Source organism: Phyllostomus discolor, chromosome 4, assembly GCF_004126475.2.
Source record: "Phyllostomus discolor isolate MPI-MPIP mPhyDis1 chromosome 4, mPhyDis1.pri.v3, whole genome shotgun sequence".
Classification (NCBI taxonomy): Eukaryota; Metazoa; Chordata; class Mammalia; order Chiroptera; family Phyllostomidae; genus Phyllostomus; species Phyllostomus discolor.
In genome coordinates this window covers 149,117,013-149,242,696 of record NC_040906.2, presented here as the reverse complement: position 1 = coordinate 149,242,696, position 125,684 = coordinate 149,117,013, and the positions used below count along the sequence as shown (strand labels likewise).

Below are 125,684 nucleotides of genomic sequence, written 5' to 3'. Positions count from 1 at the left end.
CTCACAATACTGCTGCTCTGCCTCACCTACCTGAAGAAACGGGATTTCTTCAACCATGGAAATATTCTGGACTTCCCCCTTCCCCTCATTCCATAGTGACCACGTCTTGCCAAATATTCTGGTACCTCCCAAGGCTGTCCACTTTTCTCCCTCAGCCAGCACAACTCTACAGCAAGACACTGCCCATTCCTCCCTGGATGACTTGGACAGCCTTCCTGTTTTTAAACCCCCACTGGAATGCTCCCTCACCACAGCGAACTTTCAAACTGTAGTGTTAAGAATCTCATTCTTTTGATTACAACTCAAATGTGAACCATAGATCTAAAATACTGTGTGACCTGGTTCTTGCTTACCTTTCCTCATTCACTCTAAACTCTTTACCAGCTTTTGGCCATTTCCTTGAAAGCTATTCCTATCAGAACTTACCTTGGCATAGCTTCCTCTGCCTCCCCAGCCTCTCCTTAATTGCTTTCCTTCACCACAGACTGCACAGCATCATATTCTCACTCTATTATACATCCTTATAATCCCCTTATATTGACTGTGTAGACTCTGAGCTCCATGAGTCAGAACCATGTTCACTTCATTCCCCATTTAAGCATTCAATAAATTTTTAAAATACTTATATATCCAAGGTACTGGACTAGGTTCTTGGCATAGAATGGTAGATGACCTAACTAGAAAGGATTTTGCCCTTGTGCAAATTATAGTTCAATAATTGGGGGTGGGAGTAAAATCAATCAATCAATCAATCAATAAAGCAGGGAGAAAAAAGCAATTATAACTTGTGATAAATGCCATTTTTCAAAATCAATTCAGTGCTGTAATGGAGTAATCAGTCATGGAGCTAGAAGCCTAAGACCTGAAGAATAAGAAAATGACATTCCAAGCAGAACAGCTAGCACAAGGGCCTTGAGAAGAGAAAGAGCTGGGCTGGTTTGAGGAAGTCAAAAGAAACCAATGTGGCTAGAACACAATCGACAAAGGAGAGTTAACAGAATATGCTTAGGAAGGCAGAAATCACAGTAAAAAACCCAAACCATATTTTATTAAAGGGCAGTGTGAAGATGATAAATGAATTCCTGAGCCCTGAGACCTCAAATATTAAAGAAAAAAAATCAACCTAGCTGCCTGGTGGGTGATATTCTAGAATAAACTTTGTAAGGGGAATGTTATAGTGATCTTGGCAAAAAATAACAATGATTTGGATGAGACATGAAGAGAAAGGGCTCCTTTTACTTACGATGTAGAACTGTAATTGTGACCAAACATAGGGTAAGTACATGCATTAATTACTATGATAACACTAAAGAACATCAACTGAGAAACTCAGGTAGTGACTTCACTTTTCCAGATAAAGAATATTGAGAGAGGAACAGACTGAAGGCAGGGTGGGAGCAAAACAATGATTTGGATGTGATGTTTAACTATGAGAGAGAGAGTTGAGTATAAGCCTGAAAAGGCCTGAGAAGCCTATGGGAAGTCTGATCTTGAGACAATACCAAACTCAACAGAATAGACTAAACCATCCAAAGAGACATACACAATGAGCCCAAAGGTCAGGTACTGGGAGAGAACCTACAGTTGGAGTCAGTGATGGAGCAGCCAAAAAGCGTAACAGAAAAAGTCAAGAAAACCAAGAGACTATTTCATAAAGGAAGTCATTGACGCTACTGAAAGCTTCTCAGTGAGTAAAGGCAGAAAAAAGAACCAGCAGACACGGCACCATGAAGAAACTGGTGATCCAGATGAGAGCAATTTCAGGGTAGCTGATGGGGCATATAAAGTGGCAGCAAACCACAAGTGAAGAAATGGGGTGTGGTGTTTTGAGTAGGCAATTTAGATTAGCTATGATGGGGACCAAATAAAAGGCCGCCCCTTCTTCCAAGAATAGTAGCTACTATGCTGTATTTATAAGCTTTTGGAAAAGATATAGTAAAAGAAGGCTGATGAAACAAGAAGAGTTAATTAAAAGTTTTGAGGTGAGGGAGCATGGGATCCAGACCCTTTGAGGAGGAGCTGGTTTGCTGTATTTTCTCAGCAAAATGTGATTTAAAGATATTCAGATGAAGGGAGTGGGAATATTGAGTGACAGAGTATATAAATCACTTAAGTTTGTAGAAGTTAGTTACAATATAACCACAGAAAAATTGTCATGCAGTTTTTAGATAAACTTGCCTGGTGAAATAATTTTCTCCCTCTCAACTGCTCAAGAGTAGACAGGTTTTGAGTTTTTTTTTTTTCTAGATCATCAGAGAGCATCCTGCTTTTAGGATATTAGCAAAGGAGTGTGCGTTCAAGTGGGATCTAACTTCTAAGCTAAAGAAGCCAAGGACAGGAGCTGGCAAACAGTTGGCAAGTGGTAGGATTAACTGATTAGCTGTGATAAGGTGTAATTATTTTTTTAGTGGAAGTATCTCAAGATGAGCTGAAAAACATTTGATTAGAGAAAGAGGATCTTGAACCCAATAACTGGAAGCAAGAGATTTTGATTATAAGGTATAGGGCTCCTATTTATGGGAAAAAGATCCTTGCCATGAGGAAGGCCATTGGGAAATATAATTTTGTTCACTGAATGGTAGTGTTGAATGGCACAGATAATAAACAAGTAGATATAAAAGTTTAAAACATTTATAGAGAATGTGCATGTGAAACTTTATTATAGAGCCACCTGGGTATGGGTATTTCTCTGATGAGGTGACATCTAGGCTGAGAACTGATGGATAAGGAGTCAGCCATACAAATACAGGAATAAGCATTCCAAACCGAGGAGATAATATGAATCAAGGCCCCCAGATGCGGGAAGTAGCTTGGTGCGTGTTCAAAGAGATGGAAATACTGGGAAAAGGGAAGTAGGTATAAGTGGAGAAATAGGCAGGGACTTTAAGAAGATTAGAATTTAATCAAAGCGCACTTACTTGGTATTCAATATTTAAATGCAGGGTGATATTCAAAACATTAACTATCAATACAGTCAATCAACTTGAATGAATAAACTGACCAGTCAGAATCACCACTTGTAAACAGGTAACGCAGCCATATTGGTGCATACCTGCTCATTATCAATCCTGGCTAAATAAGTGACATTTTAGATAATTTCCCCAAAGTGTGTTCCTTAGAACACTAATTTAGAGGTATATACCTAAATATTTTAAAACTCTGACATAGACTTCCACCTTCCAACCTTCTGATCTCACTACAATAAACTTTCTGAAAAAGGCTGCCTTACTACTCTGCTTTTTAACACCTCTCACATCCATTACTTTCTTTCTCAAGTCCATTAACATTCTTCTGGCTCCCATGATTTTTTGAATGGACTATTTCAAGTCTCTGTGCTTTTAATCTCCAACTTACCCAATTTATTCTCTTTATACAGCTAATTAGCTTTCTAAAATTGGTACCTGATCAAACTGTTCAACTTAAATGCATTAAGTAACCATAAAAAAGAGATAAAGACTAATATGGCAAACACAAGAACCTTAATTACATTTCCACATGGACCACTTGCAATACCACAAATACACTATGTCCCTTTCATACCTCCACACCTAAAATTTCTTTTTCCCCTCCAACCTTCTGATGTTTACTCATTCATCTGTCAAGACCCATCTTATCTACAAGACTTTTGTAACTGCTAACCTTCCCCCCACCAAAAAAATAGCATTTTTCCTTTGATGTCTCTAGCTGTACTCTTCATGTACTTTTATCTCAATAGCTATAGCAATTGCATTTGCTAACCTGATAATCAAACTTGCCTTGTTAAAACTTGACCTGTGTCCAGCTCTTTAGAATAATTTAACAATGCTAAAAATTTCCCAAAGTGTTATATTTCACTGAACACAACGATTTAAAATAATTAACATGTTCTGATCTGCAGATTCAAATTTTAGGGGGTTTGGAAGAGGGAGAAAACACAAATTTTTAACGATGAAATCTCAGGCAAATTTAGGCTGGAGGAAAAAATGTATCTCAACACAAATGACTGAGAAAAAGTATACCATGAAAAATACATAATTTATGATTCTTTTTTAATACTTAGGCATTACATTCCATATCAAATTTTACCAACATGCTATTCTATAAATTCATATTTATTTTATACCATAATTTGATTTCTCTTTTCCATGCTAAAAAGCCCACTCTTCCATAATAACTTTTAGCATACAGAACCCAAATGTAAAAAATTTAACTCAATGTTGGCAAACTCTTTTCCCTAACATATAGGAGAACAGTTACAAAAATGTCTAGTGGTCAATTTTATGTTAAATGAGCAAAGGAAAAGCCCCAATACATTGGCATTTTCACTTAACAGTGGTTCATCACTAAATTCATCAGAAATAAACCTACTTGCTACTGCACTATATAGGGCAGTTCTGCCAAATGCCTACCTTTAAAAGCTAGATCAACTTTGAAGAAAACTGTACGAAAACGTAAGTTGTTAACAAAAGTTTAATATTAAAATTACTCAAAGTTAAGTTATTGTTAACTTAGGAAAAAACATGTATTTATCACCCATAAGAACTTTTATTTTAATAAATAACAATGGATTTACCAAAGGATAGGGATTTTAATGTATCAAGTTTTATGCATATTGGTAATAAACCTTAAGGAGGTAAAACCAACTATTCAATATAACCAATTAGGCCCTAAAAATAAAACTATAACACTTGCTTATTTATTCAGAGTACCAGCAATTTCAGTTAATGTTAAGTGCTTCATTTTCCCCACAAATCTGATGTTGCACAGGGAATAAACACATTTTCATACCATCACAATTTCATCAATACTCAGGCTAATAATATTGTGAATGCAACTGGTTTATAAGAAACACAAAGTCAAAAATCAATTCTACCATTTATGGCAAATAGAAACAAGTCAATTTGAAAGGATGTTGTTCTTTTGTTTCCAGTACTGATTTTAGTTGGACTTCAAATGAAGGTCATAAATGCTCCTGAAATAACTTCTATCTGTGGCTATGAATCCACAGTATAAATATGGTGAATAAAGCTAAACTATAAGAGCTAACCATATACTGAATAACCAAAATAATCAACTGTAACAACTAATACTGCTCTGGAAGACCAATCTAATGAAAAAAGCATCATTAGATATGGTGGGAAAATACAGACAAATCTGTACAATCTAACATCTATAAACAGTAAAATCAAAAAATCCAACTTCCTTATAGAAAGTGTTTCATCTATGTAATTATAAATGTTAAGGACTCTTGCATTTTATAAACACAAGATGGGCTCAATTTGATGATACCAATTTTAAGGTTTATAAAAATGTTTAAAAAAATTTTTCCACAAAAGTTTATACAGTTTAAAGCTATACACCAATCTATAAATCTCAGAATATGGAAAAACAAACCTTTGTAAGATCACATGTATAAAACAAGAAATGAAATGTGATTTTATTTAAGGCAATACTGGGCTACTTCACAAATCACCACCTCAAATATTTACACTGCTCCACACTACTAGTTTCTATCACATTCACAAAGGATTTTTTTTAATACCAAATGTTCATAATCTCTGATGTAAATTTATTCACATTTCCATTATATTTCAGGGACTCATATGTATCCAATTAGAAGCACTGGGGGGAAAAACTGTAACTATAGGAAACTGCTAAAGAATCTGCTTTAATTTCACATGAATACCACCCCAAAATCCTGGATGGCGAATTTACAAAGCAGAGCAAGGTGCTGCTATAATATGCCTACTTTGTGAAAAGTAATTTTGAGATCTTGTAAATAAATGCTTTATGTAAAAATCATTGAACTATGGGAGAATTTCTAGTTTTCGTTCAAAAATCCTTAATTTAAAACAATCAAAGTTTTAAAAACTTGATTACTTAGTTAAAAACTAAAATTCCAAATATAAACGTGTCATTTAATAGTTTAGAATTACATACTGCTGGTGGCAGCAAATGATTTACAATAATAAATATATACAAAAAGGATATCTACAAACAGAGTACTGTTATACATGAGCAGTGACCTGGTGAAACATATCAATCACAAAGATAATTCATTTTCGTTCATAAAAAGGGCAATTGGTTGATAAAAATTTGAGGTTAAGCTCAATATTTACATTAACTGAAGTTTTGATTCTGTTCTTCAAGTCCCATAGGGATAAAAAAAAAAGTTTTACACGACAAAATGCCATGTTTTTTTTTTTTTTCTTTTTTTTTGGCCAGGTTAATTCATGTCTACAAAAAATAAAAAAGTTTCACAATTCTAGCATGCTTGATGACTTTCTATTTAAAATAAAATTGTAAATGATGTGTTTATAGTACATTAGTTATCAGTACTGCCCTCTCCCTGTGGCTTTACCGATTTCTTTCATAACAGACACATCTGGATCATTTGAATGTACTTCAAGTTTTTTCAGACTGACGGTAGGTTTCATTTCCTGAAGTTGCTTTAAGACAAGCTCAGCGCAATCTTTCAGAGTCTTGTCTAAAACAATTTTTACATTGTCACTGCACTGAAGCTGTGATGGATTGGCAAACTGTACAAAGGTTTCATTTTCTTTATAAGAACATATATGATTTCCACTATTCACAGCAGTTTTGTCAATATTTTTTCTTGAATTTGAATGGGATCCTTTTTTATTTCCACTATTTGGATGGTCTTTGTCAGTATTTTTCTTCTGCTTCACTGCAGACTCCTCAAGAAACTTCAGAAATGATACTTCAAATCCCATTGGTTTAAATGAGCTCCAGTCAAAAGATGCAGGATGCTCCTCAGTGGTTTGAATTGCAACAGCAGTTTCTTCTTCTTTATGCACATTACTTAACTCAACTGCTGGTGCTGGTTCAGCTTTTTCAACTTTCCTCTTTTTATTTTGGGAGACATTTTTTTCTTTATTAACTCTTTTCAAATTACTTGCTTTTTGCTTTTCTGGCTGGCAGGGAATATCTTCCTGAATATCACTTTTTACATTTGAAGAGGTATGAGCTTGGGTCTCCACACTTGTGTTGTCTTCATTAATTAATTTTGTAATAAATAATTCTGTTAGCTCATCCATTTCATCTTTTTCATTTTTTACAACTTCCTTCAGTGGAACTGCAGTTGTTCTTGAGTTATCATTGCTCTCTGATACACCTGTGTCAGATTCTTTCACATCATTCTTATCAGTTTCTTGCTGAGAAGTTTCCTTTAATTGTGAGTTGCAACACCGTTTGAAGACAATAAGAAGATTGCGGTGTTGTGATGTAAATGCCTTAGATAACTTATGGCATTTATAATGCCTAATTATATTGCTTTCACTTGTAACAACTGATGTACACCCCTTTATCATACATGGATACTGGGTTACAAATCTGCTTGTACATTCAGATAAGGCATCGTTTCTAGCCTTTATAGAATAGACATGCTTTCCACGTTTCAGAGAATAAGGCTTATTTTCTTCAATTTGTACAATCTTTGCATTCTTGTTTTCTATATTATTTTTTTTCTTTCGTTTGGTCTTAGGTATTTTGGTTACTTCCTTTCCAGATCTGTGTTTTGTCCCCCGATGTTTGGACTTTGTCTTTTCTTGGTTTGCTTTGCTTGATATATTTTCCTGACCAGGTGTTAATCTTCTTGGCCGAATCAAATGAGCTTTATGTTTGTCATTATGCTTATTAAAAATGTGTCGAAGGAGATTAGACCGAGTTGCATATATACGGTCACAGCCTTCACAGTCACACTTGTATATGCCATCTTCTTCAGTTTTACTTCCCCTTATCCCAATTCCATGGTCTGCCTCAAGATGAACAACATAGTTCAAATATGTCGTAAATGAAGATTTACACTCTAACTGGTCACATGAAAATTTCCCAACATCCACAGAAGCAGTCATACTTTCAATTTCCTCAGGAGTCATTTCATGAAGTTTCATATAGTGTTGTATCAGGCCAGTAATTGCTTGGAAAATTCGAGAACAGTCACTCACCTGACATCGAAATTCTTTCACAGTTTGTTTAGTTTCAATTTCTTCACTTTCTTTACCAGCTTCGCTTTCCTCTTCGACCTCTGCAGAAAATGCAGGCAAATCTGATTTGTGTACAGCCTGGTAATGCAGAATTAAGTTTTGTTGTATCGTAAAGGCAGCAAAGCAACCCTGATGAACACATCGATAAGGTCTGTAGGGACTATATCTTGTTGGGAACTCAGGGGACTGGGAAACTGGCTTCTTACGTTTTTTCTCCTCCTTTTCTTTTTTATGTCTCCTAATTTTTCGTCCTTTGGTTTGTATGTTTGTGAGAGAATTTGTGTTACATTGTCCAGAAATAACTGTAATCACCTGTGAAGAACTTTCTGTTTTTTCAGGACTTTTTTTCCCTACAAGTTGTTTTTCTGGAATCACTGCTATATTACTGAAGGCATTTTCCTTCACTGCCCCCAATTCCATAGCAGACTGGAGTTCCCTTTTATTTTCCTCTGTCATAACTAGCTGTCTTTTTACTTGTGTTATTCGTGGGGCTGACAAATTTTCACTCTGAGACTTTCTTCCATAAGGTCTTTTTATTTTTAACTTTACCATTTCCTCTGTTGTAAAATGATGTACCAACTGACAGTGTGCCCGGAGATTAGAATTTCTTGTAAATGTTTTCGTACATGTAGGTACTACACATTTAAATGGAGCAAATTTCAATTGATTCTTCTTAATTTCAAGAATCATCTCTGGAGTGTACTGATGAATTTTACCATAGTGCTTAAACAGAGCATCCTTTGTCATAGCACTGTAATTACAGCCTTGGTTTTGACACACAAAGGGTTTATTAACTTTGTCACTGAACTGAATATTATTTAGCATTTCAGAAACTGGCTGAACAACTGTAACATTTGGAATTGATTTAACAGGAGTAGGAGCCAGTGTCACTGACGTATTTATTAGTACACACTGGGGTGCTGGAGTGGATAGGTCATTTTCTAATTTTAATTTCTGTAATCCTTCTAAAATTTCCTGCATTTTATCCTCCTTATGAAATACTCCAGACTGAGGAACATTACTTTTTGCTGGCATGACACCCATGAGGGAGGAAAACTGAGAAGTACCAGGTAATTTGTTACTTTGTGCAGTGTTCAATGAAGGAAGCTGAATGGTATAATTTATTTGAGCATTCTGTGATGTTTCGCCAACACCCTGAGATCCATTTTTTACCTCAAGTATTTGAGAATTCATAGCACTTTTAATAATTTCAAGAGTCTTTTCAAAATTTTGTATGACACTGTCTTCAGAAATCTGTAAGTCAGAATTTACTGAACTTGTGCATGAATTCAAAGCCATCATTTGGGAATCACCATTTTCAGTTTTTAATGGTAAAGGAGCTAACACTGTATGAGACTCAACATTGGTTTTAAAGTTTTCTTTCACATCAGTCATAAATAACTGATTGTCAACATTATTTAATTTCTGTGTTAGATTTTCCACCAAACCCTGAGGTTCACAATTTGGAATTACATTTGAATGAAGGTTAGCAGTTGGTATTTCAATACTCTTTGCTATAAGTCCCATTGCTGTTAAGTCACTTGTTACCAAGTTTTGGGAAGCATTGGGTGCAATTAATGGAGGAGTAACTTTCTTTCTTCTCTTAGAAGCACTGTTCCCCTTTTTATTTAAATGACTGGACCTTGTGTTCTGAGGACCACTTATAACTGAAACACGTGAACTATTATTGGTAAAATTTTGTGGTGGCCCACTAGAATTAGGGAATGTACTAGAGCACAGACCATTTTCAACAGTTTTTAGTAGTAAGTCATTTGTTGGAAAAACAGGCAAACTGCTGCATTCCTCAATGGAAGGAGTTTTGGAGTTTGGTGGTCTATTCTGGTTTGTCAGGAGGGGATTAGGGTGGCATACAGTCTGCAACAGGGGTGGTGGCGCTGTTGGATTTGGTATCACTGTCGCATTTACTTGTGCTGCATCTGAGACACAACCTGTTGGAACATGAAGCATTTCGGTACCTTCAAATGTACTAGGAATGCCAGCAGTTTCCAAAGCCTGTTTAATAATTTCACTTCCTTCTTGACTAACACCTGTACTAAAGTTAGTCACACCAGTCCTAGGAAATGCATTTGGTAAAAATGTTGGCCGATTTTCAGCAGCAAGAAGTTGCAGGAATGATGGATCTTTAAAACATGCTTCTGGATTGAAGGTAGACTGTTGTGGCTGCTGCATATTTACTGCATTTGTTGAGAGAATCATGCTGGCAAGAAGAGAAGGCTGTCCATTACTCTGTAGAAGTTCTTGAGCAATCTCTGCTCCATCCAGTGGTTTACAGTAAGATCGCTTAGATAAGTGTCCACCCAGAGATCTGGGATTGGTAAAAGCTCTGTAACACCTGCTACAGATAAATTTCCCATCTCTGATAATTGCAGGCCACTTAGCCCTTTTATTGTGCTTCGGTTTTCTTTCCTTCCCATTTGGGCCCCGCCCACGGTCTTTTTTAACTTTTTCGGGAGCAGACTGTTGGGCACTGGTGCTACTGAAGTCATTTGCAACATTTACTTGTGAGGGAAAAACTGCATTTTCACCGTTGCCTCCTTTGAGAAAGGAGGAATTAGTGCTTCCCTCAATCTGTGAGGAAAAATGATTTGTATTATTTTCCAGTTGGGAAAAAACAGAGTTAGTTCCACTATCTGCTGGTGAAGGGAAGAGAGACATTGAACTACTTTCTGCAGGTAAAGGGAGGAAAGGATCTGAGCCACTGTCAATATTCAAAGGTAAAACTGTTTTGGTTAGATCTTCCATTTGTGCTGGCAAGGTAGTATTCGACAAATTTTCCATCTGGGAACATAACATACCACCACCACCTTGTTCATTTTTATCCTGAGAAGGTATATTTGGATTTATGACACTTTCCACTGAGGGTAACAGTGGAGTTGACACACTGGCTAAATGAGCTGGAAAAATGGAAGATGAGACGTCCTGCAACTGATCTGAACAAGTAGGATTCCCATTGGCTTTGGTCTGTGATATAAAAAATGCATTGTTAGAGCTGCTCACCTGTGATGGCAAAAAATAAACAAACTTTCCATTATTTGGTGCATTTAAGCTGTTAGATTTCTGACCTTTCTTACTTTTGCACTGCATTTTAAATGCAGCATACTGGTCAGGGTGTGCCGTCTTCATGTGTTTCCCAATACTCTGTGAAGAATTATATGTTCGAGTACATCCCTCAACCTGGCAACTGAATTTCTGAACTGGTGCTTTTGGAGGCACTGATGGAGTTCCTAAAGAACTGCTTAGGTTGGGCTGTGATGGAACAAATGCGATACTTTCTAAAGTCTTTAGAGGTAAATTGCAAAGATTGGATGAAGTTTTAACATTACCTCCACATTCAAACTTGGATGTTGGTAAACTGTTTTGAAATCCTGCCTGATTTTGCACAGAAAAGTTCATCAAGTTGTTCACTTGTTTTTCTAAGTTTTGTGGGGAAAGGTCTTCTATTTTGAGGGTTTCTGAATTTACTAAAGGATTCTGAGTAATCTGGGCTTCATTAAAGCAATCCTGTTCTTTTCTCTCCTGGAAACCTGGATGACACAAATCATTACAAGAATCTTCAACTACTGTGCGGAGATTTGTGACCAGTGATTCACCAGTGTCTCCCACAGTTGAGTTTTCTTGCTTTCCAAAGTTACCCTCAATGCCCTGATTGAGGGACACCTTAATGGACACAGCTACTTCACTGGCCTGTAGCAGAGGAGTAGTAGCAAGGTTTTCCAAACCATTTGACAATGGTTTATCAGCATGCCTGAGCTCAGAAGCAGAAATCTGGTCTTGTTTGGCCACAGGTGATTCTGCCTTATTTTTATCCCAAGTATCACCTCTATCTGCTGATAAGGTATTGTCCGTGTTTTCTGAAGAAAGCATAGATCTTTCTTTCTCGGTGTTCCCTTCTGAGTTCTGATTAATTTTGGTAGGCTGAACAGAAGCTCCAGAGGAATTAAGCTGGTCTTCTGGAGGAAGCACTTTTTCAGGAGTACTATGATCATCCAGATGCTTTTCTAGCTCACTCTGAGAACGATACACTTTACCACAACCTGTGAACTTACAAGTATAGGTATTATAATGCTGTGCTTCATGATCATATAGTAAGTAAGCTTCTGAAAAAATTCTGCCACATTTAGGAAACATACACTTTGCTCTAAAGACTTGATGTTCCTTTCGGTGAGTTAAGAGCTCTGCGTAACTATTAAAACCAGCCTTACATTTCATCTGTATACAGATATATGGTTTACTGCCACAATGCATCTGTAAGTGATCATTGAGATGAGTAACACTTACAAAATGCCGTCTACAGTACTGACAAATAACCTTTTTGCTTTGCATTTCAAGAAAGCGCTTGGCATCTTCACTATCCTTATGCCCCTTTACATGAGCAATTAGATTTTTAAAGTACTTAAAGCCCTTTTTACAAAAAGTTACAGGGCAATTAAATTCGTTGACAGGTACTGGTTTCTGGGCTGGGATCACTTCTGGCTCATAAGATTTATCTTTGTCATCATTTTCATCATCTGAACCATCATTGTCATTAAATACTATAAAGTCTGTTGAATAGAGGCTATTCTTTTTTATAGGCCGCTGTTCCTGCTTGGCCACAGCATTAGTCTTCTGATTTTCATTGGTAGTTGTGATCTTAGGAGGCCTTCCCAATCTTCTTAATGGTTTCATAGCTGCTAGTCTCTCTTTACTAGATTGTTTAACATGCAGTGTGACATGAGGGACAAAAGTTTCTTTAGAATTAAAGTTCTTTGCACATATGGGACAACTGTAAATCCCATCTTTGTAATGTTTTTGAGCATGTCGTACTATTCTATGACCAAGGAATTCTTTGTCACATAGCACACAGTACTGCATGTAGGCTTGCCAATTCCGAAACCTAGCAGATATAAACCCCCTCTCTCTTAACTGTTTTATCTCTTTCTTCTTCTGCTTTTCATCACAAAGAAGGCCAGAGTTAGCACCAATTCCACCAGAAAGTCCATTCACAGAAGTTTCTTTAATCTCTTCCTGGTAGTCTACTTTCTCATAAACTTCACTATCATTTAGTTCATCAATTGAAGACACAATGGATGCTTCTTCCCCCATTAATGCAAGACATTGTCGTTTTAAGGTTTTCCAATCCCAGAATTCTGGATCAAAGGGCCATTGTGTTTTTAATACAAGTAAGAGCTCACAGCGTAAAGAATTTGGTATTGGAAGATTCTCTTCATCGTATTTCTGGTCTGGCTGGTTATACAGCATTTCCACAGCATAATATGCATCTACTGTAGGTTCAATAAGAAATTCACTCAGTTGACAAGCACGTTTAACTTCCAGATCATCAGGTAACAAGCACGAAATGGTCTTGCAAATAGATATTTTCACTTCAGTATTTTCTGCAGATTCCAAGCGAAGAGCTTTTACACACAGTTCTATACAGGTAGCAAGTCCAGCCCCTTCAGTCTGTGAAAAAAAAAAAAAAAAAAGAAATGTTAACCTAATCTACACTAATCAACAGAGATTTGTTAATTTAGTAATTTAAAATTGAGGTTTGCTTTTCTCAAATTTTCCAACAGGCAATATATGACAAGATGTTTCTTTATACCATTGTGGCTCGGGGGTGTGTGTGCACGTGTGCACCTGTGTAAAGAACTGTATAGAATAGCAGCAAAAGCCATTGGCAGCCAAGATTATCTAATAACTAGCAAACTGGGAAGTTATTTAACTTCTCTGTTCTTTCATATTACACTTATAATATAAGTGATCAAAACAGCAAAACTTTGTAAAATTGCTGGTATAGTTTGGTATGGTGCCTGGCACACAGTGATTAATAAATGCTAGTAACTTTATCACATATCTCATTTCCTAAGTTTGCATTTCTAACCCTTCTGAAACAGTCTTTTTATCTCAATTACAATACTGAGAATGTCCCTGTATCTCCTGAGTAATGAAAGGAGATTTTCACTTTTCACAAAATAAAGTTATTTGCTCTGTAACAGTGGAGACTCTAATTCTATCGCAAAATTGAATGCCAAATTACCTACCTCAGACCAGCTTAAGAAATTAGGAGAAGGAGGAGACATAAACACTTTTCCTTTTGAATTAGCATCTTGAGCTGTTATTATAAGATAGCAGTAATGAATGTAAGAATCATTTGAAAGACACATGTAGTGAAGATAAAATGGGTTTTAAAAGTCTAAAATGGAACATAAATCTATGAAAAATAGGTCAGTCAAGAGATGTGGCCATATTTATGAGGATGAAGTATGTGTGGTATAAGATCAAAAGGCAAGAAAAGAAAGTAAGTCAAAAAGCTGATGGGTCTGTATTTTTGCAGATTAAGAAAGAAAAGAAAATATTTACTAAAACAGAAGCTTAGATTTGTGGGCCAAAAAGAGAGTGAGGGAAGGAGGCTGGGACACCGAAACTGGAACTGATTTAAGAAAAAAGAAGGGCACAAAGACCAAGAAGAAAATCAAGAAAAGAAATGGAAAAACGACAATATGAAAACTTATTTTTAAAAGAGACAGTGAAGAACAACTGGGAAAGAGATGGAACTGATGACTGTCTCTAACTTTCACATAAACTTGTATCATTATTTTATATTATTTTGGGATACATCTGAGCCAGAAAACTTTTAGAGTAAAAACATTTGCATTTCTGTTACTTGCACTAGGCTACTAATATGCATATCAATTCCTTTCTCCTGAGATGACAAAAACCGATAAAAAGAAAAAACCTACTTACTGCTTAGAATGAAACTAGAATTACTTCAGAGAAGAAGGCAACTGACATTTCTATTCGAATACAGTCTGCTCTTGGACTCAAGAGTTAATTTCAACTCATTAAGGGCAAATAGCTTAGAATAAATTTGCTTTAAAAATATCTTTATGTTGTAAATAAATTGGAAACCTTAACAAGTTAACATCAGAAAAATAATAAACCATATCAAAATTTTTATTGAGTTTTCAACTTTATGTAATTAAAAATTAATTTTAAAAATAATATTCAAATCACAAAATGGTTATAAAAATGTTTTTAAAGTTGAGTCTGAAATCACAATTTTCCATAAATACACGTGATAAGACAATTAGTCCATGAAATCTACTTAATTGCTAGCCTCATTTGATAAAAGTACTAATAGCACCAGCTTAAATTTGAGCCACAGGAACAAAAAATCAAGTGGGATCAATTCAAAGGAAAAAAGACACAAATCCCCATTTCTGGTACTTGCATAGCGACAGGAAGGCTTCTAAAGACTTCAAGTTTTACCTTCGGTATCCATTCCTTTTCTGTTCCTTTCCTTTGGCTGCCTAATACCCTTTTTAAAAAATATATATTTTATTTATTTATTTTTAGAGAGAGGGGAAGGGAGGGAGGGAGAGAAACACCATTGTGTGGTTGCCTCTGGTACTCCCCTCGCTGGGGACCCAGTCTGCAACCCAGGCATGTGTCCTGAGTGGGAATCAAACCAGCAACACTTTGGTTCATAGGCTGGAGCTCAATCCACTGAGCCACACACACCAGTCAGGGCTGCCTAGTATTCTTGACCCAAAGTTACCCAAGGCTTACATGATGGTATTAGCTCCCCATGCACATCCCATTAGACCTTTTCCTAGCCATCCGCAGCATCATACCTTACCCTGCTTTCAAATTCTAACATTGTTACTTATGTATTTCAGAATTAAATATAACTAAGTATGGCATACAAAAGGGTCTTCACAATCCAAGCCATGTCTCATCTTGTCCAGCTTCACCTTTTACCTTTCCTCCTACCCAAACAGCCTACGATTCCAGGTATAACCGAGGAACCTTACAGCCTCACAACTTATGGTATATAAACCACTGGGGGTTGGAGCAGCGGAAGAAACTGCCAGTTCCTGTTTAAAGGGCCCATACAGTCCTAGAACGTATGCAAACCCACCTATTCTAGGAACCAACCAGGCAGCAGCTAGAAGTGTGTCAGTTGCATATGGGTGAAGTGACTGGAAATGGGATGAGTGCCAGACAAGCCGTCAGAAGCCAGGCAGCGGCACTGTCCCCTCACCAACCCACTCTCCCACAATGCCACAAAGTGGTGAAGCTGCATGCCCCACCCTGGTGATTACCTAAGGCTCTGCTGTTACAACTTAACAGATGCACTAAGGACAGGGAGTCAAAGCAGCTCTACCTGATACACAGAAACAAATATGGGGAGGCTGCCAAGTTGGGGAGACAAAGAAATATGGCCCAAATGAAAGAACAGAACAAAAGCCCAGAAAAAGAACTAAACAAAATGGAGATAGTCAACTTATTAGGTATAGAGTTCAAAACACTGGTGATAAGGATGCTCAGAGAACTCATTGAGTACAACAGAAACATAAGGGAAGGAATAAAGGCTACACTAAGTGAAATAAAGAAAAATTCACAGGGAACCAACAGTGAAGGTAAGGAAGCTGAGATTCAAAGCAATGATTTGGACCATAACACTCAACTAAAACAGAATGAAGAAACAAGAATTCAAAAAACCTGAGTATAAGAAGACTCTGTGACATCTCCAAAAGTGCCAACATCTGAATCATAGGTGTGCCAGAAGGAGAAGAGTAAGAGCAAGAAGTTGAAAGCTTATTTGAAAAAACAGTGAAAGGAAACTTCCCTACCTCGGGGAAGGAAATACACAAACAAGTCCAGGAAGCACAAAGAGTCCCAAACAAGTTGGATGCAAAGACGATAACCCCAAGATACATCATAATAAAAAGGCTAAAGTTTAAAGATAAAGAGAGAATATTAAAAGCAGCAAGAGAAAAGCAGAGTTACTTACAAAGGAGTTCCCGTAAGACTATCAGCTGGTATCTCAAAAGAAACTTTACAAGTAAGAAGGGACTGGCAAGAAGTATTCCAAGCGATGAAAAGCAAGGACCCACAACCTAGATTACTCTATCCAGCAAAGCTATCATTTAGAAGGGAAGGGCAGATTAAGAGCTTCACAGCCAAGGTGAAGCTAAAGGAATAATTCATCATCACCAAGCCACTATTACATGAAATGTTAAAGGGATTTATTTACAAAAAAAGAAAATCAAAACTATGAACATTAAAATAACAACAAACCCACAACTATCAACAACTGGATCTAAAAAACAAAAACAAACTAAGCAAACAACTAAAATAGGAACAGGATCATAGACATGGAGATCATTTGGAGGGTTATCAGCTGCAAGGGGGAAGAGGGAAAATGGAGGAAAAGGTACAGAGATTAAGACACCTAATTGGAAGGTACAAAATAGATAGGGGGAGGTTAAGAATAGTGTAGGAAATGGAGAAGCCAAAGAACTTATATGTATGACCCATGGACATGAACTAAGGGGTGGGATTGCTGGAGGGAGGGATGGTGCAGGGCAGAGGGGGATAAAGGGGACAAAAAAAATGGGACAGTTGTAATAGCATAATCAATAAAAATATTAAAATAACTCTCAAGGGACTTAAAAAAAAAACGGTGCTTTGATGGTCAAAGTACTAAATCAAATATCACTGGAAAAGGTGCCAAAATATTATAAAGTCTTTTTATTAAAGATAACATATATTTTAAATTAAGGAAAGCTTAATTAAAAGCGTTGATTATTCTTACCTCTGAATTAATAACTTTAATCAGGAAGAAAATGTGATATACCGTCTTGGTTAACAAAGAAAGTTGACGACATCTTTCTAGGTACACGTGTACAGATGGTTCTACTCTCTGCTGTAATTTACTCCAAAAGAGAGTGAGCTCCCTAAAAAAATAAAAATAAAAAACAAGTTGGAGTAATAATGTAATAAACATGGACTATGTCAGTGCAGTTATTACTTTGGAAATTAAAACTGGTTTTACATTTCATATCTACATGTGTAGTTAAGTTTAAAAGCAAAAAAAAAAAAAAATCTCAATTTTTTAGAGGCTAAATGAAATCAGTACACATTGGCTTGGCCAAAAACTTCATTGTGTTTTTAAGTAAAAATAAGACATTTTTTATCTTTACTAATAACTTTATTGAACGATGTATTCATCATTTTGTTCCACTACCTTCTGCCAATTTTTAGGCAATTTCATAATTCCATCTTCCCAAAACTTTGTTCCATGCGCCTTTTGAGCAAAGAACTGTTCCACATGCCTTTTGCAGTCTTCCAGGAAATTGAAATTTTTCCCATTAAGATAATTTTATAAATGGAAATCCCAAAATGTAATGTTTGGTGAATATGGCAAAACTGGGAATCAGAACTTCCCAGTCAACTCTAACAGTTTTTGCCTCGTCATCAAAGAAACATGTGGTCTTGCAGCATTATCCCGATGGAAGATTATGCATTTGACTAATTCCAGGTGCTTTTCATTGAGCGCTGCTTTGAGTTGGTCTAATTGGGAGCAGTACTTGTTGGAATTAATTGTTTGATGCTCTGGACAGAGCTTATTACAGTGGACTCCCTTCCAATCCCACCATATATACAACATCACCTTCCTAGGATGAAAACTGGCCTTTGATGTGGTTGGTGATGGTTCTTTCAGCCTGCCATATGATCTCCTGTTCCATATTACTGTGAAGTATCCACTTTTTATCGCCTGTCATAATTTGTTTTAAAAATGGAATGTTTTCATTTCGTTAGAGAATCACATGAGGGAATATAGTCAAGTTTTTTTTTTTTGTTTTTTTTTTGCTTAGTTTATGTGGAACCCAAACATCAAAGTGATTAACATAACCAAACTGGTACAAATGATTTTTAATGCTTCATATAGATATTTTGAGTATATCGGTTATCTCCTGCATGGTATAACGTTGATTGTTCTCATTTAATGTCTTGATTTGATTGATATCAACTTCAAATGGTCTTTCTGATGGTGGAACATCGTCCAGGGAGAAATCTCCAGCAGGAAACTTTGCAAATTACTTTTGACTTGCTTCATCAGTCACAGCACCTTCTTTATATACCACCCAAGTTTTTTTAAAAGTTTCAATTATGATTTTACTTTTCTTGAAATCATAAACCATAATATGCTGAAAATGTTGCTTTTTTTTCCATCTTCAATACTACTGAATAAAATGGCTATACAAAAACTCACCAATTTTGATAAATTTTTTAAAATGCCTGCTGATATGACAGCTGTTACAACACAATCTAACAAAATTGTTTTGGATGAAGTTAGACAACTAAGTGCTACTAGAGCCATCTTACAGAAAAAGCAAACAAACCTTTCAGCCAACCCAATACTTGTCCTAAATAAACCCAGTTATTTATTCTCCTTTAACAATCTTTTTATCTGCCTTTTATATTAACATATTGTTTGTGGGTAGTTTTTATCGTGCACTAACAGGTGGCACAGGCCATTTTTGCTAATTTTTTGCGCAAATGGCAACGTTCAGTAAAAATTATGATAACTTTAGTTTTACATTTTTTTTTCAATGAAACTTTTTGTGATTTACTATAAAATGTACACTGAATTACTTTTCTTAAATTTTAAACAAATACTGGAAAACTCACTGGAAATTGAAATATGTAAAAATTCTGATGTATTGAAAATATTTTGAAGAAAAAAAAGTACAATAAGTAAAAAAAGAATGTAAAAAAAGAAAGAATGAAGTTTTAGTAGTGTTCTTTTTGTGTGATAATCGTTAAAACATTTCCCCCTGTGAAGGGGAATTTCACAATGTTTACACAAGTAACTTGTTTCGCTTAGTTTTTTGTGTGCTGAGCAAACCTGACATTGTTTTGAGCAATTTTTTTTTTTGCCAGTACTGATAATTTTTGTAGTCACATGTTTACGAATATCCATCGATAATCTTCAAGAACCGGAGGTTCGTCAGTCAAGGACCATTCATCTTCACTTTCATCAGAACTTGAAGATATAGTTCTGCGAGTAAAATTTGTAGGTAGGGGGATATCTTCACTGTCGGTTTCATTGTCACTTTCCAATTCTGAATGATCTTTGATATCACTATCACACGAAAGATCCGATGAACGATCAACACACAATTCTTCATCACTTTCGTCATCAAATTGTCTTACGTCTCTTGAAATAATGTAACTTTGATCAAAATTACAAAGATTTTGTGAAGTGTGCACCCTTTCTGATTGTTAGAATCACACTGAATGTGTGGTGAGGCAAAGAATTGTGTGAAGGGATGACTCTACGCAGTTGAATAGATTACTGTTATACCCGGAAGTACATACATAATTCACCATTGTATGTGTTAGAGACCCAAATTTTGTCCTTTGGAATTCGTATATCTGCATGTTAGCATCCCTTTAGAGCAATAAAAAAGTATAAAAATAAATGTATTTGTGTGTTACCCACATTCTACCGCTAGTCTATAAAAAACGTATTAATACGTGTCCCACGCTCTACTACCAGTCAACGTAAAATGTATAAATACGTTTCCCGCATACAATGTGTTAATTCTGTCTATAATGTATATACAATGTTTCCTAACAACAAAGCTTAACTGCTAAGAAAACCTTTATAATTATGTACTTTACTATTCTTTGATTACATAACATTTATTCAGCTTGCCTGTTCTATACTCATTTGTATGCCATGTATCACTTGATCAACACTCTTAACTATTAGAATATTATAAACTAAATTTCCTTTTTTGTTTCCACATACCAAAACAACAATGAAGATTAATAATGTTGACTGACCAGATAAATGGTCAGTTTTAGTTAACACTAACTTAAAAAGCTGATCTTAAAGTTTCTGAGTTAACTGCCACCAACATCTCTGTTAGTTGTATCCCCCGTAAAAGATTATATGTAACAGGCTTTGCCCACTTGGAAATGTACCACATAAAGAAATGTGCATTGAGGAAGTTAGTGAAGTTGAATGATCTCTCACAGAAAAAAAATGAACGATATCTCCATACATAAATGACTAACAGCTTGTTACACTGAGTTAAAAATGTATAATATGCAGAGGAAAAAAATACATTCAATCACAGGTTGCATACATGTCTAAAAAAGTTTTTATTGTGGCATTAGACAATACAAACTTTTCTTTCATCCTCCAACACTGAAAAATTTCCTGATCAATAATGATTATTACTGGTATATTAAAGAGTTGTGTGGTCCTTAATACAAAAAGTCTTTGAAGTTATATGAGCTACTTGATAATCAGTTTAAATAGCGTAACACCTGAAAATAGGCTTTTTGTCTTGAGACTTAAAAAGATTAAAAAATATATGTTTTTAAGCTATCTGAATTCTAACAACCTACTTTGTATTCTTATTTAACAAACTCCTCATTACAAAAGAAATACAACTCACCAAGCACAGTACATTTCTCCTTGTTGGAGCTGACGTGACAAAAATGCAGTACATAAAACAAGAGCACTTTTTTCATCACCCTCAGATTCTAAGTTACAGATCATTTCTAGTGCATCTTTGCAATCAACTTCTGAAATCTACAGAAAAAAGGATATAAAAATATGCCATAAAATGGTTTTATATTAAGATATATAGAAACATACTTGAAAATTTTCATTCGATATTTACAGATCATTTTCACCAGTATAAAGAACCTTATTAACTCAAGCACTACCAATTGATAATTTGTCATTACTAGACTGCAATTTAAAGAAATAATCTTTCTTCAAAGCCAGAGAACCAACTATTTTCAAGAACTTCACAGGCATTTGTTTATATGTAAATAACTAATGCTAATTGTAGGCACCCTCTACTCATTAAATCACATCTATGATACTGAAAAAGAAAAGCTGCAGTACCTCTATTTTTCCCCCTTTACCCATTAATTTAAAAAGAATTAGAATTAGAAGACATGAAGGTCTACTGGAAATAGGCTAATAAACAAATTGTCTATTCATCTAAGGGGAAAAAAGTATAATATGAAATCTTTTATATATAACACTTTTAAATTAAGCTCACCTCAGTTTTCTATAAATCTCCAGTATTTCTCTTTTCATATAAAATCGCTTCATCTCAAAGCTTGTCAACAGTCATGCATGCAAAGATATAACCTAGATGATGGCAACTTGCTTCATTTAATTATGCACTTACATCTATTGCTTCTTAAATAACTAAAATTTACTACCTCATTACAATGATTTACTACATAAAACAAACAAAATTTACCTATGATTTCCATAAGCATTTGCTCTAAGACAAGATTAACAAATGGGACACAATCATAAATCACTGTGTTCCACAGAATAGAAAAATTAATCCCAATATGATACAACTGACAAAACTGAAAACCAATTCAGACCATTAGCACCCATGTACCACAGAGGTAACCATGTTCCTACTTATTGATCTTTTACCTCTCCCTATCATTTTTTGAGTACGTGTGTGTTTAAAATGTAATGTGTATATGATTTAACAAGTGTCTAAATAGAGATGTGGATAATCTTGGGGTTGATTTTTGATAATGAAGATAAGGTAGCATGGGGATAGATTCAGAAGTTCCATTTCATACATTTAATTGGGCTAGGAAACACTAAGACAAGAAAACAACCAACTCTGAGTCTGTGTTTAACAATTTCTTAAAGAAAGTATGAAGTTAATGGCACAGTTAGGACTGAACTAATAAGCCTTAGAACTTGGTGCAGTGCTCTTTTCACTTCTCTGCCTGCCTTTCTTACAAATCTTACAAAGTTACCCCATTTAAACAAATAAAAGAAAGGGTTGAACTATATATATATATAGTAAATATTTTCAAATACCTACAATATCAAATGCACTGTCAGACATTATATATATATTATACTTAATCACAACTTTTTTTACTAGGTTGCTATTATCATAAACATTTTATGTATAATGAATGTGAGGCTCCAAAAAATTCTGTAATCTGCCCAAGTTACACTGGTTAGTTAGGTGGCAATGCACATAAGTCACGTCTGACATCAAATACCTACTCTCTATTTTATCATAGTATCTTTTATTAAAAACTGTATTACCTTAAAACTATTAACCTTGGTGCACCCATGCAGACAAACATTAGGAAGTCAATCCAAGAGGTTTTTTTTTTTTTTTTTACTTCTTCATTAGATGACAATGCTGACAATAATAATAATAGCAGGATAATAATAATAGCAGGTACTCTTCATCTGCTAGTGTCAGGTTCTTCAGAAACAGCATTGCTAATAAGCACAATAGCTTGCCTAGTAGATACCACTGCTTCTTTTTAGACATCAGGTTCAGAGAGGTAAAGTTACTTGTTCAAAGCCACATACTTAATTAGTGGCAGAGTCAAGATTTCAACCTAGATAAAGCTTCAAAATCTGTGCACCTGCCAGAATTCAACATGCACAAGCATACTGAGGCCCCTTTATTGCTACACATTGATTTTTACATGTTCAGGTTTACCGAAAACTCTTATATAGTAAAACTCTGATTTATTTAGATTCTGATTATTTCTTTTGGTTCTTCTAAAACCTATGCCATTCTTACTAAGTGCTCAAATGATGTAAAATATGTATATTAGGTATAAGAAAAAATTATTTTCCATTACCTATACTAGATTACACTTAATAATTTAAAATATATTTGTAGATATGTAAGATAGCTTCTGTGTAATTATTCACATATATATAATATACCAATTTAAACACTTGCTATAATACAGAAAACTTCACTTTTTATAGGTATACTAAGAAAATTTTTATTGTACACTTCATAGCCTTTATTAAATCCCTGGTTTACCACTAGATGACCCTCTTGAAAAAAATGTGACACTAAAGAGAATGAATGGCAGGGAAACTGAAACCATACTTAAACTAATAAATGGTTGAATCAAAATTGTCAAGGTGAAATATAGGTCAAATATAGACATCAATGACCAAGAATTTACTTTTAAAATCCAAAGCAGCATAAGTTAGGGATTACCAATATATTACCTATATAGGGACTATATATATTACAGGTAACTATTCTCTCTTGCTTTGAAAAGTGAGCAAAGATTTAAATACCAGAAAATTTAGAGCTCTGAATAAAATACTTAAAGCCAATTAGACTGACCTGTGTTAAAGACATACTACTCTAAATCCCTTTGTATAGCAAAATAATCATATCTTTGTCATACACAGCAGGGTAGCTTATTTCTAATCTTGGTCCAAGCCTACCATCTTCCTCTTCACTTTCTATCAAGAAAATGACACACCCAGAATTATAATTACAACCTCTAACTTCATATGGGCATTCAGTTTTTTTGTCCGAGTCTACCCTCCTTCTGGACTCTGATTACAATCTTGGTCTACTCAGGTAATCATGCATAGTCTATCAATTGTCCTCTGTCTTGTATCTCAACATCTCCATTTATATATCCGTAAGTCTGCCCCACAGTCTCTTTGTTCTCTTTCTACTGTTCTGAGATTGAAGAATATTTATATTAGAGACCCAAGACATTTGTATAACAATATGTTCTCACACAATACTGTCTAATGTGTTATAGACTTCTTTATCTAAATACATATTCCCTGTTTTTTTAACAACAAAAAAATTGGAATTATGAGTCATTCAAAATGCAAAATTCCCATTTGGACCATGATTCTACTCTCAGAATTCTGTAATATAAAACATAAAAATACACGAATAACATGTTTTACATCAAACTAGAAGTAAAAAAAAAAAGCCAATCATGTCTCAGAAAGAAAAATTTTACATTAAATATACAAATATAAAATTTATCTTTGCACATAATTAGAGAGGTCTAATTATGTATCTAGCTTTCATGAGAGAAACACATTTTATATGTGTACGATGTGTGTGTGCGCACACACACACAGTATTCCAAGGGATTAAGTCATATAAAGACTATGAAGTTACTTATATGTACTATGAAGTTAGTCAGTTAAACAGATCTGCAAGTATCCTGAAGTCAGGTAAAACTAAGTTATAGCCTAAATGCTGACAAATATAAACATCCTACTAAAGTGTTAAGTCATCACTGCCTTTCCCATAATTTTGTCAAAGCAGTGAAAAGATCCAAATTAATTAAAATAGAAGCTGGATAAAATAATTTTACACATACTTCCAAAAGTTGTTTAGAATCACTATTCAAGAGCACACCAAAAAGTTTAAGGTCGACAACAATGGCTCCTCACTACCTAAGAGAAAGGGAAGTTTCTTCACTTTTAAAAATAATTACTAACAAAAGAAAATATACTCACCTCTTCAATTAACTTTTCATTTGGTGATGATGTACAAAGACAGACAAGGTAAGTTTGCTTAAAACTACCTTTTGTACCAATCTCTGGATGGTCAGAACACAGCTTTGCTAGAGCAGTTGCTTGACTTAACTGATTTGTTTTGATTAGATGTTTAATTCTCATATCCAACAAGATGGGACCCTCAAAAGCTAAAAATTCATTCACTTTAAAAAACAAGACATAATTGATTATTAACATTTGGTTATAATTCATTTGCAACAATACACTTACAAGGAATATTATTTTAAAAGCACAGAAACTAATAAGACCCTCCCCCATTTTTACAGTTATCTATTACTGTTAGGCTATCACAAAATAACCTAATAAACAAAAGGAGATAATATAGCTACCCTTAAATTTTGCATTAAATATTCTTATTCTTGAGAGTACCATTTAGAATGAAGTGAATCACTTGATAAAAATAATTTCACATTAAATTCTAATAGTCAATGTTTTTAAAATCATATAAATTATCTCCCACCCCCAGCATTTATTCGTGAATACCAGGGATTAGGATCCCTAGAAATTTGCAGTGATAGAACCTTACATCCTTATATAGACAATCACAAAAGAATGTTTGGGTATTCTAGAAAATGAGATTAAACTAAAAGTGCTTTTCACTTCTAATGATTGAAGTCTATTTTGATTTAATGAGTGTTTTAAAACAAATTAAAATACATAAAAAATAAATAAGAGTGGGGGAGCCTGTTAAACATTCTGTGGATTTGTGCTGTTATTTTTAAATAAATCAATAAACCTCAACATTTGCTTGAGTACTACTTAGGCATAATCAATTTCTATTCAGTTCAAGTCTTTTAATTTCCTAGTGCTTGTCTGATCCACTAAAAATAGGAATTTAATTTTTTTCTCTTTGTGAAGAATTTAAATTTTAACAAGCACTAATTTAAACTTTTCCCTAAAGCTTTCTTTACCAGGATGAAAATCAAGTGAAAAATTTACTTCATGATAACTAGCCTAAAACCTTTGGAAGGCTTTTAATAAAACTTAAAATAAAAACACTTTCAATATAAAATAATTTCAATATTTATGAAAAGTCTAGAAGATATGTCTAATGTGTATAATCTGCATGCTAGAAGATGAAGAATGAGAGATGTTTTTCCCTCCTTTAAACATTCTTTGCTACCTACTAGTATCTATAAAGACTGTATGATCGCCCTGGCTGGCATAGCTCAGTGGATTGAGCGCGGGCTCGGAACCAAAGTGTCCCAGGTTCGATTCCCAGCCAGGGTACATTCCTGGGTTGCAGGCCAGAACCCCCAGCAACCAAACATTGAATATCTCTCTCCCTCTCCCTCTCTCTCTCCCCCTCCCTCTCTCCCTCTCTCTCTCTCTCCCTCCCTCCCTTCCCTCTCTAAAAATAAATAAATAAAATCTTAAAAAAAAAGACTGTATGATCAATGCTTCTCAGTATTAAAACCATGAGCATAAAAACAATTTAACACAGGATCCCAATTTCATACTTTTCTTAAAATCTGGACCTTTGTACTTACTACTCTCCATTCTTACATTAAATTAAACCAAAAGTATAAAGACTGGTAACAGATACAGTTTATAAATGCATAGCTTTCTGGTGCCTCTGATTAAATGTCTTCTTGTACATATATATACAGGGCATTACTTTTCTTTCTTTAATACCATCACATGATTCTGTTAGGTCAATTATACTGCAAATATTTTTCACAATTCAGTTCACTATCAAAGCAAAATGGGCGAAGATTTTGCTTTGCCCATTTAAGAAAATTTTAAGAAAATTAAAGTTATTCTAGCTACAAATAAGTCAAAGACTTGAAAATACAACTTCAGATTCCTAATACAATAATTCCCTCAAAAGGAAACTCTTGGTGTGGTGAACACACAATACAGTGTAGAGATGATGCATTGGAGAATTGTGCACTTGAACTCTGCACAATTTTGTTAACCAATACCACCCCAATAAATTTAATAAGAAGGAAAAAAAGGGAAACTCTAATACAAAGTTGGGGATTATTTCAAATACTCCCACAAAAGCTTATAAACAAACTCTGAAGAGCATGCAAAGAAACTATTTACAGGTAGCAAGCATTTAACAAAACTGATGACAATCTTAATAGAACCTCAGTCCCTAAAACTCAAATAGCAACATATAAGTTAGAATGACAAATTGTACAAAATAAACGCTATGTTAACTTGATGTATAGAAAAATACACGTTAATATTATACATTCCAAAAGCATAGTTGCATGTGTGTGATTTTAAACATGGGAAACCACTGCCATACTTAGGGCAAAACTGACTTCAAAGAAATATAAAATATTACAGCAGAAGGAATTTTATAGATCATTTTGTCCTGCTCCATCATTTGGCAGATGAGTAAACTGAGGCTCACAGAAGGCAAGTAACTTCCTAGGTTCATCAAGCCAGTTAGCGACAGAACCAGGACTACAATAATGGAATCTTCTGATTCAGGGGTGAGATGAGAAAAAAAAATTTCTCATTTGATTACTATGTCTACTGAATAGAATGACATTTTATAGCAACAAAGAGCTGTAAAGCAGCATTAGCTTTTAAAGGATTAAAATTAGGTATTCTGAAGCTCATGATTCAAATGCATCAAAGTAGCTTACACTCCAATACTCAACTGAGAACCTACTGAAAACTCACTCACTTCCCTCCCCCATCCCTTGTCCATTTCTCTTTCACTGCTTTCCTTTTTTACCCTATTTTTCCATATTTTTTTACTTCTTTCCTATCCAGAACATTTTTTTCCTTATAGAATTATATCACGTCAAAGACTATTTCTTTTAGAGCTTGCCAGACTTATGAAAAAGTTCTATGATTTTTATTCTTCAGTACCTAGTCACATCAAATTTTACTCCCTGCTTTACATTTCCCAATCCCATGCCAGAAAAATAAAAAAATCTTGAATTTTACTTGTGTGTAGCCTTTTAATCTATTTTCTATATATTTATGAAAATGAACAGGAAAGCAGAATTTGCTACATTCGAGCCTTTCAAGAGAGCTGATGGGATGAAACAACAATACAAATGATACAGCCAGTTCAATTAAGAAACAATTGCCTTCTTCCCATAAAATGATACTTATATAATAGTAAAAAAGAAAATAATGGTTCCTACATTAAAGTAATTGAATGTATTACCGTGAGTTGAATTTTTATGAGAGATCATTACATAATATTACACTGAACATGTACTATGTACCAAAACTTGGATTAGGCCCTGGATTGTCGCCAAATGAAGTCCATTTATTTCTATTATTTCCATGCCCAGATTCACACATAATTTCCTCTGCAGCATCTCTTACTAGCTGTTTAACAAGCACCTCAAACTCTGCATACCAAAATCTCTGTACCACACTGATGTATTATCTTAGTTCCCTTTGTTGTGCTCAAGCCAGAAACGAGCTTGGTCTTAAAAATACTCTTCTGCCTCCTTCTCACCCACACATCCAGTCCACCATCTAACTCTGCCACTTCTAACTCTTAAGGACCCAGTCTCATTCACTTTTCTCCATCTCTACTTCTCCCATTTGCCCCCTCCTCTCAACCCAAATCATTAATCAGACCACTTTGTAGCTCTCTACTAGTGTTCTGCACCCTCTAGTACTCTATCCATCATATCTCCACTGGGACCCAGGTTGTTTTACATCCAAATTGGGAAGGAAGAAGTTAAACCATTGATTGTAGGTGACATGATATTCTATGTAGACAACTCTAAAGATCACACACACACAAACAAAAATTATTAAACAAATTTAGCAAAGCTTCAGGAGGAACACAAAAAGCAAAACAAAAATAAGTTCCTTTTTTATACACTATCAATGAAAAATCAGAAAAGAAAATTAAGAAAAAATTCCATTTACAATAGCAACAGAAAGAATACTTAGGAATAAACCTAACCAAGAAGATCAAAGATTATACACCACATTCTATAAAATAATACCACAAGAAATTAAAGAAGACACAATACATGGAAAGATCCCAAGTTCATGGATTACAAGATGATGTTAAGATGTACAGTACCCAAAGCAATCTACAGAATCAAGATAATTCCTACCAAAATTACAATGGCATTTTTTTTTTCAGAAATAGAAAAATTTATCCTAAAATTATAATGTCAAGAAACCTCAAACCAAAACAATTTTGAAAAAGAACAAAATTGGAGGTCTCACATTTGAAGTTAGAATAACCAAAATAGTGTGGTACTAGCATAAAGATAAGACATACCGACAACACAATAAAATAGAAAGCTCATAAATAAACCCTCACATATATGGTCAAATGATGTTGAACAAGAGTGCCAAGACCACTTAATGAGAAAAAAGGACAGTCTTTTCAACAAATAGTGCTGAAAAACTGGACATCTACATGCAAAAGAATAAAGCTGCACTCGTATGTTAATGAAAAAGTAATTTGAAATTACTACAGAACCTAAATAGGGGACCCAAAAAGTATAAAGTTCCTAGAAGAAAACAAAAGGGAAAAGCTTCACGACAGTGGACTTGGCAATGATTTATTAGCTGTCACATCAAAGTACAGGCAACCGAAAACAAAAACAAATGGGACTACATTATACTTAACTTTTGTGCATCGAAGTACAGAATCAACAGAGTGAAAGGGCAATGTACAGAATTGTAGAAAATATTTACAAATTATGTATCTGATAAGGGGTTAATATCTATAATATACAGGAACTCCTACAACTCAACAACAAAAAATCAAATCCCATTAAAAAGTGAGCAGCCCTCATTGGTGTGGCTCAGCAGACTGAATGCTGGCCTGTGAACCAAAGGGTTGCAGGTTCAATTCCCAGTCAGGGCACATGCCTGGGTTATGGGCCAGGTCCCCAGTTGGGGGCACAAGAGAGGCAACCACACACTGATGTTTCTCTCCCTCCCTTCCTCCCTTCCTTCCCTTCTCTCTCAAAATAAATAAAATCTTTAAAAAAGAAATGAGCAAAGGACTTGAATAGATATTTCTCCAAAGATGATATACAACTGAATAATAAATGCAAAAAGATTCACTATCACTAACCATCAGAGAAATACACATCAAAGCCACAATGAGGTAGGTATCACTCCTCAGCTATCAAAATGGCTACTGTCAAAAAAACAAGTGTTTGTGAGGATGTGGAGAAACTGGAACCTCTGGGCATTACTGATGGGACTGTAAAATGGTACAACCTCTATGGAAAGGGACTGAATGTTCCTCAAAAAATTAAAAATAGAACTACCAAATCATTCAGCTATTCCACTTCTGGGTATGTATCCAAAATAACTGAAAGGAGGGTCTTGAAGAGATATTTGCATGCCTATGTTCATAGCAGCACTACTCACAATAGCCGAGATATGGAAGCAATTGAAATGTCTATCAGCAAAAAGATGAATAAACAAAACGTGGCATATGCACACACAAATAGAATATTATTCACCCATAAAAAGAAAGAAATCGTGTCACAGCTACAACATGGATGACTTTTGAGGACATCTGGCTAAGTAAAATAAGCCAGTCACAAAAAAAGTAAATATGGTATGATTCTGTATAAAAATGATTAAATGGTATACTTAATGCTATTTTTTTTACCACAGTGAAAGAATGCATTAAGAAAATCAATTCAGCATTGTTAGTATAGTAAAAAAAAATCCAAATTTGGAAATTTAACAACAACACAACACTTTAAGCTCTAGATCAGTGGTTTTTAACCCCCAAATGTCGAATTATCTCAAACATCTAAAATGTACTAATGCCTGTAGCTCACATGCAGAGACTCTAATGTAACTGCCCCGAAGAAGGCTTCCAGCAGTAGTACAGGAATGTCTAAAAAGTCTCCAGGTGATTTATGCACAGTCAGAATTGACACAACTGCCCTAGGTAAGTGTATCTCACTGTCAAAATTACCAATTACAGACAGACTTAACCTTCACCTATCTCTCACCTTTTCCTGCGGGAACATGTTACATTTATAAGAAATAGGAGTTTCGCTTAAAGATTCCAGAATTGTTTAAATCGTGTTTATTGCTTTTTAATTAAGTCTGAAAAGTTTATGTGTATGACTGATTATCATAAACTTCATGATCATAATTGACTTCTGACACGACTGATATAAAGTAATTTTTAAAGATTAAATATTTCATGCCTTAGATCTAACTAGTTAGTATGAGACTAAAATTTTTGTGTCACAATGTTATACTGATATACTTAAGTATACTGATATACTTATCTATATAAAATTATAAAATACCCTCATTAAAACAAAAAATAGATTATTTTTAGAATGTTTCAAGAAGCCAATGAGTGTGTATTTTAAAATAATTTTTAGTTAAAATTAAAATTTGGGGGTCACTGTATTTATTAATTTTATAATAGAATATGATTAATGTTAATAAAACACAAAATAAACACAAAATATGTTATCAGTCTGAAATGAGACAGTGAACAGTTTTATCAGCTTAATTCTACCCAGAGTGGTTGATCCTCAAGGATCTCAGGGTTCTACACCAAGTAAAAGGCAACCTAATCTAGTAGCAATGTTTTTAGCCCTGGCTGCTGTGGCTCAATGGCCTGAATGCCAGCCTGTGAACCAAAAGGTCACTGGTGCGACTCCCAATAAGGGCACATGCCTGGGTTGCAGGCCAGGTCCCCAGTAGGGGGCACACGAGAGGTAACCACACATTGATATTTCTTTCCCTCTCTTTCACCATCCATTCCCCTTTCTCTAAAAATAAATAAATAAAATCTTAAAAAAATTTTAGTAGCAATTAAAAAAAGAAAACTAAAATAGACAATTTACTTATTTTTTGTAACAAGACGAGGATGGTTAAGTGCAAGGAAAAGAGAAACAAGGCAAAATAAAGTTTTTTAAAAAGACAGTGGAGAAGGTAGGAAACCTGTATTTCTAAGAGTAGTTAATATGTAGTGCGTAAGATGTTCTTTTAGTGATTTTGTGTAAGAAATGTCCTAACACAAAAAACACTGTCAATAGATTTACCATAAGGCTAGGGCTCAAAGTCATCCCTTTTGAAATTCTCTATAGACAGGTAAAGATAAACACCCTCCCCCATATACATACCAAAAGAACTGGATTTACTATCTGAAAGTAAATGCAGCTGTGCATGCAAAATCAAATCTGGTCTTGCCCTATTTACCTGGAAAGTATAACATCATTTGCTTCGTGCTCCTATTTCTTTCCTCTTTAAGATACTATTGTATCTTATTCATGCCAGTATCTGGTAAACCAGGCAGCAATTTTTCCATGTTCACTTTAAAGTGCCAAGTTTATTACTGAAATAAAGATATTTTCTCACAAAACTCTGAAGGATTTATAAGCATTATGAAAAGCTTAAGCTTTAGAAATGCCTTTGAAAACCAAGGGGAAGGAAAAGGAAGGAAGGAAGGAAGGAAGGAAGGAAGGGAGGGAGGGAGGGAGGGAATAGAGGGAGGAAAAAAGAAGAAATGAAAAAGAAGACTACAGTGCTTTTACATTCAAGAAAGGACTAGCAAGTGATAAAAATACAATTTATGCAATTGCAAATTATCCCAATATATTATAGAAGGAGAAAGGAGGCCCTGGCCAGGTAGCTTAGTTGGTTAAAACTTCTGGTACATCAAGGTTGTGGGTTTAATCCCTGGTCAGGGCACATACAAGAACCAACCAATGAATGCATAAATAAGTGGAACTACAAATCAAGGTGTCTCTTTCTCTTGCTCTAAAATCAGTAAATAAAATAAAAAAAGAAGTAGAAAAGAAAATGGTCACAGAAATTCAGTGTGACTGTGATAGGCAGCTTTCTCAGAATTTAGATTTTCAAATGTTGACATGTAGAAAAGAAGGTAAAGCAGGTTCAGGTCCAATGATACACCACGAGTATGCTAATATTATTAAAGCTAAGACCCAAGATGAACCCTAGCTCACCAAAAATGTTGAGAACAATGAAATTGGTGAATCATTTCTTGAGGAAAAATAAAAGTCCTGCTCCTTGAGTCTAATTATGTCTTATTTATGACAGAGAAAAGAAAAATTTCTCTGCTCTTAGGGTGGTTCTGATAAGCTCTATACTGAAAGGGGCAGAACAATGTAGCAAATAAAAACAAATAAGAAAGTATAATTTTCAAAAAGGGGCTGAAGATACATTTGCAAAACTGAAGAGAACAGATATAATCCTAAAGAGTCTCAAAATTAATTATATTAAAAATGAAGTTTGTGATTGTTCAGAAAGAGAAGTGTGACTGTGAAGAGCCAAGGCAGAGTAACTAAAAATAAATTACATCATATTTTTCACAAAAGTTATCTCAATGTATCACAGACCCAAATGTAAAATGCAAAGCAACACAACCTTTAAGAGAAAAATCCACATGACCTTAACTTTAGTAATAAATTTTTAAATAAAATTCAAAAACATAATCCATAAAAATATTGGTAAGCTGGACTTCAAATTGGAAACTTCTGCTCTGTTAAAGATATTAAGAAAAAGGACAAACCACAAAGTAAAAGAACATATTTGCAAAGCTCGTATCTGATAAAGTACTTGTGGCCAAAACACAGAAAGAACTGATAAAACTCAACAATAAAAAAATAAACAACTCAATTTAAAAAATAGGCAACAAAACTAAATGTAAGTGTGTATCTTAAACTTTTATCTAAACATTTTGTGTATATCTACAAAAGATATACAGATGGCAAATATGGACATGCAAAGATGTTCAGTATCATTTGTCATTACAGAAATGCAAATTAAAACAACGTGCTATCATTACACACCTATCTGGTTGACTAAAATTCTAAAAACAGACAATACTAATTGCCAGTAAGGGTCTAGAGAAATAAGAACTCTCATTCATTGCTGATGAGAATGCACAATGAATGGCACAGCCACTTTTGAAGAGATTTTGGCAGTTTCTTACAAAACAAGACAGTCTTACCATATAACCTAGTAATATACTTTCCTAGGTATTCACCCAACTGATATGAAAACTTGTTCACATAAAAATTTACATGCAACTGTTTACAGATGCTTTGTTCATAAACATCAAAAACTGGTAGTAAACAAGATGACCTTTATTAGGTAAACTGATAAACTGTGGTATATTCATACAACGGAATATTGTTCAGCAATAAAAAGGAATGAGCTATTAAGCCAAAGACATAGATGAATGTTAAATGCACACTGCTAAATGAAATAAACTAGACTGAAAAGGCTATAATTATGACAATCTCGAAAAGGGAAAAGATGGCAAACAGGTCAGGAGCTGTCAAGTGCTCACTAAGGAGAGGGTTGAGTAGGTGCAGCAGTTTTTTTAAGAGCAGTCAACTATTCTGTATGACCTTAATGGTGGATATATGATACATGTTTGTCAAAATCCACGGAACTCTACAGCACAGAGGGAATCTTAAGGTATGGAAATTTTTAAAAGTTTACTTAGGAGGTTTGGGAAACCCAGGATAGAATGCAAAATATGGTAAAAAGAATCTAACTATATCACAGATGTTACGAAAGAACTTCATTAAAAGAGGTGGGGCCATTAAGTGTTTATAGTTTAGTTAGAACTTTGGATAAGTAGAGTCTTTAAGAATAATGGCAAGAGGAAGCATACATAGCCTTGTACTCTAGTTGATAAATATGTTTTCCACAGGGGTACAGATTTTCAATTCCGAAATCATTATACTTGTATACTAGGACTGGTTAAGTATATGGATGGTCAATGGTAGGAAAAACCAACCTGAAAAGACTACATACTGTATGATTCCAATTATATGACATTTTGTTGAAGTGAAGGTAATAGATAAGCAAAGAGGAGGATGCTAGAACAATCAATGTGGTATGGATTAGAGGTAGAGACATCATACAGTTGGTTACATATAGAAATGTTTATAGGTATGTGCATACACACAGATTAGTATACCAACATATTCTGTTGCCTTATTCATGGAGAGATCCTAGAAGCAATGTCATCCTAGTATCAATGAGCACACCCAGTTACCAGGTCTTGGTTTCTACTACTATTCTCATTAAAAGGAAACAGGGCTTCTTGAAGAATTAGCTAATTTTAGGACGGGAGCAGGAAATAAGCAAGATAAGCAACCTGTAGTGCCAAAAAGCAAGCAAGTATGCAAACAAAAAATGTAACTCACAATGATGGGGTTACATCAAAGGGTCACAGAAGTTAACTCAGAGTTCCCAATGTTCAAAGCTGGAACAATTTGAGCAACAAAATAAAGTAGTATTGGATTATGACCAAAGTATAAAATAAGTATCCAATGAGGCTACAATGGTATAAATGACTAAATAACTACACGAGGAAGAAAAGACCAGTCTCCTGTGTAAAATTCCAAATTACCCACGCAGATAACTGCTCCCTCAATAAGGCAGGTTAATTCTCCACTTGTGTGGGTAGCATATAGTAACCTTCTTCCAAAGAGGAGAGCATAGAAAAGGGGGAAAGATAACTGTACAGTGGAGAAACCTGACAAACACACTACCTCAGCCAAGAGATCAAGGATAACAGTCAAAAGTAATGTGGACAGCATGCACCCCTGATCAATGTAGTGACAATGGCACTTTACCTCTGTGATCTTCCTCCCCCAAACCCACAAGCCCAGCTGTAATCACGAGAGCAACATCATACAAATCCCAATTGAGGGACGTGCTACAAAATACCTGACCAGAATTCCTCAAAACTGTCAAGGTCATCAAAAACAAGGAAAATCTGAAAAACTCTCACAGCCAAGAGGAGCCTAAGGAGACATGATGACTAAATGTAATGTGGAATCCTGGATGGGATCCTGGAACAGAAAAGGGACATTAGGTAAAAACTAAGAAAACTGAATAAAGTATGGACTTTAATAACACAGTATCAATACTGGTATATTATTGTGACAAATGTATCAAAATAATCCAAGATGATAGTAGGAAAATTGGTTGAGAACACTTAATGATTTTTCTATAAATCTAAAATAAAAAGTTCATTAAAAAATAACAACTTAGGTCAGACTAACCTCAACATTAAACAGTCTAACTTAACAGAACTCTAGCCAAATATTATAGTTTTTCATCAAATCTTTATAGACAAAAAGGAGAACTATGGGCCAGACATAAGAAAAAATGGGAGTGTTTGAAGAAGCGATAATAACCAAAAAGTGTTGATTAAAGGACTGAAGGCAAGAAGAAAGATTTCTGTAAGTATCCCAAGCGCTAGGTTTCTGGACATGAGCTTTTCATAATTATTATCAAGGACCTGGATCCTAACAGAATGTATACAAACAAGTCAAACCTTGAAAAACAAAATGAAGATTTAAAAGGATTTTGACAAGTTACAGAGATAGAATAAACCTTATTAAAGAGTAAAATTAAATAGAAAAGTAATACCAAAAGACAAAGTACAAAAATATAAATAATTTAGTAATAGCATTTAAAAATATTTCTTGTGTGTGGTTTTAATGACTTCATTGAGTTGTGAGAAATATATGGCTAACCAAAAAGGCAATGTCATCTTAAGTCATACTAACTTAAGTATACATTTTTAGATGAAGGGGGGAGAGTATCAATGTCCTTAAAACTGGCCAACTCATGTTTAGGGTACGCAGTATGTTTTGAGAATTACACATTAAAGAGAACTATCACAAACAAAATGTACTAAAAAATTAGGTATCATGATTGTAGACTCAAAAGTCATACCAGATGGCATTTAGTCTACAGAAGAAAAGATGACTAAGCATTGACATGATGGCAATCTTTAAATATCTTGATTGATATGGTACGAAAGACAGATTTATACTGTTTGGTATAGTTTTAGGGGTAACTCTAGATCTAAAAGATGTAAGCTCTAAGAATGTAGTTTTCACAATAAATATTTTCTAATAGAAGGCTAAGAATGCACTGAGCTATACAGTTACTATTCTCTAGAAGTGTTCAAGCAAAGGCCCATTATCTACCAGTGGTGTTTTAGAAGGGAGTTACAATTGAGTAAAAAAATGAACATTCAGTGCCTTTCCAATCTCGAGATTATGACTATAGAAAGGCACAGCAGTATATGAGCCTAAAAAGTTCCTGTGGTATCAAAAGCCATCCATCTGCATTACACTGGTTTAGTTTTTATAAGTCACCTTAATTCTAGGAGGCTAACCTCTTAAGGAGAAACCAGTATTTGAAAATAACTAAGGGGTTATTAACTCATTGGGGTTCTTTTACTCTCTATTTCTCTAAGATCTTGAAAACATTAGCTAATTCATGGACATCCACAAAGGAAGGGGGCACTAAAAATAAACTTTTTGTGTGGAAATTAAGAAAACAGGTAACACTGCTAAGAACAATCAGGAAGGCATGCAAAAATGGTAAGAAGGGGAAGTCAGGTAGGAACAACCAGCTTGAAGAGAAATTTGGAGATCAGCTGGGAAGCCTTTTAGTAAATATCAAAGTATCAGAAGAATTCATAAGCAACGGGCTTTGTATTCCATTCTCAGAGACTTCGAAATTTGCTGTCACATTGTAAAATACTTAGCGTTTGCCATCAATCAGCAGGAAAAACAGTAATAAACAACAAAGGCAACTTGTTTAAATCTCTAATTTAACCTTGGGAAAGGTTAGAATGAAAGACGAGCACTTTCCAAAATGATCTCAAGAAAAGGACCAAAGATGGCAACGATGCTTTTCATTATGGTATATAGTTTTTGAACTCTCAACATTTATTAGTGTTTTAGCTATCTACTTCCAATAGGTTACCAGCCAGTTTGAGTTTAACTGGGATCTTTATTGTCTGAACTCATACAAAAACAACAAAGAAGGATAAAATAAGACAGAGCAATAAGCTCCTTGAGAAAGAGTACTAATCTTAGAGACAGAAGACCTGAGAGTTCTAGCATTAATTTCTTATTCTATTTTGAAGAAAAGCATTTAACTACCCTATTTCTGCATCTCCATCTGTCAAGTAAGTTAATTATCAAATATAAGTCAGACTGCCACCTGTCAAGATGTTGCAGAGAGAATTCTTCTATTAAAAAGATGGGGAAAAAATGTAGTTTCTCTGTAATGTTAAGATTGTAAAATCCTATAAATATATCTTTCCCCCCAAATAAATAAAAATGAAGGGTCTCAACACCTCAGATAAAATTCAATCAAATGGTCCTTGTTTGGGATATCTTGAGATGAACCATATGAAAACAATTTTAAGTACTTATTTTTCTGGTCTAATGATTTTTTTTTTCTTTTCTCTCTCTCTCTCTCTCTCTCTCTAGAAAATTTACCTTTATCCTTATCCAAGGGTTCCTGGGAAAGAATAGTGCACAGTACCGGGTTTTTCCACACCCCAGTCTCTTGAGCTAGAGTAGCTAAAAAATGCAATTCACAGCTGCCATTCTCCATCAGCTTTTCATGAGCTACCTATAAATATTAAATAAACATCCAAAGAATTACAACAGATTTTTAAAAGCAAGCTTATCAGGCTTTAAATATAATACTAAACTTTTGAAAAATAATACTTTTATCTTAAAAATTTCATGTCATATTACAAAGTGCTAAATTCTTCTACTTCTGATTTTTAAAGTCAAATCTCAAGGATAAGCATTACATCAATTATAAATTTTAAATAAATACAGTGTATTTTTATAAATAAGTCCATGTTATTTTCCCCCAAAATCTAAACCAAGAGCAAAGCTATTTCTCAAGGAAGCTATCAAAATATCTATAGCATAAAAGACCTTACTCATTTTACATCCTGTGTTAGTAAAAAAAAAATTTCCCAAAACCTTCTATTCTTAGTAAATAACAGATCTACATCAAGGCTCATGTGACCACTTACACATATTCCAATAAGAGACTTACAGAAAGAAAACAATTAAATGCATGACTTTTCATTTACTCACTACATAGCCCTGGCAAAATTCTGTTACAGCTGACACAAACCTTGCTTATTAGTTTTTTTTCCCAAATGTTCCTGTAACTGGCTTATTCTTCAGGACACGAAGGACCCATTGTTTTTATCCAATTCAGAAAATGTTTACTGAGAATTTCTATGAGCAAAGTACCAGAGAAGTACTAGGGGAAAGAGAACAAGTAGTCCCTGTGATTATGGGGCTTATCCTCTAGTTGGGTAAAGAAATGTTTAAACAGTTAACACAGAGGCAAAATGAAACAAATGTTGTCAAGCAGGTATAAAATAACCCCAAGGAAGTTACAAAATAAGAGCAGTGTCATGGAAACTCTTAAAATTCCATGCTATGTTTTTGTAAAACATCTATTCTTCAATACCATAAAAATTCCCACTGCAAAGATTTCAAGTGCTTTAAGAAATTTTCTTTGAGCAATTGCAGAAAGCTACCATAGAGGAATTTAAAGAGTTATTTCCTTCTCATAAACTCATATAAAAGTATCAACTAGTACTACTATTTTAAAAAGGAAAGTTTAAAAGTTTATCTTATGCTGACCATAAATAAATAAATAAATAAATAAATAGATAGCACAATGGAATTGGTACTATATTTCTATGTAAACAACTTATTTAATTCTGTGGTCGGGTGTCTGAATTATTTACCTAAAAATAAACACACTGGGAAAAAACCCAAGACACAAGGTACTGATATGCTGAAGTAGAAATTGCATAAATCAAAAAGTTAGCTGCAATGTGACAACACTTTTTTTCAACAGTTTTTAAATACCCATTATGTGTAAGACATAATAGAATCCTACGGTATTAAGATATAAATCCTACTTTCAAGAATTTTACACTTGATATAGATTTTAATGTTTAATATTAAATAGGAAAATTGACTTCTCTAACTACAGTTTATTTCACATGTTTCTAAAATTTGAGACTAACTCTCTGTAATATACCTCCTGCAGAAAAACATAAGGCCAAGGGTATTTTGAAAACTCTGGCTAGAGAAAAAGACAACTATACTTTTTAAAACTGGCTAGCAGAAACACTCTTTTTAACCAATTAATGAAAATTTTCTTGATTCCATAATAAAACCCAGCACAATCTAGTGCTTGAAACAAAATTTAATGTGCTTGAAAATGTTCCAAAACAACTAAATGCAAAATCGTATAGTATTTCATATAAATAGAATAAAATAATAAAAGAGATGAAACATGTGTTTTCAGCTTTAGGAAAAAAAGCATGTGCTTGGAATAAAGACCCTGAGTTCAAATAACTACTCTTGGTATTACTGTGTAAGTACAGGCAGATAAATATCTTAGAGTATGAGCCTCAGTTTCCTCACCTTTAAAATGGGAAAAACATAACTACCCCCACAAAGTTTTCATAAGAATTAAATGATATGTTAAATTCTCATAAAGCATATTGCAGATTTTTAGCATTAGCTAAATTGTTTCTATATACAAATGAGGACATTTTTCTATTATGTTCCCTTACTGCTCTGGCAAAATCTTCTAATTATATGGTCTTAAAGAACAGTGCACTATTCAACCAAACTAAATATACATTCATTTAGGAAAAATGTACTGGGTACCTACTATATGCAAGATACTAGTGCTAATAACAACAGCAATTAATGTTTCTTACTACTTGGATGTTTTAAAGCTTAACCCAATAATTTATTAAGAATAAAAAAAACTGACCTAAAATATACCTATATTAAAACTAGTAGGTAAATATTCTTACCTGCACCAGTGTCTGAAATTGTTCCCACTGTTTATTTGATAACTCAACAGGCAGGCACAATAAAAGCTCAACACAGCTTCTAAAAAACAAAAAGTTGGTAAAGATATACATAATTACTAAAATTTGAAGCAAAATAAATAAATCTAACATCATCAGTAGACTTCCTATAACTAACCTGTTTAAAATTGAACTATCATAAGAACTGAGATATAAAGTTAAAACAAAAAAGCTAAATCTAATTTTTTTATTTAACTCAAAAGTCTACTCACAATGCCAAGCGTTCCAGAACCAATGCTACATTTTCACATTCAGAGGTAAGATAAGGTCGGGCTTTAACATAACTTTGGATAGCCACTGTGTATACCTCCAATAAAGGTAAGGGATCTTCTGAAGTTTTCCATTTCTCTGCATATTCAAGGAGTGTCTGTTTTGGAATGAACAATAAAAAGTATTTAATGTAAACCCAAATATACATTGGACTAATCAACTGTTTTTCTTTCCTGCATGAGAAATTTAAAAAATAACATTTTGTTTATTAAAACAGTTTATACTGATTAAAACAGTCGAAGTTATAAAGCCATAGTCTTATTTCTAGCAGCTCTCCATAGGGAAAAAAATAGTGTTAATTCGTCCAACAATATAGCATTATTTTATGAAGGCTGGTTTTACACAGTATAAACACTATCTCCTCTCTACCCCAATCAAAATGCCACATTTTACTCAAACTTTTTAAAATATAAGTTATTTTAAACAGAAGAATTTCAAAGAACATTTGTTTTCTACTTTTTATATAAGGAGCATAAAATTCAACACAAAAATAAATGAATCACGTATGGTAAGAAAAAACAGGTAATTTTTCAGTTAATAAAAAATTTTGGCGCATAACATATTACTGTCTTTTTAAAAAAGATTTTATTTTATTTTTAGAGAAAGAGAAAAGGAGGGAGAAAGAAAGGGAGAGAAACATCAATGTGTGGTTGCCTATCACATGCTGTCTAATGGGGACCTGGCCCACAACCCAGGCACATGCCCTGACTGGGAATCAAACTTGAGACCCTCTGGTTCGCAGGCTGGCACTGAATCCACTGAGCCACCCAGAGAAATCCATATTACTGTTGTTTTTTTTATGACAAGTTTTATAATTAAAAAAATCTAAAGATCGTCAACATATATAATCAATATTAAAGACTATTAAGGTCAAGTGATTTTTGTAATAAAGTACTAATAACATTCCTAATCCCTTAATGAAGTATGTATTTCAAATTCAGCTTATCAGAACCACTAAAAAGAAAAAATGCTGTTTATCCTACAGAATAAAGAGATGGAAGAAACTGGCTTCATTAGTTAAACATCCACATGTTATGACTCTACTAAAATTGTGAGTTACTAAAAACTATCTAAAAGATTTGACAGTTATGCTAAATGAAGTAAGACTCTAAAATTCAGTGCTTTTTATAATTTAAAAGATTGACACAATTGATCCTCTTCACATTTCAAGATTTAAGATTCACTTCATCATATGTGAAAATTCAGATGTAATTTTCTAGAAAAAAGGGTATCATGAAGGAAAAACTCTGTGAAGGCTTGTACACTTTGGTGTACAAAAGCAGCTTACAAAAATAGTGTAGGTAGGGTGGAAGAAAAGGTGGTTGGAAAGAGGAAATGATTTATATTCTACTACCAAACACTCAAAAGAAAACACTGTCTTGTCCTCTCTACTAACCTCTCACCAGCAGAAGTTGTTACATAATCACAGAGGGTAAGAAAGAAAGAACAGAAAAGGTAATCTGGTAAATTAAAAGAACAACATAATAAAAACTCAATTTCTGAACAATCATATATTCGTAGACCCTGACCAACCTCCAAGTTGGACAGAGGTACAGGTAACCTGAAGACCCAGTATTTGTATCTGAAATCTGAAGTTAGGGACACCTTGTGAGACTGAGCCCTTTAACCTGTGGAGTCTGACATTAAACTCCAGCTAGTGTCAGAATTTGGACTGAATTTTAGTACATGGATTTGGTGTTGGAGTATTGGAGAAGTGGTATTGGGAAAGACACCATGTACTTGGTGTCAGCAATAAAAAAATATCTCTCTCAAGAGGAGTTATAAAAACCTAAACAAAATGTATCAAATGAACAGAAAAATGTGCATTCTGGGATTCTTTCGTGATTATCCCTCTACTTCTAGGAATAAAACTGAGTATGATGTTCTGTGTCTAAGAAATGTTACATGGACAAATGTTGGCATGGTTGGTGTTAACATTTTCCTTGGGTACCTTACAATGATGTGACAGAGGATGACTTAGCTTACATCTTCAAAGATTTCAGAATTAGCATCAACCAAACATATAATTCTTACTTGGCTTTCATCTACCTTTCTACATAAGTTATTAAATAATATTTTCCTTTTCTGGAAAAACAAGTTTAGACATCTATGGAACTTTAAGCCTGGCAAATGCTCCCAAGTCTAATATGGATTAAAATGAACACCTACGGGTTACTTCGGCCAAGGTGGAGGTGTAAGTAGATACATCTTGCCTCCTCGCACAACCAAAAGGAGGACAACAACAAATTAAAAGCAAAAAACCAAACTGTATGGAAGTCCAACAATCAAAGAGTTAAAGAAGAAACATTCGTCCAGACTGGAAGGAAAGGCAGAGACAGGCACCAGGGAGGAGAGGACCCATGGCAAGGTGACATCTGGAGGACTGAGTGGGTGAGATGGCTGCTGGCAGTCCCACACCTGTGTGCAGACAAACTGGGAGGAACTGGGGAGTGAGACAGACCATACAACCAAGGGTTCCAGTGCAAGGAAATTAAGCCTCAAAACCTCTGGCTGTAAATCAGTGGGGGTTATGGCGGTGGGAAAAACTCCTAGCATCACAGGAGAGTTCGTTGGAGACCCACAGGTGCCTAGAATGTACACAAAGTACACCACAATGCAGCAACATGAGTTGCCTCCACCTAGTGAATACCTAAGGCTCCACCCCTTACAACGTACAGCTGTGCTGAGACAAGGAAACATGGCACAAATGAAAGAACAGACCAAAACTCCTGAAAAAGAACTAAGCAATGAAGAGAGGGCAACTTATCAGATGCACAGTTCAAAACACTGATAATCACGATGTTCACAGAAATAGTTGAGTATGGTTGCAAAGTAGAAAATGAAGGCTATACAAAGTGAAATAAAGAAAAATATACAGGGAACCAACAGTGAAGGGAAGGAAACCAGGACTCAAACCAACGATTTGGAGCAGGAGGAAGAAATAAACATTCAACCAGAACAGAAAGCAGTAGCAAGAATTTTAAAAAATGAAGAGAGGCCGAGGAACCTCAGGGACTTTAAACGTTCCAACATCTGAATCACAGGAGAAGAGGAAGAGCAAGAAATTGAGAACTTATTTGAAAATATAATGAAGGAGAACTTCCCCAATATGGCAAAAGAAATATACATCCAAGAAGTCCAGGAAGCTCAGAGAGTCCCAAAGAAGTTGGATCCAAGGAGGAACACACCAAGGCATATCATAATTACATTACCCAAGATTAAAGGTAAGGAGAGAATCTTAAAAGCAGCAAGGGAAAAGGAGACAATTACCTACAAAGGAGTTCCCATAAGACTATCAGCTGATTTCTTAAAGAAATCTTAAGAAGGGGCTGGAAAGAAGTATTCCAAGTCATGAAAGGCAAGGACCTATATCCCAGATTACTCTATCCAGCAAAGCTATCATTTAGAATGGAAACACACATAAAGTGCTTCCCAGATAAGGTAAAGTTAAAGGAGTTCATCATTACCAAGCCCTTATTATATGAAATGATAAAGGGACTTATCGAAGAAATAGGAGGTCAAAAACTATGAACAGTAAAATGACAACAAACTCAAAACTATCAACAACTAAACCAAAAACAAAAAACAACACCCCCAAAACTAAGCAAACAACTAGAATAGGAACAGAATCACAGACATGAGATTACATGGAGGGTTATCAGTGAGGAAGGGGAGAGGGGAGAATGTAGCAATAGGTACAGGGAATAAGAAGCATAATTGGTAGATACAAAATAGACAGGGGGAGGTTAAGAATAGTATAGGAAATGCAGAAGCCAAAGAACTAATATGTATGACCCATGGACATGAACTAAGGGGGTGGGGGTGCTGCTGGGGTGGGGGGTGCAGGGTATAGGGGAATAAAGGGGAGAAAAAACAGGACAACTGTAATAGCAGTATTTTAAATAAAATATACTTAAAAATAAATAAAATGAACCTCTAAATTTTCCCTATTAGTTCTCTAGTAGTAATTAGTCAATTTCCACCCTACAGGGTGGGGCAACAGAAGTTTACAGTTGTTTGTATGGAAATACATTAATTAATTAATAATGCAAGAATAAACTGTTTCTCATACTCGTAACTACAGACTTACTTTTGCCCCACCCTGTAATTTTAAGTTTGGTGAAAAAGAAAATACATCAAGCAAATTACAACAGCTTTAAAATTATGTTTCTTCCATTTCCTATTTCCCAAACCTCAGGAAAACTAAAAAAATCATATATGGCTACATATATCTACATTTTGTCCACGCTCTACATTTCTTGATACATCTAGCTCTGCAAAGGGTACACAAACATTACTTCTTTGCTTTATTTGAGTTCTACTGTCCTCAGATGAGAGTTTTTAAACTTAATTTAATATGTGATCAAATATGAGTTTTTGTGGGTATAATAGGCTGAGTTGATGAGAAATATAATTGACAAATCACAGAGTGTTAGAACCAGAAAACCCCTTAAAAATGATCTCCTTTCATTCTATTTTATAGATGAATAAAGAGGGAAAGAAAGAAGTTTCTGGTGCAAAGGAGATCTTTTAGGTGGCTACTGAATACCTGGGAATAGTATAATTAGGGAGAGGGTAGATGAAAAGGGTGACAGTCGAGTATGAGAGATGGTACGAAAAAGAAAACTGATGACATGTTAATATGTTACAAAGTTGGGTTAAAAAAGCAAGTATCTATCTGTATAAAGCTATGAGTTGATATTCATAGCTACTAAGTATACTGAGGGTAGAGCTTCCCTAGTTTCTCAAGACCTTAAGGATCAGTAGAACCATTAAGAAACTGGAAGTATCCCCAACACGAGTGGTTAATAAATTAAAGTTTTTTCAATTAAGAAAGTTACTTATTTGTACCTACTACCTTATCCCACAATGATCAGACTAATTCTTTTCACAGAATTACAAAGATCATTTAATTCTTTTTTTACAGGAGTAATTAAAGGGTCTAGTGACCTGCACAATATTAATATAATTGGTAATTAGCAAAGCCAGGCAGCTGCTCCCTCGGTGAAACATTCTGTCCACTACAAATACTAATTGCGGTGATGTAACAGAACTATTCAATATAAATAGAATTAAGTAATTCTGCGGAATTACTTAAAAATTACAAAGTGCCTCTTACCTATATTATTTCAATTAATTCCTCATAAATGCTATTTATCCAATTTGCTAGCCACAACAACTTGACTTGTTTATCTGTTAAGATTATTTTAGCTAAAAGTAAGAAAGTCCAACCCAAAGTAGCATAAACAATAAAGTGTACCACATAATAGGAAATTAAGAGGACAGGCCAGATCAGGATTGGTTAATTCAGTAGCTCTCAACAATGTCTAAAAACCCATCTATGTCTTCACTCTGCCATTGTCAGGTGGTGCCCCCACCCAATACCCAGGTCTTAAGAGTGTGAAACAGGCTTCTTACCTAGACTCAGCAATAACCAGAAAAAAAGATGAAACCATCTCTTCATGTGCATTTTTAGGAACAAGGAAACCTTTCCAGAAACCCCCAACCCAATTCCCATCAGTACATTTCTCATCAGCTCTCAATGGTCAGAACTGCATCACATACCTATGTCAAAAGTCACACAGCCATAATAGAATCCCATGGCTAATTTTAAAACCAATCAGATCTCATTCTCCCAAATTAGAGATAGGGCCTGGTTCTCTGAAGTACAAAGTCATGTAGAAGAAAGAAAATGTGTGAAAAAAATCAGGCTTTTATTAGGAAATTGAGGGAAGGGCCAAAGTCTCACACTGACTGTCTCACCAATGGTTTTTACTGCCACATGCCCTTAAGAATGAATAAGTGAACGTGTGCTTATGTATGTTTATATTTACATACACATATAAAGAGGAAAGTGTGTGATCTAGTTTGGAAGATGGTACAGAGAATAAGAGATAGGGAAAGAAACCCAAGTCTTCCTATAAGGCACCATATTGCTTCCATTAATCAGTAAACCATAAACTAAGTATGGCAAGAAAATTTAAAACTGTGTTATATGGAGGATGACTGATGGAACTAAGGTTGCTTAATTTGGATAACAAATAACACTTACTGAATATTTCCTATATGCTAGGTACTGTTCTGAGAGTTTTTTATTTGTTACCTCTTAGTAATTAGGTAAATTATAGTAATATGCTTCTTTTAAAAATGGATCAACTGAGGCACAGAGAGGTTCACATAATAAACCCCAAGATCACAGAGCTACTTAAGAGGCAGAGAGAAGATCCAAACCCTAGGAGTCTGACTTCAAAGTTTAAATTCTTAACTACTATACTCTATCTACATTTCTGGACAAATGGAAATCTGATTCAAAATCAAAATCATAAACCTGGAAATTTGTCACATAAGAGAAGAGTTAGTCTTATTTTGCGTGGTCGCACAGGACAAACTAGGACCTCTAGGTTCAAGTCTGAAGATGGCACATTTCTGCTTCCCGTGAGGCAGAAACATCAGAGTTATCCAAAAATAGAACAGGTTAGCCTCCTGGGACAAAAGGCCCCAGCACTGAAGTCACTCAAGCAGGAGCAAGATGACAATGAGTTCAGATAGCTATATAGGAGTCATATTTTGGAGACACATTCCATCATACCAGAAGAAACTACACTAGTGTGTAATGTGTGCATAAGGGATGGGGAGTTCATACTGGTTTTGACTGATGTACATATTGTGTAAAAATAATTTGTTAGTTTTCTAATATTTAAAAATAGAAAGTTTTGTGTAAAACTTAGATTTCTGGTTTTTCTTATTAAAATTTTTGAAAAATTAGGAAACCCATATCCCAGTGTGGAAAATGGCTAAAGCTGAGTGATAGGTGGAGTGATGGATGAGCAAAGCTCCCTGACTGACACCAGGCATGGGCTCTCTGGTTGCTGAAAGCCTCATCTAGCTGCCTTCCTTAAGGGATCTATTGGACTCCTAACAAGGTTATTTGTGGTGACAGCATCTATTTTATAGTGTATATTACGGGCAAATCTGAAATAGGAGGAAAAAATACAAACAAAGGAAAGGTTAAAGGATAATGCTCTAACGAGATGTCTAACAGAGTGTTTCTCAACCTCCTTTTCACTATCATCCCCTCCTAAGGAGCCTTTTGACTTTTTCCCTAACTGTCCCCCATCCCTAGTGAAATTTAATACTACAGATGTATTATAGTGTATCTGTTTATGGGCCATAAACTATTGTAATATCTAAGATTTTCTTTTCTCCCCAAGAGACAATTTTTTGCCCATTTGGGAAAGCAAATACACTTTTTAATATTTGGCTCTTAGGATGATTTCTCATTGTCTAAACTGCTAGATTATATATACTCTAGGGCAAAAGACAGTATAGATTAACATCCAGTAGCTTCCTTTAGTTCCTCTAAGAAATATTAGGAGAGAAAACAAAAGAGGAATAGAACCACATGGGTGTAAAGTTTAATGAACCTAAGGATTAATTACATTATTGTCCTACGTACAGATAAAAATAGTGGACTGCTGAATATATTTACACTGTTTTGCTCGTTTCGGTTCTAATTTATATCTAGGGTTTTTTTAGAAGTTCTCAGAAGTTTTGGTCTCATGACTTTCTTAAAAATTACTAAGACTATCAAAGAGTTTTTGTCTATATGGATTACAATCATTGATATTAATTATATTAGAAATGAAAACTAAGATTTCCAAATTATTTATGAATGGTATTAGAATAATGATAAATCCATCATGTGTTTCTATAAGGTATTTTTAATTAAAATAAATATTTCAAAAAAATTAGAAGAGTGACACTGTTTTACATTTTTCAGATCTCCTCAATGTTTGACTTAATAGAAAAGTGCAGGATTTGTATATATTTCTGCATTTAATCTGTTCCTATGTCACACATTGTGTAACCTCTTAAATACTCCACTGTACACAAGTTAAAGAAGGCAAATATCTTATAGTTTTGACTTTTGGGACTCCTAGAACTTTTGGTGAATGTGTAACAACTCTTCAAAATTTCAAAGCTATGAAAATTTATTTTAAGGTTCTTGTGGAAAAACTAGACACAGACATTTTGCACCCCGCTGTCCCCAGACTTAATTAAAACAGTAATTTTTAAAAAAATGGTATAAACTAAGAAAATAATAATGGAGGAAAAATAAACATAATTTTAAACACTGGAAAGTATATGAAGATTGGCACTCTAAATAGGCTTTACATAAAGACACTAACTCTGCAGAAATCACCAAAGGGCTCAAAAACTGAGCACTGGGTGCCTCTAGAAATGAGGTAAAGTAGGAATAAGAATGAAGATTGGCCCTGGCTGGTGTGGCTTAGTGGACTGAGTGCCAGCCTGCAAAGCAAAGGGTGGCCAGTTCAATTCCCAGTCAGGACACATGCCTGGGTATATGCTGGGTCCCCAGCTGGGGGTGTGTGAGAGGCAACCCACCAATGTATGTTTCTCTCCCTCCTTCTCTCTTCTCTAAAAATAAACAAATTTAAAAAATAGAATGAGGATTGGCTGAAAGTCTATTTAAGCAGTTAAGCCTCCCTGATTTCCTCATCCTTCCCCACAGTGATAACCCAGGTGACCTAAGCCAGCCACTACTCCTCTCTATACCCAGCAGAAGTTTATTCTGAAGTTAAAAAACAAAACCAAAAAGGTGTCTACATACAATTGAGGGGAGGTATCTTACCTTTAACAGTTAAGTCAGCTTTACATACTGACTGTGTAGACCAGGGGTCCCCAACCTCCAGGCCTGTTAGAAACCGTGCAGCGGGTGGACCCTGAGTACGCAAGCGGCAGCTGGCAGACCCAGTGAGACGGCGATTGTGGAACAGGGCAGAGTGTGCAACCCAGGATCCCAGAGAAGGGACTGGGGTCCCACGGAGAACAGAGCTACTGCCATTGTTCCCTCCTGCCCCTGCCCCCGCATACAACACCACAATCTAGCAACTGCAGTGCCCAGCCCTGGTGAACACCTAAGGCTTTGCCCCCCACCATAACAGGAGCAACCAGACCAAAAAGACAGAGAGAGAGAGAGAGAGAGAGAGAGAGAGAGAGAGAGAGAGAGAGAGAGATGGCTCAAACAGATGAACAAATCAGTGCCCCAGGACTCATCCTTTTAAGTGACCAGGAGATAGCCAATCTATCAGATGCATAGTTCAAAACACTGGTGATCAGGAAGCTCACATAATTGGTTGATTTTGGGCGCAAATTAGATGAACAAATGCAGGTTGCCATAAAAGAAATGAAGGAAAATGCACAGGGAACCAATAGTGATGGGAAGGAAACTGGGACTCAAAACAATAGAGTGGACCAGAAGGAAGAAACAACCAACCAAACAGAAAAGAATGGAGAAATAAGAATTCAAAAAAAAGGGAGAAGCTTAGGAACCTCCAGGACATTTTTAAACGTTCCAACATCCAAATTATAGGGGTACCAGAAGGGGAAGAGGAAGAGCAACAGATTGAACACGTATTTGAACAAATTATAAAGGAGAACTTCCCCATTCTGGCTAAGGAAATAGACTTCCAGGAAGTCCAGGAAGCTCAGAGAGTCCCAAAGAAGTTAGACCCAAGAAGAAACACACCAAGGCACATTATAATTACATTAGCCAAGGTAAAAATGAAGGAGAGAATCCTAGAAGCAGCAAGAGACAAGGGGACAGTAACCTACAAAGGAGTTCCCATCAGACTGTCAGCTGATTTCTCAAAAGAGACCTTGCAGGCAAGAAGGTCTCTTGGGGCTGAAAAGAAATATTCCAAGTCATGAAAGACAAGGACCTATATCCCAGATTACTCTATCCAGCAAAGCTTTCATTTAGAATGGAAGGGCAGATAAAATGCTTCTCAGATAAGGGCAAGTTAAAGGAGTTCATCATCACCAAGCCCTTATTTTATGAAATGTTAAAAGGACTTATCTAAGAAAAGAAGATTAAAAAAAAACATGTATAGTAAAATGACAGCAAACTCACAATTATTAACCACCACACCTAAAACAAAAAGAAAAACAAACTACGCAAACAACTAGAACAGGAACAGAACCACAGAAATGGAGATCACATGGAGGGTTAGCAACAGGGGAGTGGGAGGAGAAGAGAGGGGTAAAAGGTACAGAGAATAAGTAGCATAGATTGTAGGTGGAAAATAGATAGGGGGAGGGTAAGAATAGTATGAGAAATGTAGAAGCTAAAGAACTTATAAGTATGACACATGGACATGAACTAAAGGAAGGGATGTGGGTGGGAGAGGATGTACAGGGTAGAGGGGAGTGAAGGGGGGAAATGGGACAACTGTAATAGCATAATCAATAAAATATATTAAAAAAAAACAGAGTTGGAAGATAAACTGAAGAAGCCTCCCTAGAAAATAAAGTAAAAGGGATAGGAGAGAAAAAAAATAAGAAAATTTAGAGAATAGTGCTAAAGATCCCATAATTAACAGGAATTCCAGTAGTCTGAACAGAAATGGAGGGGAGAAATCAAACAACTAATTCACGTTTTTTCCTGGAACCTAAGGACATACATTTTAAGATTAAAAAGACCTACTGAGTGTCCAGCACAATTACTGGAGGTAGAGCAATATACTAAAACACCTTTTCATAAAATTTCAGAGCTCCAATATAAAAAAGATCAAAATAAGGTTGTGGGAAATGGAAGTGGTGGACAGCAAACTTCTCATCAGCAACACTAGAAGATGTCATAGAAACATGAAGGAAAGCACTGGAAACTGAGGAGAAATTATTTCCATCCAACTACCATATAAGTATTAAGACAGATAAGTTCTAAAAAATTTTATCTTTTAGGCACCTTTTTATTTGAAGGATGCTACTAAAGGGGAAATTTCACCAAAATGAGGGGATAAACCACGAAAGGAATGAAAATGTTCTCTAGAAAAAGGGAATCTAACACAAGAGAAGGGTGATAAAGAAGATTCCGCACAAAGAGAGCTGTGTGCTGAGCCTAAAGAATAACTACACCCTGGCTGGCGTAGCTCAGTGGATGGAGCGCGGGCTGGGAACCAAAGTGTCCCAGGTTCGATTCCCAGCCAGGGTACATTCCTGGGTTGCAGGCCATAACCCCCAGCAACCGCACATTGATGTTTCTCTCTCTCTCTCTCCCCCTCCCTCCCTCCCTCCCCCCCCTAAAAAAAAAAAAAAAAAAAAAAAAAATAAAAAAAAAAAAAAAAAAAAATAACTACAGCATATCAGCTGGTTCTAGGAGAAATTTCTTTAAGATGAATTTGAAAGACTACGTAATGTGCCTGAATAAGTGGAGAGGAAATTTATACAACTGAGTTTGGATTGAATTAGTGATATATTTAAAAACTCAACTAAGAAGATAATTTAAGTCTTTAGAAACTTGCCCTCAGTAATTAAGAGACACAAATAAAACACTCAACAAAAACTGACCACAATCTAGGCCACAAAGACATCAGACATTTCACATTTTTTGAACACAGTGTAATAAAGTTAGAAACTATTAACAAAAAATACCCTTATAAAGAAAACTACAAACTTAAAAAATTTTTCAAGTACTTCTAAATCATGGGTGGAAGAAATCATAATAGAATTAAAAGAATACTTAGATCTGAACTACAGCAAAAACATAACATATCAAAGTTGGTAGGATTCAATTACAGCAAGCTTAAGAGGGAAATCTGTAGATTGCAAATGTTTATACTCTAAATTCCTATAGGCTTACACACACACACACACACACACACAAATTTGCTGCAACACAGTATGAGCAAAACATGAAATTTCACTTGCTTATATATGGTTTTTTTCAGTGATACACATTAGGTAAAAGGAAACTATCCAGCTGAACTGAACTATATAGAAATATGCAAAATATACAGAACTCAAACATATACCAGCTACCTCAGTTCACCAGGTGTGTTCTGAGCCACACCCATCCATATATATTGTTACAACTTTCTGTCCAACTTCAGAGAACTCTCCTTCACCATCTCACAATAACTCACAAGCTGCATTCCTTCTGACAATCACTTCCGTAAGCAAACTTCCTACCTCTTTCAGGGTAAAATACATTTATTTTAGCATTTACATATACCTTAACCACTGAACAGGTTAAAAGTGTACTACTGTTTTTACAAGGTTCTGTGTGGTTGATGACGTATGTGACTGATGAAGTTACGGAGTGTTGTGTCTCTACCCCTATCTTTTCCATAAGCCCTGTGATTTTTATCATGCAATTCTTCATAGCAGGATGATTGTTAGGAATACATATGTTGCACTAAAGCAAAACTGGCTGCATTAGGAAAAAAATTGAAGAAGAGTTATAGAGGATATTATTAAGACTAATAGAAAATTAGATATATATTGTAATTAGATAGTATTACTGTGTCAATATTAAATTTCCTGAGTGTGATGATTATGTCTTTGGCCTTAGGAAATAAATTCAAAGGGGTAACGCCATGAGCCTAACTTTTAAAGGATTCAGAAAAAAATACAGAAAAGAATTAGAGCACAAAACAAGGCAAATATAGTAAAATGTTAACAACTGGGGACTGTTGTGAAAGTTAATGGGTATTATTGTCCTAGTCTTGTAACTTTTCTGTAATAAAAAGTTTGGAAAATGGGGTAGAGTGATGGTAGGCCAGCTATATAAGGATCTCGATCCCTCCTATCAAAATGATAAGAGATACCCAGACTAGCCTGCTGTCCCAGGAGAATGAGAAGTAGATGTCACCCCTGTTGCTCTGGTTGAGGCCAACCTGTATCAGCTGATACCCAGCCAGCCTCAAACCTGTGCCTGACTCCACTCAGTACCAACAGATGCCTCGCCAACTGTCCCCTGACCTCAGGTAAATGGGCAATAGATGCTATTACATGTCACTGAGGTTTCTGTGGTTATTTTGTAGAATTCTGTAAGAACTGAGTTAAGTAGCCAACTCAAGTTGGATAAAGGAACAGAATGAACTCAAAGAAAGTACAAAACTTTTAAAATAGTAAACATGAAAAATTTTAAAAACCAGAAAAAAGGTACAACAGAGAAGATCAACAAAATCAAACATAAGTCACTAGAAAGACTAAAAAAAAAGCCTTTGGCAAAATTATTGTATAAAATTATTAAGTATAAAACAGAAGACACAAATAAAAAGAAGAAGAAATGAGAAAGGAACCATGACTATAAAGGCCCAGTTTGCTTGGGGGAAGCAGCAGAGGGGACTGAAATCTGACAGAGAGCGGAGGAAACACCATTGTTCCCTCTTGGACCCCACCCCCACATACCGAGTCACAACCCAGCAACTGGGGTGCCTCGCCCTGGTGAACACCTAAGGCTCCACGCCTTAGACAAGACAAAAAAGAAATAGCCCAAACAGATCTGTTTCTTTTGAACAGATCAAAGCTCAGATCACAGCAAATACAACTAAGCGACTAAGAGATAGCCAACCTATCAGATGCACAGTTCAAAGTACTGGTGATCAGGATGCTCACAGAACTGAACCAATAGTGATGGGAAGAAAACCAGGACTCAAATCAATGGAGTGGACCAGAAGGAAGAAAGAAACAACCAAACAGAAAAGAATAAAGAAATAAGAATTCAAAAAAAATGAGGAGAGGCTTAGGAACCTCCAGGACATCTTTAAACATTCCAACATCCAAATTATAGGGGTACCAGAAGGGGAAGAGGAAGAGGAACAAGTGGAAACGTTATCTGAACAAATAATAAAGGAAAACTTCCCCAATCTGGCAAAGGAAATAGACTTCCAGGAAGTCCAGGAAACTGAGAGAGTCCCAAAGAAGTTGGACTCTAGAAGGAACACACCAAGGCACATCGTAATTACATTAGCCAAGATAAAAATGAAGGAGAGAATCCTAGAAGCAGCAAGAGATAAGGAGACAGTCACCTACAAAAGGGTTCCCATCAGACTGTCAGCTGATTTCTCAAAAGGGACCTTGCAGACAAGAAGGGGCTGAAAAGAAGTATTCCAACTCATGAAAGGCAAGGACCTACATCCAAGATTGCTCCAGCAAAGCTTTCATTTAGAATGGAAGTGCAGATAAAGTGCTTCTCAGATAAGGGCAAGTTAAAGGAGTTCATCAACACCAAGTCCTTATTATATGAAATGTTAAAGGGACTTATCCAAGAAAAAGAAGATCAAAAACATGTATAGCAAAATGACAGCAAACTCACAATTACTAACAACCACACCTAAAACAAAAAGAAACTAAGCAAACAACTAGAATAGGAACATAACCACAGATATGGAGATCACATGGAGAGTTAGCAACAGGGGAGTGGGAGGAGAGAGGGGGAAAAGGTACAGAGAATAAGTAGCATAGACAGTACGTAGACAATAGGGGGAGGGCAAGAATAGTATGGGAAATGTAGAAGCTAAAAAACTTATGACACAGGGACATGAACTAAAGGTGGGGAATGTGGGTGGGAGAGGGTGTGCAGGATGGAAGCAAATGAAGGGGGGAAATGGGACAACTGTAATAGCATAATCATTAAAACATATTTTTTAAAAAATGGTTTTCAGCCATGGAAAAAATGTCTCCATAGATGTATTACATCAAATGGAGAGTACTTTAAAGATAACTGGAGTTTAAACATGTTAAGAATAAATACACAATTTTTTATAAATAAATTCTATGTTTGGGGTCCTCCCTGTGTATAACACATGCAATCAAAAATGCTTCAGGAATGTACAGACTATTCCACAGATAATGCTGAAATAACCAGCTATGTAGGGAAAAAAAACTATTACCAGCAATTAATGAAATTATATCCCATACGTATTAAGTACCTAAATGTGAAAAGCATTACTTTAAAACTTTGAGAAAATATAGGATGAGAATATATCAAGAGGCAATGAAGGATTTCTTAAGGCACAAACACACAACCATAAAAGGAAAGACAATGACAACTGCAGCTATATTAGAATTTAAAACTTCTGTTCAGCAAAACCCCACACCAAAAAAAAAAAAAAAAAAAAAAAAAAAATCAAATGAAAAGCTACAAACTGGGAAGAAATTTGTCACCCAAACTCCGAAAGAATACATATAACATATTCATAATATAAAAATAACTAACAAATCAGGGAAGGGAGGAAGGGAGGAAGGGAGAAAGGGAGGAAGGAAGGGAGGAAGGGAGGAAGGGAGGGAGGGAGGGAGGAAGGGAGGAAGGGAGGGAGGCAGCCATAAACAATCCAACAGGAATGGGCCAAGGATAGAAACAAATAGCTAAATGGATAATCTAGTGAAGGGGAGCAGAATATTCGAAACCAAGATATGACACTTTGGCACCTGAATTCTTTTCAGCTGAAGGCAATCAAGACACAGCAGACTGAAGAAAATCTTAAACTTCTAACTACCTAAAAGAATTAATAGGGTACCTGGCTCAGAGAGCTATTAACATAAATAACTTTTATCTCAATGACCTATCTGTATGGCAGGACAAAAATGTAATTACCAAATATCTGTTCTTATTGTCCTATGAAGTATCTTCCTCCTCTCCTTAGAAGTCCCAGGTCCCAATCTCATTCCTGAGCTCAGGATGGCATACTAACCAACCTCAATTGCCCTCCTGGCCTTTGGGTCTCATTTTTTCACGGGGCTCTCGTAGGCACACAATTAAATGTGTTTTTCTCCTGTTAATCTGTTTTATGCTAATTTACTTATTAATTGGATAAGTCAAAAGAACCTAAAAGAGTACAGGAAAAATTCTTCCTCTTCAACATCAATATAGATAAAATTCTGTGATCAGCTAAAATCCCTGGTTAACTTTAAGTCTGATTTCAAAGAAACTGGTGTTCATCTGCATCACCTCCAACTCCCAAATCTGCCTCAGCATCTCAGGTTTGAACATGCCCATCACCATATTTTCTTATGGGGTGCTGCTTTTTTATCATCTTTCTCTTAAACAGTGAGAATTCAGGAGTCTTGTACTTGTGATGAAATTCAGGATTATTTCAAACTTTTACTTCCATATTGTTCTGGTCTAGATACCTTTCCCTGTACTTTAGTATACTGTCCTTAGCAAATGGCCCACAGATGTAGTTATTTCAGTAGGACCTGAACATTTTCAAAGAAAATCAGTTATGAATTTGGTAAAATTCACACTCCCATACACTCATTTTAGGGTGTGAAATAATCATTCAGAATGTGAACTTCTGACAGCTTTAAAGCCTAACGTATTTTGCCATGTATAATGTGCTCCCATGTATAATGTGCACTCACATTTTGGGCCTAAACTCTCAGGGAAAAAAAGATCTTTCATTGTAATTTTTAATTCAATTATTTACTTATTTATTATATTTAGATACTTGTGCTTTGTATTATAATGGAATTTTAGCATTTATTTTTGAACATACTATGGCACAAAAATTTTATGCAACAAATAATTACAAAACACAAGAACAGATAAAAGGTATTTCAGGGACTACCCATGTATAATGTGCATCCTTATTTTTCCCTAAAAATTTTGGGCAAAAAGTATGCATTATACATGGCAAAATATGGTCAATAATCTCTGATATGGATGCTATAAACACCCACTTCCACTCTGGCCGGTGTGGCTCAGTTGGCTGGGAGTCATCCTGCAAACTGAAAGGTTGTGGGTCCAGTCCCCAGACGAGATATACGTAAGAGGCAACCAAATGATGTTTCTCTCTCATATCAATGGCTCTCTTACTTTCTTTCTCCCTCCCTTCCCTTCCCTTCCCTTCCCTTCCCTTCCCTTCCCTTCCCTTCCCTTCCCTTCCCTTCCCTTCCCTTCCCCTCTCTCCTCTCTGAAATCAAAGAAAAAAAAAGATTAAAACACCTACTTTGCAGAGTTTCTCAGACCCTAAGGCCTACTTTCTTTATAGCATTTTGATGGCATCAGCCAATGGCATTTGGGGGGAACATCATGACCCCCAAATTTCCTATTCCTAACCCTAACATGGTATGGTTCACTAATTTCTCTAGTTCTTATAGAGTATATCCTTTGCTATAAAAGCAAAGCAGGGTTTTCAAACACAACCCAATTTTTCTCTTGCATAGAGGGTCTCAAACTGGACTAAGATGAACATGTTTGACACTAACATGTTCATAATTCTTGCAGGGACGCTCACTTCTTAAGAAATATGATGCAATGGAAGTAGAGATTTTTTTTTTAAGTCCTGTGCTTAACTTAGGGAATGTTTCTGGATTCCATCCATTAAATTAATTCTCACAACGCTAAATAACTGTTTCTTTATATAGGACACTCTAAAACCGACAATTCTGACTTCAGTTTAGTCTCCACAATATTTCTAACTTTGTACTTATATTCCAAAAACTATGCTAGCATGTCTAGTTGACCTAGACCATTATATCATGACTCCCCAATAGTCAAGTAGTCACAGTGTAGGTAAATACATGGCTCAATAGAGTGATGATTTCATTCCATCACATACCATACGGCAATCCAAAATCCTAAAGAGGAAACTCTCTACCCAGAATGTAATCCTAGTATCTCCAGGGACCTACAAGCTCAGTGAGTATAGGTACATTAGCCATATTCAAAGAAGAAGTCAAACTGCCATAAATAATAATAGCATGAGTTTTAGCACTGGCTTGCATAGCTCAGAGGATTGAGCGCGGGCTGCGAACCAAGGTGTCGCAGGTTCGATTCCCAGTCAGGGCACATGCCTGGGTTGCAGGCCATGACCCCTAGCAACAACACATTGATGTCTGCCTGTCTGCCTGTCTGCCTCTCTCTCCCCCTCCCTCTCTCTCTCCCTTCCCTCTCTAAAAATAAATAAATAAAATCTTTAAAAATTAAAAAAAAAAATAGCATGAGTTTCAATCTCAGCTTGCTAGCACTCAATCAGAAAGGGTACCACAGTGTACTGGTTATGTCTATCATGAGCCAATTGCCACATATATGACATCCCTACTGCTATGGATAAAGTATGTTTAAATATTAACTCCAAAGTTGATTATATTAGAGAAGGAAAGACCTTTGGGGGGGTGATTAGGTCTTCCGGGTGAAGTCCTCTTAAATGGGATGACTATCCTTATACACGATGCCCAGGAAAGCCTTCTTGTCTCTTCGACCAAATAAGGCACAGTGAGAAGGCACTAGAACAACAGCTAGGAGGTGGGTTCTCACCAGATATTAAATCTGCCACTGCCTTGATTTTAGATTCTCCAACCTCTGTAACTGTGAGAAATGACTTTGTTACTACTAAGCCAATCAGTTTATGATGTTTTTGTTATAACAGGCCAAACCAACTAATATGTATACCTACTTTAGAACATGAAATACAATGTCAGAAAGCCCAACTTAAAAGGTCATTCAATTCCCTTCACTTCTATTATCTATAATAATTATTCTGGGTAGCAATAAATTACTTCCCTTTTCTGGGAAAAATATAAATCAATATTGGCTGAACTTTGAGAGATTGTAATCCATTTTCAACATAACAAATGGTACTGGGACAACTGTATATCCACATGCATAAAAATGAAATGAGATGCTTAACATCATACACAAAATTTAACTCAAAATGGACCAAACTTAAATGAAGACCTAAACCTATAAAACTTCTAGAAGAAAACATAAGACATTTTGGAGATGCTGAGTTAGTATTTGGTAAAATTTATACTCCCATACACTCATTCTAGGGTGTGAAATAATCATTCAGAATGTGAACTTCTGACAGCTTTAAAACCTACCATAAAGGGAAGTTAGGGAAGGAGTTTTAATATAAAACTAAAAGTATGATCTATAAAAAGAAACAGTTGACAAACTGGAGATTCATCAAAATTTTTAAATTTTGCACATCAAAAAACTCAAGAAATCAAAGACACAAACTTACTAAAGTTATAAGATGCAAAATCAACATAAAAAATCAGTTGCATTTCTATACATTAACAACTAACTAAAGAAATTAAGAAAACAATCAAATTTATAATAGCAAAAAAATCAAATTAAAAAATGGGCAACACAACTGGATAGACATTTTTCCAAAGACGACATACAAATGGCCAACAGGTTTATGAGAAGGTGCTCAGTATCATTAATCATCAGAGAAATACAAATTAAAAAAAATACAATGAAATAGTATCTCACACCTGTTAGGATGGCTATTATCAAAAAAACAAGACGTAAGTGGTGAAGAGCAGGGACCCCATGTACACTGTTGGTCGGAATGTCCATTGTACAGACATTATGGAAAACAGTATGGAGGTTCCTAAAAAAATTAAAAATGGAACTACCGTATAATCCAGCAATATTACTTCTGAATATATATTAGAAGGAAACAAAATCATTTTCTCAAAGAGGTATCTGTTCTCCCATGTTCACAGCTGCATTATTCACAATAGCCAAGATACAGAAAAAATGTAACTGTCCAATGATGAATAAGGAAAATATGACATATACACAAAACAGAATATTATTCACTAATAAAAGCAGCAAATTCTACTATTTGCTACAATATCGATTAACCTGGAGGACATTACACTATGTGAAATAAGCCAGACACAGAAAGACAAATGCAAAAACTGTATGATCTCACTCTTATATGTAATCCTAAAAAGGAAAAATTCAAACTGACAGAAATGGAGTAGAATGGTGGTTGCCGGGGATTGAAGGTTGGAGGAAATGGAGAGATGTTTACCAAAAAGTACAAACTTTCAGTTAAAGGAGTAATAGGTGTTGGGGATCTAATATATAGCATAGTGTGACTAGACATACTATTGTATATTTCAAATTTACTGGGACAGTGAATCTTAAGTGTCCTCAATACACACAGACAATGAACGCAACAAAATGAGAACTATGTGAGATGGTGGATGTAACTAACTTCAATATAATCATTTAATAATGTTTGTGAAATAATCATCTTGTACACCTTAAATATATACAACTTTATTTCAATAAAGCTAGGGGAAAGAGCATTTCTCATTTAAAAAAGATAAGAAAATGAAAAGACAAGACATAGTTGGGGAGATGTTTGCAAATGATGTATATGATAAAGGACTTGTTTCTAGAATACATAAAGAACTACTACAACTCCATAATAAAAAGACAAACAATCCTCTCCCAAAATTAGCAAATGTTTTGAACAGACAGGTCTCCAGATGGCTAAAAAGCACATGAAAAATTTGCCCTGGTTGCTGTGGCTCAGTGGATTGAGTGCCGGCCTATGAACCAAAGGGTAGCAGGTTTGATTTCCAGTCAGAGCACATGCCTGGGTTATGGGCCAGATTCCCAGTAGGAGGGATGCAACAGGCAACCACCCATTTATGTTTCTATCCTTTCTCCTTCCCCTCACCCTCTCTAAAAATAAGTCAATAAAAACTTAAAAAAAATGTTCAGTGTTATTAGTCAAATGCAAATTAAACCACATGAACTCAATACACATCTACTAGAAAAGCTGTAATTTCAAAAGACAACACAAAGTTTTGGTGAGGACAGAGAAAAACTAGAACCCTCATGAACTGCTACAAAGAATCTGGCAGTTTCTTAAAATCTCAAACATAAATTCATTACCAAAAACAGCAATCAACTCAGAGCGATGCACCCAAAACAAATATAAACATGTTGAAAAAGAGATGAACATGAATGTTCATAGAACACTAACTGGGAACAAATCAAATGATATGGGTGGATAAATAAAATAAATCCATATGGCTGATTATTCAACAATAAAGGAATAAAAAAGAATGAAATACTTTACAGCTTTTATCCCACTTAGTGAGAACATTTATATCCTTTGCTGTGTTTATGGGATGCAACCCAAAGTCCCTCTGAAGATATTGTGCTGTAACGTACAGTATATGTACCATATTACTTTTCTAAAAGCTATAAAACTCTGAAGTCTGAATCAGATCTGCCTCAATGGTTTCAGATAAGGACTGTGGAATTTATAGAGAATTGATAACTTTACTAAGCCCATGTGACACATTTAAGTTTTTTAAATCTTACAGTAATCTTTATTAACCAAAATCCACTTCCCAACTATAAATATGTTGTTTCAATATTTAAAAAATGACTGAACATGAAGCATAGTTAATATGTAGTATAAAGTAGTGGCCTGGTTCTTTTATGATTTAAATTTTAAGCAAATTAGAGTTAAGATAGATCCTCAATGTCTGAACTTACCACTGCTTTAACTCATGAAATTTCTAGAATCAATCTGAAGCTATATGAAGAAAATATCCACCAATACACTATGTTAAAAATGGCATAAAATATTGATGTTCAGAATCACCTTTTTACTTATTGATTTTGGGGAAAGAGAAACAATGATTTGTTGTTCTACTTATTTATGCATTCATTTGTTGATTCTTGTATGTACCTGACCTAGAATGGAACCCATATCTCTGGTGTTTTGGGACCATGCTCTAACCAGCTGAGCTATCTGGCAGGGCCAGATCATGTTTTCCCCCTGGAAAACATTAACTACAACTCAGTGGTAGCTGATATAAAGGATTTAAAGATACTCCTAAAATAGAAATTACACAAAAACCACTTCAACTGTAGCACCCCCATAACCCAGAATCAGAGTTGTAAAACAAAAGCTTCCAAAAAGCTTCTCCATCACAAAGCATATGTCTATGAAAAATTAACATCAAACCTCCCTGGTTGTCAGGAATACAAAAAATAGAGATTAAAAAGCAACAAGGAGATACCATTCTACCATTCAAACTGGGAAAAAATATAAAACTTTAAAAACAACCAGTGTTGTAGAATGTTTACCAGTAGTCTTTTGGAGGTCAACGTGGCAATACAAACATTTTACTATGAGCAGGCCCGTGAACCAAAAATTCTGGTTCCACAAAAACAATACTAACCAAATACTGCCACATGCATGCAAAGATATTGAAAAAGAGTCTACTGACACTTTCTATTATCCAAAATACTAGTAACAATCTAGATGTTGCTAACAGATGACTTTAATAAATTGTGGTATGCCATACTATAAGAGCTTTTATTTATTATTTTTTTAAAATACATAGTTCTGGGAGCTTCTGGTCGAGAGGCTGGCGTAAGCAGACATAGCTTACCTCTTCACACAACCACATCACAATTACAACTAAGATATAGAACAATCATCACTGAGGAACATGAGAAATTGAGGTGAATGGAATGACAACTATAGAATTGAAGAAACCACATCCATCCAGATTGGCAGGAAGGGTGCAGACACAGGATGGGCTTGTCCCAAACCCACCTGGATAAAAATTTGGAAGAGGTATCTCCAGAGTGAGGAGTCCCAGACCCATATCTAGCCCCTTGGTACAGCATTCCAGTTCCAGGAAGATAAGCTCCCGCAATTTCTCACTGCAAAAACCAGCAGGGATGGAGTCATAGAAGAAACTTCTGGAGCTCCAAGCAGTTCCTCAAAGAACCCACAGGTGGACATACCTGCTCAGACTTGCTCCCTATGAGCTGAAGCACTGGGGTGGGGACTGACCAGGGCCTGCACCACTAGGGAAAAGCCAAGGCCAGTGCACCTAGTGGACAGCTACAAACCATGCTGAAGCACCACCACCCTGCCCCTGCACAACTGATCCCCACAGAGGGAGGCAGTTGGTGGTCAGTGGTCATAGGCAGTCCTTACAGCTGACTGGCCTGGGTAAATCCCTCCCACTCATCTTCCAACAGCAACCAAGGCTCAACTACAAGAGCAGAGTGTACTCCACCCACACAAAGGGTGCACCTTGAGTAACCAGCTTGGGTGACAGAGGAGGTTTGTGCCACTGAACCTTATAGAACACCTACTATATTAGGCCTACTACCAAGACACAAGTCAAAGCAGCTCTACTTAATACACAGAAACATACATAGGGAGGCTGCTAAAACAAGGAGACAAAGAAACATGGCCCAAATGAAAGAAGAGATCAGCACTTCAGAAAAGAACTAAATGAAATGAAGATAGCAATCTATCAGATGCAGAGTTCAAAACATTGGTTATAAGGATGCTCAAAGAACTTAGTGAAGACCTCGGCAGCATAAAAAAGATCCAGTGAGAAATGAAGGACGTACTAATTTAAATAAAGAACAATTTACAGGGAAACAACTGTAGAGTGCATGAAGCCGAAAATCAAATCAGTAACAGAGCATAAGGAACCAAAAAACAACCATGCAGAAAAACAAGAAGAAAGTATGAAAAAAAAAAAGAGGATTGCATAAGCAGCCTCTGCGACAATTTCAAGAGGTCCAACATTCGCATCATTGAGGTGGCAGAAGAGAAATAGCAAGAAACTGGAAATCTATCTGAAAAAATAGTGGAAGAAAACTTCCCTACTTTGGTGAAGGAAATGAACATAGAAGTCCAGGAAGCACAGAGTGTCCCAATTATGATGGATGCAAAGAGATCCACTCCAAGACATATCATAATTAAAAGGCCAAATGGTAAAGATAAAGACTCTTAAAAGATAAAAGAGAAATTAAGTTATCAATGGTTAACAGATGGGAGGAGAGAGGGGAAGAATGAGTAAAGAGGTGAGGGGACTACGAAGTACAAGTAGGTTAACAGAATACCCACAGTGATGTAAAGTACAGTATAGGAAATGGAGTAGCCGAAAAACTTCAGACACATGACCGAACAATGGTAAGAGGACTGTCTGGAGGAGTGGGGGGTGCTGGGTGGAGAGAACAAAGGAGGAAAAATCAGGACAACTGTAATAGCATAATAAATTTTTTTTAAAAAATTAAAAATACAGTTTTGAAGTTATTGACATGGAATGATGATGAGGATATATTATCAGCTGAAAAAATGCACAGTACAGAGCTCTATGTAGTATATGATCCCACTATTATATAGCCATATGAATGAATTATATTTATGTGAACCCCTAGGTGAATGTCTACAAAGAAACTCAACTTTGTAACTAGTTACCTCTGGAGTGAAGAGTGGAACAGGGTGGAGAGGGTAACACCCTTGTATTGCTTGTATTTTTAAAAAACAAAAATTTAAAAAATGGAGACTATTAATGCTATGTACTGGTGAGTCAGGAAAAACTAGTTATACAATGTTTTATCTGTTTGACTTAAAGGACACTTCTATTTAGAAATCTGTGCTTAAATTGACTTTCAAAAGATGCTAATGACTAAATTACTTTTCTATGGATATATTAATACCACCTCACCCCAACCAATAACTCAGACTTTCTAGGCATATTATATACCTAGGGTTCAATTTCTGAAAATGAGTTTTACATCACCAAAAAAATTAAGAGTTGGTCCAAAGTAAAACAGCCTTGTGCTTCAAAGGTGTTTATTAGCTATTTAAATATTTCTTTAAAGGAATTTTTCTGCAGTCTTTTAAAAAATATATGTCCACTGGCCTAAGAACTCTACTGTTTGGTATATTTCCCTGTAGCAAGCAATGGCATTTTTCATTGCTTCAGGAACTTCAAATTCTTCTAAGATCTTCTAACTAAACAAAGTTCACTTCCAAGATAATGTTTACCAATGTCTCTGAAAGTACTTGAATAAGAATGCCAAGAGTAGAGCATAAGCATAATACCTGAATTTTGCTATTTATTATGGGGTTTTAAGGTTAGCAAGAGTGTAAAACTGGAAGGATTATCTATATGTAAAACTTAACCTCTATTAAAAAATTTTTCTTTTAGATCAAAAGATATATATGCTAAAACACACACAGATTTGGGGAGGGGTGCATGTCAAAGGAACAAAAGTCAACTGAAAGAGCTCCCAATGGCTGAAGCTAGAATAATCTGAGCAACAAAATACAACAGTATTAAATTATAACTCAAAGTGTAAAATGATCTACAAGTCTGAAATGATGTAAATAATGACTGCACAAATAAATCCAGGAACAGAGATAAGCCTCCCATTTAGATAAATTCCAAATAATTTATTTAGAGTTCACCCTCAAGGAGGTGGAGCATAATTTCCCACCTCTTAAGTGTGAGCTGTACATAGTACTTCCTTCCAAAGAGTACCATACGCAAGGGTGAAAAAAAAAAATATCACTTTGGAGAAACCTGACAAACACTACTAAGCCAGGTGGTAAAGGGTAACATCAACAGTGTTAGGTCATGTTAATATGTACCCTTAATAAGACTGTAATGACAATGGCACTTTACCTGAATGGTCTTCCTGTCAAAAAACCACCCCTATCTAATCAAGAGAAAATCATGAAACAAATTCCAATTGAGGGATATTTGACACAATACCTGACCAGTTCTCTTCAAAACGTAAGGTCATCAAAAACAAGAAAAGCTTAGAAATCATCACAGCTCAGAGAAGCCTAAGATATGATAACTAAATGTAATGGGATATCCTCAATGGGATCCTGTAACAGGAAAAAAAAATTAAGAAAACTACTAAGGAAATCTGAACAAAGTATGAACTTCAGTTAATGATAATGTCTCAATATGACATATGACTAATGTGGAAAATTGGCTGTGAGGTATATGGGAATTCACTGCACTGTCTTCATGTTTCTGTAAACCTAAAACTATTCTGATAGGGGTCGTTTCTGGTACCGGGACCACAGCATTTAGGATGAATTTAATTCAGCTTGTGTGTGACCACTGGGTGCATGTGCTTGTCCCTATGGGATTTGCTGTTGGATGGTACCTAGACAGAAGGAATGAGGAAAAGCTAACTGCTTTCCGGAACAAGAGTTTGTTATTTAAAAGGGAACTGAGACGGGATGAAGAAAGTCACCTGGAAGTAAAGGCTGGGGCTGAATTCCAGAATGGTCACGTTTTTTAAATTATGAGAAAAATAAAAACATTTAATTAAAAACAAAACAAAACAAAAAAAACTATTCTGATAAAATTTTATTTTAAAAATGATTTGTATTATTTTAAATCTCTCATAATTATGTTCTTTTCCAAACTTGATATTTGGCTATTTCTTTCTACTTGAAAAACAACTGAACTTTCTAAAACAATAAAAAGATTGCCATGTAGTAGAATACTGATATTCTAAAAACTAATTTTAATATAAGTATATATTTTAAACTTCATGACCTAAGTTTCAAGTTAACATGGTTGCAAGCTAGTGTTATCTGATTTGCTCTCCTCTGTCTTTCCACAAAATACTCATAAAATGACCCTTGGATATATACAATGTTTAAATATTTCTGGAAACTCAGAATAGTGGTTAAAAATCTGCCAGAAGGCAGGACCCAGAAGCTCAGGAGGCAGGATTAATGGCAGTAGACGGGCTTTGCTTCTTACAGGCGTTCAGTGCACCACTGCCCACAAGCACCAGGCATGTGCCACCTTACTGCTGCCACAATCCCCAACAGCAAGGCTAGCTCTACTCAGGACAAAGCAAAGGCAGACTCCAAGAAGAGATATATGAGGTTGTCAGGTAAACCTGATCGTGGAAACAAAGCCTAAAAAGGTGTCAGGAAAGGATAAACCTGCAGACAAAATGGTGTAAACAACAGGGAAAAGGGGAGCAAAGGGAAAACAGACCAAACTGGCTAACCAAGAAATTAAAGATTTATCTGCAGTGCAGGAAGAAACTAATAATGAGGTGAGTCCAGCCTCTGATGAAGGAGAGAAAGCCATGTCTGATTAATATCAATCCCCAATTGCCTACCAGTCCATGGCCTGTTAGGGAACCAAGCCACAAGCAAAGCTGGCCTGAGCTCCACTTCCAGTCTCTCCTGCCTGTTGGGGACCACTCTGTGTAGTATCTGAAACTGTAGCCCTGTAGGAGTGAGCAAGGCCTTGTGGGAAATCAGGCCTGAAAAATACATTGTATCCTTTGAAGCTTGCTTTGCTTTGCTATAGCTCTGTTGGTATAAACCAAATGTTTACCTTCAAAGCATAAGGAGTGAAATCCTTGTCTTAGGAAATACATCTTAACCATCTGGCATCAGCATGTCTTAACAGACCCTGACCTAAGGCAGATCTCTTGTTTCTTCAACTGTCATCTATAGATAATATGTTTTTGTAACTACTGTCTTTAGACATTGATTGGTAAGCTATGCATGTATGCTGTATATCCCTGCACATACTGATCCTCATAGAAGCCGTTTGGGAGAAGGGTTTGGGGCATTCTCCACTAGAGGGAATCACCACCCCCTTTCCCGCTGTAACAACAGATTGTGACCAGGGCAATTTATTCTCATCTGTGGCAGCTGGGAAAGCTCCGCAGGACGGGGCGCCCTATATCTACCCATTCCATAGTGGGACCAGCAGAGCTCAGAAGCTCACCTGAGCTCAGCCTCCTGCCCCACCCTGTCTTCCACAAAACTCATCTGTGGTGCCAGAAAGGTTGGGGACCGCTGTCATATACCATCTCTTATAAGTGGTCCCTGTCTCCCTTCTTGTATAATCCAGAGAAATATTTTTAATCAACTGTTTTGTAAATGCAAAGGTTTTTTTATAGTAGCTCTAGAAACCTTTTTTAGAAGGAGGAAGTTTCACCTAATCCCACTTTTTAAGTGTAAATGCTTTTTTCCTGACCTGTGGCTCAGTTGGTTGGGTGTGTTCCCACAAAATGAAAGATCACTGGTTCAAATCCTGGTCACGGCACATGCCTGGGTTGTGGGTTTGGTCCCTGGACAAGGCACATAAAGAGGCAACTGACTAATATTTCTCTCACTTGTGTTACCCTCTCTTCCTCCCTCCCTTCCCTCTCTCTAAAAGTAAATAAAATCTTTAAAAAGTAAAAATTCTAAGAAAGCGTAAATGCTTTAAAAAAAAGAAGTGAAATCACTTACTGGATGCTTAGTTGTTGGTGTAACCAGCAAACAGAGGAATATTGAATATGAAGGCTTTGATTGTCAATGGTGTTAGCTTAACATTCCATAGATGGGGACAGTCTTTACATCCTATAATACAAAACATACTAACTGGCAATATGGAGTCAGTCATGCATTTAAGACAAATGTTAATATGTCTAAACATTTTAAGTTACTTCTATTCCCATGTTTTTGGTAGAACTGTTTCCTAAAGAAAATCGCTCCTTGATCCTGGCTCTCCCTGTCAGAATTTTGTGCACTCTAACATCCTTGGTGTGGTAGTCCAGTTTCCTAGTAACTTTGTTAATGTGCTCTGAAAGACTGAAAATTTGAGTATGTAGCATATATGATATTAAATTATGAACTGGTAGGTCTTTGATATAACAGCATATCAACATTTAAAGATACTGGTACTTGGTATCTATTAAGAAAAAATTTGCCTCCAAATTTTAAGGTGGCAAATCATTACAATAAGTGTTTAGAAAAGAACCACAACTACATGACTTTTAAGATTTTGGTCTGCATGTTAACATGTATGTACAAATAGAAATGTCTGTGTACTTACCCTCAGAACAAACAAAATCTCAATTATGAAATAACTTTTTGAAGCACACACACAAATCTGTCAGGCCCCAGGATAAATTAAACAAACCACACATCTCTACAGAGGAATAGAAGACCAGGAAAATGGTAAAAGACTTCTACCTATTTTACCAGTGAGTATCTTTACCTTAAAGACCTCTCTAAAGAAGGTGCCAAAACAACCTGAGTTGTTTTCCTCCCCTTACCACAAGGGTCATTTGTACACATATCCTTCTTTCCAGGTATATTCAGAAGACTACAATTTCCAGGGATGCAAATGAAGGAGGGAAGCACACAGACCATGACGATATAAAAACCCAAAAGTCACTCTGGGGGAGGTGTTTTTCACATACTTTTTCTGGCAAACCATAGACTGCTCAAAATATCCAGGAATAAATTCTCCAGACATGTTTTATTTGGCTCACATGGTGTTTTGGGGTCCCCCTCAGACATTTTGAATTAGTTGCCAACATTTCAAAATTGAGACATTACATGGAAGAATCTGGGTTTCTAGTTTTCTTGAAAAATCAGAAGATCAGACAACACCAGACTAGTTAAATCCCATTCTGCATAGCAGTAATAAGCACATAGGTAGCAGTTGGGTGAATCAGGGTGGGAGCTTTCTAATTCTTTATTGCTCTTTTCCTATCCAAGTCACTTTGCTACTTTACATTCCTCGGGTTTATAGGCATTTAATGCCACAGCTTGCACAAGCAAACAAATAGTGAAAGCAGTTTTTAATTCAGGAGAACCAAACTACATTAAGATATCAGTAAATACCAACGATTTATCCACAGAATAGGTTCATCCAATAACTCTTCAGCTAAATACCTGGCTGTGGATATGTCTATTTTTCATTATGAAGTGGCCAGGCTTTGAAATCCAGAGATTTAGTCAAGTGAGATATTGGACAAGATGATTTTATACAGCTCATGGATATTTGTAATGACTGGTCTGGACCCATAATTAATAGAACTTTTTATGCTATTTAAGACAGAGAGGACTGACAACTTGTTATATTTTCATAAGCAACCACCACCCAATTATGGTTTATTAGGATTAGAAATTCAACACAATGCCATTTAATTTTTTTTAAAAAGTAATTTATTTGCTCACCTAATAACCAAAAAGATCACAGTGATGATGGCACAACTGGAATTCTGAATTTACAAAACTACACATTCCAAAGGCTCTAGTCTTACCCTACTCTCCACCCCATGAACCCTTGCTGCTAATGTAATGGGAGTAGCTAGGAGAAAGTTTTGAATTCAAGTTTTCAGATAAACCACAAGTTCAGAAGTACAGGAACAATGCTTTAAAAAGACTGGACTCAGAGAGTAGCAAGAGGGTGGCTTGTCTTTTTGGAGACCTTTCTATTCCAAATTATCTTTCTGCAAATTACCTATATTTTCCCATTTTTATTATGAACTTGCAATCTTATCTACTAATGACATATCCACACATTATCATAAATTAGTCAATATTCCGTAACAGCTAGTTAAACACTCCTATACTGATGGAATAGAGGTTTGAGTGAGGATACAAAGTGGGGCTCACAGAAACATGGGAACAGCAGCTACCTGGAGAAAGAAGAGGGAATAAAAAGGCTGTGATAAGTAATGCCACACCCTCCCCAAACACCACTGTTTTCTTTAAATTGGGTCGTAAGCTTTTCTAATACTTAGAAAAATGGTAGAAACCGCTTCTTTCCTGTATGGCATCCTGTTCCTAGAATAAAAGATAACATTAGAGCATACATTGTGAATGAGAAAAAAAAAAGACTTTTGTGATTAGCCTGGGAATTTTACTTCCATTAATAACACAGAAAGGCACGCTTGAAGTTCTATAAGAATACAAACAGAACACCAACAAAATAAAAATTATTGTGTTAAACTGCCACAGTGTGTCAACTAAAGGGGCCTTAAAAGCAAAACAGTAACTTTTTTAGTAAGATACAATACATACAATATACTTAAATGTCATATTACCTTTTCTTGCATCAGTCGGCCTGCAAGACAAAATGTATCTGATAGCAAAAAATATTATAAGTATTTTCCTCCCTATTATTTTTACTGTTGCAAAGAATTCCATTTTCCTTTAAGATGATTAATTATTAGAGTCAGCTTACTATAATTAGTTTTCTCTAGTAGACCACACCCTTACTAAATCTTACATGCTGAAGGCTTGAATAAAGTGCCATTTTTACCATGAAGGGGAAAAAAAAATCCTATTTGTACTTTATTGAAAAACTTTTTTCTGTGTATGTTGTAATTATAACCTAAGTTTAAAATACAATTTTAAATTTAGTAAAAATACAATTGCCTCCTCTACAGAAAACATCATTTGATTTTAAAAACTTATTTTAAATACTGGGTTGGTCAAAAAGTTTATTTAGTTGTTTCCCTACAATGGCTCTAGTAGTACTCAGTTGTCTTTAACTTCATTTGAAACAATTTTGTTAAAATATATTTTGACAGCTGTCATATCAGTGGGCATTTAAAAAAAACTTATCAAAATTAGTGAACTGTGCAGCCATTTTAATATTGAAGATGGAAGAACAGATGCAACATTTTCAGTGTGTTATACTTTATTATTTTAAGAAAGGTAAAAACACAATGGAAACACACAAAAAAGATTTGTGCCGTATGTGGAGAAGGTGCTGTGACTGATCAAACATGTCAAAAGTGGTTTATGAAGCTTCTTGATACTGCTGACATTTTGGCCAAATAATTCTTTGTCATGGGGCTGTGTTAGGCATTGGAAAATGTTTAGCAGCACCTCTGGCCTCTACTGACTAGAAGCCAATAGTGAGAGATAGCTGGCACACTCAAAATATCCAAATAAATAGTTATTGGTGAAAATAAAAAAAAAAAACGTGTCTTCTGTTTTACGGGGAAAAACTAAATGGACTTTTGACCAACCATATATTAACTGGATAACTATTCCAGTGGGAAGACCGTCATCTACAGATTCAGGGCTATCAGTACTATCTTCAACAAAATCTCTTTTCACAGTTGCCACAGATAATGAAGCCCAAGAAGTGAGGCCAGGAGGTAGGATATCCCTCACGTAAGGTTCTGGTACCCTTGGCCCAGCTGGTGTGGCTCAGTGGATTGAGTGCTGGCCTGCGAACTACAGTCACCAGTTTAATTTCCAGTCAGCAAATGCCTGGATTTCGGCCAGGTCCCCAGTTGGGGGTGCTCAAGAGGCATCTACACATTGAAGTTTCTCTCCTCGCTCCCCCACTTCTCCTCTCTCTAAAAATAAATAAATAAAATTTAAAACAAAGATTCTGGTGCCCTACTGTTTTACTTATTTTTTTAATTGTTTTTTTTTTTTAAGATTTTATTTATTTTTATTTTTATTTTTTAGAGAGGGAAGGGAGGGAGAAAGAGAGAGAGAGAAAAACATCAATGTGCGGTTGCTGGGGGTCATGGCCTGCAACCCAGACATGTGCCCTGACTGGGAATCGGACCTGCGACACTTTGGTTCGCAGCCCAAGCTCAATCCACTGAGCTGTGCCAGCCAGGGCTTGTTTTATTTATTTTTCAAATATAAATTTATTCAGCACAATATGTAGGTTTATTACTTTTGTACCACTGTAAAGCCTATTAGATATAGCAAATTAAACAAATTTTGCTATTGAATCAATAATCTGATCCTTAATTTACTTTTAGTTTTTCTTCCTTCAATTTCTGGAAATATAATCATTATCCACTTTAAATAGAGCATGTCACAGCTTCAAAGAAAAAGCTAGAACAAGGCTGTACAAGCAGTGAAAAAATCAGAAATCCATTCATCACTAAATTGAGAAAAATTCCCGGGAATGAGGTAGTATTAAAACAATGTATACTGAATAGAAATTACAGGAGGTATGTGGTTAATATTATTAAACACATGAAGAGAAACTGAAAATTAACAAAGCTAGTGAGTTTGTTTTTGTTTTAATTATGTAGAATTTTACTTTTTCTTTGTATGCTACCTTATATTTCTCTTTTATTCCTGCAACCATTAGGGCCAAATAGCCTTACAGGTGATTTCCAAACTCAAAAAAATCTGCAGTTGGTGACTAAGACATTATTGTACATTACATGGGCTGAATTGTATAAACAAAAAACCCTTATCTTCTATCTCTCTAAAACCAAACTGTTACAAATTAAAATAGAAATAAAATACACAATTATTGTTGAAGAATGCATCATATCAAGGATATCAATCAAGGAGATTTTAAAAACAGAACCCTGAGTACTTTAACACAGCAATTTTCGACCCTTTTCATCTAATGGCACATATAAATTACTAAAATTCTGCAGCATACCATAAAATATATTTTTGGACAACCTGACCCCCCCCAAAAGCAAAATAAAAACAACAAAAAAACAGGTATCACTTTGATTCATTCACACCAGACAGCTATTGTTGTGTTGACTGTTATATTTTTGACAATCTAAGGGAAAAGAGGCGAGTGTCTCTGACTAAACAATCAGGTACTGTACATTTCAAAAGTTTTTGTGGCTCATCAGCTGAAAACTGCTCCTTTAATATATTAATGACATTAATTTATATGATGGGGATGAAAGCCAAAATCCTTAGTGACTGGCTGACCAGGACAGAAGCCAATGCAATCAGAATGGTACCAGCCCAGATACCCTCACCAGCTATATGTCTAAAAACACCAAAAGGTGGTTAGGATGGTCCTTAGGAAAATTATCACTCCTCTCTTCAAGGAAACTACCTCAGACATTACAGGTCATTACAGGTTCCTCAGACAAGGAAAGAGATGAATGTCCTTAGGGAAGGTCAAGCTTAACCTGTTAGTAACAACGCTAGTAATTTTAAATATCCACAAGAAATCACAAATATGAAAATTATATACAGAATCAAATTTAGGTGTCTACAAATAAGCCATTTAAGTTAGCATTACTAACAAATTGGTCACAGTAGCACTAGGTGTCTTTTTGCCTCACCAGCTCCACATCCTCTGAGAGTGTGGGTGTGCATCTCTTTTAACCTTGGGAAATTTTAAAAAGATAATTCACATGACTATAATTTGCCAATCTATTCAAAAAGAAATGACCAGGTGGAAATTTTCTGAGAATCAAATACGCTAATAACATAATAGGATCGAAAAGTTCTCACTTGATATTGCCTGATTGTTCAAGCTAACATGATACATATTTAATTATGAAAACACACTTACACAATTATTCCATTCCCTCATCTCAACAATTTTTGGGACCAGTGACGTTTAAGGACCACTCCTCCACAATTATAATACCACTAGAAATAAATAAATGAATTTATAACCATTTTTTAAATACCAAGGCTAGTTTCCATGGACTAGAGGTAACTCAAATATACCATGTGTATGAGGAGAAAAATATTGGTACTAATCTATAGTTTTTATCCATTAGTATGTAATATATCTCATTTTAGTCCCATGGCATCAGATAGGATCCAACCAAGCAATAATACCACACAATAATTTGACCAGGAAGAAATCTCACATAATGAGTAATTACAGCCCTGACTGGTGTGGCTCAGAGGGCTGGGTGTTGGTGCATGAACCAAGAGGTCCCCTGTTCAATTCCTGGTCAGGGTACATCACATGTCTGGGTGCAGGCCAGATCCCCAGCTGTGGGTGTGAAAGAAGTAACCAATTGATGTTTCTATCCAAATGTTTCTCTCCCTCTTTCTCCCTTCCCTCTAAAAATAAATAAAATCTTAAAAAAAATTACAATAGGGCAGCAATTTTGAACCAGTGTGCCACAAGAATTTTTAAAGTATACAACATCTGGCTATTTAGTCAAGGGCACTGACTTCTTTTCTCTTAGATTGTCAAATAAAAAAAATGACAACAGCCAAAACAACAAGAGCCATCCAGTGTGAATAAGTCAAAATTACACCTATTCTTTTTGTCAGATCAGCAAAAAATGTATTTTTTGGTAAGCCACAGAATTTTAGTGATTAGTTTATATGTGCCATGAGATGAAAAAGGTTGAAAATCATTGCAATAGGGGAGTAACATATATAAACATGTAAACAGAACTCTAAATAATACTGGAGGGCTGAGTGACAGTATCCAAGGAAGAAACAAAGTTGGAAGAGGATCCTTCCCCAAAGCTGGGTTTGGACCTTGTTGATGAAGGACCTTGTTGCAGCCCACTGAATTTCAAAGTTGTTCTCTAGGGTGGGTTGGGCCAAAGAGGCTGGTGGGTGAGCATACAATGTACATTAGGACACCAAGAACCTGATTTCGGGCAGCACCTTCATAGGAAAGGGCAGAGGGAAACAACCGTCTATGACACCACATACATGCACAAGGAGTTGTCAGGAGACCTGAGATGAGGCGGTCACTGAGTTGGGGCTGTGAGCTCATAGGATCTGTCCATTCTGCACTCACCTGGGGCAAAGGACCAGTGGATGGCCCCATACTGGTGCCCCTTGCAACCATGCAGTGGGAGCAAGAAACAAAACAGAAGCCCCTACCTTGGGTAAAGTTCCTCCAGCATCTTCTACTGACAAAGCTTAACTTCCTGCAATGAAGAAACACCCAAAGGGTCAAGCTCCAACATCACAGAGCAAGTAAGAGAGTTGACTTAGAGCTGGGATGGAATCTGACAGCTGTTTCACTGATGCTCAAGTATCTTCATAACGAGTAAAGCATGACAGAAACAATAAACTGTAAATATATATTACATTAAATTTGACTAAAAGACAGCATCAAAAAAATCTGATTGGGTCACTTCGGTCACTCTGAAAATGAGGAGGCAGTTATTTAACAATACGAGGAATGACCCCCAAACACCCAGAATTTATTTGTAAAAAATTGTGTTACTTATTCTTACATGTTTAAACTTCAGTCATCTTCAAAGTACTCTCCATTTGATGCAATACACCTAACAAGATGTTTTTCCCACTGCTCACAAGTTTTCGAACTTGTTGATTTGATGCCTTTTAGTGCTTCTGCCAACTTTTGTTTCACCCTCAGCAAAACATTTCCCTTTGAGGGTTTTTCATCCAGGGAAACAAACAAACAAACAAACAAAAAAGCTGCAAGAGGTGAAATTGGTTGAATAGGGAGGGTGGGGCATGAGGTTATGCCATTTTTGGTAAAAAACTACTGAATATTCAGTGCAGTGTGGGCAGGTACATTGTGCACTTGTAAATCATCCATCATGAGACAGGCATATGTATTGGGTCTTCAAAGAAAAATTCACTGAACTGAAACCAAACGCAGCCTCTCACAACACCACCAACTGGTTCACTGATACAGCTGGGTTCCTAGAACATTCCTCTAGTGGGGAAGCCTGTACTACAAGGGGCCCGTCCTCCAGATGATAATTCCAGGGTTTTTCTGGGTCTCCTTCATACAGCTCAGAAACTTCAGGTACTCACAGCACTATAAGACCATTTCCAAAAGGAGTATACGATGAAGTACAGAGGGGAAAAATGTCTTTTTCTATTAAATTTATCTAAAACTTTATTATTTAATGAACAGACTCAATAACTATAAGCTGAAACAGTATAGATGTGTATGAATATGTGTATATATATGAGATTTATAATGAACACTCCCATATTGAGGTTTAAAATTCAAATGTTCAGTAGTAGGATACCCAATCAAAAGAAGTTTAAACCTGGCTGGTGTAGCTCAGTGGATTGAGCGTGGGCTGGGAACCAAAGTGTCCCAGGTTCAATTCCCAGCCAGGGTACATGCCTGGGTTGCGGGCCATAAACCCCAGCAACCACACATTGATGTCTCTCTCTCTCTCTCCCTCCCTTCCCTCTCCAAAAAATAAATAAATAAAATCTAAAAAAAAAAAAAAAAAAAAAAGAAGTTTAAAGACCACTAATGTAGACAATGGCCCTAGTTTTCCCCATGGATTTTAGGTACTTCTTTTTACCTCAAGAGGCCACATACTTAACAAATGTAGATTTTTTTATTAATCCAATAAAATCAAGAATTCTACTTACTATATTTAGAGATTAGAAACTGATTTCTTCAACACGTTGCTCTGGTTGTAGTTCATAAATATTTACTGATTACCCTTAAAAGACCCACATATTGCTCAAAAAATTCAAAACAAATTCCCTCTACTGCTAAACAAAGAACCCTAATTAACACATTCTTTAGTAAGGCTATTACCCAAATTCTCCACTACAATGCTCATATTCACTGTTCTGCTTTCTGAAGTTTAGTTTCAAATGATTAAAATTTATTATTGTAAATACCCTCTGTACCCTGTAAAACAAATTTCAACAACCAACAACCAGCAACCTACGTACTCCTTCCAGAAAGAAAAAGCAATGCTTTGGGGGGCGTTGGGTTTTGCTTGCTTGTTTTTTTAAAAATGAAATCCTAGTTATTTGACTTGGGTAAGTTACTTTACCACTCTGGGCCTCAGCAATCTACATATAAATAGGGACAGTGATTACCTACTGAAGAGGGTTGCTGAAGATTAAATGATTTTCTCTCCCCACCACCCTTCTCTCATACACTCCTGTTTGTTTTATAAGAACTATACATATTTTATCAACCTGAATCCTTGCCTGCCCTGAACATAGGTACCAATGTCACAGTTGAGATGCAACAAAAATGGTCAGGAGAAATCTAATTTTAGAAAGTAATGGACTCTTAATAAGCAGAAAATTCACTCCTCCATTCAACAACTGAAAACCACCTATTCAAGGAAAAAGGGGGAGATAATCATTCAACAAAATTTAATTACTCATGATTTAGTAAAATAAGGCATGGCTCCTTTTAAGAAGCTCCAATTTGTGGGAAGGGAATAAAAGACAAACACAAACATAATACAGAAAGCTATGATAAAAGCCAGAAAACACACACAGGTCAATAAAAAAGGATAAGGAATATGCCATTAAATTCATTTAGGACTATAGGAAAGCCTCATGAAAAATGTATTAATACCTAATAATCTCATCAAAGATTAAGGAAAAGAAATGTGCAGAACTGGAGTGATAACACAAGAAACACTAAAGGAGAAAGCTAAAGCCAAAGCAAAAGTATGGGAGGATATGTAAACTATACTATAAGACTAGACTATAAAAGGCTAAGACTTCAAAGAAAATAAGAGATATGGCTGCCAATTGGCCATGCTGGCCCACTGGAAGTCCTCAATGTAACAATACCAGTGAGCTTAAACTTTATCTTTCACAGAATAACATTTTATGTGGTGCTTACTTATGTGATGGGCACCATGATGATGTCTCATTTAATCCCCACAACCCTATGAAATAGGTATTATCATTTAATAGATTAAGAAACTGAGCCCATAGCTAGGAAATGGTAGCACTGGGATTTCAACTCATGGTGTCCAACCCAAAATCTGAACTCTTCAATACTGCACTGCCTTTTAAAGTCTTTAAAGACAGACTATAATATTAATATAATACTCATTTTTTGAAAAGATAAAAAATAGATAACCTTAGTGACAATACAGTGGATTGGAGAAGACAGAAATGTACCTTCATTAAAAAAAAGTTTCTGTTGTATTTTCTAAGTGGCCATTGATAACATATGAGATATAACCAGAGAAGGATACAGTAAACCGTGCATGAAACAAATGGACAGAACTTGGCCACTGGGCTGTGGAGATGAAATGAGAGGGAGCTAAAATGGCTCAAGATTCCAAAATTTAAACTTTGCAGGGAGTGCTGTCACCAATACCAACAGGCTTTCTTTTTGGTGGAGGGTGGGGCAGTGGAAAGAAGAGTGGGTTAAGTTCAATTTCAGACATGTTTACTTCAAAGTACCTACTGAACATGGCATGGAAGAGTTTCATAAATGGTTTGCAAGTAGGAGCCAAGGGCTAAGAAAAGTGGTAACGTTTAAAACAAGGGACACCTGGAAATCCTATCCAGAGTGAGTGACAGAAGATGTCCAGAGTGGATGACTGCTGAAGATTAGTATGTAAAGCATGGATTATCAATCAGAGCACTATGATCCACTTGAGGGAGGTTTGTGTCAGATGCCATAACGAGGTGGGGAAAATTGTTGACATTCACTAATGAAGAACGAAAAGAAAAGAACATTGCCAAAATCTCCCCCCCCACACACACAGTGAAAATTTTAATTTAGTCCTCAAATATATTAATACTAGCTAATAATTACTGTGAACTTCCAGCAGGCAAAATAGTTACTGAAGACATGCGATAACAGAAAATATATATTGGTCTCTGCCCCTAGTTTCTGACACAGAGCTCTAAAGCCCTTTTAATTTCCTAAGTGGTAAGACCACTACAAGCGTCTCTTGTTCTAATATTTGTCTTTGACTCCATTCCTGACATAGGACTCCTAAAACTCTTGTAAATTCCTAAGTGATAAGAGCACTTTTGTTCTATTATGGGCCTGGATGGCTCCTGGAGAAGGAAGAGGCAGGTCACCAGAAGACCAAGTCATTATTAAAAGCTTAGAAGTTTGAGCCTCACCCCAAATCCTCCAGAGAGGGGAGAAGGGCTAGGAATGGAGTTAATAATTAATCATGCTTCCATAAAAATACTAACAGCGTGGGGTTCACAGAGCTTCCAGGAGGATGAACACTTCCACATGCAAGAGATGACATACCTCAACTCCACAGAGAAGCTCCTGCTCTTGGTACTCTCCCAAACCTTGACCTATGTATCTCTTTATCCAGTTGCTTATATGTCTTCTTTATCACATCTTTTAATAAGCACAGTAAACTTATCCCCGAGTTCTGTGAGCCACTCAGCAAATTAATCAAACTGAAGAGGAGATTGTGAGAAGCTCAGATTTATAGCCCACCTTGTCAGAAGCATGAGTGACAACCTGAGCTTGGGACTGGCCTCTGAAGTGATGGTGGGGAGGGGCAGACATATGGGATTGAGTCCTTAACCTCAAAATGTCTGACACTTTGGGTGACAGGTGAATTAATTTATAGGTCACCCAGCCGATGTCAGAGATTTGTTTGTTGTTGCAGGAAAAAGCCCTCATACATTTGGTGACCCGAAGTGTTTTGTGAGTAGCAAAGGAGACTCACAGGAAAAAAACTTAACGGTAGTAAGGAACTGAGTTTTCCCTTTAAATGAGACAACTAAGGAGCAATCACAAAAGGTAGTATCCAGGAGAGCAGTGTAAATAAATTGAAGGAGGTGAAGTTAAGATTGGGTCACAAATATTTTTAAATGCCAACAGGGTCTGAACTGGTAGCATCCTCAGCCTGCAGCCGTGAGTACAACATTGCCAGATCTTCTGATATTCCGAGAGGCCAAACACTCTCATTTCTACATGAAAACATGATTTTGTAAATGCTGACAAGTAAATATTCTTAAAAACAGTATGTAGGCACATGAAGTTGTCAGAGCTGCTAGACTGCTAGTCAAGTCTACAGTTAATAAAGTATTAAAGACATGCCAAGCAAGTGACCTTTAAAAGAACACTTTCTTAAGGGTGGTGACAGATAGAGTCCAAACTGCAAGGAAAGATAAGAAATGAAGGCAATAAATATGGTACCTTTCCAAAAAGTCTGGCAATAATGATTAGAAAAGAGTTAAAGAAAATCTCTTTTAGAGTAAGTGGAGTCTCGTAAGTGGAGAAAGGATAAGAGAAAAGGGAGAAATCTGAAGACAGATGACCAAAGTGACTGACACCCCCCCCCCCCCATAGGCTAAAAGACAGGAGTGATGGTAAGAAAACTAACGAAGACAGAGGAAAGTGGATAGGTTTTCTGAGGGAGTGAAAGATCAAGTGCACAGATAAAAAGATACACTTTCCAGAGAACCACTACTTCTTCGGGAACCCAAGGAAGAAAATGAAAGATCCAGAGAAAATATATGATGATGATTTGGGGGAATGTATATGCCTAGGTTTTCTTAATAAATTTCCAGAAAGAATTAAACATTAGCACTGGGTATATCTGTGGAACTGTTTGTGCCATAAGTTTCACTAGTACTTATCTGTATTTTGCTGTGTACAATGCACACTTGTTTTTTGGCCCAAATTTTTGAGGGTAGTATTTATTGTTCCTACCATAAAGTACAGTTTCCCCATTGTACTACATGCATGTCAAGAGCTATGCTTCCAGAGAAATAAACTGATTTTAAATTGTAGGTTCAATAAAATTAGTTTACTTAATGTGCCTTAGCATGTAAGACAAGAATAAGGAGCACAATTAAAGGTCTTTCAAAATTAAATATATGATTATATCTCTAAAACAAACACACTTCATTATCTTTGGGAGAGTACACAGAAGCAGTAGAATGAGGAAAAATAAGAAAAACCCCTGTTTAAGAAGGAAATGTCACAAAAGAAGTATGCTTCAACTCCCTTTACATCCTTTAGCAATACTGCTGATATATTCTACATTAAGACTTGTCAAACTGTTCTGCAGAGGTAACTTTTCTGTTGTATACATCAAGCTATCAACCAAGATTTTTGGGGAAAGGGAGGCCCCCTAATTTTTTTAAAGTTTGAAAACTACTACCTAGATGACAAGAAACTAGAGTATATCAACGTTCTTTTATGAGGGAAAATTTCCTCTTAAATTCACTAATAGCTACCATTTACCATGAACTTCCAGCCTTTTAATATGCAAAGTGCTCAGCACTGTGTGGTAGTTGATGCTGCCCGCCCAAAACCTCAAGAATCTCTTGTATAGATCTTGTTTTACTTAATGAAAAAAAAAATCTGCACTCTAAATTCTTTTATATATACTTTGGTAGCTCACCAGATCCTGTGAATTAAAGGCCTAGGACTCTAAGGACATTTGTTTTAATTTTAACAAAGTTGTCTATTTTTGACTCATGGCATGCACTTTTACCTTTTCTTTGTTTCTTTATCCTGGAACTGGAGATGATATAGACTTCTGTTGTTGTAAGAAATGATCAAAGACACAGTTATTTAAAATGACTGTTGTAATATAAAGTGACATTTTCATTTGCACCTAGAGACTACTTTAGAAACATATTTGATGTTTTATATACAATGGCCTAGTATAATTTCAAAGCATTAATAATTCTGTAATTTTCAAGTCACCTACTGTCATTACTTTGAAAAATAACATTAGATTAACTTATTTACCAACTTGTTTGAAGCTTACATTTTAGAGAAAGCAGGGTTAGATTTCATTATAAAGTTACCTTTCTGTTTTGGTGGTGGAGGGCAAAGTACCTGCTGTGCGTGAATGTATCAAATTATTGGCCTTACAATTGAAAGGTTTTCTTTTCCCAAAACTCTATTTATCTTCAGATTTTGTGCACCTTTTTAAAAAGATGTAATTTACTCATTTTTTAGAAAGTGGGAAGGGAGGGAGAGAAACATCAATGTGTGAGAGATGATCACACATTGATCATCATTGATCAGCTGCCTCTCACACACCCCCAACTGGGGACCTGGCCTACAAACCCAGGCAAGGAACCAGCAACCTATTCAGTCTGCAGGATGGCGCCCAACCCACTGAGCTACACCAGTCAGGGCTTGTGCACGTCTTTTAATTATTTTCCTAGAATATACACCCTTTTCCCAAAATTTTAAACCTAGGATTTGAGAGTTTGGGATTAGAGAAGCTAGTATTACATAGAAACTAAAAATAAAAATTTTGAACTATGATTTTAATTCCAGCTATGTTATTTTCTGTGGGACTTAAGGCTTGGCTTTATACCTGTGTCCTCATCCATCAATTGGAGGTATTAATATTGTCTGCCTTAACGGTGTTATAAAGGTCTAATATTTTCACTGGGCTCAAGCTTAAATGTGTTTTATACCATGTGCCAGTATTTCTCAAACTGGGTTTCTTGGAATGCTGGATTTCTAGCATTTACTCTAAGGAATTTAAAATTGTATTTTAACTTTGATACTCTTCCTAAATAAAATGTAAGAATGCTATGAATCAACTCTTCTAGAAAGGGCACCTTGTATCTTACAACTGCTTACCTCTGTGCTTACTATTAAATTGAACTCAATAATTCCCTCTAAAAGCAGTGTTTTCCAAACTGTTGGTAACCATGATAACATCAAGGTGCACTTTTCAACTCTCAATGCCAAAAGAGAAACAATGTATCAAGAAGCTCTCTAGGAAAACACCATGTAGTTAAAAGTTACATGGGACAAACACATTAATGAAAAACAAACTTTCCATTTTATAAATTAAGCTACTCATGTGTTGTTGTTTTTTAACTCCCACCCGAGAACATTTTTTTTTTATTGCTTTTAGAAAAAGAGGAAAGGGGGGGTGGGAGAAAGAGACAGAGAAACACATCTACATTGATGTGAGAGAAGCATTGATCCTTCAGTTGGCTTCTCACACACACCCAACCAGGGACCGAATTCAGCAACCTTGGGTATGTGCAGTCCAAATAGGACCTGCAAACTTTTGGTCCATGGGACGACGGACGCTCCCACCAATTGAGCTAGCTGCACTGACCAGGGCTTAACTGGCTAATTTTAAGAACTAGATTTATGTGTGGGAGTTGTGAAATATACGGTGATTTCTCAACTTTGACAAAATCTCAAGGAAAATAAGCCCAGCAGCAGTTCTGTATAGTATTAAAAATCCTTGGCTTTGCAGGTCAGTCATATAAAATATTATAAGGAGCAATTGCAGAATACCTTTTCTCTTCCCCCAATTTAATTTAGGACCAAAAAGTGTCAAGGTGAGGCAAGCAAAATGTGGCAAAATTTTCCTTTGCTAAAATTGGTAGAAAAATGAAACTTAACTATCTCTAGCATGCAATCATACTAATTACGAACACTTTAAAAATTATTTCCCCTGAGCATTACCTAAACTTTTAAAATTTAAATGACTTATTACTCCCTTAATACCTAAAGTAATTATCACTAATTAACAAGCCATCTTTTCTTCTGATTTGAAGCATCCTACAAATTAACTTAAGATATCCTCTAATAATCAAAAGAAAAAAAGTCATTTTTTAGGAAAAGTGGTCAAGCATTTTCAAAATTCTTGATACCATAATTAAAGCTAAGCAAAACATACAGATAATCAAAATGTATCAAATAGATAAAAACATACAAAGAAATATTTTAACTGCATAATTTAAATACTCAGTGGCTCTACTAATAGTTTTAATTTAACTTTTGTTTCTTACACCAGTAAGGCACTAAGAATAGTTAGTAAAGGTACTAGGGTCTAGCTGAAATCCTATGTCAGTAAAACCTTCTCTAATACCTCAGCCTGAAGTGCTTACCTTCTACATTGACCTCTTTATTGAAATTACTAGACATAAAATTAACTTATTCCTCTAAATAGTTACCAATAATTACTGAATAATTAGACACAAGAACAGACTAGAATTATTATACTATTTGAAACAGAAAGCCATGGATTTTACATGCACAGCTATGGAATAACCTCAAAAACTATTAGGGGGATTATCTTTGTGGAAGGTGACTGGAGATCTAGGGTGGGAGATCAATTTTTGTTGTATTCCCTTTCTCAGTGTTTGAATTTTAAAAAAACCACTTCAATGTACTACATTTTCAATTTTAAAAAGAGAATAGAAAATAAAGCAAATGTGTTATTTAACAATACACTATCTTTTGACATTTCTTCAACTGTCATCCTGAAGTGGTATTTAAATTTTACCATATTAGTTTACGAGGCCTGTCCAGAAAGTATCCAGCCATGTAATAGGAAAGACATTTACTGAAGATGATACATGAAACATTGTACACAGGGCAATGATGCCTCAGTCTCTTTCAAAGTAGTCATTTTGGGACCTCATGCAATTCTTCCAGCATCTCTTCTACTGTTTAAAACACTGCAAAATCCTTTTTTGGAATCACCATCACCTGCCCCATTGTATTTTCCTGAATCTCATCAACAATTTGAAATATCTTCCCTTTCAAAGCACTTTTCATTTACACTTAATTTTCATTTCATTTAGTTTTGTGAAAAGCCAGAAGTCAAAGGGCACCAAACCTGGGCTGTAAGGGGCTGAGCCACCTGGGTCATTTGACATTTCACTGAAAAACTCTGCACCAGATGTGATGCATGAGCCAATGCATTGTCCTGATGAAGCTGCCAATCGTCAGTTGCCCATAGCTGCAGCGTTCTGAATCACCTGAATAGTTTCTGTGGAGGAATGTTCAAGCTTCACGCAAAATCTGATGGAGATTTGTTGCTCTACTCACTCAGTCACTTTGAGTGTTGAGAGCCACACAGCACACATGCTCACTCAATGGGGTGGGTCTACCATCCCCACTGACTAGTACACTGAAGTCATTGCTCATGCATGCATGCCAGTCCACTCTCCTTGGCTGCCAGGTTACATCCATGTCGTGCAAACCTCGTTATATTAACAATGGCTGGACTTTTTCTGGACAGATCTTGTACATCTCACTGGCTTTCCTCTGTATCTTATATCCCTTGCTAACATCTAAACTTAGTTCCTGCATTAAATGCCATCTTAAAAACACAGATTAAATTACATCAAAAGGTCAAATATCTGTTTAAGTCAGGGCAATTAAGTATGTTGAATTTGCTATCCTCTTTAACTTAGTAAAAGTGAGTTGTTTCAGTAATTTTTTAAATAATTGCTTGTAATTCTTGCTAAGGAACTATTAATTTTCTTGATCTTGCAAGCTCAGTGTAAATTAAAATATAGTTGCACAGCACTTACCTGGACCTGTTCCAGATTAACTACATTTCTTAATATAACTATATTGCCTTAACATGAAAAGAACATGATTTTAAAAAAATCTTAATATATTCTTTTTCATTCTGTTCACAGTTTCTTAAAAGGGCACTGTGGGTATTTAGAGAGAGGGATAAATTTCAGTGGGGTGAAACTGTCTTGTTCACTTAAGAAAATTTAGCATCCATGCCCCACAGGCACTAAATGCCAGTATCACATCCCCAGTCACTGCAATGACCAAACAACTGACCCCACTTACTTCCAAATGCCCTTTAAGAGAGAAATGCAGAAAGAAAACATACTATGTCCAGTTAGTTGAGAAACACTGCTTATTGAACTAACGTATAAAAAGTGTATGTGTGTGTGAAACACACACACTCTCTCTTCCACAACTGCAAGTCAACCTTCTAAAAACAATGATCAGCCATGAGAAGACAAATGACCTGTAAGTCATATCTCATATTAATCAACTAGTCATCTATCCCACTACATAATACTATCAACAAATATCAGGCCCCCCAAAATATCCTTCTTCAACTATTACAATAGTTGAACTTTTAAGTTAATATTTATTTTAAAATCATTTTAGAACAATTACGTTGGAATGCTTCTGTTTAAATTCCTCCAAAAACTAATATTCCATTGTACTGCACACATCTCAGAAATAAAAGATATAAATCACAGTTAATTATCATTATCTGTCTACCTTCTCTCCAGAGAATATAGGCTCCTGGGAGACAGGGATACCATGATCACAGTTGCCTGGCCCTTAATGTAGGTATTCAATAACAATGCTGAATGAGTGAATGAATATTGGCTTAATCTTATACAATAAATAGTCCAAGAAGTTCCAACTATAATAAATTTTTATATATAGTAATGATCCTGAAACCAATGCAAGAAATTATTTTAGGAAAACTAATGAATCAACTACATTACCCAGATTAAAGCTAGCTTGTAAAGATAAGGTAAATTTAAGATTTTTTGAGAGCCACTCCCAATACGCCCATCTTCTACTACCTTCCTCTCCTCCCAACTAAGCTTTAAGTAAATGTTGATGTAAATAAGTGGGGCATGCTTCCAGGAAGCCACCCAATATAAAGAGCAAACAATACTTTTAACACTCAGATAAACTTAATATCTTTCATTGCTATTTTACTTTTTAGAATTTGAGAAACCTGTTACTATCCTGACTCACTCAAAAAGAAAGAAAATCAATAAACTAAAAAGTGTAAGCAACTTCTATACTTGTAGGTTTCATTATATTCTTCAGAAATTCACCTTTTACTGAGGTAAAAATTCAAAATATAAACTTAATTCATTTAAAAATAAATGCAGCAGTGAGGATTATGCAAGCATGAAACACCAACACTTACAGAATATTAAATCTGAAACTCACTAACTCTGACAAATGTGTATCCTTTCATCTTTGCGTTCTTGAAGTATTGTGAGTATCTCAGTTTTACAGTAAAAACTCAGAAAATATTAAATGATAATCTTTTAGGGTTAGAAAAGATAAATGTTAAATGATAATCTTCAGGGTTAGAAACCAAGACAATGTCTAGTATTATTTTTAGACTGCTCCAAATCAATTCCATAATTGTTAACCACAACTTTGCTCAACTCATTAAAAGGTTAAGGAATAATGGTTAAAACATATTTTTAAAGATACAATTATGTTTCAAGTTACTTCCACTTGACAAGATCACTAACACAAATAGGTTACTTTTTAAAAATTATATAAAATGTTCTAGGGGGGAATCAAACATCAAATACACTCACTACCTATTTAAATAATGGAGACCACTTTCAAATGCATTTAAATTATTGTGGGATTTTGGTGCATGAAGTCTTTCATTATTTTTCAAGTCCACAAGCCCAGCATTTGTTTTATTAGTGTTTCATGTAGCACTGGTTAATAAAAACAATTTATGTGTTGTAAGACTAATTATTTAAAACTAATAAGGAAATTACTTTCATACTGATAAAAAAAGAATGCTGTTTCACCCATCTTCAATATTTTTTAAGTGACAGCTCTATAATGTTGCACACCCTTAAAAAGTTCAACTTGCATAAGGTTCCATTTTCCCAGAATTACTAATCCTGCTTATAAATACTGCTGGCCTAGAGTATTTAGATTAATTAGCCTTAAATCCATCAGTGGACACTGTTATCTGGGAAAAAAAGTCTTTCAGCAAAGTGAGACTTTTAACACTTTTCACTGATTAAAAAGCTGACCTAACTTATAAATGAAAGACTTCCTTTTATGGGCATCTTACTGAAGTATATTTTTATATCTAAAATAAGTCTTTATGTCTGAAAGACCAATTAAAAATGAGTGGGTACTGCCAGGGTAGTGAAATTGGAAAATTCCAACAATTCTCTGAAACAAGGATTCAAAAGAATGACAGGATCTCTCATTTTGCCACAGGTATTCACCACACTCTGTTACCCTAGGAAGGCTTTCACACTGCCTATATACACATCCTCCTAGACAAGCCACTTATCACACAAAGTTGCATTTTTTTTAAGATAATGAACCACCAGCAAGTAATTAGTGACCATAATGTACATACAGCAATGGAGAATTTTTTGTATGGTATCAGGTATTCCTGATTTTATCAAAGATTTTAGAACTTAGGAGGCAAGGAATTAAGTGAAATGTAATCTAGTCTGAAATGCTAAAATGGTCCACCATTGTTCCACCTTCAATTCAGGATCTTTCCAAAACAACTTCTTCATGATGTATTCACAAGCTAACTCTAAAGGTGACCTGTATAAATCGTGTCTTTTCCCTCAAGACAACCAAAATCTTCACCATAACCAGCAGCAACTCCTTGAAATTTCAGACACAACTGGAAGTTTTGTAATCAAGTCCAAATGTAAACCCACAAACTCTGATTTCTATCAAAATGTTAACATTCTAAATCCTGGTTAGAATGCAATTACTGGAAAGCAGTGTCCTTGTGCAAGAAAAGGTAAGGTCTGAATTGGACCAGAGCACAAATCCACAAGAACCTCAGTCCTCTCGGTTTCAAAGTAATAGGGGGGTGAGGAGATGGGGGTGGGGGGTAGGACAGAAGCAACCGTACCACTCGAAGGGTGAAAGCAAAAGAGAAGTGGACTGTGGAAAAGCCGACCTAGAGGGACGTTGCAGCCCAGAATACACAGAGACACCTCCTTTCTAGCGGAGAGAGCAACCTTTACCATGAAAGTGGTGCATCAAGCAAAGGCAAGAAGACACAACCTCCACGCCCCTTACCCCAACCTCTCGCCCAGCAAGAAGAGGTCTGCAAGGACTTCTCCTCCGAACATCAACAAAGGCCCCTTCAGTCCCAAGGCGAAACTCGAACAACAAAGGCCCGCAGACAGCGAGGACCAGGCCGGGGGCGGGACAGATGAAAGCTGGAGTGGAGGCAAAGGAATAAACCAGAGGGGGCGGAGGCCCGTTGGAGTGGGAGACAGAAGCGCATAGGCGGGGGGCGCGGTAATCCCCAGTGCACAATAAGGAGGAGGAAGATGGGGACCTGGCCTCCATTCCGCCCCTACCCTCTCTCTGTGGCGGAGAGGGCTCCAGTCCTCTCCGTCTACACCTCCTCGGCCTCGGGGACCGCACAGCCGGAGTTCGGGGAAGGAAAGGGGAGGGGGATTTTCCGCCCAGACCACAACTCCCTTCCCCCAGCCGGGAGCTGCGGACAACAGGAGCCACAACGGCGCCCACACAAAGACGCCTTCCCCGTACTCCCCGCTCCCACCCCGGCAGCGGCTACAATGACTCCAAGGCAGAAAGGACCAACGCTCGGCCACCAGGCGCTCGCTCGCCCTCTTCTCCTTCTAGCTGGGGGGAAGGGGGAGGGGACCCCCAGGCACTCTCACCTGGCACAGCTGCTGACAGTATTCTGTGGCCGCTTCTACGGCCGACACCTGGCTCTCCCGCAACTGTCGCTCCAGCTCTTGGAGGCGCTCCCCCAGACGCTGCAGCTCCGCGACGCAGCCGCCTCCGCCGCGACTCAACCTCTCCTGCTCGGCCTCTTCGTCCGCCATCTTCACACCCCGCTCCGTCGCGTACGCACCTGGGTCACGTGATAACACAATGCCACGTTCGGAGGGGTCACGTGCCGAGCGCGCTCGCACGCCGCCGATCACGTACAAAGGGCCCGTTAGGGAGGATGAGGGGCGCGGTGGGGAGAATGGCGGGAGGGAGCTTGGGGGGAGGTGAAGGGTAGGGAAAAGGAGGAGGGCGGGGTTGGGGCGGTGCGGAAAACCGCGGTTTACTTTCCCCGGGCGGGAAGTGGGCAGCAGCGGCCGAAAGGGGCGGGCCGGCTCAGGCCTATTCTCGGTCACGTGGGCTCCTCGATCGAGGGAAAATCCTAGGAAAGGGCTGCCCTTTAGAGTGTCCCGTTCCCGGCGTGGCTTTTCCCACTCCCGGGAGTCTTCCACACACATATGCCCCACTTCCCCAAGAGGACCAGTGTGAGCCGTCTCGGGCAATGGCTGAATTCGCAGTTGGCCTGTAGGCAAGCCAGAGACGGGAAGAACGAGAAGATGAAATACCTACCCATGGACGTTAATCGTGAGAACCAAAGCGAGAGTATGAATTGTCAAATTTGTCTGGCTTCTCACCAGGTTGAGGAGGAGAAATCTAATGTCTGAGGTGTCGGCTCTCGCCCCGCTGTCCTCTTCAGCCCCCAAAACGGCTATCCCCTGAAACGCGATTTCTAGGAGGTGGAGGCAACAAAGGAAAATAACAGTTGCGTCAGAACAGAATGAAGTTCAAATCCTCTTCGGGAGGACGGAGCAAACTCCTGGAAAGCATATCTTGAAAAATTAGAGATTATAAAATTGTGCACATTGTAACAAGAGGACTTTAACCACGAAAGAATTTCTAGAATAAATGATAGCTGACTAACCCATTTCACTGTGATTTAAGATTCTTTCTGCTACACACTACAGAAATCACCAACACTGAAAACACGCTGTATATGAAAGGACTTAAGAAAGTAGGTCAAGAAAAGAAAAAAAATAAGCAATAAGGACTCCATTAAAAATTACAACGGAGGAGGAGAAACTCATGCTAAAATAAAAGAATATTATCCAGAATTATAAATTCAACAGCACTTTTTCCTGAGCTGCAAATAGAACTAGCATTGTGGACCATATTTTAGTTACAAGCTGGAAGGAATGAATACTTGGCACTTGAACAAAACAGTGGAAGAGGTACTACAAAAATTCAAGTGGTTAAGCCTAAAGTTCAGAATAAAATAAATACTTTGTTAGTAAGCACACAATAAGACAAAAAGGCTTATCTTTCTTACAACTGAATGGTCTACAGAAATTCAGAAATAATGATATTGAAGAGACATCTAGTCTTTTCACTGTCATATTCCAAGAGAAGCATATTTTTCTAGTACAGGCATTTAAGATAAAAAGAATTCCTACTGTTGGCAGCATCCTTTTCAAGAGCTTTCTTGTATTAACAGAAAGTGTTCTGGGTAGTATGTTGTCCAGAATGAATGTTTTGTAATGCATTAGTGGTGGGTTGTTTTTGAAGTGCCATTATGTAAGGTGAGTGGACACAAACTGAACCCATTATGAAAACCAGTATTGGCTTAAACAGTACACTTGTGCTGATACTACATATTAACAAGACAGGTTCTTCACATATTTACTCATGGAAGAAGCTGAGGAGAACATTCAAAGCTAAAGTACAAGGATATAAAAGTACCACTGAGACCTGGCTGGCGGGGATTAGTGGATTGAGTGCCCACCTGCAAACCAAAATATTGCCTGTTTGATTCCCAGTCAGGGCACATGCTTCGGTGGTGAGCCAGGTTCCCATGTGGGGCACGTGAGAGAACAACCACACACGGATGTTTTTCTCCCTCTCTTCCTCCCTCCCTTCTCCTCTCTATAAAAGTATAATAAATAAAATCTTTTTTTAAAAAGCATCACAGAGCTGAAAAAGCAGCAATTAGGACAGCTAATGGATTTTTAATATTTGCAGCTCACTTTTCCAAGTACTTTAGAAATCCAAATCAGGATTCTCCAATTTATATTATCTTACGATGCCAGTGAAAATATAAAAAGTGAGAAATATGGGATTAGCCAAATGTACCAGTAAATCCAAGGACAGATAAGGTATCAAAGGTTAGCAAAGTATATTTTCACTTCAAGTATAATGGCTTACTTACACCACACCTAATTTACAGAAAGGAAAAAAAGGAGAAAAGAAAGGAAAATATATCCAAATGTTAATTTTTAAAAAATAGCCTGAGAATGTAGGTCATTCCCACCTCCTGCCCATGATAGTCCTAAAACCAAAAAGATTTGATTAGCAAATTGATTCTGAGCACTATTACTGTCTTGCAAATGTCGCTCAGCATAGATGACTAAATCTTCCATTTTTATTCAGTATCTTTAAGACTTATCTTCTTCCTTGGGGATATGGTGGGGGGGAATGGAGACAACTAGAACAACAATTTAAAAATAAATAAACATCTCTTTTTAAAAAAGGACCTATCTTCCTGTTCCTTCATTCCTCTGTTTCAGAGTGTAGAAATATAAAAACTAGGAGTGAATTGTGTCATTATTTAATAATCATTTATTGAGTACTTATGTGCAGACATTGCTTGGTGGGAAATCAAAGGTGAAGAAAACTATCCCTTCCTTGAGGAAACTTACAGTTTTGTGGAAGAGTGACCTGCAATGGCAATACATACCATATAGGTGTTGTATTAAGAAAATGCATGTAGATTAAATGCAGAACATCAAAGTATTCTAAGGTGCTAATTAGAATGTCCACCAAATCGCTGTAGAAGTGCAAGTTTTTAATTAAACGAGAAGGATTGGATACTCCATCCCTTGACAGGTTGACATTGTCTTGGCGAGCTCAGAAATAATCATTATTACGATTGAAAAGGCCTATCAACAGGTACACATCACTTATTGTACCTAAGCCCCAAGCTGTCAGTTAATGGGAATCATTTTATACATATACTTACTGAAGCGTTCCCGAGGGAATTCGGAGGCCCATTCCATCCAGAAAACAAGAATAAACTTCGGGGCCAAGAGACTCTGCGTCTCAGGGGAGCTCCGTGCGGCTGGCGCCCGTGTGCATTTTGGACACAGTGCGATTGCTGTCACGGGCGTGATATAACCATTTCACTTCACTAAGAGCCTTGATTTCGGAGTAAATCTGGGAGACAGACACAGACCTCTCTCTACTCCACCCCTGCTATCACTAAGGCTGGGAAGACCCAGAGGGGGCAAATGTCTCTGCATGCAGGCTGCGCGTGCCTCCTGGCTTAACGAGTTCCCTAGGCTGCACAGACCCGTACTGGCCGGTGCACATTTTTCCCCCTAGAATTCTTGAAATAGCAGGGCCTACCAGGGACAGGAATGTAGCTGGTTTGTGCCTGCCAACAGAGCCGGGGGCCGCGTCAGGGATGCAGCCAGAGTGGCGTTTGCAGAATGACGGATCGCTCAGGAGGAAGGCCCTGCAGGTCATTCCGACTCTGGGCCCACAGAAACCCCATAGCCCGGGCCGGCCCCTGCACGCTGGGGGGCAGCGCGAGGCCAGGAGGTGGCGGAGAGCGCGCGCCTTGAGCTGCTGTTTATCCTCCCCCGGCTCTGTCCCTGGGTGGGCCCTGGCCACCAGGAAGGGCCGCAGGGTTGTAGCCCGGCTAAAGGCTGGCTCTGCTCCGCTCCGCTCCGCTAACCCTGTCTGCGGATCTCCACTTGGCGGAGGCCAGACTGGGCTCCCCTGGCAGCCCGGTGCTCGCTCGCCTGGCAGCTGAGTGGGTGCTCGAGACGCTGGTCCCTGGTCCCCGGCGCTCAGCAACCTCCGCCCCGGCATTTGCAGCCACGGCTCTTCCAACCAGAGGTGCAAATCAAGTCCGCCGAAAGGCTGTGGCTTCTGGCCGGGCAGCACCGGCCGCCCGGGGCCTCGGGACGGAGAGATTCTAGACCCTCTCCAGGGAGCGGCGGGGTGCCGGGCCTATTAAACCGACCCGCCGAGTCTGTATCTCGGAGGCCAGGACGCGGGCTCTGCTGCTGGGGCTCGCACTCAGTCTGCACATTTCTCAAGGGCTGGGCTGCCGGACCCACACAGGCCGCCGCCTAGATCTCAAGAAATGAGGGCTGGAGTCTGTCTGGGGCTCTGTGCAGTTGAAAGTCCTCCCCAGAGTCTGGGAAGCAGTGCTGTGGTCACAGACACAAAGAGGGAGCACGGGTTAAAGCTCTAGTGAAATGGGGTAAGTACACCACACTTTTCCAAGGGGTGCATTTTCCTCGACAGGAACAGTGAAGTAGAGTCTAATAAATTATTGAGAATATGAGGCAGGTACTATACCACAGAACTGAAATTATTCCAAAGACACGGGAAACGTTGGACCCACATTTAAGAAGATTAACTTTAGACCTTAATGTCTTCCCAGAAAGATAATAGCGTATATATTCAAATGAACAGATAATTAGCCCTGGCTGGTGTGGCTCGGTGGATTGAGCACCTGCTGCGAAGGAAAGGGTTACAGGCTGAATTCCCAGTCAGGACACTTACCTAAGGTTGGCCGGGTCCCCAGTAGGCGGCGAGAGAGAGGCAACCACATTGACGTTTCTCTCACTTCCTCCCTTCCCCTCTCTCTAAAAAGAAATAAATAAAATCTTTGTAAAAAAAATGAACAGGTAATTAAATGAGGAGGGATATTTGTATTGCCTATTTCACAAGTGGCAGACACAAGGCCCTCAGCCGAATCCGGCCCTCCACCTTGTTTTATCCATCCTGGCACCTTGTTTCTACCCCATGGCAGCTCTGGGCTCTCCCTTAACTGTTAAGGAGTAGTTACATTTGTACTGTCCTAAAATTACATTCAGCCCTTTGAAGGCAATGGAGAGGCTGATGTGGCCCCCTGGTGAAAATGAGTTTGACACCCCTGGCCTATTTGGAATTTTTTCTTTCCACATGGGGAAAAGCCATTGTGGATGAGAAAGAGTAATAACATCTTAAAGAAAAATGGTTTTAATAGGGCCTCAGTCACTCAAACTTACAAATTAATCAAGTGAAAATAATTGAGAAATGAAGCAAAGTAAAATCTGGTAAGCATAAATGTGGTATGTTACATACTGTCTCTCTAGGAAATTCTTGAGTTGGTTCCTAGCATCTCTTCAAAGAAGCAAGAAATGTAGAAAGTACCTTTCTTTACTTATATGTCCAAGATTTATTCATCATACCTCATTTATCTCTTTGAAAATCCATTACAGAATATCACTTTTGTGACACCTGATTTTTAAAAATAAAACTGCCAAAGTGTGGTGAACTTGGAAATGTACAGATCTCTCTTCACAATTTAGGACATCAACTTCTTAGGACTTTGCTGAGTTCAGTGATTCTTACAGACATATTCTTCAATATAACAACAATAATGATAATAGTAATTCAATTAATATCAATTTGAGTACTCAGTATTTTATATTCATATACTGGACCAGGATCAGTCTCACCAAACACTTACCCTCTATCACACCTTTACAAAAATGTTCTCTCTATTCCTCTTTCCACAGACTCATCCTCTTGAGTTCCTCTCTCAGAGTTCCTCTGTAAAGTCTTCCTTTGCTTGGGTTCAGTGAAGTCTGGATACAACACGTCACCAGAGTGGATTTGACTGATTCGTTCTGCTTTTGCTAAGCCCCCCTCTCCATACAGAAATGACCACTCCTTAAAACTCTGGTATTTTTGATTTATAACTTACTGTATTTTGATTTGGAATCTGTCATCTTGCCTCTTATCATAGTCTATAGATAAGCCTCATTCACAAGCCTGTAAGCCATTTGAGAGTTCTTAATACCCTTTGGCACATTGCAAAGAAATGATAAGTTAACTCTGGATAACAGTAATGTGAAATTTTATGATATACTGTGCTTGTCAGTAAATGCCCATTGAACTAAATTCAATTCAGTTTACATTTGGCAGTTATAGATACGTATTTATACCTATCCTCATTATATAAACTATCCTGACTGCACAGGGAGATCAGAGATGCTCTCCAAACTTTAGGAGCTATTTACAACTGCCTGTTAAATATTTTGAGGATATATGTTTTATTAATAAAATTGTCTGTAATAAGAAGTTACAATAGTATAATCAAAATGAGACAAGAGATATGCTCAGTTGTTTCATTCTAACAGATGCATGACAAAACTGTGGGCTCTAGCTTTCTTTCTCTTTCACAAAGTTAATCTGTGCTTTAGGTCCAGTTTAATTTTGTCTTTGCTTTTACATTTTGTCACAATATTGATTTTTTAAATTTTCATCTCCAGAGATTCTAGATCTCCAAGCCAAATGTTTTCTTAACATGACTGAGACTTTTCTTAGTTTTTTCACCATGAATTTACCCACTAGTATCTAGTGCACTGTTTAATATGGAACCTGCTACCTTCCTAGAAATCTAAGGAGAAAATAAATGTAAGAAGATTATCCCTGACTTTTTCTTCAGGATCTGAATTATCTTAGAACAGAACCTCTCAAACTTTAGGTCACTTAGACAATTTGACTGAAAAACAGAATATCAGGCCACATGTCTAGAAAGTCTGATTCAGTGGACTAGGCCCTGGAAATCTGCATTTCTAGCCATCACTTCAGGGTGCTTCAGATCACACTGTTCCAGATCTATAGTTGTCTAATTCTGCCTTCCTTTCTTTTCCTTGAACTCACGGCCCTTGTGCCATTTTTATAAAAAGTGCCTGAACTCCCCTCTCTTGCTCCACCCACCGGTGGGCACAAACCATTTACTAAAAAAAAGTTATTGTCAATTCTTAATAATTTGTTCCATTCATCCTAAATATCCAAAGCTTTTGTTTTGTGAATCATTTGAATGTTTGGCACATAGTAGATGAGCTCTCAGTAAATGTATATTTTTCAACCCCTTACTCATGCCTTCTCTAGGAATGCTACTTGTTAAGCAGATGAACTTGATTACTTCTTAACAGCCCTGTCAGAAAATATGTGCAGGGATAAAAGGAAGAGACTTCAAAACTTTTCCTGTATTTACCTGTCTTATTAGAATGCATTTTTTAATACATGTAAGGGTAAGTGGAGAAGAAAGAGAGACTTAATTTAAAATTTGATCTGTGAATTCCATGGTTCCAACAGTTCCTGTAGTTGCTAATGGGTACCATTAATTTTAAAATTATAAACATAATTCGTGTTTGGGGAAAGATGCCAAGAAGTAAGGAAAGACATGAAATTTAAAAAAATTAAAAATCCTACATTCCTAACCTTTAGTCCTACTCTGTCACTAGACTCACTAATAGTTTATTTATTTCCAAGAATTTTTCTTTGTGTATACAGGTATTTGTGTGCATATCACCACTTTCTTAAACAAATTGACTTATATCATTCACCTGGCTGGTTTTTCACTTTACTCTTTTTCCTTAATAATTAATTTAGAAATGTGTCATATCAGCATTATTTCTAATAGCTACATAGTATTCCACAGCATAAATGATGTAAATTGATTAATTATCGAACTGATGAACAATTAGGTTATTTCCTTTTTTTACTATAAAAATCCTGTAGTGACCCTCCTTGTTCAAATATAAGATTATTCAAGCAAGTACATGTCTGTGAGATAAATTCCCCAATGAGGAATTGTTGGTTCAAAGCAACATGTGGTTTTAATTCAGTCAGATGTTTCCAGATTGCCTTTCTGAAATGTTAGCCCAAGTCATAGTCTCATCAACAGTGCAGAAAGGAGCCTGTTTTCCAGTAATTCTTATTAGTACCGTGTTTTGTCAATCTTTTAAAACAACTTTAAAGTTTAAAAATAATATTCCATTTTGATGAACATTTGTTAAATCTGAGGTCATATTGAGCATCTTTGACTCATTTATTGCTGTTAATTTCTGAAGAACATAACTAAATCAGAAATTATTTTAATCAGTTGTTAACTCTGTATAGCATTAATATGAAATTTCATGATATACTGTGCTTGAAACTGATTATTAACTTAGATGTTAAAATATACCCTTAAGGGGATTATAACTCATTGTCTGAAGTCAATAGAGGAATAATAAAATGGAGCTAATGTTTATTTCTTTATTTTTATTTTTTAATTTTATTTATTTATTTTTAGACAGAAGGGAAGGGTGGAAGAAAGAGAAGAAGAGAAACAGCAATGTGTGGTTGCCTCTCACGTGGCCACCAATGGGGACATGGCTCGGAACCCAGGCATGTGCCCTGACTGGAAATCGAACCAGTGACCTTTTGGTTTGCAGCCCATGCTCAACCCACTGAGCTACACCAGGCAGGGCTAATGTTTTTTCTTATTTAATATTTCTTCCAATAGAACAGCTCTGTGGTATATTATTCTCCTTTTGAATTAGTGACAAAATGTAAAGGACATGATTCCTAGAAGTTACTTATTTGAGGCATGAAATCTTCAGTGAAGCAAAGAGTCAAATTCCTTTATCTTTGCTTCAGGAGACCTGAATCTTGCTCTCATTTCCATTCCACTGCAGGATTTCCTTCTTTGGTGCTCTGCTCTATTTCAGGTGTAGAAACTAACAGAAGGCTTACAAATACTCAACTGTCTGCTATTTTGCTGCATCATTTAGAAAGCAAGACTCATTTCTCACCAAGCACTGACTGGCATAACACAGCAGGAGAGTAAAGCTGAAAGAAGAAACCATGCGAAGTTTATGTTATCTTTCTGCTTGGATTTCCTGTCAAATGCATAAGACCAGGACTTAAAAATGAACCAAATATGCTTTGAATGAACTTTCAAAATTAAAGTCAAAACATTTTACCTTCCAAATGATTGGTATGTTTTTCTCATCACATGATTATTAGAAACTGCTCTGTGCATATTTGTTTGAGGTCATAAGGCTGTAACTAAGAAAATTACTTTTATGACAAATTCAATCTTTTGGAATATTTTGCATCTTTCATATAATTGAGCTACTTATATGGGAAGCAAAAGATTATTTTTAAATAGGTAGCTGATTATCATTACTTCCCTGTATAAGTTTTTTGCACTGAGAATTTTCAGTTACTTCAAATGCTTTCCCCTCGAAACACAGTGAAAATAGGGCACTGGATTTTGATGAAGAGGACTGCAGGTTCATACATGTCCTTGCAGTGTGTTGTGTAGGATGGCCAGGAAATCTGCAGTGAAAACCTTTATGAATTGAAAGCCAAGCTCCTCACTTTCACCTTTGATCTCATAAAGCCATTTTCTGCACAATTATTTTGGAAAAGAACTTCCTTGTAACATCTTTACGCTGTCAAGTATCTATTTGAGGGGCACATTTTCTAAGATTCTTAAGACTCCAACTTCTGTCTTAGTTACTCAAGATATTCGATGATTAATTATTTTCTTTGTTTTTGCTTCCAGTGACATAGCATGGTTATATTACATTGGATCTTTGATCTCACCAGAAACTCCTTCAGGCTGCTAAATGTTTTTCTAAATTTTTGCCATCAACTTTCTCATTACATCCTCTACTTTGGCAAACTCATCCATTTTTATAGCTTTAGTTTTAATTTTTATGAATGTGACTCCCAAATCCATATCTCCAGTCTGAACTTTTTCGAGTTTCAGCTTCTCACATCCACCTGCCTGCTGGACAGCTCCACTAGATGTTATACTAGCATCTTAATCCCAAAGAGACTCATTTAGGTCCCCTCCCACCCTTGCCCTCACCCAGGCTGTTTTCTCTTGCTTTCCAATTTCTGTACAGGGCATTGCTGTTCTTCTAAGTTTTAGGTTCCAAACCTTGAGTTCAATTTTGACCTGTTGCTTTCCCTTTCCTTTGTTTTTATCTTCAGTGATAAAATGTGGTTCTGTCAGCTATGCAGACTTACTGAAGAAGTTTTGTATCATTTCTCTTCTCCATTCCCAATGGTGTCCCCCAGTGGCTCTCATAAATCTTTCTTAAAGAAAGGTTTCTTAACTTGCATTTTTACCTTCTTCCTCTTCTTCTATTTTATGCTAAGGCTTTCCAGCTAGAGCTGTGCTTCTAAAGGGCAATGCTGGCTTTAAGGCAACTCAAACTTGAAGAGTCAAACCCTCAAATTTGGAGCGAGCTAAATGTGGGGAATTGGTAAAACCATTTTATTGGTTTTCATTCTCTATTTCCTTATCTGTATTGTGGATAATAAAAAGGAAAACGGACTCATGGACATGGACAATGGTGGAGTGATTGTAGTGTGGTGGGGTATAAAGGGGTTAAATGGTAATGGGAAAATACAATTTAAAAAAAGAAAGACAATAAAAAATAAAATTAACTGTCCATGGTGCAATAATGCACAACAAATGGTGCATTACCTTTCTAACACTGAGTCCCACCTACTGACCTTCACAAACTTTTTTTTTGCAGTCATACATACTGGACTGTTTTCTAGACACAGTTTGTTCATCTAAGATGTTGCTTACTTTCAAGTTTGACTTATTTATTTAATTCTTCATCTTAGTTAATAACCAGTTAGTTGCAACTGACCTATATTCTTTCATAGTAAGTTAACTAAAAAGGAGGGAAGTTGTTACCTCATGTGTGCAGGCTAACCAGGGTCTAGAAAGCTGTCAGGAACCATGAAGGCACTCCCTCAGTCACCCTCCTGTGGGGCCACGTGGGCTACAGTTCTTTTGTACATCAGCTTCATTTTGTAGCCCTGCATGTTGGCTTTCTCTGCTTCTCTTTTTACCAAGCAGCACCATACCTTTCAGATTTACACCTTGTTATTTCCATTCACTTAAAGGACCCTGTACATCCATCCAAATTTCTAGAGAAGAGAATCAGGTCGGTGTCCATTCTAATTCAGTCAATTATACCAGAAGGGCAAGTCATCTCAGGCAGACCTGGCTGCCAGGACCCTCCCCGTGGGTGCTGGGCAATTCTCAGAGAAAGTCCATTCAGGGTAAGATGCTCCAAAGATGGGTAATGTATCAGAAAATAAGATCATTAGAGCATAATTAGTGTTTTACCACCTTTTTTCAGTTTTATATTTTCTCATTGTTCTTGCAACCGTGCTTTTAAAGAATATCTATAGAAAGATCTGAAGTGTTTTATTTTGAAGTTGCTAAAAGCAATTTTGATATTAAAAGTACAGTTAAATTTATAATTTATTTTTTTGCAGAAAATGATATAGACTTGATTGTAGTAGAAATGCAATAAAAGTCTTTGCTAGAAAGTGGAGGAAATACTTGAATATGTCTAAACAAGGGAACTTTGAAGAAATGCAGGATGTCATTTCAACTAACCTTTGGTAAAACTCCATTTTATGTAAGGCAGGTTGGAGAAAGACATTGATAGAGTAGAAAGTATTCACACAGGGTCAATGAGTGTGATAAGAAGAACAGGGAGTATGTATTAGTTTCTTAGGGCTACTGTAACAAAGTAGCACAAATGGTATGACTTAAAACAAGAGAAATGCATTATCTCACAGTTCTGGAGGCCAGAGGTCCAAAATCAAGATGTTAGCAGGGCCATGTTTACTCTGATGTATCGGGGGAGAATCCTTCCTTGTCTCTTCCTAGCTTCTGGTGGTGGGAACTGTCAGTCCTTGACGTTTTTTGGTTGGCAGCTATATCGCTCCAATCTCTACTTTTGTTATCACTTCTCCCTGTGGATCTGTGATGTTTTGTCTATCTATCCATGTGTCACATGGTGTTTGCTCTTCTTTTAAGGATACCAGTCACACTGGATTAGGGCCCACCCTAATAACTTAATTTTAACTTTACATATACAAAGACCTTATTTTCAAGTAAGGTCATACTTACAGGGACTAGGGTTAGGACTTCAGCATATCTGTTTGGGGGACAAATCATGACAGATTATGATCCAGAAAGATCTTTTTAAGTTCAAATACATTTTAATACAAATATGAGTCTGTGAGGATATTCTAACTCACAATGAATACTATTGTGCTGTGGTAGCCATGATAATGCCCCTATCCCCCCATAGATATCTTTGTCTTAGTCCCTAGAACCTGTGAATATGTTAGGTTACTTGGCAAGGGAGAATTAAAGTTGCACATAGAAATCAGTTGCTAATCTGACTTTAAGATAAGGTGATCACTCTCAGAGTAGGCCTATTGTAATCACAGGGGTCCTTTAAATGTGGAAGGTTAATGCAGAAGAGGTCAGAAAGATTTGCTGTGAGAAAGACTTGAACAGCCATTGCTGACTTTGCAGATGACAGGGGACTATAGCCAAGGAGTGCAATGGCCTCTAGAAACTGGAAAAGGCAAGAAAATGCATTCTCTCCTCGAGCCCCCAGAAGGAATCCAGCCCTGCCTAAACCTTGACTTTAGCACAGGAAGACCCACTTAAGACTTCTGACCTCAGGACTGAAAGTTATTAAATTTGTTAACAAGTTTGTGATAATTTATGACAGCAGTCCTAAGAAGCTAATACAAATGCAAATGTTATAAAAAAAGGAAGATAGTCTGTAAACTGGTTAATTTTAGTATAATTGGGAAGAACAGCTTAAAACTTTAAAATAGCCATTTAAAGTAGACATTTGAAAAAATAACAGTAATTTGCTTCAGATAATAATTTATCAGAATACATTTCTAAAATGTTACTACTCAAGGTAAATGATGCTGCATTAAAGTGACAAGAGATTTCTGATGCAGAGAATTTTTCAACATTTGTTCAATAGCCTATGTTTAGAAGCCAAGGAAGCCTTTCAATCATATTATTTGTGCTTTGCTTCCCTTTACCAAAATAAAACTTACTAAAATGATGTGTGTGCCCATTAGACTGTGTTAAATTCAATCAACATAGCTGGATATAGAATTCAATTTCACTAGCAGTATCAGAAAGTTCACCTGTAACCAGGTCCCTCTGGGGAAGATTGCCTTCCTGTGTAATCTAATTTCCATAGTTACATAGAATGAGAACCTGGCCCCTTGAAAACTAGGTATTGATCTGGTAAGAATCTACCTCATTGTTATTCATAAAAGCTGTTTTTGGCTGCAAGCATTTAATATTCTGAAAAACCATCTTATTCTAAAGGAATACTAACTAAAGCTTGGAGCAATGCTGGTTACCCTCATTTTGCTTCTAATATTTTACAGATTGCTATATACTTAAGTTGTATTATGTTCTGAAAAATAATACTAGCCATAGAGAAATCAAGAAGTCCCTGGTCTGGACTAGAGGCCCTGGCTTTCATAAACTGCAAATTTTAAATGGGCCTTATTCCCTTTTGGTTTATTGGTTCTTTCAATAAAATACCTCTGACTCTAATTTATAATCCAAAAGGCAAGAGAAGGGGGGGGACTAGCTCTCTGAGAGCTTTTATGGAGAGGTCAGAATGACTACAGAAGGGTTTATGAACACAGAGGTGTCATGGTTGGTATTATAAAATTCCCAATTTCTTGCAGAGATTTATTTCCAATTGTTAAACTTTATTCTGTGCAAAGTGTTTACTCCCTTCCTTCCTTTTCCTTTACTACCAAAACATTGCCTTAGAAGTTTCCTCTACAACCTTATATACATGCATGTACATGCAGTATCGCCATTTCAAACAATACTGAGTTCAATTTACTGAGGGTAATGTGCAAAAACAATTGTGGCAAGTTTCCTAAGTCTAGTGAGAGTGAGTCTAGCACTGTTGATGATGTGCCGTGTTAGTATAAGTGAGAATTAGTCTTTGGTAAACACTCAGCCATAAAATTCCTCCAGGCAGGTGGGAGAAACATGCAGGTTGGTGGCTTCCAGAACCTAAAGAAGTAGTGCAGGTTGTGCTATGATGGGCTGTAGTAAAGGAATAGGTACCCTTACTAAGGGGGATTAGACAAAGAAACTGATGTATGAAAAGTGTGAGGTCCTGGCATAGTAGCTCATTTCTATTGTCTTTGTATATTCTATACCTGGAGTAGTCTGGTTTTTATTACCAGTGCCTCTAATAGCTGGCTAGATTTTTTTGAACTGTGGACTCATCAATAGGTGTATTTTAAACTTTCCTTATTTTTAATTACCTATTTTTTCTTTAGTCCCTATTTTAATACATATCATTCTACTTTAGGTGCTATGATCACTTTAATAATTTGACATTTAAGTTTTTAGTTTGTCTCATTTCAGTTTCTTTCCTTGGGGACAGGTGGTATAACACATAATCAAAGGCAACTTCATGTTTCAAGTAGCTTTTCCTAAAGATATTAGGTTAGCTTTGCCTTCCTGGCAAGCAAACATTCTATGTCCAGCCCCTTTTCTAAGTGACAGTTTTCTATGTAAAAATTACACAAAATCAAATTAGTTCCCAAATGTCCTGCTGTCCTATATTGCCAGAGGCAGAGCAAGTGTGGAAAAAAAAAAGGGTTCCATATTTTCATGTTCTATGTGCAGTAAATAATTTTTAAAAATTATATTTCCTTAAATCTTTTGTCAATTAGTATTGAGAATTGCTTTATTTCTTAGTAAAACAAACCAGAGCTTCTAAAAGAGGTTGCATAAAATATAACAGCAAAGATGAATTCAAACTCAATTTTAGTAAGTGCTGTGTTAGGTCCTTGGGGTTTTTGATTGATGATAAACCTATATATATGGCCTGTTAGATGTTTATTGATTTCAGCCCTATGGTAAAAACCATTGCTTAGTGGAAAAACAATAGCTGTAAAATGATAAAATGAAAAGCAATATAATATTTATTTTTTAAATGATTAATTGGAATACAATAAATGTAATAAATTCCTTTTGTAACACAGTTGGCCTGAAGTTAATAAGAATATAGAAAATACTAAAAGAAGAATATAATATTAACTATTTTTAATAAAAAGGCTTACATGTCTTCACAGCTATATATATATATATATATATATATATATATATCTTCCTGTAGTTCTTTGTATATAAATGATTTTTAATCATACAAACATTTGCACTATTTATAATTAATTCATAAAATTATGGTGATAGAAAATTTGGCAAGAAAATATTAACTTTTTCCTCTATAACTCCCTTGAGATCAAGGCCTTGCAATACATTCTTTATTAGGGATGTACAGTCTCCTTTTTTTCCCTAACACCAAGATAACAGCTCTTTACACAGCTATTCTCTAACTTGATTAGGAGCAAAATGTCATCTTTGCTAAATGCAAACCACTGCTTTTCACAGCAACCAAATGATCAAAATTTCACTTTACAGATAAAAACTGTTAATGAATTTTCATAGAAAAAAAGTTGCTGATAGGATAAATTGTTGCCTGAGCTAAGAATTGAGGAAACCTGAGGGAATCTAAGACAAATTTGATTTTATTATTTATTTTAAAATAATTATTTAAATTTTTCACTAAATCCTGTTTCTTAAAAGTATTATTTTAATAAGTCCTCCAACAATTATCAGACTACGTTTGATGTTGAACCTAATTACCACAGTCTGCAACTGGATGATGTTTCAAAACATGAATGGGTGTGTTCCCCTCCATTTTCTTTTGTTCCCCCATCCCCTCCCCAGTAATGCTATGGGTATTAGGTCAGGATTGTCCCAAGGACAATAGAACTGGAGGACCAAGGCAGGAACTTTCTGTTTTAGTTTCTTTGTTTGCTTGCTTTTTAAATTCAAATCTTTAGGACCAAGTATAAGGCAGAAAACTTAGAAGGAATAATTAAGTCAGTCCCACTTTACCTCTACTTCCCTTTGTTCCTACCTGAGAGCAAATTTAAAAACAAAACAAAAGAAAGCAAACCCCAGAACTTAAAACCTCATTCTGCACTGGAAGAGAAGGAGAACATTGGAAAGAAAATAAGAGTAAGGTATTAGTGAGTGTTCCCTTAAAAGGAGGTCTGCACCTCTCCAAACAACACTTGGGATTGGTGTTGGTGAAGGATGATAGTGACAGACTCTCCAGGTAAATCTGGGCATCCAAGAGTGTTTGGTGTTCTGTTTTTGTTTTTGTTTTTTTTTTTGTCAGGTGGTGATATGGATCTGGTGATATGCTTTGGGTGGCATAAATAATAAAAAGGCTTCCAGAAAAAAGTTGCACATAACTTGCTCTCTTTTTTGCTCCCTCTCTTTCTTTTTAAAAACTGTGCATAACAGATATATAAGTAATGACTAGAGCTATTTATAAAGTTTATCAATTAATCATTCAAATATTAATTGACTGCTGTGTGTGATGACCTTAGGGGACTCTTCAGAAAGTTTTTGTACAACCCATACAATGCATGTTTTAACAGCCAGAGAAAGGAAAAATTAAATTCATGGAGGAGATAGGTCTTGGTTGAAAGGTGGAGACATACTGGTTATTGGTAAAAATAAAAACAGACCAAAAACACAAAACCAGGCTAGGAAGGAAAAGGTCTTCGAAAGGATAATTTTTAAGTCCTGGAATCCCCTGTAGGCAAAACCCAATCACTGAAGCCTGGATGTATAGAAACTGAAGAGAATTAAGAACTAATAGTAAACAACAACTCCTTCTCCCCTTTTTGTGAAGTCTCAGTCATGGGTATAGAGACATGAGGTGACTTCACTTCAGCAGGCAAAAGGGCAGGGGGCAAACTACTGCTCCTTATTTTGGTTTGTCTGGCTGGTCTTGAGGTGGAAGTGTAAAAAACAAACAAAAAACCCCAAAACAAAATTATTCTGCAATGTAAATTTTCTAGATAGGATCAACAAACTGGAAAGTGCATTGCTTACGTTAAACACCAAGCATTGCAGTTTTGGGGGAATTTCTTAGATGTCATTTTGTGACATTGTGTGTGTAATTCATACTAAAGTCCTTGCATCTGTACCTCTACTGTTACATTACTCCCACCAGGTACTTCTCCCACAAAGCATAGTTTCTACATAACTGTTTCAATGCTTACTCAAGAAAGGTATTATAAAGCTGCTGTGGACTAAATCGTGTCCGCCTCTTCCCAATTAATATGTTTAATCCCTACCCCACAATGTCATGGTATTTAGAGATGGGGCCCTTGAGAGGTAATTGGGTTGAGATGACATCATCAGGATGGGGCCCTCATAGTGGCTTTAGTGGCAATTTAAGAAGAGATGCTAGAACTTGCCCTTTCTCTCTACCATATGAGGACTCAGCCAGAGGGCAACTGCCTGCAAGGCACAAAGAAGATCCTCACCAGAACCTGACCATGCTGGCACCTTGAGCTCGAACTTCTAGCTTTCAGAACTGTGAGAAAATAGATTCCTGTTGTTTAAGCCCCAGAATCTATAGTATTTTGTTATGAAGCCTGATCAAACTAAGAGAGAAGCACTGGACTTGCCAGCATGAGGATGTTTTCGGAATGTCTAGTGGTTATTGACTTCTAGTCTGCAGGAATGCATTATAATGAACATAAACTACTGTTTCTTAGCATTTATAAATCATCACGTCAGCACTGAAATGGAGTCTAGTCATAAAATGCCAGTATCTATATATAAAATGATAAAGAGATATCAATTGTTACTTAACAGAATATCACTTAAAGAACAGAACTATGCACAAATGACAGAGAAGCCCTTAATGTTATTATCTCAGGGATTAGGAAGTCTCGAGTCTCCCTTTGTTATGGCCATATTTTACAATTTGTACAGATCACAAACTTTCTCTGAGAGTCTTGTGGAAAAATAATCCTGTACTTCTACTTATTGTCAAGATTTTTTGCTTAATGGGTGCGTCTAGTTGCACAACTATAAACCTAAAAAAGCAGTCTACTGTTTATGACTTGAACCACTTAGCATAACAAATGCTAGGGTCTGTTGTAATACCTTCCTGGATGGAAAGTGTGGTGTTGAGAACCTTCAGGATGATGGGACTGAATGAGTAAAGTAATTTCAAGTTTGTGCTTGGACATGTGCAGGAGAGAAACTGCTTAAGTTATTTAAGTCAATCATAAGCCAAAAACATGAATTATCAGTCTCACCAACACAGTCACAATAATTTATTAGACAAATTTATCGTGACTGTGTTGCAGTTACAGAATCTGGGGCTGTCTGAATGAAAGTAGTGACTAAAAATTATATTTACAGGCTCGAAAGGCCAGCAATCCTTTCCTAAGTTCCTTCATATGAAATTCTAGTATACTTAATTTTATTTCTGTCTGCATTTTAGTAAGTATGAACATTATATTTCCAAAATAGGTGAGTGATTATTTGGGGGGCAACTAAGGAGCAAGAGAGAAGTGGAAATAGAAAAGAAGAAAATGACAGAATATTGATGGCAGATTAGTTGAATAAGATTTTAGAAATCTTGAGCTGTAGAAACAGAGATGCAAAGAGTCCTAATGTTGGAACCTGCTACATCTGTTAGAACAAAGGACACGAAAATGCCTCTAAAGGGGCAGATGAATCAGGGATCCTTTCTGGCAGCCTACAGTGGGATTCTGGGGGAACAATAAAAGTCCACACTTTACATAAAAAGACTAAAGCACAGAGCAGAAAGGCTTTAATATTTGGGTGAAGAAGCAGGCCACAAAAAGGATTATTTTTAAGCTGTGTATTATTTCTAGAGAAGCCAATTGTACCACCAGAGAGCTCCTCCTCTAGGCCTTCCTGATTCCTATGTAGGTTAAGATCTCTGTCATAAATTTTTACATAACAATAATAGTTTATGTCTATTGCCATTTGTGCCACTCATTGTCTAAGTCTTTTTTTGTGTTAGTTTATTTTTCAAGGCAATCCTATAATGTGGTGACAACTCACATTTTACATGTATCTTTGGGTAACTTATGACTGGAAGAAGATGAGATTTTCAGCCTGAATTCTATTCTATTCTTCTTCTTTTTTTTTAATGATGCAAGCTGTGAGAAATCTTTGTTCCTATAAGTTATGGGAAGGGAAGAAGTTTTATTGTGGCAACATTACACAATTTTTAAAACTTCTTTCAAGTTGTATGCTAAACATACTGCAACTGACAACTCAGTTAGGTGCTTCTTCAATTTTGTTGAAAGCACAGAATTAGAAACCATCTAACTTGCATGGTGTTTGTTACTTAGTCATTAGAGACTTTCATTTTGGAGAAATCTCCCAAAGAGGCTTTACTAAGAATCATCAAGTAAGCATTAGCTACTGTTACTCATTCACTTAGAAACATCTCAATATATCCAGAAAGGGTTGGGAATAAAACTGTTAATGTCAATTCATCTTTGTGAGTGTAATATTTTATATGTGATTTACTTTTTAAAATAATTTGTTATTTTTTGATTACAGTTGATATACAATATTATATTAGTTTCAGGTGTACAACCCAGTGATTAGAAATTTATGTAACTTATGAAGTTATTGCCCTGATAAGTCTGATACCAGCCTGGCACCATACATAGTTATTACAATATTTTTGATGATATTCTCTGTGCTATACTTTACATCCTCATGGCTATTCTGTAAATTCTAATTTGTACTTCTTAATCCCTTCACCTCCTTCACCCATCCCTCCAAGCCTACTCCCATCTGGCAACCATCAAAATGTTCTATCTATGAGTCTGTTTCTATTCTACTTGTTCATTTATTTTGTTTTTTAGATTACACATACTGGTATAAGTGAAATCCTATGGCATTTGTTTTTCTCTGCCTGATTTATTTTGCTCAGTACAATATCCTCTAGGTCCATCCAAGTTGTTACAGATGGCAAGATTTTATTCTTTTTTTTTTAAGAGAGAGAGGGGAAGAGAGGAAAAAAGCGAGGGAGAGAAATGTCAACGTGAGAGAAAAACATTGGTTGGTTGCCTTCATGCATCGATGGGTTGCCTTCTTGCCTTTCTTAGGTGCCCTGACTGGTGACTGAACCTGCAACCCAGGCATGTGTCCTGACCAGGAATTGAAACAGTAGCATTTTGGTTTGTGAGATGATGCTCAGCCAGCTGAACCACATTGACCAGCTTTATTTTTTATTTTATTAAAATTATATTTTACCAATTATACTATTATAGCTGTTCTGATTTTTTCCCCTTTGCCTCCCTCTACCCAGCACTGCCCCCCCCCCCTCAGGCAATCTCCCCACCATTGTTCATGTCCATGGGTCAGGCATATAAGTTTTTTGACTACTCCATTTCTTATACTACACTCTAAATCCCCATGGCTATTCTGTAACTACCTATTTGTACTTCCTAATCCCCTCACCTCTTCACTCACTCTTCCCTGACCCCATTCCATGTGGCAACCTTCCAGCAACTAACTTCTTTTTCTTTTAAGAGTCTCTCTTCATCTTTAACCTTTGGCCTTTTAATAATGATGTATATTGGAGTGGAGCTCTTTGCAGTAATCATAATTGGAACTCTCTGTGCTTCCTGAACATGCACATCTATTTCCTTCACCAAATTAGGGAAGTTTTCTTTCACTATTTTTTCAGATAGATTTCCAATTTCTTGCTCTTTCTCTTCTCCTTCTGGCACCCCTATGAGGTGAATGTTGGACCTCTTAAAGTTGTCCCAGAGGCTGTTTATACTACTATCCTCATTTTTTTGGATTTTTTTTCTTCTTGTTTTTCTGCATGGTTGTTTTATGTTTCCCTATGTTCCAAATCATTGATTTAATTCTCTGCTTCATCCATTCTATTGTTGTGTCCTTGTCAATTGTTATTTATTTCAATTAGTGTATCCTTCACTTCTGACTGAGTCTTTTTTAATGCTGCTGAGGTCCTCACTAAGTTCCCTGAAATTGTTATAAACAGTGTTTTGAACTATGCATCTGATAGATTGCTATCACCAGTTTGCTTTGCTCTTTTTCTGGTGTTTTGATTTGTTCTTTCATTTGGGCCATTTTTCTTTGTCTCATTTTAGCAGGCTCCCTCTGTTTGTTTCTATGTATTAGGCAGAATTGCTTTGACTCCATGTCTTGGTAGTGTGGCTGAATGCAGTAGGTGTTCTATAGGGACACCCTGTCACCCAAGCTGGGTACCCAAAGTGCACCCTTTGTGTGGGCTGAGTACACCCTCTTGTAGTTGAGCCTTGGTTGCTGTTGGCAAATCAATGGGAGGGATTTACCCAACCCAGTCAGCTGTAAGGATTAGCTGTGACCACTGACCACCAACCTCCACCCTCTGTGGAGAATCGGCTGTGCAGGGGCAAGTAGTGGTGCTCCAATGTGGCCTATAGCTGTCCACTGGTTGCACTGGTCCTGGGGTTTTCTGGGTGGTGCAGGCTAAAGTCAGTCCCCACCTGTGTTTTGCTGCAGGCCACCCTGCCTGAGCTGTAAAACAATCTGAGATGGCTGCTACTTTTGCTGGGCTTGGAGATTCCTGGATGAAGCCAAGCTGTGACTCTAATCTGGCTGCCTCTAGGGCTCACTGAAGCCAGCTGTTGCTTGTTTGATAGGATTTAGGAGCCAAGAAAAGCCATTCTTATGGAAAAGCAGTTTGGGTGGGCCAGTAATTTGGGTGGAGTAGAACCTCTGTGGATCTCCAAGGCGGGTCATACAGTTAAGCCAGGTTGCTGGAGTCTCAGATATGGCACAAGCCTACTGTCTCTGTGAGGGAAGGGTTCAGTCAAGGGACAATGGCCTCTGCTCATCCCGATGCCATATACTTCAGTTTCTCCCTGTATACCACTGGTGCCCTTCAAGTTGCTACCCCAGTGCTGGAGCTCAGAGGGAGCTAGTGTTAGTAGGTGAGTCCCTGTGTGCGTTCCTCAAGAGGAACTGCTTAGGGCTCCAGCAGCCTCCCCCACTGACTTAATCCCTGCTGGTTTTTGCAGTCAAAAGTTGTGGGGACTTACCTTCCTGGCACTGGAATCCTGGCCTGCGGGGCCTGGTGTCGGTCTGGGACTAGTATTCCTCCTGAATTTTTATCCACGTGGGTATGGGGCCAGCTTGTTCCACATCCGTGCCCTCTTACCAGTCTGGATGGATGTGGTTTCCTCAATTCCATAGTTGTCCGACTTCTGCTCCACTTGATTTCTGATGTTCCTGAGTGATGGTTGCCCTATATTTTAGTTGTAATTTTGATATGATTGTACAAAGAGGTGAGCCACATCTGCCTATGTCACCGTCTTGACCAGAAGTCTTTTTTTAAAATCTATTGATCTATGCTTAAGTTGTCCCATATTTTGGCTATTGTAAATAATGCCAAAATTAGCATATAAATGTACATGTCTTTTCAACATAATATTTTGGGTTTCTTTGGCTAAAATCCCAGAAGTGGAATTTTGAGTCCTCCTTTGTCTCTTGCTATAGCCTTTGCTTTAAAGTCTATTTTGCCTGGTGTAAGTATTGCTTCCTCAGTTTTTTTGTTTTGATTTGTTTCCATTTTCATAAAATATATTTTTCTATTTACTTTCAGTCTGTGTGTGTCTTTTGATCTGAAGTGAGTCTCTTGTAGATAGCATATATAAGGGTCCTGTTTTCTTATCAATTCATCCCCCTATGTCTTTAGATTAGAGCACTTAATCCATTTATAGTTACAGTAATTATTGATAGATATGTATTTATTGCCATTTTATTATTCATAGTTTTGACCTTTTTTTTTTTCCTTCTTAAAGAAGACCTTTAACATTTCTTTTAATACTGGTTTAGTGGTGAACTCCTTCAGCTTTTTTTTTTTTCTTCTGGGAAGCTCTTTATCTGTCCTTCAAATCTAAATGATAGCTTTACTGGTAATCTTGGTCATAGTACTTGCTTTTCATCACTTTGAATATTTTGTGTCAGTCCCTTCTGGCATGCAAAATTTCTGTTGAGATATCAGCTGACAGTCTTTCAGGAGTGTTCTTATAGGTAATTAAGTCTTTCTCTGGCTGCTTTTAAGATTCCCTCTTTATCTTTAACCTATGGCATTTAAATTATGATGTGTCTTGGCTGACAGTCACCAGAGGGTGAGGGGAGGGAATTTCAGGGTAAAAGGGGAAGGGTTTGCAGGAACAAGTATAAAGGACACATGGACAAAAAGAAGGGGGGTGTGGAAACTGGAGGGAGGTGGGGAGGTCTAGGGGGATGGGTTGGGGTGGGGGTAAAAGGCAGAAAAATGTACTTGAACAACAATTAAAATAAAATAAAATAAAAAGAAAAAAATAAATTATGTGTCCTGGTGCAGGCCCCTTTGAGTTCATCTTGTTTGGTATTCTGTGCTTCCTAGACTTGTTCTTTTTTCCTTACTAGGTAGGTTCAGGGAATTTTCAGCCATTAATTTTTCAAATAGGTTCCTAATTCCATGCTTAGTTGCTTCTCCTTCTGGAACTACTATGATGTGGATGTTGTTATGCTGGATGTTGGCCAGAGGTCTCTTAAACTATCCTCATTTTTTAAAATTCTTTTTTCTTTTTGCTGTTCTGATTAGGTGTTTTCTGCTTTCTTATCTTTGAAGATTAGGAATGTAGATTAGAGTAGTGCTTCCTAAACTTTACTGTACACCTGAGTCTTGTTAAAATGAAGACTCTGATTTACTAGGTCTAAGTTAGGGCTTCAGTTTCTGCAAATCTAGTAAGTTCTCAGGTGATGCAGATATTTCTGGTCTGTGGATCACACTTTGAGTGGTGAGAGAAGGGATAGTCTGCACATTCCATGGGCATTAATTTGCGAGTGCTGTTTTTCTTTCTGGGAGTTATGGTAGGAATGGACCAAGGGTGGGTGTGAGGTTATACTCCCTGACACGTATCTGGCAAGCAGCAATTATTCAGTAGGTAGAGGCATGGGCCTTAGTTTTTAACAGTAAACTGGCTAGGATAGCAACTTAGGGGTCCAATAAAGCAGCTACCTCATCTTTGCATAGAGATGGCTGTGGCAGCATCTGTAGGCAGGGCACGATTCTTCTCAAAAAGTGATATTTGGTGACCTTGAAAACACAAATGCCCTTTCAAAAGGTCAAAGTTATTCACTCTAATCATGTACATAATTATTTTATCACGTAAAAACTTTAGAACAGCTATAACTAAACATTTTGTTTGACCATGAAATTATTTCAATCCACAGGATATATACCTTAAAAGAAATATAATATCCTGGTGAACATATTGAGTTAAACTGATTATAAAATGTTATTAAATCGATTTATGGAGTTTTAAATTATAAACTAATTTAATATTGGGTAATAGTGAAAGAAAATAATGACTCACTGTAGAATATTTGGTCTCTAGCTTTTTTGGGGGGGAAGATGATTCTTTGTAAAAGACAATCATGGAGTGTTTGAATAGAGGCATGCTATCTCTATGTAAGGGAGTGCTTATCTTTCTTTTCTTTATAGTGGGGGACATGCATTCAGATTAAGGAAAAGTCATATCAAATCACAATGGTAAAAACATAAGAGGAGAAGTTTGCATTGCAGATTCCTATTCTGCCACAATGGAAATTGTTAGCTGATATAAGAAACCACTTTTTTTTCCCCCCAGACTAATGCTTAAGCTAGTTCAATATATACAGATTTTAAATAAACATAAAAACAAAAGAAAGCAAAATTTTAAAAAGATTTCTATTTGAGTTCATGCATCTTGAGAATTCATTTTAGTTTCAAAGGACAAGAAATAGGGATAAAAGACAAGAAAAGTTTGATATTATGTGTAGTAGAGACAATAATGCTTATCAAATGTTTCATTTTTTTGAAAGAAGTCGTATGACCTCACGAAAATGTTTTAATACAGTGTTGAAAGATCTTAAAATCCTATATTCTAAACCAATACAAGCACTGCAAATTATGTATTCCTGAATCTGATTAACATTTTATCTAACAAAAGACAGTTATCCTATGAATATCTGTAAGTTGATTAATATAAGTTAATTTGGAGGCTGAGTGATTTTTATATGCTCACATTTCTCTGGCTCCCCTTTGTGGCTAGATGTGCATCAAGTTGGCCTCCATTCAGCAGAGTTGGTCAGGTTGAACATCTTCAGTGGTTTCGTTGAAATGTTTCCACACCTGCAGTAAGAAAAGTGTGAGTTCTGGGATGAAGCTGTTTGAAGGCCGTCTTCCTTATCTTTGTTGAACTGAAACCAAAATGCTCAGGCTCACACTGCCACTGTGGATGGCTAAGTCTAGTCTAATAAGTTAATCAATGTAATGTAAATACTCTGAAACACACACTTAATACTAAATAATGTAAGCAACAAAATCAGTTCCTAATTCAGAGAATTATAATAGATTTTCTATCATTTTTTGGTTTTGGATCATTATCTTAAAATTAACTCCCTATTTTACTATAAACGTTAGATGAAATGATTACCTTTAAATCAACTGGTTTTAGCCATGTGAACAGGTCTACATTTGCATGCCAAGCTGTCTACTTATGCATGTTCATAACTACATTTCATTCATCTGTGCATAGAAATTTCAAGAAATACATGTAGCACTCATTTATCAAAACTTAAAATTACATAGCATCTAAATAAACTCCTGACATATTGCAAGTCAACTCATTCTAGATATAGTCAATCTGTATTGCATAGCTGGTTTTACTGGACTATAATGTCATTTTATCTCAAAAACCATTTTAAGGTACAAAATGCTCATTTCTGCAATGACCAAAATGAACATTTTTAACTTCAATTCCACCTCTGCAATAGTGAAATTTGAAATCTTAATGATTGCTCTATTTGTTAATGACTACAATAGATTTTACATTTCCACCTGCAGACTTTAAAGAATTTATTCTCTTTGAAGTTTAAGATTTAGCAGAAGGGAGACACTGTTGTTTATTATTCTATGCAAGCGAATTCTCTTCTTTTGGGTATAATGAATTCGGATGGTTGCACACAAATGTGCATATAATAAAATTCACAAAGAGACAAGACGTACCTTCTGCCTGCGTCAGGGAGGAACCTCATGGAAGAGAAGGTTGTCAAGGGCTACCTTGTGGAGAAAGCAATCTTTCCTTCCACAATCACTCTCGGGCCCCTATTTGAATATTATTTTAATGGAGGAACTAATGGTAACTTATTTGTAGTGCTTTCATAGGCTTTTCTTACCACATTTTTCATGTAGTGACATTAGCTGAAATAATCAGTTGCCTAAACTTCTGATTACAAAAAGCTAACAAACATTAAAAATCAAAACTAATGATGCTTAAGGATGCATTTGAGTAACTCACAAAAATCTACCTCTTTATTTTTATCAAAAGAGAAATTATGACCAGGTTAGTCAATTTGAGGGTATTTAGGAGTTTTGGTGGAGATCAATAACATGAAATCATTGAAAAAAGGCAAAGTAAAAGCTAGAACTAAAACTGCAACCTCAAATAATAGGACAGGACAAGAGGTGTCTGAAGAGCTGTCTGTGTGGGGTGTGCAGAGGCAAGCACGCACGCTGACAGTGAGCACAGACTATCTCAAAATGGTTTCTAAGTCAGATCTACCACTGAACATCATTTTGGAATTTTAGACATGACATTTCACATACATGATAGTTATAACATGTTTTTCAGAAGTGGTAATAAAAAAAGTACTGAGCTACATGGCCTCTCACATGTCTAATGTTTACCCGAAAATGTATCAGTGGTCATCTTAAAGTACAAAATGTGGTCCAAATCAAACACAATAACCAAAATGGCTTGTTTGAAACTCAGCTACTAAAAATAAAAAGTAAAAATTCATGGTATTATAAATTTTCTAAGTTTTTCTTCTCATATTATACAAGGTTTTACCCAAGTGTCCACAGGCATTATCATACAGAAGTCCTTATCCTAAGTCACCTTTGGCAATCCTGAAATATATAAATTATGAACTTCCACAATGGAATTATATACTTGAAAGATATGACCTCAAAATACTAACAGGATGAGGAAAAAAGTCACCTATTGGAACAAGTCACGATGACAAAAATATTTCTGATTTGTGACAGTTCACAGATTCCTCCCCCAGAACTGGAAATACTGTCTAGAGCTGCAGAAGGGGGTAAACAACAGATCTTGGAGGATATGAAGATCTGATACTTTCGCATTCTAACTGATGAGTCCTAAAGCTAAAACATCAGATAAAAACACAGGAGCCAGAAGTCAGCAGGCTTGCCCCAGTCTTCCACCCTGGACTTACAGCAGGTTGTGGCTGAACAGGTAAGACACGGATTCACCATTGTGAGTCCTGCGGATTGCCTCAGACAAGATCATTGAAATGTCAATAACCTGGATCTTGGAGCAGTGAGTCATTTTGTCGTCTTGAGGAACTGTGTTTGTGACAACAGCCGCAAAGGAGGCATTGTTGATTCTAGAAATAGCCGGTCCAGAGAAGATCCCATGGGTAAGGACAGCACAAACTTTGGAGGCTCCGGCCGTGAGCAGCTTATCTGCTGCGTGGCAGATTGTGCCACATGTGTCAGCCATGTCATCCACAAGAATGGTCACGCGGTCCTGCATGTCACCCACTAGGACCATCCAGTCCACTCTGCTCGCCTGCCTTCTTCCTTTCTTTGTGAATCACGGCAAAGACCACATTCAACCTGTCCGCAGTGGACGTGACTCTTTTGACTCCACCCGCGTCGGGGGAAACCATGATACAGTTCTTCCAATCCATGATGTTCTCCCAAATCCACTGCAGAACTGCGGGCTCCGCATACAAATTATCCACGGGAATGTCAAAGAATCCCTGGATCTGAGAGGCACGCAGGTCCATGGTGATGATGTGATCTGCCCCGGCGACCGAGAGCATATTGGCCACAAGTTTCCCAGAAATCGGAGCACGACTCTTGTTCTTTTTATCTTGGCGGGCATATGGAAAACACGGGACCACTGCGGCCACCTTGGACGACGACGCGGTCTTGCAGGCATTGATCATGACCAGAAGGTCTCTGAGGCTGCTGTTGACGTCTCCACAGCCACTCGGGATGACGTAGACGTCTTTCCCTCTCACGCTTTCACCGATCTCCATGCAGGTCTCCCAGTTGCTGAACCTCTTCGTGACCACCTTGCCCAGCTCCAAGCCCAGCCGGCTCACCACGCGCTCGAATAGGTCCAGGTTGGAAGTGCAAGCACGCTGTTGGTCACGTTGAGAAGCCCCGGGCGCGCGTTGGAGATGGAGGCCGCGGTGGCGTGGCGCTAGAGGCTGTGGCAGGAGCGGAAGTGGTGGCTGCGGGGCGGACTTGTTCCCTGTAATCTCCTACGCTTTTTATCCTCTGTGTAGTTTGTGAGCCCATGTGACTGGTTTTGGCCAATGATATGGGGGTAAAAGTAATCTTTAGACTGAGTCAGTAAAAAGCCCACGAGTAACTTTTAGTCTCTCTCATTCCTTTTTTTTTTAATCGTGAAAGCTATCTGTTCCTTGTGGCGCATCTACAAATTGGTCAGTCTGGGTTCCCGAGTGGAGCAGAGACTCTTGCTGACCTGTGAGGGACATGTGATATGACCAAGAAATAAATCTTTATTATGTTAAGCCACCAAGAATTCAGGATTAACGTTACTATCGTGTAACACAGTATATCTCAACTAAATACATTTTTGTAATAGATTTCTCCATAAACTAATAGGCGAGTTTAATAAGGTTAATAGGGAAATGACGGGAAACTCTTATCTAAAGAATCCCTGCTTTTCATGACGAACATATAGTTTGTGAAAGCCAGCATTACTTTAAAAACATGGAACTGGCATGTCTATTGGAGAGAAGATGCAGTAATTTGTAGGTTAAAGAATTGTCCTTTGAAAAATGATATTATTGTTAGGAATGAGATCTAAACTGACAGGTTCATATGTACAGAGTTAATATAGGTAAATAAATTAGCATACATTCAAATAGTACTTATGACTGAACAATTCTAGAGCCAGAATCTTGTATTATTTTTTATTCATTTAGGTTGAACTTTTTTTAAAGATTTTTAAAAATATTTTATTTATTTATTTTTAGAGAGTGAAGGGAGGGAGAAAGAGAGAGAGCGTGAAACATCCATGTGCGGTTGCTGGGGGCTGCAACTCAGGCATGTGCCCTGACTGGGAATCGAACCTGTGGTGCTTTGGTTCACAGCCCACGCTCAATCCACTGAGCTATGCCAGCCAGGGCTAGGTTGAACTTTTAAAGTCAATATACAACAGATAAAAATACTGACACAGACAGCATCTTGGGATGTGGAAAGTTAGGGTTTGGTTTAAATGTTGGTTCTGCCACTTCTTGGTTTACTAAGTATCTTTTAGCTCATTTGTAAAATGGAGATAAAAGTTTCTATCTTTCAGGATTGTTATGAGAAATAATTATGATAATATGATGTATATCCACAGCTTACTCTGCATTCTGGTCCTTAGAAATCACTTATAACTGTAATGATAATGATGATGGTTTCATCAAGCAAGCTCTGATTTCACTCATTAAGCGATTCACAAGTTAAATCACAAGTTTATACCTTGAATAACTTGGCTCTAGAACCTGCCCTCATTGTAAGATCTGACTTGATAGATGAACTCAGTTACTGCTGTAATCCAAGATATGGGTGTGTGCGTGTTTGTGTGTGTGTTTGTGTGTGTGTGTGAGAGAGAGAGATATTTCGATATTTCTTTCCTCCTTTTTTTTTTTTTAAAGAGAGAATTAAGGAGAAACCAATAGAATCTTCTAATTTGTTTCAGATGTCTTATTATTAATTGTGTCTTTGGACTCCTGCAATCTTTGTCAAACTGCTTCCTCGAAGTATTGTCAGTTTGCTGAGTGAGAACAGCATGTCTGTGATCAGCAATCCATTGATAGGAGGTGAGAGGAATACCATCACCTTTGTAGCAGCACTGCTGAATTTTAGAAGTCATTGTATAGCAAGAAGCCACCCACAAAATCTGAAAGATTCCTGATGCCTTCACCTTTTCCAGGACCTTAATTTTTACCATTTAATCCCAAGCATAAATGGATTCTGGGTAAACTATGTAAAGAATGAAAAAAAGGGGGGGATTATGTTATGCTGGTCTAAATATTAAGTTTGTGAAAAGGCAAGGAAGAAATAAACATGATATTTTCTGTAACTATATCTAAGGTAGACATACAGCCAAAGCTTTTTCTAGATTAATCTTATTTACTATTTTTCAGAACACTCAGATTCTGTGCTTAAATACATTTAAATACATTTAGAGAGAATTTTTTTTCTTTTAGATAAATACATTTTTATCTTAAAGTCTAACTCACTGGAAGGCTTAAGACAAGCCTCCATAAGAAGTCACCACCAATCCTTCATGGGCTATTAAATATAAATAAAAGATAGAACAGCATAAAGAGAAGCTGTATATCCAAAATTTAGATTGGGCCTTTATTAGGAAAATGTAAGCGTTAAATTACCTAAGGATAAAAGAAAGAAGTGTGGCTAACTCATCTTTGTTTCTTATCAATTTTTCCCCTTGAAAATTGGACATAAAAACTAAACATTTTCTACCTGTTTCCTAGCTAAAGTTTTGTATTTTGTTTCCTCTTTTCCATGAGGACATTATTACAATTTATAATTAAATATTTATTTGTGTTTGCTTATTATTTATGTGTTCTACTCAACCATAAGCATAGTGATGGCAGAGAGCATATATATTTTGTTCACACATAAATTTTGTTTATCCATCACCAGTTTATGGGTGAACAGTGTCTGGTACATGGGAGATATTCAGTGAAAGTAATTGAATAGAAAATTATCGTATTTTGCCATGTATATGATGCACTTTTTTGGCCCAAATTTTCAAGGGAAAAATAAGGATGTGCATTATACATGGGTAACCATGGTTATAATAATAGGTATAATAATCCCATGTATAATTTACATAGAAACCATGGATGCACATTATACATGACAAAATATGGTACATCTTATTATATTACTATATGAAATGTTATAATATTTAGTTCTTTTTTAGAATATATATTAAAATTATCCATAATGTCAACATATTAGAATCCTTACCTTAAATTTACCAACTGGTCATATTACAGTAAGGAAATCTTAGATTTTGAGGGCACTCAAGGGAGTTTAATAGGTTAAACAAATTAAAATAAAAACTCCACAATTATTGATCCTCTAATTAGCCTGGAACATAGACACTATCTATGGGTGGTATCAGTCATAGGAAATCAATCTAAGGCAGAACCTTACTCAAGTGGGATAAATCTCTGCTGGTTCCATGGTCATATTTGATTAGTGTATTAGCTTCCTATCGCTGCTGTAACATACTGCCACAAACTTACTGGCTTAAAATAACACAAATTTATTATCTTATTGTTCCAAAGGTCTGATGTCTGAAATCAGTTTCACTGGGATAAAATCAGTGAAGGCAGACTTGCATTCCTTCTTGAGACTCTAGGGGAAAATGCGTGTCCTTTCCTTTTCTAGCTTCCAGAGGCTGCATACATTTTTTTTTGGTGTTGTTTATGGTCCCTTTCTTCATCTTAAAGCCAGCAGCATAGCATTTTATCTCCTCTCTGAACTCTCTCTTTTTATCCTTACATTTCTCTCTCTCTTTCTCTTTCTCTCTCCCGCCCCCCACCCCTTTCTCTGGTCCTCTTCCTTCTCTATTATAAGAACCCTTGTGATTATATTGTGCTAACCCATATAATCCAGGATAATCTCTTTATCTCAATATCCTTAATTTAATCACCCAAGCAAAGTTCCTTTTACTGTGTAAACTAAAGTCTTCCCAGTTTCTGGTGATTAGGATGTAGATATCTTTGGGGAGGGGCATTATTCAGCCTGCCACAGTTGATCCAGGGGTAAAATCTGACTGAAGTCTGGCCAGAGCCTTGGGTTTTTTGCCTTGGCACATGGGAAAAATCCTCCACAGTGATGGAAGCTCTGACATATGAGGTTTGGACTCCATCAAGAGTCATATATCTTGAGGTATGGAAGAAACTGATATAAAAGGAAGAAGAGTGGAGTCCCCTGGAAGGGAGACAAAATGGAAAATGGGGAGAGGGCAAGGGCTAGGTGTACTTTTACCTCATGAGTCACTGAAGTCTCTTCAGATTTTCACCTTTTGCCTATACTAGTCTCAGACAGCTTTCTACCACTGACAACTAATTCAGTTAAATTCTCTCTACAAGTGAGACAACTTACTCTTGGCTTTCCAAGCCAAGGTCTTAGAAATCAAATTTGCCCACATCTGAGAAGTTGATAGAAAAGACAGACCTCCTGAGCCACATTCCTGGGCCATGGCGGTTAGTGATTCAGGTAAACCAGGAAGAGACTTAAGATTAGGCCCTGGAGAGGGAAAGTGGAACTGACAAAGGAATGAGATGAGAGCAGGTCTCTCAACAAGGAAAGCCTAGTAAAGATTAAACCTGACAGTCAGGTTATACAATAATGGCGTAGAGCTTTTTCACCTAAGGGATCCCTGGACAAATCCCTATCTTTTCTCCCTGGCAAGCTCTAACTCAATTCTTAAGATTTAACTCAAAGTCCCTTCTCCAGTGAAACTTTCTCTGGATGTCTCCTCTACCCTCTTTCTCTTCCAGAATTAATTGTTCCATCCTGTGTGTTCCCATGGTATTTTGAGCATTCTTTGCTGGTGTCTTTAAAACATGGTATGTTACATTTGGTTGTTTTTCTTCAGGTATCCCTAACTACCTGCCTTGAAGGTGAGTTCCTTGAGAACATGGCATGCTTCAATGAGTGTCAAATACTATGCTATGAAAAGAATATGCAGTAAAGGATAGACTTTACCCCCAAAGAGCTAACAGTCTAATGTGAGGCAGAGCAGTAAATCCTCATTTTGTGTGATGAATAGTGTGGCAAGCTCCCAATATCATGGGAGCACTCTGGGGATGCTTTACTCAGCAGCAGGCTGACGGGGATGATTACTAAAAAGATGATGCTTGGGCTGAATCTTACAGGATAATAGGAGTTTTTGGGCAGGGGAAAGGATGTTTCAGGAAAAGTCATGGAGGCATGAAAGAACATAGTAGATTCACTGCACCATCAGCAGTGTGATGCTAGAAGAACAAAAAGTTTGTATAGGGGAGTGATGACGTTAGGGAGCTTGACAAGGGCAAAATTGAAAGCATCTCAAGGGTCATGCTAGGGAGTTAAGAATCTATTTCCAAAAGCAATTGCACAGTGTCTGGCATAGAATATTGATGATCTCATCGATGGTGGTTCTGATGCAGGGACTACTTACAATCAATACAGAAATCAAAAGACATGGTTACAAAATTGATGGTTGGCATTGCAACTATTACACTGACATCTTTGCTTTGGGAGAGGAAAATCAATGTTGAAGAACTAGACTTTTCTGCATTTTTAAAATCCAGAGATCAAAAACATAATTATAATGGAGCAACTGTATATGAAGGGGATGATGAGTAAAATTGGAAAGCTTGGAAATAATATACACTTAATACTTAGGCCTCCTCTACATTCTTTCTTCTTTAAACTTTAAAAAAGGTAAACTTTAGATAGAAGAGAAAGGGGGCAGGGGGGAGGGAGAGAGAGAGAGGGAGAGAGAGAGAGAGGAAGAAAGACACATTAATTAGTTGCCTCCTGTATGTGCCCATAGTGGGGATGGAATCCACAACCTAGGTATGTGCCCTGACCAGGGGATTGAACCCACAACCTTTTGATGTATGGAACAATGCTCCAACCAATGGAGCCACCCAGCCAGGGCAGGGCTCCTCCACATTCTTAATACATTAATTATTAATAGCAGAGATCTTAATTAGGGGTCTGTTGAAGAGCCTCTTGGGGTTCTGAAAACATCTTGAAATTTTAGGCAAAATTTTGAACATATGTGCATTTGGTTTTTTTCCTAGCAATAGGGTTATAAATTTTTATTAGATCCAAACAAGTTTAAGATCCACTGGCTTCTAGCACAAGCAACTAGAACAAAAGGACAACTTGAACAAAACATCTTTGTTTAGATATTGCATGTTGGATTATAGTCCCAAAAAGTGACTTTGGGTGGAGTATATAGTTAGCAGGTTGGCCAACATTCATTAATCTAATAAACAATCCCCTCAACCCAGTGCCTTATAGTAACAATTTATTTCTTGCCCACCTTGAAGATCCAAGCAGTCAGTGTGGGAGGGTGTTCTGTGCACAGTCCTTTAAAAATTAGGTTCCTTCCATGCTGTGGCTTTGCCATCTTCAACATGTCATCTCAAAGGTACTGTGCCATCATCAAGGAAGCACTTAGGGAAAAAGAGAGAACACAGGGGGAATGCACATCCCTCTTAACTGCCTTGATTGGGCATAGGAACATATTTTCTGACATTTCATTCATAAGAACTAATCATGGATGATTCCATTTCTATGTTCAAGGCAGCTGGGAAATATCTGGGTGCACAGAAAGAGGAAACGTATTTGGTGAATATTTAGCTAATCTCTGCCATGGGGAATGTTAAAAACTGTTTGGATTTTTATTTGCAGGTCATGGTTTTGGTTTAGTTCTAAATGAAAAAGATGAAATGAGCTAGATATCTTTTTTCACATACCTTCCTATGGTTCTGTAAGAAGTTTAAAAGAAAATGTGTCCTTTGTTTAAAAAATGTTTTAGGTCAGGAGTACAATCTCAAGAATTCTCTGACTCATCCTCAGAGGTACTCACCCACCCAGTGACACTGATGGAATGTAAGATAGATTTCTAAGACTTCCCTATGAAGACAAAGGTTTCGCCCTATACTACTTTCTGTACTAAAAATAGCTAATGCTCTTTCAAGGTCTAGTATAGTTTATTGTCAAATAAGATTAATTTTCTGCTTTCATTCTGATAAGCTCCTTTCTAAAGTGTTAGTCCAGGAGCTCCTTAACCCAAACTGCAGAATCAGTCAATTCCAGAGCAGGACACAAAGATAAGGTAATGTAGATTCTCTAAGAACTAGAGCATATTTAAGATGCTTTACTTTGAAAATCAGGTTTAAGTGACTACTTTAATCATACAGAAATTTGGCTAATTAAGGCCAATTTAAATGCCAACTGTACTAACTGGAATTTGAGTTACATGTAATTTTAATTCTTTCTGTTCTCTAAAAATATAGATCAGAACTTTTTAATTTTAATTCCACATTTTAGGCAGCAGTTAACTCTCCCACACAGCGCCAACAGTCACAGAAGCAGAAGTAAGTGCTTATTGAAGGTACAGTTGCCCAGTTTTTTAAAAATTCACCTGTTGAACTGCTTAGATTAAATTTTTCCCTTTACAGTATCTTACCAGACTCTCAAAAGCTAAGCAGACAGTGTGGTCTTTATGGAGGTCATCATGATTCAATTATGACTTTCATACTCTTTTTCTGAATTTAAGTAATTTCTTCTCCATTAAAAATAGTCCTACCTCTTCCTCTTGAAAGCAAAACAATATTCTGGCTCTGTCTTTATTTGTTTATTTAAAAAAAATGTAGAATATCAGCCCTGGCTGTCATGGCTTAGTTGGTTGGAGCATCGTTCAGTAACTGAAAGGTTGAAGGTTCAATTCACTAGCAGGGCATATACTTAAGTTGTAGGTTTGATTCTTGTTCTTGGTGCCTACAATCCCCAGTCTGGGTACGTATGGGAGGCAACTGATCAATGCTTCTCTCCTGAATCAATATTTCTCTCTCTTTCTTCTTCTCTCTCTAAATGTCCTCAGGTGAGGATAATTTTTTTTTTTTAAATTCAGAGTATCAGAGTCCTTCTACTTAGCTGTGTGACTTTAGGCAAATAACTGTGCATTATAGAGCCTCAGCTTTTTTACCTTTGAAATGGGAATAGTCTCATAGGTTTGTTGAGAAGACTGCAAGACAGATAATAAATAGGAAAGTTCTTTGAAATCTTTAAAGGGCTGTAGAATTACCAGTTACCATTATTAATATAACCACTAAAACCCCAATAAATGCTGCAGAGTTCAGAGAAGGGTTCAGAGAGTTCACTTGAAGAATCTTACTGAGAGCCAGAGGTTAGAATCGGGAGATAGGACTTGTGCTGACTCATGGAGGAAGGAGAGGGGAGGACGATTTAGACAGAACTGTAAGATC

General features: G+C 36.6%; 2 protein-coding genes and 2 long non-coding RNA genes across 5 annotated transcripts; 1 reads left to right on the top strand and 3 right to left on the bottom strand.

Moving 5' to 3' along the window:
• Positions 1–4,011: 4,011 nt before the first annotated feature.
• On the bottom strand, positions 4,012–90,138 carry ZNF292 (zinc finger protein 292). Of its 2 annotated transcripts, XM_028508888.2 has the most exons (8): positions 89,842–90,138; positions 41,047–41,201; positions 40,778–40,856; positions 38,403–38,538; positions 25,111–25,313; positions 21,248–21,384; positions 17,587–17,728; positions 4,012–13,445 (listed from the first exon to the last, which is right to left on the bottom strand). In XM_028508888.2, the coding sequence occupies exons 1-8, from the start codon at positions 90,007–90,009 to the stop codon at positions 6,312–6,314; spliced, it is 8,154 nt and encodes a 2,717-aa protein (XP_028364689.1). In that variant the 5' UTR covers positions 90,010–90,138; the 3' UTR covers positions 4,012–6,311. The 2 variants fall into 2 exon arrangements, with proteins under 2 accessions (XP_028364689.1, XP_028364690.1); XM_028508889.2 differs by lacking the exon at positions 38,403–38,538 and having other exon boundaries at positions 89,842–90,019.
• LOC118500265 lies at positions 18,395–31,790 on the top strand. The gene is made up of 3 exons (XR_004902820.1): positions 18,395–18,405; positions 25,017–25,022; positions 31,605–31,790. It is a non-coding gene; the product is annotated as an uncharacterized LOC118500265 (long non-coding RNA).
• LOC118500266 lies at positions 52,934–73,715 on the bottom strand. The gene is made up of 3 exons (XR_004902821.1): positions 73,316–73,715; positions 65,272–65,274; positions 52,934–52,945 (listed from the first exon to the last, which is right to left on the bottom strand). It is a non-coding gene; the product is annotated as an uncharacterized LOC118500266 (long non-coding RNA).
• Positions 90,139–116,752: 26,614 nt separating the features above from the next.
• Positions 116,753–117,286, bottom strand: LOC114495042 (ribose-phosphate pyrophosphokinase 2-like). The gene has a single exon (XM_036022565.1). It carries the CDS (start codon positions 117,176–117,178, stop codon positions 116,837–116,839), a length of 342 nt encoding a protein of 113 aa, XP_035878458.1. The 5' UTR covers positions 117,179–117,286; the 3' UTR covers positions 116,753–116,836.
• Between the last annotated feature and the right edge of the window lie 8,398 nt (positions 117,287–125,684).

Coding starts and splice junctions, on each gene's coding strand:
- ZNF292 (XM_028508888.2), bottom strand. CDS start 90,009: ATGGCGGACGAAGAGGCCGAGCAGGAGAGGTTGAGTCGCGGCGGAGGC. Junction 41,202..89,841: donor ACTGTCAGCAGCTGTGCCAG/GTGAGAGTGCCT, acceptor ATTCCAAAACAG/ACACTCCTTGAATATGCAGA. Junction 40,857..41,046: donor GTTCTGGAACGCTTGGCATT/GTGAGTAGACTT, acceptor TTTGTTTTTTAG/AAGCTGTGTTGAGCTTTTAT.
- LOC114495042 (XM_036022565.1), bottom strand. CDS start 117,178: ATGGTCCTAGTGGGTGACATGCAGGACCGCGTGACCATTCTTGTGGAT.